The following is a 144,179-nucleotide window of genomic DNA, read 5'->3' as shown; positions in this document are numbered from 1 at the left end:
AATTTAAATGAACTAAGCACGGAGCCTCAGAGGGGCAGAGATGTTAGTCTTACGGAAGCAATCAATGTAGAAGTCCAGACTGTCATTTTGACCATCAGGAGGATCCACAGAATTCTTCTTCTTGTAGCATTGGCAGGAGGGATCCTGTGGGTCACTCCAATGGTATTTATCTCAATTGATTTATTTTATAATTATATGGTAAAAATGAGAACAGAAGCAATATTTCAGTAATGGCGGGCTATGACACTTTTGTATTTTCATGTCTCATTTTGTAAACAAGTAGTTTTCAATTGGGTTGCTAATCTGGGTATTCGCAAGACAAATCAGATTTCTGAAAGGGGTACAGTAGTCTGGAAAGCATGAGCCACTAGTGTAGACTAGCTCTTAGTTTAGGAGTTGTGATGATTAATGTAGATAATTCTGTAATCAGCTGATGGTGCTATAAACTGCAGCATAGTTAAACTGTTACTCTGTCCATTGCAATGGTATACAGCTAGGCTACGTCTACACTGCAAGTTTTTTTGCGCAAGACCAGCCATTGTTGTGCAAAAACTTGCAGAGCGTCTACACTGCATGCGCAGTCTTGCACAAGTAAATTTACAGTAAAGCGTCAGAAAAGAGGGCTTCTTGCACAGGAATTATTCCTCTCCCCATGAGGAATGAGTCCTCTTGTGGATGGGCAACAGGGGTTTCTTGCGCAAGAAAATGGCCATCGGAGCTTTCTTATGCAAGAGAGTGTCCACTTTGCCATGGATGCTCTTGCGCAAAAGCACATGGAAGTGTGGACGTGCTCTTGTGCAAGTACTTTTGCGCAAGAACTCTTGTACAAGGCAGTTCTTGGGCGAGAAGCCTGCAGTGTAGACCCTATTGCTCAGTTTCAAAGGAGATCAACAGAAGAGTTCAGTCTAGCTGGTTTCTGCTAGGAGCTGGATGACTATGTAAATGAACATTACCATATCTACAAGGATGCATTGGAAAACAACCTTATTTTTAAATTTGAAGGTGTATCATTTTTATGAAAACCATTTTTGGTGAAATCTAGTCTTAGTTGTTGAAGTGTCTGACAGGCTTCGGGAAGGTGGTGCAAAAATCTCATGGAAACTGCAAAATCCATAGTGACCATGGATAGATAGATACTTGATGCTACATTTGACATCAATCCTCCTCTGGATTCACTCCATGCAATTGACTGCAGACCTCTTTTTGTACGCTCAACTGAGAAGTCGGGGGGAAAAAAAGAGACATTTTGTGGCTTTTGTAGATAAGGGTTTCAGTTTTCCTGGAAGCACTCATTAACATTACTCTATCATTGAACTTCAGCAGCAGGAAGAGGACGTACCTGGGCTCACCAGACTCTAGCCTTGTAATACCAGGCATTCAATGAGTTCTTTCAGTATCTAATGGGGGCATTTGATGCTCTAATTTAAGTATGTCAGGCAATAACTTCTGAAGAAATTCAATAATATGCTTCCTCTTTAGACCCTCAGCAAAGCCCAACAGGTAAAGACAGGTGAAGACTATTTCTTTGAAACCTGTTCAATTAAAACTTATATTAGAAACATTACCAATTTGGTAGGAAAGTAATTATTAGAGATTATTTCATATGAGGATTCAGGATGATCAGGACCAGGCAATCATATCATATGACTTCTACCCCGAGTGACCCAATTCTATGTTATGTATAGTTCTGTAGAGTGCACATCACAATAAAGATTAAGAAAATAAATTATCACTCAGCCCCCCCAAAACGTGGAATTATTGTGTTTCCATGAGTGGATCTCACATTTTCAAGGCTCCTAAGAGAAAGAGATTGGTTTACAGAAGGGACAAGAAGTTTGTGTTCCTGCCAAATGGGTCACAGCTAATTTTCAATAAGTCATTCTACTCAAACATTTTTTCCACATTGTAAAGTGTTTAGAAGAGCATTGTCCCACTGAATTCACTTCTGGGAATATGGAGCAATTCAAAGAAAAGCTATAATAATCTGGCACTTGGACAGTATATCCTGAAATGATTCAACAACTAGAGATGCACAAATTGTTCAACTCAAACCACAAGTATCTTCAAAATCAGTCTTGATTAGAAGTCAAATAGCATTCCACAGAAATCCTTTTCACCATCCAAAAATGTGCAAATCTTGGCCTGATTCAGCAAGATATTTTCACTTATGCCTAATTTTAACCACCGAATCAATGTGATTACTCAGTAGACTACCCATGTGTTTAAAACTTGGCAGGAACCTAAGTTCCTTGCTGAAGCAGAGCCAGATAATTGGAACTGCCACATTATCATTTTATAAGCTTCAGAGGGGTAGCCGAGTTAGTCTGTAACAGGAAAAAAACTTAGTCTAGTAGCACCTTAGGCTACTGCTACACTGCTGGGGGGCGAGGGTGGGGGGGTGGAAGAGGATATGCAAACAGTGTGCTCATTTGCATATCTTGTTCCAATTCTTTTTGTGGAAGAGGTTTTGCCAATAAAAAGACCCGTGTAGATGGGGCCATTTGTCGGAGAAAACCCTTTTGCACAAGATCCTGTAAACTTCAATTTTGAGGAATAAGGAATCTTGCACAAAAGGAAGTTTTTCCGACCAATGGTCCCATCTACATGGAGCTTTTCATCAGTAAAACCTCCTCCATGAAAAGAATCAGAAGATATGCAAATGAGCATTCCATTTGCACATCCTCTTCTGCAAAAAAAAAAGCTGTGTAGCCGTAGCCTTAAAGACTAACAAAACATGTAGATGGTATCATGAGTTTTTGTGGGAAAAACCCACTTCAGATGATCAGATTTGTCATTTTATAGTTTAACTCAATATTTATGGCTCAATGGCAACCCCTATAGATAAGGCTGTCCAACATTTTGATTTTGAATATCCTATTCACCTGCTTATTTTGTCAAAGTTTTCTTGGAACATTTAAGCTACAATAGTTTAGAAAAGCGGAGATTGAGGGGGGATATGATAGAGGTATATAAAATCATGAGTGGTGTGGAGAGGGCCGATAAAGAAAAGTTATTTATTAGTTCCCTAAATAGAAGAACTAGAGGATACCAAATGAAATTAATGGGGAGCAGGTTTAAAACTAATAAAAGAAAGTTCTTCACACAGCGTGTAGTCAACCTGTGGAACTCCTTGCTAGAGGAGGCCGTGAAAGCTAGGACTATAATAGAATTTAAAGAGAAGCTAGATAATTTCATGGAGGTTAGGTCCATAAAAGGCTATTAGCCAGGGGATAAAATGGTATCCTTTGGCCTCTGTTTGTCAGAGGCTGGAGAGGGATGGCAGGAGACAAATCGCTTTTTCATGGTCTTCGGTCCACCCTCTCTGGGGCACCTGGTGTTGGCCACTGTCGGCAGACAGGATACTGGGCTAGATGGACCTTTGGTCTGACCCAGTATGGCCATTCTTATGTTTTTATGTTATGTTCTTAATAGTTCAGCTATTCCTCAGAACAAGAGTAAAATAAATGACCACTGTTTCCATGAGAAGCTCTACTGCCTATAGCCTCTGGAGAAGGGGCTAGATTTGACAAGGAGGGATATTTTTAGTAGGTATGTTCCTTTTGCCATCCCAGTGAAAATTTGGCCAATTTATCAGTTGCTGAAAGTCTCACTTTGAATATGCTCAGTAGAAAGTGTGTTCATGTGTGTTCATTTTTTTTAAATTGTATCCTTTGGTATATATGGTTGTGACTATTTTCTTCCATTATTTGATCTGAGGAAGTGGGTCTGGCCCACGAAAGCTCATCATCTAATAAACCATCTTGTTAGTCTTTAAAGTGCTACATAGTCCTGTATTTTGTTTCAGCTACACCAGACTAACACGGCTACATCTCTATCACTACTCAGTAGAAAGGTTTTTGTTTTTTAAATTTTGCAGCTATATTCATTAATAATAGAGTCTACACTCAGCATGCTCCATGCACTCATTCTTTGTGCTAGCATACCATGCAGGCAGCACCCCAGTATGACCCATGGCTTAGCAGGACTTCTCTTACAATTTTTACCCCTGTCAGCCAGGGGCTACTGAAGCAGGAAAATTCTCTCTCCAATGCTCTCAGGGCTTCTCCTTTTGCCATCCTGATAGTAGTGAAAAGGTTGTATAGAGGTAAGAGGAGAAACTTGGCATGAGGCAGAAGTGGAAGGGAGTCAATGGTGGGCTGAGGACAAGCTGGAAAAGCCAGAGACTTCGAAGCAACCTAAGCTATTTGAATTTCAGTTTTCTTCTACAGTCTGTAACTAGCTGCAAAATATGTCTCTCATCTCCTTCTAGTGACTATTTCACATAGAGGAAGGCAACCTACTACTGCTAACAATTTTCTGTATGAATAAGTTGTGCTATGGAACTAAAGATTCTAATCTTGTTGATAACTACGCTAGAGACAATATTGTTTGAGGGTTTGTTTTTGTTTCAATTTTTATTTGCAAACCTAGTCATGTGTGCACATGTGGGCTACGTCTACACTGGCCTCTTTTCCGGAAGGGGCATGTTAATTTCAGCTATCATAATAGGGAAATCCGCGGGGGATTTAAATATCCCCCGCGGCATTTAAATAAAAATGTCCGCCGCTTTTTCCGGCTTTTAGAAAAGCCAGAAAAGAGCGTCTACACTGGCCCCGATCCTCCGGAAAAAGCGCCCTTTTCCGGAGGATCTTATTCCTACTTCAAGGTAGGAATAAGATCCTCCGGAAAAGGGCTTTTTTTCCGGAGGATCGGGGCCAGTGTAAATGCTCTTTTCCGGCTTTTCTAAAAGCCGGAAAAAAGCGGCGGACATTTTTATTTAAATGCCGCGGGGGATATTTAAATCCTCCGCGGATTTCCCTATTATGATAGCTGAAATTAACATGCCCCTTCCGGAAAAGGGGCCAGTGTAGACGTAGCCATACACATTTATATAGAAATAACTTTGCTAAAGCTGAAAAGTAAAACTTATCCTGAATGAGAGATAAGATTCCCGAGGGAAAAAAGTTATATGGCCATGTAGTTAAGGGACCTACTTAAAATTGCACAGGTAATTTTCATTCTGGCATTTCCTATCTTTTGAGTGCCTAATGTTGCAACCTTAACAATCTTTTAATGAAAGGAATTAGGTTTTGTTTTGTGCATGTAGTAATTTTAGCCCAACTTTACAAGGAGAAATGGGTTCAATTGCTGAATTCAAGCTGAGGCATATTACTGTTACTCCATGCAATAGCTTTTCAAAATGTCATGAACTCATCAGTAGAGTGGGTCAAAATGTTTTTATGTAAAATGTGATGGATTTTTCCCCCACAGAAAGATCCAACTATTGTTGAAAAAAAAATACAAGAAAAACAATAGACATGTTGTGTTTTGAACCAAAAAAAAAAAAATTGGTCAAAAACATTTGTTGTTCAATTTCTTTTGCCAAAAAAGGTCAACATTTTCCATGAAATAAAGAAAACATTTTCCTGAACAGGTCTATCGATTAAACCTAACCCATGTCTATGAATTCCCATGACTTAACCATGGAATAGATATTTTCAATCATCAATCTACACTCACACAAAATAAACACACGATACAAAATGAACGAGGGGAGATTCACAACTACTCACATGAGTTCAGAGTCACTCAGGAATTATCTTCATCCATTTCTCTTGCTCAAGTGTCTAAGTACCCCCATTTTCCCAATGCCTGTTTGACTTCCTCTTCTCCCCTGGTTCTTCTTTTTTTAAAAAGCTAAATCTGTCTCACTTCACAGTATCTTTAGAGAAAGCAGAACAGTCAGGCTATGTCTAGACTATGGGGAAGATTCAAAAGAGGAAATGCAAATTCCCACAGAATTTGCATATCTTCTTCCAATCTCACTTTCGAAAGCACAGATTTCAAAAGTAAAAGTAATCTAGATGCATTTTATCGAAAAGCTGCTTTTCCCTCAAAAAATGAGGTTTATGAAGCTTTTTGAAAAGGTAGGGTTTGCCAAAAAAAGTGTCTAGATTACTTTCACTTTCAAATGCTCCACTTACAAAAATGAGATCCTCTTTGGAATCTTCCCTGTAGTCTAGACAAGCCCTCTGATTAGTCTCAGATAAGTAGTTGTGTTAGTCTGTAATTTAAAAAATGAGTGGTCCTGTAACATCTTAGGGCATGTCTAAACTACAAAGATTTTTCGAAAGAAGATATGCAAATTCCACAGGAATTTACAAATCTTCTTCTGATCGCATTTTTGAAAGAGGATCTTTCAAAAGTGAAAGTAGTCTGTATGAGGGTTTTTTTTTTTTTTTAAATCTTTTTGAAAAACTGCATAAACCTCCTTTTAGGAAGAGCTTTAAAAAAAGAAAAAAAAACTTTCAAAAAACCTGCATCCAGACAGCTTTCACTTTCTAAAGATCCTCTTTTGAAAATGTGATTAAAAGATCCTCTTTCAAAAAATCTTTGTAGTTTAGACATGCCCTTAGAGATTAACAAGTATATATATATATATATATATATATATATATCATCATGAGCTTTCATGGGCACAACCCACTTCCTCAGATGAGTGACTCAGGATACTATATTATATACACACATTCATCCCTCTCGGCTGCATATTTGGAAACAGAAATTAGACTCCTCATAGAAACTAGGAAAATAAAACTTATGCATCTGTCTTATAGTAGCGCCATATAACAAGTAGAAAAACCATTTCCAGAGAGTAGTTCCGTGGTTCACAATTGCTAAAAGGACATATGAAGGATTCTGCAGGGACCAATTCTGGATCTAGTTTTGTTCAATATCTGCATCAATTATTTAGATATTTTTATAAAGAATGCTCATAAAGTTTGCAGATATCCCCAATATGATAGTATAACACTGATGTGAACCCCCCACCTCCCAAACATTCTAGGATGTATTGGCAGGAATGTTTTAAAGTAAGACACAAGAAGTAATTCTTCCACTCTACTCTGTGATGATTATGTGAGTAGTCCTCAAACGGAGTAGTGTGTCCAGTTCTGAGCACCACATTTCAGGATAGGTGTGGAGAAATTGGAAAAAGGCCATAGAAGAGCAAAAGAAATGCCTAAAGGTCTTGAAAATATGACCTATAAGGGAAGTTTGAAAAAATGATTTATTTATTCTGGAGAAGAAAAGATTGGAGGTGGCCCATGATAAGAGTTTTCAAATACATAAAAGATTGTTACAATGAGAAAATTATTTTCTTTACCCTCCGAGGATAAGAGAAGAAGCAAGGGGCTTATATTGCAACAAGGGCAGTTTAGATGAGCTATTAAGAAAAACTTCCTCAGTGTCCTTGTGGTTATACACTGAATTAAATTGTCTAGGGAAGTTGTAGAATTTACGCCATAGGATATTGTTAAGAGCAGGTTAGACAACAACTGTCAAAGGTGGTTTAAACCTTAGATAATATTTAGTCCTGCCTTGAGCATAAGAGACTGGACTAGCAGACTTTTCAAGATTCCCCCCTCATATTTACAATTCTATGATTTTTTTTATTCCCAGTCTCATGCTTATATTATCTATGTCCAATGCAAGAGAATTTATAAACAGAGGAGACTGTGAACTCACCCTTCAGACTGAAAGCATTCACGGAAGCATTCTTTACATATCTGGAACAGTTTGCCTTCTATTTGAAAGTAGTGGCACATCTTCTAGGAGAATTAATCAATCAACTGTTAACTGTCCCATCAACTAAAAATGGAGAATCAGTTGTTAGTAAATCTAGGGTTCATTCTGGTATCCTTTTGAGATGCTGTTGATATAAACATTGGAGTTTGTGTAAATTAAGGACATTTTAAATTCAAAATTATTAAAGTAAAAATAAAGTTGAATTTTAGAAAATACAATTTGCACCTAAATTGATTTCAGCATGGCACAAAATTACTTCTTATCCAGATAACTGTATTAATAGGCCTCATTTTCAAATAATGCACTTGGGTTGCACACTCTATAAATGTCCACTTTAACATAATACCTAGACTCTTTGCCTTTCCTGTCATGCTCACTTAATCTCCTAATCTAAGCAAGCTTTCATTTTGTTTTTCGTCGATGTTATGAGGTCAACCTAGTTCACAAAACCAGGCTATATTTCTTTTGGCATCATACATCATAATTTACCATCACCAGCAATAATTGTTTTGGAGTCAGTCTCTGCTTTTCATTATCTGGCCGTTGTTGATGATGATGTATGAGGCTGAAAGGATACAACTTGATTTTCATAAACTAGGTTGACCCTGGTGGGTCAACAGTTGCAACACAAAAACTGCTGTGATTAATAACATAACAAATATCTTGACATTTATTTACAGGAAATACAGAAAGGTCTGTAGTCTAACCTTTTAAAAATTCATATATAAAAGAATGAAGAGTGATAATCATTTAAACAGTCAGTGAAAAAGCTATAGCATTACCACTTGGTTAGGTGGATCCACCTGTTAATAAAGAGAATTTTAATTGTTTTTCTAGATAGTTTAAAAAGAGAGTACTCTGAATGAGGATTATGAAGGAAAGTTCTTAGTATGCTGGACTTCTAAAGGTACAGTATTTGATTTCTCCATATACTGAATTGAGTTTATGGACACTTTAGGATTTCTCTCCTCAGTTTTCCAGATGGCTTCAATCCCTGAATCTCTTTGGTGATGATCAGCGTGTGCTTCTCCACAACTCCCCTGTATTGAAAAGTTCATACCCTGTGTTGCTCATGCACTCCATTGGGGGAAAATATCCTTAGCTCTTTTATAGTGTCTTTCACCATAGAGCTCAAAAAGTTTACAAAGAAAGTTTACTTGGAAGGACTGTCCAAGTCACTTGGCAAGTCAGAGGTAAGAAAATTACATGGTTGCTAGAAAAGATGTTGGTTTTGCAGCACATGTGTTAGAGGGGAAAAGCCTGCAGAAAGCTTGGAGAAGAAGTAGTGAGTGCAACCTTGAAGTAGCTTCTTGGGAATGATCTCCCTGGAGTGGCATTTGGATTTCCTAGGGAGAAAAGAATGACCACTGTTGATTTCCACTGGATTCAGTGAAAAAGGAATTTGTGTGCCCTGTTTCTAAAACTACATTACATGAAAGGAGATACCTGACTGATATAATCAATTTCCTGTTCTAAAGGAAACAACCTTACAAGGCTCCAAATTTTGTCTAATTGTTCCAGCCATAGGGAAAATGATATACTACACAGTTAGGGTGACAAAATATCCAGTTTGCAATGAGAACACGTAGTCGAAAAGGGACTCTGGTGGCTCCAGTCAGCACTGCCAATTTGGCCATTAAAAGTCCTGTCAGTTGTGCTGCAGAGCTGAGGCAAGCTATTCCCTACCTGTCCTGGGGCATTATGTTGTATCCTGGAAGTGGACAGCAAGTATAGCTCCTAGGAAGGGAGTGGTATGCATGTGGGTCTGGGTGCTACCCCCCACTGCCTTGGGTATTGGCTGGTTCCTGATCAATGGGATCTAAGAGGTGGTGTTTGAAGTTGAGAGCAGTGCACATGGAGTGTTGCAGGTCTTCTTGCCACCTCCCCTCCCACTGCCTAGGAATTGGCCATGTTGGCTGCTTCTGGACTGCAGCACAGTGCCCAAGGACAGACAGACAGCCCACCTTCTTGCCATTAGCAGGAGCTACGAATGATAAGCCTAAGCCCCACCCCCTGCCTCAGTCCAGAGCCCCTTCCCAACCTGGAGCCTTCCACTTCAGAGCCTGCACAACCAGAATAGAACCTTCACTTCCTTGCACTTTAACCCCTGCCCTGGCCCAGAGCCCCCTCCCACAGTCTGAACCCCTTAGCCCTGGGCCCACCACAAAGCCCTCACCCTCTCCTTCACCCCAACCCCCCATCTCAACCCACAGCTGCCTCCTGCATTCTGAATCCTTTGACCCCCCCAAACCTAGAGCTTTTTATTGATCCCCTACTCAGGAGCCCACACCCCCATCTAGAGCCCTCACCTCCTCCCACAACCCAGTGAAAGTGAGGGTGGGGAAGAGTGGGACACTGAGGAGGAAAGAATGTAGTGAGCCAAGGCCTCAGGGAAGGGGCAGGGCTATGGTGTTCAAGTTTATGCTAACAGAAAGCTGACAATCCTACATTAAAGCATTTTTACACAATATCCCTCCACAGTGTTTAACAAAAACAGAAACAGACAGCATAAGATGTCATTTGATTTTCTGAATAGACAGAGCTTGCTATGTGTCTGAATGTGTGGACAGACACCATTTTCAGAAATGGTAAGTTATTTGGGGTGATCAACTTGAGATACCTAGAAAATGGCCATGATTTTCAGAGGGAGTTGATCAGTCATCTTCTGAGAATTCAGGAGCTCCAAAACCTGAAGAACTCCAACTCATTCCTTTTCTGAATATTTTTGTAGTGTATACCATATACTATCTTTAAAAATTTGGAAGCCTTTCAAATATCACTTCTGTAAATGCATTGTTGTATCATACACATTTTCATTTACAGACAAGAGGAAATAAAGTAGCAAGAAAGTATTTGTGTTCCAATTTTTTTTTTAAACAATGTTCAAGAAGATCCAGCAAGCAAACCATGAACACATAGGGAAACTCAAAGTGCACTAGATAGCTTTTAGTACATGGATCAGGGTTTATAGACTTTTAATGTGTGGCAGGCTAGTGAGTAGTAGATTTATATGCCAGTTTACTATGAACTAAGATTAATGCAGACAGACACTTCCAAAGCAATGTTATTTAACACAAAAACAGGTTTCCTGTCACATGACAAAAATACGTCAAGGTTTATCCATTTCATCACATTATATAAAATACAAAGAAACAAGCTATAATAAGGGCCCAGTATTCGAAACTGTATGCAGTTTTTTCATCTTTATTTTGCAAGTGACATTTATAATGTAAAAAATTATTGCAACTAGATTTTTTGGTAAACATGTCTTGATGCAGTCTATTTACCAAGCATAAGCAAGTTGGAAACCACACTCTTGCATTAAACACAAAATAAGCAATAGTTAACTTTATCTGAGGTCAGGACTCCCCCACCCGTTATCATAGAATCTGAGCATCACACAATCTTTAGGATATTTATTCTTTCTACACACCTTTGGGTAAGGAAGCATCATTACCTACATGTCAGTCAGTCATGTACAAGAGATTAAGTGACTTGCCCACAGTCACAGAGCAAGTTGGCAACAAAGCAAGAAATTGACTTTAATCTCCCAAATTCCAGGTTAGGTTCCTAACCAGTCTTCCAACTTCTCTAAATGTAGGTATACAGTATTTACTGTCCAATAATAATGTATGGGACTCCACAACAACTATTGCATAAAGATAATACAGGTTGAACCTCTCTAATCCAGAAACATCCATCCTCCAGAATGATTTTGGTTAGCTAGTTGTCCACTCTTCATGGGTGTGTACAAGTTTCCCATGGTCCCCTAAAGTTTGTTTACAGCTACCAGTCCTAGCTCTGTGCGGTTACTTAGTTCTAATTTATACCTAAATGCCTTCTAACAGCACAGTAAGCAGTAGAAGTGTTGGTAATGCTGCTATAAATACTGACCTCCCATGGTCAAGAAAATTCTCTCATTTGGAACCGGTCAGGTCTTGAGGGTCCCACACTACAGAGGTTCAACCTGTACTTCATTTAGCTCTCCAGGTACACAGTGTTCAATATATTGGGACTAACATAGAACCTTTCAGAATTAGGCTTAACATGTGGATCAGAGAACTCTTTAGGTATGTTGAACTTCAAGCATGTGCTGAAGTACCTTGCAGGATTGACCCCACCTATATTTGGGGGCAAAAAGTTCAGTAAATTTAAGATTTGTGCTGCAAGATATGCATACTCATATCAAATGTTGGTAATGTAGTTAAGAGTATATATTCTGAGAATTAAGTCAAGCCCTACCAAGAAACATATTTTTAAAACTACTACTGAGGCAACCTGAATTGCCCTGGAAATGTATAGACTGTATGTCTAGGTGTAAATCATGAACTTTCATTGTGTTTAATAGAGGAAGGTATTTTCTATTGGTATTGCTATATTTGATAGCAACGAAGTATGACGAACTGCTGAGTAAAGAGCCAGTTGAAATAATTTTTTATTAGTAAGAATACATATTAATTGGAGATATGCTGTCTGGATCTTTTAGTACATTGGGTAGAAAAAATTATATGTAAGAAAAGGGTCTCTCCTCCATCTCTGCAAGTCATGATTTCATATCATCCACTAATGAAAAGGGACAGCCTCTCAAGGCAATATTTGATAAACTTGAGAATTTTTCAAGACAGTGAAATATGACGTATTTGAAAGTAAGGATATGGCTACACAGCAAAGAAAATCCTCAGTCTAGTCCTTGGCAGCTGACTCGCACTCACAGGACCCAGGCTGCCGGGATGTTGCACTGCTTTGTAGATTTCCCAACTTGGGCTGGAGCCTGAGCTCTGCAACCTTCCCAGTAATGAAACAGCTCTGCAGCCCGAGTTGGATAGCATGAGCTAGCTAGCCCAAGCCTGCTTTGGGCTCTTCATTGCTGTGTATGCACATCCACAGAGGCTTGTTTGTGGATGGCAGTAGTCCACTTCAAGAATCTGAGGAAAAAAATATAACAAGTGAAGTGACATGTTTTCTTCCCAAGTGGCAAATATTCTTTAGGAATATATGGTCTAAACCCTGAGGTCCATAGAGCTCACCTATGATTAAGATGAGGAAATATTAGAATGCTGACCCTAACCAATCTTTCAGAAGGGAATGAAAGAAAGGGCCAGAAGGGAATGAAAGGGTTCCCAGTAGAACATAGAGCTGCGTAAGGAATGGTTCCAAAAGGACTGCTTTACTGAGGATTGGGCTGTAAGCTCTGGTCTCTCCTCAGCATGCACCACTAAACCATGGCTGGCTACAAACAGATGGCATCTACTGAAGTGAATTTTACCCATGAAAGCTTATGCCCAGGTAAAAATCAGTTAGTCTTTAAAATGCCACTGGACTTGTTGTTGTTTTTGCAGATACAGACTAACATGCCTACCTGTCAGAGATGGCATAAAGGTAGCACAGCTAGGTTTTCCTGCATCTGATGATTTCCCTGTGCTAGGGGAATTTGCAGCTATTTGCTTGAAGTGACTTTAATTGCCCTTTGAGCCACTGGAGTGGCATAGGAAATGACTAAAACAACAAAGTATTCTTTAAATACATAAAAGGAAAGAGACTGATGAGGAAACTCATTGGACCGCTAAGGAGGAAAATGAGGGATTTAAAAATACCACATGAACAGGATATAGCAGAATAGTTAAGTAAGTCCTTGTTGATGCCATCACTCAGATGCAAAATCAAGATGAAATGCCACGAAAGGTAAATAACCCTTCAGAGGAAAATAGCAAAAACAGAAGCTGTTGTCAAATACCACAAGTCTGAGTTTTAACATGTCTGAAATGGAATGTAACCGCTAAGATCAGAAAGTTAGGGCTGGATCACGTGTCCCCTGGTAGACACTGCTGGCTGTTCTTTGGACAGAAATGGGAGTCAGGGAATGAAGAAAGGCAGACAACCTTCATATGTAACAAAGGAACTTAGGAGGACACAGGTGTTTGTCAGCCGACGGTCAGGGCAGTGTGTGTGTGTATGTTTCCGAGAAAAGGTTTAACGTCCGTGCCTTTACTGCTAGGACCGGGGTCCCATCGCAGAGGGTGGCCAGCAGGCCAACAGCTGCCCCGTTATATAGGAAGAGCTTATTACATCTTAGATTTCAGCTGCTAGAATTCATAATTCCTTCGCAGCGGGCAGCCTTGGGGAAAGACTGAAAGATGCCCCAGTGGATCCTGTCACCTGGGAGTGACACAGATCCAAACGCCCAAGCTCTTCCTATAACTGTCCCTTTAGACCGGCTGAAGTTCTTTTAAATTGTGGTTGGTTCTGTTACAGCAACTGAAGGAGTTAGGTTAAAGCTTAAACAGTTACAGGTTTATTGAGGAAGCTTATAAATCATATGGTTGCAATGGCTATTGTTCTATTTCTTAACTATTAGCAAAATATAGGTCTTAAAAATGGTTACAAAGAAGATAAAGATAGAAAAATAGAAATAATGGTACCAAGTAACAGCTTACTCTTTCTATGTGTACACTTAAGACAGAGGACCACATCCAGGTACAATTTTTACCCCCTTCTGTGCCTCTCGACTCCAGCATGTCAGGCCAGGGCCGGTCCCTCAATTCCTAGGAAAGACGAAAATACGAGGTGGGCGTCCCCATAGAACCTCGGGAGGTCAAACACCTAACCCGGACCAGCAGGTAGAGGGTAGAATGACACTCAAAGTGAGTGTGTGCTGGGCCCATCTTTTATACCCATGGGGTCACGTATTTCTCTTTCTTGTCTGTCATGCCAAATGGGGCTGGTCTGTCTTTTGTGAGACCAGTTCTTACAAGGGAGTTGTGAACTTAATTTACACTTGTAAGAGAGAATTGAGATGATTAAATTGGAAGTACAGGACATTGTTTTCTCAGTGGGAAATTCCCCTTCTAGGGACTGTGTGTGTTCGAATCAACATAGGTGCCAGCCGCAGCCTCGAGGCCAGCTTATTGACTTAATTGCTCTCTATCCACATATCTGTGTTTCAGCTTCTCAGGATCAGATGAGCCAGCATAGACTATGCTGATATTATTGCTCCTTCTCTGCCCTGTGCTTCAGAGAGGCAAATAAGATGGATGATATGGGGTTAGTCTGTCTGGCCACAGTGTTAGGAGTCAGTTCCACAAAATTAAAGGGGACTTCAAAAGACAGGTAATGCCTACACAGGCACAAGCTGTGGGAATGCATCTCCCATCCCTTTTGCCAGGGCTGCTATAATGAAGCTGGGGCATTATAAACCCATAACACAAGCTTGCTAGCTGGAGAACCATTAATTAAAAGCTATAATTCCAGAGAATCCCTGGCAGCCACAGTAAAGGATTATGAGGTATTTGTGATCTGCTTATAGTTTAGGGAGCTTAATAGGAGGAGCAGCACTTTTCATGCCCTTACTATGATATACTGGTCATAGTCCTGCTTCTGGCTATCATTCTTTGTACTCCTAAATCCTCCTGATTGGAGGAGGCAGCTATAGTGATTAGGAGGCAAAACTGACTGATTGAAGTAATCATCACCATGGTCAAGAATTCCATGCTTGCCTTCACCACATTTGTGTATGTGGGAGGGTGAGGAGGCGTAAAGAATGGTGTGTCATGGGAGACAGTCCAGCCCACAGAGGAGAAGTAGGATACAAGGAGCACCCTACAACTCTCACTTTTCAGTCAAAATATTTTGACACAAAAATAAAGTTTCTGGGGAAAGAACACACTGCTACTGAAAAACTCTGTTTAGTCAAAATCCTATTTTTGTTAAAAACAGTGTCGATGGAAAATCTTTCACCAGGGATCCATACTAACTGTTTAAATAAATCATAGAATACTAGGACTGGAAGGGACCTTGAGAGGTCGAGTCCAGTCCCCTGCCCTCATGGCAGGAGCAAATACTGTCTAGACCATCCCTGATAGACATTTATCTAACCTACTCTTAAATATCTCCAGAGATGGAGATTCCACAACCTCCCTGGGGAATTTATTCCAGTGTTTAAATACCCTGACAGGAACTTTTTCCTAATGTCCAACCTAAACCTCCCTTGCTTCAGTTTAAGCCCATTGCTTCTTGTTCTATCCTCAGAGGCCAACATGAACAAGTTTTCTCCCTCCTCCTTGTGACACCCTTTTAGATACCTGAAAACTGCTATCATGTTCCCCCCCCCCCGCCCCCAATCTTCTCTTTTCTAAACTAAACAAACCCAATTCTTTCAGCCTTCTTTCATAGGTCATGTTCTCTAGACCTTTAATCATTCTTGTTGCTCTTCTCTGGACCCTCTCCAATTTCTCCACAACTTTCTTGAAATGCGGTGCCAGAATTAGACACAATACTGCAATTAAGGCCTAACACAGAGTAGAGCGGAAGAATGACTTCTCGTGTCTTGCTCACAACACACCTGTTAATGCATCCCAGAATCATGTTTGCTTTTTTTGCAACAGCATCACACTGCTGACTCATATTCAGTTTGTGGTCCACTATAACCCCTATATCCCTTTCTGCCGTACTCCTTTCTAGACAGTTGCTTCCCATTCTGTATGTGTGAAACTGATCGTTCCTTCCTAAGTGGAGCACTTTGCATTTGTCTGTATTAAACTTCATCCTGTTTATCTCAAAGCATTTCTCCAATTTGTCCAGATCATTTTGCCCTATCCTCCAGAGCAGTTGCAACCTCTCCCAGCTTGGTATCATCTGCAAACTTAATAAGCGTACTTTCTATGCCAATATCTAAAACGTTGATGAAGCTATTAAACAGAGCTGGTCCCAAAACAGACCCCTGCAGAACCCCACTTTTTATACCTTTCCAGCAAGATTGTGAACCGTTAATAACTACTCTCCAAGTACGGTTATCCAGCCAGTTATGCACCCACCTTATAGTAGCCCCATCTAAGTTGTACCAAGTGTAGGTTGTACTATTCATTCAGTGGCAATTGACTCCGAGTTACCAAGACTACATCCAAACAGTAGGATTAAAAGAGATTCAGTTCTATGTATATCTTCTTTAAGCAGCAACTAACAGAGGTCAAAGGAATGGAGAAATTGATCATGAAATTGTCTACAAAATGAAAAGGAATTACTAGGGTGAAATAAAAAGGGAATTGTGTGCACTAGGATAAAATTAGGATAGTGATAAATATCAGGAAAAAATTACTAACACAAATGGATTTCACCAAATGCAATGGACTCTTTGGAAGTGCTGAAAGTTTTGCCAGCACTGAGTTTAAGATGATTAAAGCACAAAACTATGCAAAGTATTATAAAACATACAACCAGAACAGTCCTCTTTTTAAACAAGCCATTGCCATCTCTCACTTCTGTAATTCTAACATAAGAAATAAACTGGAGATCAGGCCAATTACTGAGGCTTCAAAGTGGATAATAAACATGTTCAATAGTTAATAGAAAAATAATTGTTAAAACTGGTGAAGCAGATTCCATCACCGGCAAAATATTAAAATGTCTAGGGGTAGTAGCATTTGAAAGCAGAAGAAGACGACCATTGATTATTTTTCCTTTGAGTAGCTGGAAAGAGGTAAATTTCTATCATAGCCTTTCTGTTTTCCTTCTCCTCTTCTATCCCATTTACTGACATCTAGTATTTCCTCACAGTCCTCATTAGTTTCACTAAACAAAAATCTTTTTCTTTCTTGATCATGCTGTGACAGTGTGAAAAACTGATCAATTTTGTCCAGATAAAGGGCCAGATCCTGGAATCCTCACTCAGGCAAAATTAGAGGAGTGAGTGAACACCATTAAAATCAATTAGATGTTTTTTCTGACCATAGATTACAGGATCTCATCTCCCTCTCCTGCCAGGAACCAATCCTCCTCAAGCACTGAAGCACAGCCCAGAAGGAATTATTTCTGTCAACAATGCTTCTTCTGCAATTGCCAATTGAGGAAGAGAGGAGAGAGAAAATGGCTGGGAGAGAAAATGGCTGCTAGCACAAAGGCTTTTAGAGACTGTTTTAAAGGGGAATGGGTAGTTAGTTTCTAAGATGGGGTTGTAATGATAAATGAGTGGTATATGGAGCTTGGGATATTCCTGTTCATAATATAAACCTAGCCAGATAGCAATTCAAGTGTAAAGAGTTACGTCCTCTTTGCCCTCCAGTCTTCCCCAACATTTCTCACACTTATTTCTCCAGAATGTATTCTAAGTGTAACAGGCTATAAAGTAGTATTGTACATATGGACATATAAACCTGGAATTGTAAACATTATTTTAAATTGTAATATTTTTACTAAGAGAAGGTGGACTACAGAATTTACAGAATTTTATTTTGTTATTTTAACAGTGGCAGAACCAAACACAAGAGCAACATGAAGAAGCAGCTAAAGTTGTGTTTCCCTTAGCTGAGCACGGTTTTAATTTCAGGAAAATTTCACTGTGTGATTGAGTGGCAATTAAGTTCAACAAGATGTGTTGGGCTCGAGTTAAAAAAAGTAAGGCTTAATTAATTGTACCAACAACTGATGGTTCTGTCAAATTGGCAAGTAAGTTCATTGATCTTAAAATTAAGTTGAGCACAAGTAAAGGACTGACAAAATAATTTGTAGACTGTGACAGCAACATCTAAAAATGAGAAATACTTGAGAATGTAGGAGCAGATACTCCATCACCAAAAGAGAGAAAGGAAGCTATGTGATTGCTCTTTCAGGGAAGGCTGTACAGACATAAAGAAAACACCAAACACCTTGAAAATGCAGTCCCAAATTTCAGACAGACAATCTCGGGTTTCACAGAGCACAGTGATGTTTACGTACCCTCCCAACCTCAATCTTTTCATTTACATTGTAAAAATGGACAAGTGTCCATGATAATAATAAAATTGCTTTTCCTAAAGAAATATTAGGGGTAGGAAATTTGTTCAAAAGATCATTGCCCATTCCTTGAACTGAATAGAACATTTGATGTTCTAAGACAATGAAGTTAACCTTTTATCTACCTTTTGCTACAGTAATCGTATACTGCTATTGTTACTGTGAATCTTCTCTGGGGCTTTGCACAGATACAGGTTTGGTTGCACGTAAGTCTCCTTCAAATGGATCCCTTCAAAAGACAGGCCATATGCCTTCGCTTGTGTGTGCGCGGAATCCCATAATTCTCACACTAAATGCCTCCTTCTGAATCTCAGCTACAGGAAAGATTTTTAAACTCTCCTTTGTTTCCCCACCCACAAAACTTCCACTCCATTCAACCATCCTACATATCAGATTGTAGAGTGGGCAAAATTTCAAAAGGAGCTAAGACTTGTGTTTGTTCAATGCCAGTGATTGGGTTGTTTGAAATAACTGACTTTGGCTCCTGCAAACATGAAACACACCTAAGATTGATTTAACCAGACCCACCGACAGGTGGAGGATAAAGGGAGCAGCTGCTCTGGGGATTTAAAAGGGTCTGGGGTGATCAGAGCCACATGCCATTGAAATCGTTGGAGCACTGGGCAGTGCACTGCTGGTAGAGCTGGCTGGTGGAAACTAGCCCCAATCCCACTCGTAAGGGTGAGGAACAACCCTCCTCCCTCCAGCTTGTCCAGAGGCCAAGCAAGTCTATTGGATACCCTTGATTTAACCTCAATTTAGAGAAAACAGCTGGGTGAGGAAATCTCTTTTATTGGCCCAACTTCCATGGGTGAGAGAAAATGAGCTTTCCACAGAACTCTTCCTCAGGCCTGATAAAGGTACTAAGTGTCTCAGTTAAGCACAAAGTTGAACAAATAAAGGTAGTTTGCATATATTCTATTAAATTAAAGGCAGGGATACCCAACCTATGGCTCTCATATACACTGAACCTGTTTCAAGACAATATTCCAACTGCCAAGTCATTAGCACGTGTCATGTTTACAGCATTTAATTTACAAGTGTCTAAATAGAAACAACCTATCTGAATCCATACAAAATAAGCTGAACTTAGCATATTAATCAATGCAGGAGGCTTTAAATCTTACTAAAATATGCAGATTCTTTGGCTCACACAAATTTCTTCTTAGGTTTATGCGGCCCTCCTGTGTAATAAGGTTGGACACAACTGTTCTAAAGGACCATTCAAGGGCTTGTCTTTTGAAAACGTTCTGCAGGTTTTCCTTTGAGGATACAGTCGGATAGCTCAGATACAAAGTGAATTTAGTTGTGACATTCTGAGTACCTCTTTCAGTCCTGAAGAAGAGCTCTGAATGGCTTGAAAGTGTCTATCTAATAAAAGGTATTTCCTCACTGACTTGTGTCTCTGATATCCTGGGACTGACATGGCAATATCACCACTGCACTAACCCTGAGTTATCCTTTAACACTGTAAGCAGACAAAACAAGAGCAACATGGTCATAAAAATGTTACAGGTACCTTCCACTGGATTCCTTATTGGGACTATTCCATAATGCCTGTAAAGCTCTAAATCTGCAGAATCTACAATAGCCAAATCAGGAAAGTCTCAGACCATTCAAGATTCAAAAACACATTTGCAGCCCCGGCATCACTGCCTACAGTTGTCAGAAGAGTAACAAAACAGTATCTACAAAAATCCCTGTTAATGGGACAATAGTATCTACGAAGATCAGTGAAGCTTTGATCCACACAGTACAGACATACACCGAGGTAAAGGTGCAGGGAGGCTCACGGATAACCTGGATAATATTTTAGGACCAGCTACCACTAGGTATCTAAGAGTAAGATACTATTTGCTAAAATACAGTGCTGTAACAGTAAACTGGCTGATATAAAAACAAACAAAAAAAATCTCAATTTCAGGCACTGCTTAGTGGAAATGAAGCTGAAGTCTCCCCTTATATCGAAACAATAAAATCATTGTGCATGCTTTGATAAATGAGCCATTTGCATGCAAATTTGTGGTTCCTAAAGTTATAACAGATGAGCCCTTGCCCCCAAGTGTTTCCTCACATTATGCTCTGCTGCAACTGCCTTGTCTCACCTGTTTGTCATCCATCTCTGCCTGTTCTCACTCCTCTGTTCTGCTGTGTTCTCTTTGCCCTTCTTGACTTCTGCCTGCTCCATACCTGGATGTATTTTTTCTCCTATATTTTTCTTATGTTTGCTCTTGATCTTATTTTCCCTCCAATTGCATTTGTCCACGGTCTCCTCATTCCTGCCTGTTTCTATAAACTACAGTTTTCCTTTTACACCCTGTCACAGGGCAGACTTACCACCATAGCGCCTCCAGCCAGCAGTCCTGGGAATTAGCTTGTTTGGCTCATTGGACACCTCCCTCTAGCTGGTGTCTCTCCGTGTTTCTCATGGAGTCCTCTTCCGGACACTGCCCTCTGGCAGTGCCCACTCCAGTGTCTCTGCGCCCCCTTCCGGGGGAGGGGTTGTTTACACTCCAGGGTTCTCCCCCTTCCCTGGGGCCCCCCGTTCTTCTCCCAGGGAACACCCAGTTTCCCTGTACCCACCTTGACTCAGTGACTCACTGTGGCTATGTCTACACTGGCGGCTTCTTGTGCAAGAACATCTTGTGCAAGAAAATGTCCATACTGCCATGTGCGCACTGTGCTTTTGCACAAGAGCTCCCATGGCAGTGTGGACACTCTCTTGCGCAAGAAAGCTCCGACGGCCATGTTAGCCATAGAGCTTTCTTGAGCAAGAAATCCCTGCTGAACATCCACACTGCCCTCTTGCGCAAGAGCTCCTGTGCAAGAGGGCTTACACCTGTTAAAAAAAGAGCGTAGCTCTTGTGCAAGAAGCCCTCTTACCACGCCATACTGTAAATTTCCTTGCGCAAGAGCAGGCGGGCAGTGTAGACGCTCTGCGGATTCTTGCGCAAGAATGGCCGTACTTGTGCAAGAAGCCGCGAGTGTAGACATAGCCTGTCAGTCTTCATCAGGGGCAAACCACAGTCTATAACAGCCACTCATCACTGGCAAAGGGGTGTGGACCTGCTGCCCCTGAATACCACGGCTGCCCTTTGCAGCCCCAGTGACTTCAGGCCTTGCAGCCTGAGAGCGTGGTTGGCCAGAGCCTCCCCAGCACTCCTCTATCTCCAGGAAACCTCCTGCTGCCCCTGGCAGTCAGGTCCATACTGCTCTCTGTCTAGAGCAGCAGTCAGTTCTCTCTTTTCCTCCAGGAGTCCTTTATATAGGCCCCATCTGGGTCCTCATTAGCAAGAAATGCCTCACCTGGGGCTTCGCTCTCAGCCCTTGCTCAAGGCTGGGGTTTTGCCCTTAAAGGGCCAGTGCAGGACAAACACCCTGTCACACACCCCTTCTTTCCCATTCTCCATCTGAAAATTGCATCACTGTGTACTGCTCTTACAGCTAATCTATACCGGAAGCAGGGGTGCAGACAGTTTGAGGGCCTCTGGGAAAGTTGTGTGTGGAAGAGGCAGGGCCCCAGTCAGAAAAGGTGGGACTACGTGCTGCATGGACCATGGAACTGGGCCTCTCCTAACCTGCAGAGCTGCACAGAGCATGCGGAACAGGGCTCTGGTAGCAATTTAAAGGGCTCCGGGCTCCAGTCACCACCACTGCTGTAGTAACACCAGAGCCCAGGGCAACTGTCCTCTTTGCCCCTCCCCCACATCGGTGGACCTGAAACACTAGAGTGGCACAGCCATACTGATCTAGCTATCTGCCATAGCACAACTAGTACAAATACTCTATGCCAATGGGAGAGAGGTCCCCCATCTACATAATTATTCTACCTTCCCAACTGACTATTGCTATGTCACCAGGGGTGAATCTACACTCCACCTCTATTTCGAGATAACTAGCATTATTTCGAAATAACAATGTGAGCGTCTACACAGCCATTCCGTTATTTCAAAATAATTTTGAAATAATGGACGGCTTATTCCGAAATCTGTAAACCTCATTCTACGAGGAATAACGCCAATTCCAAAATAGCTATTTAGAAATAAGTTGTGTGTAGATGCTCCACTGCTGCTATTTCAAAATAGCCCCTCATCAGGGCCATTCTAAGTTATTCCTCCCCGGTGCCTCCAACGGCTCTAAATCTAAATTAGCCTGACTCAGACTAATTGTGAGGCTTCCCTGCAGTGTAGATACGCTATTTTGAAATAACCTATTTTGGAATAACTCTTTCTGGAATAGCTTATTGCGAAATAGCCATGCAGTGTAGACATACCCCAGGAGAGCTTCTCTCGCTGATATAGCACTGATCACACTGGCACGTAAGTCTCAGGGTGTGGCTCTTTCATATCCGTTAGCGACTTAAGTTATATTATAATAATGACTAATGCGTACATGCCCTTAGTCTCCTCCCTGTTTTGCTACTACTATTCCTATTCTCCCTCTCCCCCACTCTTCCACTGGCATTACACAGTGATGTTCCCAGCAGCATTCTTCTGCACCGAAATAGTAAAGGTTTTGAAATGCATATGCATCTACAGTCTAAATAAGGGCTTTTCAGCCTTTTTTTTAATTTTCATTTGCAGATCTCTCAAAAATTGTGAATGGAAGTACAGATCTTTGGAAATCTTAAGACATAATTTGTGGACCCCCAAGAGTCTGCAAGCCACAAGTTGAAAACCACTGTTCTAAATCAGTGTTTCTCAAAGTGGTCTGTGGATCCACTCTGAGAAACCTGCTAATTGGCTGTTCCCATTCGTTTATTTACCAGCTCTGCAGCCACAGAGCCTTGCAGCCAAGTGGGGTCCCAGGGAGTAGCAGCCCAGTCCACACTGCTTCCCATAGCTCCCCTTGGCTGCAAATGGCAAACTGGAACCAATGGGAGCTGCAAGGCTCCGTAGCTGCGGAGCTGGTAAGGAAACGAACTGCAGAGGCCAGTTAGCAGGTTTTTCAGAGTGGATCCTCAGACCACCTTTAGAAACAATGCTCTAAATGAACAAGCATGTGATGCAGTATTGGTGATGAAGCATTTGATGCCTTCATATTTCACTAGAGAAGGGAATAAGCAGTTCCTTGCAATTATCTATAACGTATTGGAAGAAAATCCAAGCAGGGATTCAAACTAAGGACACATCCTTGAGGTGGAAGCTAGCAGGGAAGCCAGTACCACTGGAGCCCACAGCCCTGCTGTGGCCATGAGCCCAGCTGAGCCAGTGGCAAAGAGGAGAACCAGGCAGGAGGCCAGCAGCCAAGCTAGGAGCAGAGTCGGACTATGAAGCTGGTGGCAGGGGAGCCAGAAACGACCTATCTGGTCCAGTAAAATCCCTTGTTTGGGACCAGTGAGGTCATGATGGTGCCAGACTAGGGAGGTCCAACCTAAAATTCTTACACTGAATTGCTGAGACCATGACTGGAATACTATATACAGTTCTAGTGGCCATACTTTAAAAATCAATGTTTAAAAATGGAAGCAGGCTCGGAGAGGCACTACAAAAATAATTCAAGGTCTTACAGTTTCCAGTAAGAGACAGAGAATTGAGTTTATCTCATCAAAAAAGTTCCAAGAGGAGACTCCGTGATGGGGCTTAATCATTTTAAGAATTCAAAACAGTATTGAATGGGTTTCTAAAACATATGCTATAGTTCCCCTACACATCACTGGACTAAAAGCAGGAAGTTACTGGGCACAATACTGTGGCCTGATTATTGAGGTCGGATTGGATTACCATAATAATCATTCTAGCCTTAAAAATGGATTGCTGTGGAAATAGAAAAAAAAAAGGATGTAATCATGTACTTACTATCATAAATACATACAAGGATTGAATTAAAATTCACATGGCATGCATCTTTAATTCTAGCGTGTTTTATTTTAAATGTATTGAATAACTGTGATAACATTCTTTTTAGAATGTTATGCTATTTATAATACACACACAGTAATAGCTAAGATTTTATTTAAATTCAGCATTGCAATATATATCAGCTAACTTGGGTGATTTCACAGCCAACTTTTTTCTTGTCCTGCAAATGAGCAGTGAACCACTGCCTTGCAATAAATACTCCTTTCCAGTAGAGTACTGCAAGCCTCCAAGGAAGAGTAAAAATCTAGACTCAATTAATGATGTGGAACAGCTTGAATTTTCATTTCAAATTTGCATTTCATCAGAAACTCATAGCCATTTAATGGAAGTAAGACCAATGAACCAAGTTAAATATCAGAGCTTCCACACACAAAAAAAGCATGGATTGACATTTTCTGGTTTCTGACAAACCTTTGCATATGCAGCAAAGCTCCTTAGAGGATGGATGTCCATTATTGTCATGAAGATGGTTGTAAGCTGGGAAGAATTAATAGCATTTAAATGTATCCTTGAAGTTTTGATGGTATTATATTATTTTGGTACCATACTGCTAGCAAATTCAAATCTCTTTGTGATGATACCTTTTTGCTCATTCCTATAAAGGAAATACACTGAATTTATGAACTAAGTTATGCTTCAATTTAAACACTAAGATTATTTACATTACTGTTTTCAGTGAGTTTTGGACTCATGAGATGTGCAGCACTGATGACTAAGTGCAGCACAGAATTAATAGAACCAAGTTCTCCACACGGCTCTGCCAATCTGAGCCAATTGCGCATTTTCAGATGTCAGTTGTCTGTGTGAGAAGGTACTTCTGTCTTTGTAACCCAATCAGTGCTATGGTACTTTGCTCAGCCTGTTCTCTTGTACATGTTTTTTTTTTTTTTAAATGCCTGTAGTTATTCTTCTTGCTTCTGATGGTAAAAAGTTAGATGTTGGGTAGTGTAACTACTCTATCAACAGCTTTATCTGGAGATGTCAAGCACTTCCATTAAGCAACATGATAAAAAGATCAGCAAGATTGCTCTTGAGTTCCACAGGGATGGGACAGGGATCTTAAGAAGCCTACATGGTCATGTTAAATTCGACACTTTGCGAATGGGCCTTAATAAAGATACTAATTACTTTACACATTACAAAGGCAGCCTCCTCACCTATTGATAGTCGTAGTTACTCCAGATTAGCCACTTATTGACTTACAATAAGCTATTTCCTCCTTCCTTATCTCTTCCTTGCCCTTCACTCCCACCTTCTGTTCTAATATCTGATTTGTTAGTTCATCATCTGTTTACTTTCGTCATTGTATTCCTTTGTTATATATGGTCATGCCAATTCACTTTCAGAATATGATCTGAAGAAGTGGGTCTGCCCCACAAAAGCTCATCACCTAATAAACTATCTTGTTATTCTTTAAAGTGCTATATATTTTTCCTCTTGTTTTGCTAATGCATGGTGAGCCATACTATGGGCAGCACCACACCTTCATACCTAATCACTATGACATCAAATGTGACCTGGACAGCCCCTCGTCTCCAAACTTCTAGCCCTGGCTGGCATTGAAGGACTGTGCTGAATGCTGAATCCATCTTACTACAATGACAGGATCCCCATGCTACTGCACAGTATTCAGCTAAGGCAATAATTAGAGCAGGAGTCTCAAGCTCCTGGTGTGTAGGCCATCTCAGTTCAGAGCAAATGTACAATCTGGCCTGGGACTCCCGGCGGAAGGCGAGGGGGAGAGAGGAGCTCTCCATTTCTGACCCTCAAGCTCTGCCCCTTCCTGCCATTGCATGCTAACTCCCCCCATCTCCCCATAGCAACCCATTTCCAAGGATGCTGCTTTGGGGATAACTGGGCCAGGACCTGGTGCCACATGGTGGCAGCAGTTGCACCATCCAATTCCGCACATTCTGTGGTGACAGGAGTCACAAGAGAAGCAGAGTATACTGGGGAAATGCCAAGTTACCTCTTTTTTGGGGGGAAAGTGACACCAACACCCTCCCAGTTAAAAAAAAAAAGGTCAATGTAAAATCTGCTGAGGTTCTCACAATTGTCAGTTATGTTACCCTTACCACACCAGATTCTTTGCCTTGCCAGCAAACTTTTCAGGACTTGGTCAGTCCAAACTTTGCCATACAAGTAACAAACAGTGAATTCAAATTCCTGAACTCCCCAGAGGCATCTCTCTGCGGTATACAGTCTTCTCTTGCCACACTCACAGAAGTAATTACAGTTGCTGCTTCTTTAGAGAGACAATACACTGCAGCTCATTAAACTGTGATTTGACAGCCTCTTATTTCAATCACAGAACTGAACTAGTTTATAGTAAAATCAAGTTTATTAAACCAAATGTCATAGGTTTAAGTGATCCCAAGCACGAAGAGTAAAAATAGAACATTACAAAACAAACCTAAAAATACACTTAATCTTAGCAAGTTATAACCTTTGCCTATGGTTTTTCACTGGTATTCAGCTCTCAAAGACTTCAGTCTCCTTGGTTAAAGGAGCCATTTTTTTCTCAGATGTACAAGACCCCTGGTCTATTGTGTCTGCCTGATAAAGGATAACTATGGGGTTCTTTCCTTTTTCTCTTTTGATGGTCCACTATACCTTTGAAAAGTATTTTTTTGGAAAAGAAAGCCCCTAGGACAAAGCTCCCTTTCCTTGCTAAGTGTGGCTGTCTAGCATAAACTCATGCTGTCTTCTCCCCTGCTGGTGAATTTTACATTGCAAATAATCTCTTCCTGCAACCTCTCATATAAAAGAATAGCCCACTGAATTTGGCCATGGCCTGGTTTGAGGTGTGTCTTTCCTTTGCCTGGAGAAAACCCATTTATCATCTCCCTTTGACATGTCTGGTTTAAACATTTTTTAGCACAAATTGATAATTGTTGGCATACATCCCATTCATACACTACAGAAAAATGGCAATAATCAGCAAGATATTAATTTTTCAAGGATATATTACATGCCTGGTTATACGTCATGACATCAGTATAATAGGTTTTAGTGAGTATGTCAGGCCTGACATGAGTTGCTGACACAGAATAGCAAGCCACCAGAGTAGTCATGCTTTACCCCACATAAATAAGGTACAGTTAAAAATGATTGATTGTTCAGAAGGATTTTCAGCTGCCGATGAGCTAATTGACAATGGATGTGATAGAAACCAGATGATACTGCCTTTTAGTATATTTAGTTTAAGTCACCATTTTGAACAAGTATATGGTTAAAGTCAGATGACAAGTAAGACTTCAGCTCCTCAAAGTTCTTTCAGACTGCTGCCTGAAGATATCATCTACATACACAAAATTAGTTGCCAAGGTGGATAGTAGGTCATCTATATTATTGATATTAAAGCATCAGAATGAGTATAGATCCCTGGAGAAGTCCATTGTTCAAATGCTGTTGGTCATGTGACCAATCTCCATCCCTTGACAATCATTGTTCTATTAGAAATCACAAAAATGCTATATGTTTCTTATCACAAAGTATAATTGTAGGACAGATCTACAGTGTCACATTGTGTTGTACACTGACAAAAGGTCAACGAAAAAGGTTCCTACCACGCCTGAAAGGAACCCGCAATGTGTGTTCAAGGTTGTACAAAATAAAGAGGAAGACATGCTCTGTTCCCCCAACAAGGTCTCAGCTCAGGAAAAATCTTCAACACATGTCCAATTTTAAACATGCAAGTAGTATAATGACCTCAGTGAGATTACAAACATGCTTGAGAGTCTTGCTAAATCATGGTCTAAACAGACAGACTAAAAAAAATACAATACACAAAATATTCTCAGGTACAACTCGTCTCTCCAGCCAGGATAGGGGCTGTGGACAATCAAATTTAATCCTTTCAATGCTATTGAATGGCAGGGAAGTGGATAATTTAGGTTCCTCTTAAGTATAGAAATAACAATATTAGCAAAATCTGACTGTTAGAGTTCCTTTGTACATCACATGCTAGACTCTGAGAACTAAGAAATTTGCAGAAAAGATAATGTCAGTTCACTTAACAGAGTTGATAATATGGCATTTATAATTGTAATAATATCCACTAATTAAATTATAATTATGCTATTAAAATACCATAAGTGTATCAGTCACTGTGCTTTCATGTCTATATTTCATAAGTCAGATAAATTATCTTTTGTTGTACTTTTCAGTTAATTTCTGTCATTAAATGTGGTTTAAAGTTGATGTTCTCCCTTAATTTTCTCTCCTTGGGTTCATCTTGGTTTGCTCCTTAAGAAGTAATTGATCCCTGTATGCTAAGTTATATAGATTCTTGTACAGTGCTTCTTGAATTAAGTGATACATGCTTGTGATTATAATAAACTGTTTATAGTCTATCCATTCATTCACACCCTTTCTTGCTGTTGTGGGATTAAAAAAAGAAGAAAAAAACCACCCTTCAATATTTATGTTGGACATTAGGAAAAACTTCCTAACTATCACAATGGTTAACACTGGAATAAGTTGCCTAGGGAGGTTGTGGAATCTCCATCTCTGGAGATATTCAAGAACAGGTTAGATAGACATCTATCAGGGATGGGCTAGATGATACTGGATCCTGCCGGGAGGACAGGGGACTGGACTCGATGGCCTCTTGAGGTCCCTTCCAGTTATAGTGTTCTATGATCCTATGATTTTAAAAGAAAATCTGATTTTGAAAGTAAAAATAAATTACTCTATGACATTTTTTTAAAGAATAAATAGAAGAAATTCTAAGTATTCTCACCCTTTATTTTCTCTCAACCACTTCTTCCTTTTGTATTTGGCATCTCTCAAAGAATGCCTCCGTGGCCCTACTCTAAGAAAGATGTGTGTTAGACTGTTAGATTTATTTTGGTCATGTCTGAGAGTGAATTTGGGAACGGCTTGCCATTATTTTCAAGAGGTTCCAAGTGCACCCTGCTTCCAAGTGCTTAAAATCTATGTTCTAAAACAATTATATGGACATTCAATCCACCATACAGAGGAATCCATTCTCAGGGAAAATTGGCACACAGGTGAGATTTTAAGGAGGATATATTCTTCTGGGCTTCCAGAAACTGGGAAGCTGTTCCACACATAGGAGCAGTATATAGGTAAAGAATACAAGTGTGAGACATTGAAACCAAAGGGAGAAACAGGGAGTGAGGACAGGGTGAAAATGAGAGGGAGTGCAGGCTTGAAACAAGAACCTTGATGGTAAGTAAGGATTCATATCCTGGACTCCATGGATGTGTCTAGACTACAGGGTTTTGTCAACCAAAGTGGACTTTTGTCGACTAAACTATACCTGCATCTACACTACCTCTGAGTTCTGTTGACATAACATCGACAGAACTCAGCAGTTTTGTCAACGGTGGTAAACCTCATTCTATGAGGAATAGCGCCTTTTGTCAACAGAGTTCTGTCGACAGAAGGCGTTATTGCATCTACACTGTCCTTTGTGTCTACACTCTTATGTCAACAAAGCAGTTTACTTTGTCAACAGAACTGGCCGTAGTCTAGATGCTCTTTGTCAACAGAAGCTTTGTCGACAGTATCTGTTGACAAAGCCTCTGTCAACAAAAGCCTGTAGTCTAGACGTACTCCATGTGAGAAGTTAGAGGTTAAGTTAGAGAGATTCAAGGAGGGAAACCTGTTTAGAATAGTGCAAGAAAAAGATGACCTTAAAAAGCATTGTGGTCATGCTTGGGAAATAAAGAGAAGACAAGAACACCAGAAAGACAAAGGTTGCAATAAATCAGGCACTATTTCTGTCTGGAAAGCACCTCACACAAACAACAAAATATTAAATACATCAATTCTTTCATTGTGTCATTTGGAGGTGTGTGAATACTTTTGAATAGTTTATTTACCCCAAAATACAATTTGATTGAACCAAACCTATTTGCCAGTTTGACACATTCATTTAATAGTTTTTCATCACTTGCCTTCCTTCCCTCCTCACCAATTCAGGAACCATTTAAACAGTAATAGTAGCAGCAAGCTGTTAATTGGGACAGAAAAGGAATTAGAATAATTCTGTAGCCCAGTGGTTAGGGTGTTCATTTGGGAGATGGGGCATCCAAATTCAATTCCCTCAGGTCTCCCTCATTCTGGGTGAGTTGTCTAACCACTGGCTTAAAAATTATAAAGGAGCATCCTTCTCCACCCACTCCCCCCCTTATCAACCACCTAGTTTGGGACTGTTGCCTGGGCTCAGTGAAATATTTTGTTCAACTAACAACACTTTTATCAGTTCTTTTTTTATTATTTTCCAGAAGGTTTTTTTTTTTCAATTTTCAGTTTTGGTTCAAGCTGATCTGGGTTGTCAATGTTTATGGCTTCCAGCATGTTGTCAACAGGGCATATAATTGCAATATAAATGGAGGTCACATTTATATCTGCCTGAATTTCTTCTGACAACTTTGCCTCCTTTCCATGAACATGCTGTACTATATTCGTTATTGCTAAGCTATAGAAGGAATAGCAAGAATGCTTTGGCATAAGAATGTGCTGAAGACTATCCCTACCACAAGCTCCATCGGTGTGAATTTGCAATACCCTGTATATTTTAAAATATTGTTTTCAATATAATGATGTGGAAAAGTCTTTTAAAACATCCATTGTAACTTCCTGAAAATTAATTTTAAGAGGGATCTAAAACTTAGGATTTTCTTAAGTCAGAGCCTAGGAGAAAAAGTTGAAACCAGGTCCACGTTCTGTCATTTAAAGCCTTATAATTACAAAAATATATATGTAAAATTTATCATTAAACAATTGAATTCCACTGCAACTTGTACATGAAATTTTGAAATGTCAGCCTCATGCAACTTGAAACAGCAAAGCAAAGATAAATTGTGTCATCACCATTCTTTCCCATTCAACGCTGAGTTTAGGCACAAGAACCCTGATGTCTCTTGGGAATCTTTTTACTATGCAGCTCTGTGCAGCACAGTTGGCAAGCCATTAAGGCACTTTCAATTCAAATTTTGAGTTCAGACAGGTGTTAGCTCAGTGGGGGCTGGGAGGAAGACAGGGCAAGTGTTGGAATCTGGAAAGACAGATACTTTGTATCTCAAATTATGAGAGGCCTCCATATAGCTGAGCAGGGCTGATGCCAGCCATTGATTAAGTGCCTGCATGCACCAATTCTTACTAATTCAAAGAAGCAAGGTCATTTTAATTCACTTTGTCTGGTCTTTCCATTAAAGCAGCAAGTGCTCTGAGGAAATCTGAAAGAATGTTAAGTATTGTGGTTACTTCTTGGCTTGTCTGTAACAAGCATCCTAATATAGCAGATGTTACAGAGAAGCCCCTTTGCTTGTGAAGCCACTGACATCATTACAAATTTGATTAAATAAGAACTTCTCTATAATGCACTAAAATGTGAAAATAGATCCATTTTTCCTGTGATATCTGTACTCAGAGGTTTTACAGTCTAAGCTCATTTAGTTTGCCATTCATTTCAACATTTGCTTAAGAATATTTGTAAAGAAATTTGGTGCTTGTAAAACAAAAAAAACAAAAACAAAAAAAGACATCATTACAATGATGTGAGCCAGGCATAATGGAAGCCGGCATTATGAAGGCTTCCCCACACAACTCTGCCAAAAGCATGTTGATCTTTACCTGAAAAGAACAACAACTCTGCTCTTCTGATAATGGTCAGCAAATATATAGGGGTGTAATTATTTGAAGTGCTACACAGAAGCGTAACTGACAAAGTAGGTCTTTGCCCATGAAAGCTTATGCTCCAATAAATCTGTTAGTCTGTAAGGTGCCACAGGACTTCTCGTTATTTATTCAGATTCAGACTAACATGACTACCCCTCTAAGACTAATGAGTTGAATCTAATACATTTAAACTGCATTTTAAGAATGAAAATTTATTGTTAAAATCTCTATTATGCTGTTAAATCATCTCCAAGGGAAGAGGCAGAAGAACCAATACATCAAGGCTTTGAAACTTGACTGGACAAGGTATTCAAAAACTAATTGTGGGGAATAATTCTGCATAGGCAAGGAGATAGAAGATAGCCTACTGGAACCTTTTCATCCTTAATATCTGTGATGTTTTTTCTAACCATTATCAGATGCTTCTAATTCAGTGGTGAGCAACCTACGGTTTCTACATGTGGCCCATGAGATATTTTGTTTACTGTTGTCCATTCACTGGGTCGCTAGATACTCCTAGTTTCTATCCACCTCGGTTTTTTTCCTACCAATATTACTAAAATGACATGCACATAATGCAAAGGCATGTGAAGTGAGGTACATGATGATTGTTCACAACACTGACTAGGAGACATGCACTTTCTCTGCCTCCAATCAAAGCATTGCTATAGTTCAGTCGGTACAGCCTGAAAATGTTAAGCATGAAAGTGCAGTTAACAAAACTACCCTATCCCCAGAGACCGTCTTGGTTGTGACAATCTTGCAGCGCACTGGGGTGAAGGAGGGCCACACATGCTGCCCATTCACTAGCCTAGGTTGACCATTGCTGATCTATGCTAAGGGCGGTGTGGATTTGTAATGTTGGCAAATGTCTACTTGAGATTCTTCTGAGGCCACCAAACACATTTGTTCTTTGAATCTGCACAGAATTTGATCATTTGTAGGTTTCCAGAGCTGAGTCTCTAGTGTATTAATCTGTTTTGTCACGCAGCTTCCTTCATCTTATGCCATTGGGATATTGCCATTGATGAATACATAAAAAGATGAAATAATCCTAAAGGGTTGGACAAAAGAGGCATGAGGACACAGAGTTAATTAATGCTCACTTGACCAAACTGTGCTCTCACTTATATGTATACACACTCATGGAGTCAGCAGACAAAAACAGTGTAGGTAAGTTAGTGCAGCAAACTTAATTTCCTTTATTATAAATGACATGTTTTGGCTCATGGTACAAAAGATCATTTAATGTTCTGAGGCCAAAAGCAGCAATATGTAACATGTAGATATCAAACTACATGTTCCTCAGAGCCAGTATGGCTCAGTCCACAACTCTGTTCAGTATTCTGCTTGCTCTATTTCAAGCAAAATGAAGAGGGCTCTACTCCCAGCTGTATGTGTATGATTTACATTGCAATTCTATCTGTTGTCTGCAGCATGTGAGTTTGATCATACAGTGAGAGAAGGAGCTTGCAGGAATGATTCCTTCTTAGCAGCATCCAAGAGAACATAAGAATGGAAGAAAGGGGAGAGAAAAAATGGAAATACATATCTGCATCTTAACAGCCAAAAGTGGGGGGGAAAATGGAGAGGAGACAGAAAATAATACATTGAATGGACTCAAAGCAAACTACAAAAATATTGCTCATTGCAATTGTGACCTGAAGCCTAAGTAAAAAAGACAGGCTTTCCCCATTCCAGGGGACAGAGACAACACTGAAGAGAACTGGTGGGTGTGTTTTCAGTCGGTCCTTATCTATAAACATTGCATTGATAGTGAAAAGGATTGTCAAATTCCCAAAAGTATCTGCCCTGGACCCCTAGGATTTGTCTAAAGATAAAGTCTGATCTCCCATTACTAGAGAAAAAGCTTATTTTATGTTGCAGAGTTACTGGACAAATCTGAACAGTACCATGCTGTCCTATTGTGTTTGGCTGGTTCTGCTGTACATGGTATTTCTGATATGTTGGGAAAGAGTAGAGATAATAGTAACTATGATAAAACCATGGCCCAATTAGACTGTAATCTTACAGTTACAAAGGAATATTGCATTTGTAAGGTGTTTTTAAACAGGCAACCCAGGAAGAGGGAGAGTCTATAGAAGTATTTACGGCAAAAGTAATAAAAATGTGATTATAAGACTCCCTGAAGGTATAATTGCTAGTTATTCATAATAGAAGATCACAGCAGTTAAGGAGACAGTTATTAAGAGGGAGAAAAAATTAACTCTTTCCATAGAAGCCATGGAGATAGCTAAAAAGGAATTCCATTTGCGAAGGTTGCTACTTAGATGCTTCAGTGGACACAATTAATTGGTTCACGAATTAAGAGCATCTGCAAAAGTTATTATTCTATAGTAGGAGAGGCAATATCAAACTATCAGGGACATCACCAATTTTGACAGAATAAGACAGTATCCAAGGAGAGGTACAACATGTTGCTTTGGAGAGGCAATGTACATAGAATGGATAAAGTACTGTTTTCAGAGTCACGAGACCTGAGTTTTGATTCCTTCTTTGCCACTAATCCATGTATGACATTAAGAAAATCACTTTATTTCCTACCCTTAGTCTGTTTAGACTGTAGGCCATACAGATGGAGCTGAGACTTACTTTGTGTTTGTCCAATCTCACACAAAATGGTAATATAATATAAATATAATTCCGTATTTGAAAGTGCAAGGTAGAATGCATCATCAAAAATAGCTAGCCAGACCTGCCTATCTTGAGCTGGGAGACCCAGTTCTATAGGACAAAAAATAGTTTGTTTGGGCTATGTAGCCAGAGTCCTCCCCACCCCCATCACATCTATCTTGCTTGCCCTTCTGAGGTGCCTGGAGGACACAGAGCAATAAAATCTGCATAGTCTTTGATGGCCCGGCTGACAGAGGCCCGGATATGCTGGCTCATCTGACCCTGGATAACTGTAAACACAGATAAGAGAGGGTGATCAAGCCAAACGCTGATCTAGAGGCTGCAAGAACTGCCCTTGGCTGGCACCTATATTGATACGATCACATAACCGGCCCTGGGAGAGCAATCTCCCAGGGTATGTCTACACTACAGCACTAATTCGAACTAATTTGTTCGAATTAGTTAATTCGAACTAGTGCATCTAGACTTAAAAACTAGTTCGAATTAGCATTTTGCTAATTCGAACTAGCATGTCCACACTGAGTGGACCCTGAACTGAGGTTAAGGATGGCCGGAAGCAGTGCCGGCAGGGCATCAGATTAGGACTTATTAGGTTTCTGAGGACAGGACAAGGAGTAATGGGCTTAAAGTGCAGCAAGGGAGGTTTAGATTGGACATTAGGAAAAAATTCCTAACTGTCAGGGTGGTCAAATATTGGAATAAATTGCCAAGGGAGGTGGTGGAATCTCCCTCTGGAGATATTTAAGAACAAGTTAGATAGACATCTGTCAGGGATGGTGTAGACAGAACTTGTTCCTGCCTTGAGGGAAGGGGCCTGGACTCGATGACCTCTCGAGGTCCCTTCCAGTCCTATGATTTTATAGCGTGGAGCTGCTGTCTCAGGCTAGCCGAGGGCTGTGCTTAAAGGAACCCAACCCCCACCCCAGACAGACAGTTCTCAGGGGTTCTCTGCTTGCAAAGCAGTCCTGGCTTGGAGTGCCCTGGGTGCCCACACTCGGCACATCACAGCACTCGGCCATCAGCCCAGCTGCACTTGCCGCAGGCTGCCATCCAGAGGAGGGGTCACTCAAGGGGCTTCAGGAGAGTTTCCACCCCGAGGAGCCCACAGAGCCAGCCCAGTCCTCCCCATCGGGGGCTCGTACCCCATTTCTCCCTCACCTCCTTCCACTTACCCCTCTCTAGCCCCCTTCCTGATGTACAAAATAAAGGACACGTGTGTTCAAAAATAGAAACTCTCTTCATTGAGCAAAGTTCGGGGAGACTGGGAAAAGAAGGTGGGAGAGGGGAAGGCAACGAAAATGATCAGGGGTTTGGAACTTATCCCATATGAAGAGAGGCTAAAGAGACTGGGACTTCTCAGCTTAGAAAAGAGGAGACTGAGGGGGGATATGATAGAGGTCTATAAAAGCATGAGTGGTGTAGAGAGGGTGCATAAAGAAAAGTTCGTTAGTTGCCATAATAGAAGGACTAGAGGACACCAAATGAAATTAATGGGTAGCAGGCTTCAAACTAACAGAAAGTTCTTCTTCACAAAGCAAATAGTCAACCTGTGGAACTCCTTGCAGCAGGAGGCTGTGAAGGCTAGAACTAGAACAGAGTTTAAAGAGAAGTAAGATAAAGTCATGGAGATTGCATCCGTGGAGTGGTATTAGCCAGGGGGTAGAAATGGTGTCCCTGGCCTCTGTTTGTGGAAGGCTGGAGATGGATGGCACGAGACAAATGGCTTGGTCATTGTCTTCGGTCCATCCTTGTGGTGTATGAAGGCACGGACTCCGGCCGGTGCAAGCACGAAATCATTTTATTGCAAGATTACAACTATCTTTATACCCTCTCACCTTCCCAAAAGTCCACATCCTGCTTTTCACAAACTGTGCTTTTTCACAGCCCCACACAGCATTCTCGAAGGTCGTTGACTCGGGCAGATGTTATTGGTGGCTCAGGACTCTTGATTACGCGCGTTCCTGGTGACTCTCGGATCGTCCTCCAAGGTCTGCAGCTTTTCTTGGTTTTGTCCTTAGGATGCCCTGTCATGCGGCCAAAGCACTATACTTGTTGATTCTCTACACATCCCCTGCAGGGTATCTAGTGTTGGCCGCTGTCAGCAGACAGGCTACTGGGCTAGATGTATCTTTGGTCTGACCCAGTACGGCTATTCTAAGCTCAGGGCCACCTTGATTTTCATGCCAACCTGCTCCTGGGTGGCCAGGATGGCAGCTATCCTGCCCTAGACGGCCACTTTCCTGTGCCTAGTGTGGAGGTCATGGATGAGGTCCACAATGTCTGCACTAGACCAGTCGGGCGCCCGCCTCTTGCAGACCTGGAGGGCTGGGTGGCAGCGGGTGGCCGGCTCGAGCCGTGCCAGGTGCAGGGTCTGCTGGCTGGGTGCTGGCAGGCTTGCTCCTGGCACGGGCACCGTAGCCTGCCCATGCCCCTTTAAGGGCTCCGGGGCCGGGAGGGGAGCAGAAGAGTTTCCCTGGTTGTGCCCAGAGTGGCCACCACGGAAATCTGGGGAGGGCTAGCCTCCCACTAGTTTGAATTAAGTGGCTTCACAGCCCTTAATTCGAACTAGGCGTTAGTCCTCGTAGAATGAGGTTTACCTAGTTCGAATTAAGCACTCCGCTAGTTCGAATTAAGTTCGCACTAGCGGTTTGCATGCATAGCGCCTATCAAAGTTAATTTGAACTAACGTCTGTTAGTTCGAATTAACTTTGTAGTGTAGACATTCCCCCACTGAGTAAAGAATTTCCAGTACTCCCAATTTAGTTCTCTCTTACAAGTGTAAATTAAGTTCACAACTCCCTTGTAAGAACTGGCATCACAAAGACGAACCAGCACAATTTGGCACCATAGATAAGAAAGAGAATATGTGACCCCCCCTGGTATAAAGATGGGTCCAGCAGCACACTCACTCTGAGCATCAATCTACCATCTACCTGCTGGTCTGGTTAGGTAACTGCCTCCTGAGGTCCACACAGGGATGCCCAGCCTCGTATTCGTCTTTCCGAGGAATTGAGTAACTGGTCCTGGCCTGACACATTGGAATCAAGAAACGCAGAAGGGGGTAAAAATTGTACCCGTATGTGTCCTTTTGTTTTAGTGCATGCATTGAATAGAGCTCTTTAAAGATTAAGCTGTCACTTGGTACCGTTATTTTCTATCTTCCTTTTCCTTAGTAACCACTTTAAGACCTGTATTTGCTAGCAGTTAAGAGTAGAACAATAGCCATTTTAACCGTTGTAAGTCTCTTTAATAAACCTGTAACTGTTTAAGCTTTAACCTGACTCCTTCTGTTGCTGTAACAGAACCAGACACAATTAAAAGAACTCCAGCCAGTCATAGGGGCAGACGCAGGCAGAGCTGGGCGTTTGGGTCCTGTTGCGTCCATGGGACAGACCCCTGGGGCACCCGTCAGCCTTCACAGGTTACCCGCTGCGAAGGGACCCTATGTCCTAGCACTGCCCTGACCATTGGCTGACAGGCCATCTTCAACATTTGAACCTAAATGTTGTAATTTGATAAAAAGAAAAAAACCACCAAAAAAACACACACCCAGACACAACAGAGGAATCTGATACAAATTTTCATGTTAAGGGGTGGGAATGAGAATCTATTTTTGTAAAGAAGAAACTTTACCCTTTGATTCTCTTATTTGTTGTGCCAAAGCCACATCAGCTCAAGACCAACTGGAAGAAGGTGCTTTGGAGGATAATATTGGAAATAACATAATTCCAGAAGCAACTGTGGTCTTACAGAAATACATCAGTATTTATCCCAGAATATCTATATAATGAAATAAACAAAATACTCTGTCATGTAGGGAAAAAACCTTTAGCCAAAAATTTAGGGAAAAAGTATTACTGTTTAACTTTCATCACATGGAAGGAATATAGTACCTAGTATCACCTTTCATTTGAAACAGGCATACTAAATAGTTAACATTGTTCTGTTGCTTTTGTAATCAGATCTCTAATTCAGAGCCCAGCTTTCTTCTCACCCCACATTTTGTCCTAGCAATAGACAAAGATAACATGGAAAGCAAGTTTCTCAGTGTAAGACTGCATCCAATTATTTCTGAGCTATAAATACTACTTATGTGGCTACCTGACATTACATTGCAATGTCACATACATAAATGATGGTGAGAGTCACAACTCTAAGGCAATCTCACCACCTTGGTTCTTACAAGGTAGTGAGCTCAGTGCTCTCGGAACTTAGAGTTGGACAGGCACTGCTTTGAATCATGACTTTTTGCTTTTTTGCTAGTCTTAATATTTTAGACACTGTTTTTCGTATATAACCCCTTTAGGGTTTTTATTTTACTTATTCAAATAAATATAATATTTCTCTGAAAAATCATATGAATAATAAAAACAATATAAACATTGAATAACCACAATCAGAGAGGGTATTTAATTGCTCTTGACCAAAAGTCAACTATACGGTATAAATAAGAATTCACAATTAAAAGAATCCATTTTATAATTACATATTTCAATGGGACTTCATAGGTCGTGAACTAAGTATATGGTTAAAAGTTTGCAGAATTGGGGTTATTACAGTTTGATGCTAAAAAATGGCCTTCTGTATTATGATGGTTCTCCTATGTTTGTATGTTTTATAGGAAAATGTTTTATTTTGACAGTAGAGTATTTTTACAAAAATAATTTTAAATTTCCTCAAACTAAATTTTCTGTTTCTTTTCACACAAATGTCCTTAGATCACCAAGCAGAGTGTTTGCTTCTCAATGAGGGGCAATATACCAGGAATTGAGGACTGCTAAATAGACTGGTCTCTCAAGTAAAGGCTATACCATCTAAAAAATATGGACATCACTCTTTATGGTGGAAACAGATAGCACTGAGATATGAACCCAAATGTTTTCTCATTTCTTTCTTTATACACAGCCATTGGCACTTTTGACTCTCGAGATTACAATACTTTTACATCCCATGTAGACATCACACGGTGCACACAGTAAATACCTATTGCTCCAATAATTCTGTGTGGGCAGAAATCACATGAACTGCCTTTGGGAGTAAGTGTACACCCAAATAGTTCTCTTTGCAGGATTTGTGCTTAAATGACTGTGTGATTACTTCTCCCTGCCAAATCTAGCAAAAAAAAACCCCAAAAAACAACAAAAAAAACAAAAAAAAAACCCTCCATACCAACAGCCCCAAAGTAACCTGAAAGTATGTCATTCCAATTTGTAACCAGAAAATTTTGCATTTGCAAATTCCAAGAACACAATTTGGCTTCAGAGCTAAGGTAAAATAATAGCCATTTGATCCATGCTTTAGCTGGCCAACAGTCTCTCAATAAGGTAAAATATGTAGTTTCTATGAAATTGAAAGACAAAGTAGGTCAAATAATATCTTGTATTGAACCAGTTCCACCTGGTGGAAGTGACAAGCTTTTGAGTTTCACAGACTACCTTCTCTAGTTCTGAGAGAGTAAACAGCTGGATCCTACCTTCTATTTAGCTTATTCATTCTGTTTACCTTGACAACCTGAGGAAGAGCTCTGTGAAGCTTAAACACATATCAATAGTAGACCAATAAAAAGATATAACCACTTCTACATTTTCTCACTCATATACTGGAACTAACATGACTACAACATCACTGAAAATATGAAATAAAAAGGCATGTACATGTCTTTTCAGCAGTGAGATCCAGACTTTCCAGTCTTGCCGAAAGACCATGTCCCACTGCAATTCAATTCTTGAAATATGGGCACATTTGTTTTTTCAAAGATAGATTTTAAAAATATGTTTTCTGTTTACAAGTGGAGCATGTGTCTCAGTGAGAACGACTGTTTAGAAAAATCTATCAGGAGCCTGCTATTGAATACAGACCCACCAGGTTTTTAAGCATCATCCTTAACCACTGTACAGTGCACTGAACCACTGCCTGACTAACAACCTGCATACTAAAGGCTTGATTGACAGCAACTATGTCCTAGCCCCTTCACTAGATAAATAGGAAGTATACTCATTGGGTGGCCAGACTATATAATGGACCCAAAGGAAGCCATTTGAGCAAGAGACCATTACATGCTGCTTAGACTACCTTGCTGCTTTGCCTAACATAGCCTTGTTGACTTCCTGCCTTATCTCACTGCCCCCACAGAACCTAACCTGTTGACCTTGACCCTTATTTTGGATGTTCTGACTATTGACTCCTTCAAGAACCACCACCATTGCCTAGACTATATATGATATTGACCACTTTTGCACATCTGATTATAACTCTGGACTGCTCTCAAGCTATTACAAAATCAGAGATAAAAAAACTTCACTTAGCTCAAACAAATTCTTGGAATGCAGAAACTGGCATTTGTTTGATCTCCTTCCATGTCATCTTTTCAATTTAAAATTATAGTCCTTATATGTTCCAGGACATTATCGACTCTCTCATCCAAATAAGGTGACCATTAACAGTTACTCCTATCCCATTCAGATGCCAAAGTTTTGGGTCAGAATACCACAAAATACATCGGATCCTGAGACATTCCTGAAAATTGTTAAATTTAGATATGTGCACTCATGTATATATCAAGATTGGGGCTTTGCATGTGCAGCTTTTTGCACTTTTGCTATTGAGACACATCTGCAAAAACCCTTTTCTTGCATTAAAAAGTAAAAATAATCTGGTGTTCTGAAGTCTAGACAGGATCTTCTCAACTGTTCTCATTGTGTGGTACTACTTGGAATTTATTCACCACAGCCACACTAATAACCTAATTCAGTGTATGAATCTCATTTTCCAAGCATCTCATTTTCCCAGTTTTTCCTTTTTCAATGATAGTGCATCAAGCATGCATTTTTGGCTTTCAGAAGTGGTAAGCACTCACAGCTCCCAGTGAAGTCAATGTCTGTACATATAAAATAAGGTGCCATAGCAGGCATATAACATATACATCTCTGAGTAACCTCTGACAATACTGTTTGCAAAGTATCTGGTCAGGGAATGACTAGAAAATTAATAATGCCAATTGCAAATGGCAGAAGGAGCAAAATACTAACCCAAAGTACTAAATATACCTACTGCATATTTCCAAGCTCTGATATAAGTCATGAATTTATCCTCTCACTAGCCATTAGAAAATTTGTAAATCACCTTCCATGGTGCTAGGCACAGTACTATGATACATCTAGGACCAGGGGCAGAGTAAATAGCATCAATGCCTGCAGTAGTGCCAGTAATAGCTATTGCAAGGCAGTGAGCTCAAAATTCTCACATCTTCTGGAAAGTCTCCTGCTTCCCCCTTATCTCTGGTGATATAAGTTGAATAAGTGGATTACTTTGATTAAAACAGACAAAAGCAAAAAAATGCATCACCCAGAAACAGCAGCATGTGCAGCTCCTTTCACTGTGGTGGCTCCGCTCTTTTAGCATGCTAATTGGGTTTTCCTTGGCAATGTAAGGAAAGCTTTAAACAGGCCATATTTGTGCCTTCTCAGCTGAAATCCTGCATACACACACCCTTAAATACCAAGTATGCTGGCAGACGGCTAATTTTTTTAAAGTACGTCCTGTCATTCCACACAAATGTATGTCTTCTGTACAAAAGACACTGTTACACAGGCTGCATAAGTGACAATAAATATTCATTGTGAACCAGAGGTAAAATATTCACACTGGCAGACATATACACACATTTCCAACAGTGTCTGTTTAAGCCTTTTGTTTGGGTGAATGGGACCCAACCTTGAAAGGCAATTAACAGACAAGGATAATTATTTCACCTGAAGAATTTTTATTGAGCACTATCATTTGGATCTCATTTTAAAATGAGACTTTGTCTAGCACCTCTTAGCCATCAATAAATGTAAATTATCTATCATGCTTAGGCAGCTCACACTTCCCAGAGGGACTGTGTTTGTCTAGGGAATTTCCTAGCGATTATAAGATTTTCATGTTTAATGGGAATTGTGAATAAAACATATTGTCAGATGAATACAAGTCAAAAGATAACCAAAGGTTTTTCATCTTGTATATATGGGAAGCAAATCACATCTCTTTGGAACATGGACTTCCTTTTTTATTGTGTATATGTACAGTGTTGGCTACCTGACAGTATCTGAGCATATCCTCCCAGTACCCCTTTACAGAAGGAACATATTATTCCTATTTGACAACTGAGACACAGTGTAGATTAAATGACTGGCTAAAGGGCTCACAAAAAGTACATGGCTAAATTAGGTATTGTCTCCAGATCTTCTGAGTCCCATGCCCTAATCAACAGACAATCCTTGCTTCACAGATGATTAATCAGCCCTGCCCAGTCAGAGGCTCAGGGCTCCATGCAGGGAGCTGACTGACTGGGCAGGGCTTATTAATCACCTGTAAAGCTGAGTTGCCACGCAGCTTAGCGGGAACACTTCTGTCTACTTTTAAAGTATCTCTTTTCTTTGATTGGTGCCTCTAGACCAGGCCTGGGCAAATATGGCCTGCGGGCCACATCCAGCTCGCCAAGCCACAGGATTCAGCCTGTGGAGGTAGTGGGGAGCCCGAGGCAGGCTCCCTTACTTGTCCCAGAGCCCTGCACAGCACTCAAAAGCACAGCCAAGGGGCACTTGGTCTTTGAGTCTGGAGAGGAGTGGGGAAAATTCAGACATTGCTCCCACCCCCAGCACAATCCCATTGACTGGTTTCTGGACAGACACTGGCCAATGGGAGCTGTATGTCTGAATAACAGGCAGCCCCACAAAGCACAACTCACTCAAGCAGATGGCCGAGCAGGCAGAAACTATTTAATCTCTGCAAGCCTTTAGATCTGCAGGTAAGCAGACTGTTAAGTTTCTCTGCCCCCCACTCCTGTCCTTCTACTCCACATGCACCCATATCTCCTCCCAGATCTGGCACCCCAATTTCCTGCCCAAGATCACAATCCCCTCCTACCCTAGGTCACATCCCTGCACCCCAGTTCCCTACTCTAGGTCATAACTATCTCCTTTGCCCAAACTCCCTCCCAGACTCTATTCTCCCTCCTGCCCCCCATCCTTTACCCCAAGATCCCTTCTGCACCCAACCTCCATCCCAGACCTTGCACCTCTTCCATTAACACCACAGAAGAGTTCAGCCCTCGACCACTTTCCAAAATCTCAGAAGTGGCCCTCCATCAAAAATTATAGCTCACCGCTGCTCTAGTCTAGAGGTGGGCAAATAGAGGCCCACAGAATAGCCCCTGTCAGACCACCAACACTGTATTATCTGCACCTCTGCTGGTACAGCCAATTGTATCCCCTGTTGGCTGCAGATCACCATACTCGGCAAATGGGATCTGCTAGAAGCTGTGTTCCCATCTGCGTGGCTTCTCTTGGCTAGGAAAGACAATCCATGGAGTGACAGGTAAATAAAATGGCAACAGACAACCAGGGGCAAACCCTGGTGAACCACCACCATTTTATTGCCTACCCCTGGTCTAGACATTACTGCAATACACATTTTAAATAATAAACAACCTGTTTTTTGTGCACATTTCTCCCTTATTTTCTCACATAGTAATCCCTTAATTTTGTTGTTGTTGTTGAATTTAATCTGGTTTTATCATTTTGGTGGTTTTACTGCTTTTTATTATGCTTGCATAGATTCTTCCCTCCGCCCCTGAGTATCTGAGAAATTGGACAGGATTCATTTGTAATAAGAGGATCAAAGTTCAACTATTACTTTAATACAAATGATTTTAAATATAAAAAACAACAAACTATACTCAATTTTACCAATAAAAATTTTTTTTTTCTTTAGTGAAACTAACAGACTACTGCTGTTTGTAGCATCTCTCATTAAGTAACTACTATAAATACTTTATATTATTACCTTGTTAGAGCATGATCTAAAATTGGTATGTGTGTGTAGCATAGCTATAGTCAATATGAAATGAAAACTAAACCAAATACCTCTTCCCAGACGGTTAAGTATCTAGTGCTAAATGATCACTTCTGAGAAATTAGCTAGTGACCAACACATGAAAGGCACAGTTATCTTTATAAATTCTTAATTCTATTGTAAAGCAGATATATTTCACACAGCGGAACAAGAAGAAAGTGACATAGCAAAATACAATCCTGGTTAGATAAGCATGCACCCAGGGAGTTGAGAGAGTGTTTTGTACCCTGGAGGTACAATAAAATGATTATCTTATGACAAGCACAGCATCTGGAATTGTCTTAGCAGTGTTCTGAGAAGCCTTCATTTTCAAAGGAAAATATACAGATTTTGTATAAGAATGAACAAACCTGAAGTTGACATTGTCAACAGGATTTTTTGTAATAATTAGTCATTTTAAGAGAACATTTTTAATAGAACACTCCAGCTAAAATTTCCCACTGTCTCAGCCTAACATATGGTACATATGACCATAATAAGGCATGCTAGTTTGAATATTTTGATGTATAATCACAGGAGACACTTTGTAGTCATTAATAAAAATGGAACAGCAGAGTTGAAGAATGATCAGTGTTTTATCACTCAGCTGCACTCAATTTTACTGAAACAAACATTTTTATAGGACAATTATGCACAATTACCATTATACCATTGTCAGAGCTTTGGTTATGTTGCTGTCAGAGTAGATGCACCTTTTTCCTCCTCTGAATCATTATAAACACATTTGTTATTCAATTTACTAGTATTGCCTTTTTAGTAGTAATGCTGAAAGAGAATGAGAAAACCTACCAGTGTATAAACATTCCATTTACAAAGAAAACCTACCAGTGTATAAACATTCCATTTACAAAGAAGGGTAAACATAAATCCATTGAAAAAAGCATAAAAACAGTGTCCATTTCTGAGAAAGCAATCAAATGCTGATGGGCTTTTATACACAATACTTCCTGCTTTTATTACCCATATTTCATAGACATCTCAGATAAATCTATCAGGAAGTATTGATCTAGCTGGTGTCATGACCTCCTGTCTATGGAGGAATAGAATATTATGAAACAGGTTATATTTCTGTAATCACATTTTTCATAATAGCATTGTAACATGCAGATGCAACCCTTGTTACTTATATCTGTACATAGTATGAGAATTAAATAAGAAAGGATTCATGAAAAAAACATGCAGCACACAACTTAAATATGTCAAGAAACTATGCCCTAGACAATATCTTCTATACCCTGTCTCCCTCTAATCAAGCTCTTTTGCACAAGAAATGTAACACAAGACTATTCTTTTTTTTCCACATACAGTAAAATCTTTGTATTAACTGTTTAATAAATGAAAGCATTTTAAAATCAATTACCACAATAGATTCTGTTGTCAAGTACTATGGTCAATGTAGGCTGAGTCATACTCCGTATGATGCACAACTCCCATAAAATAATAGAAGTTATGCCCCAAGCTTGTGGTAATTGCACTGAAAATTGACTCTGCTGTGTATATTTTTTTTGTATTCCTAATAGAACAACCACCAATAATAATTCTCTTACACAAAGATCTTTATCCAAATGTCAGAGCACTTCACAAAAATGGGCAAGCATTATCACATTTTTACATGCGTGAAAACTAACTCATAACCACCAAGCTTGAATAATTTGTCTGAATTCACAGAGAAAATGGGGACAGAATCGAGAAGAGAACACAGGTCTGCTGATGCCTAGTCCTTTACTGAAACCACTAAAGCATGCTGTCTTCCAGTTTATTATTTAAGCTTATACAGACTTTTAAAAAACTGTGTGATGGATGAGATAACATAAGTTGTTTCTGTGAAAAATAGAACAAAACAAAGATCACATATTCTCACCATTCCATGCAATAAAAGTGTTGTATATTCGTACTTAGAGAGACCAAATGATACATATTTCATGAAAAGGATACTTAAAATATACTGAAAATTCTTCCAGGTACTATCAAGCTCTCATTTGTTAACTTTCCTTCAAGTGTTCTCCAGAGCTGTTAGTGGAATTTGTTATCCTCAGGAGATTAACTCTACACCTGTACAATAACTCTTAGTAGCATTAAAGGGAATTACCCATGTAATGGAAGAGTGTATGTCAAAGTCATGATGCTTGCAGCAAAACACAATGCCTATTTCTTTAATAAATGATCAGGAAAATTAGGAGAGAGAAATTGGAATGAAGAAAAGCAAAAAGAAGGAAGATATGGTGTGGGGGAAGAAACAGAGAACATCCCAATGTGAGGGAGGAGAGAAAGAGAGTAAAGAGTAAAAGGGAGAGAAGAAAGAAAGTACAGATGGAAAGATAAACGAACATGCTACACAATGGAGAAAAAAGTATGACAGGAAATCGAGTAGGAAAAAAATGAAATTCAAGGAAGAACAAATATCAAGTTATGCAGAATCACAAATTTAATATTTTAAATTTAAAACAAAATTTAAGGCCAAATAATTTACAACAAAATGTCTCTAGCCAACAGGATATATATATACACACACTATAGTACATTAGATCTTTACAAAGTTGTTTATAAAAATTTGAATAAAATATTCACATTTTTATTCTGAACCATTTCTTAATCCCACAAACATCCCTACTTTTCTTTCAATGATCTAGTGATTTCTATTACAACTTGGAAGAAAAGGGTAGTGTTTTGCTTTCACGCATTTTAGTGCAGAAAAAAATGTTGTCACTGTCTGAAGAAAAAGGTCTCCAGATTATTAGGCAGTCACCAGTCACTAAGAAACAATAATATTGAGAAAAGGTAGATCTATTTTCATGTAAAGATGGAAACCTCTCTTTCAGCAGAAACCCATTTTATTTCACAATTTTAACATGCAATTGAACTATTTTCACAAATTCAAACTGAAAAGGACAGTTATTTATTCTCTAACTGGTGGTCTTTGAGATGTGTTGCTCATGTCTATTCAATATACGTGTGTATGCCTGTCTCATGCATGGGTGCCATAAGTTTTTCCCTAAGCAGTACTCATATGGGCCTGGATCCCAGTGCTCCCTGAAGTGACACATGCACACCATGCTATATAGGATGCCTCTGGCCCCTCCCTCCTCACATCCTTCTTGCTGGAACTCTGACAAAGGGGAGGAGGGTAAGAGGTTGAATGGACATGAGTAACACATCTCGAAGAACATTTGTTACAGAACAGGTCTTTTCTTGTTTGAGTGATTGCTCATGTCCATTCAACACAGGTGATTATCAGAAGTGTCTGCAGAAGTGTGGGTAGGAGTTATGAAAATGCAGACTGTAGCTCTTCCACATTTATGTGGAACTCCCTTTCCTGAGGGGACCACATGCCTTGAGTGTGAAGGGTCCTCACGAGAGCTCTTCAAGAGCAGTCCGATGCTTTGGCTACCAGCTCCCTGGAGTGCAGCTAAAGGTGTATGGTATGGCCAACATAACCTGGGTTGGACCTATGGTGGCACCACCACTACCCACTACAGGGTTTGTACAGAACAATCTATAAAACGGGAAATAAGTATAGCCCAAAGAATTAAAGACCAGTCAGCTTAAGTTCAGTACCATGGAAGATAATGGAGCAAATAATTAAGCAATACATTTGCAAACATGTAGGAGATAATAAGGTGATAACAGTCAGTATAGATTTCTCAAGAACAAATTTTGTCAAACCAACCTGATAGCTTCATTGACAGCGTAACAAGTCTTGTGGATAAGGGGGAAGTGATGGGCAATGCTATATCTTGAATTTAGTAAAGTTTTTACTTATATTACCTTCTCATAAACAAAGCAAGAAAAAAGTAACCTAGATGTAGCTAACATAAGGTCGTGCATAACTGATTGGAAAACTGTTCCCACAGAGTAGTTAACAGTGTGTCACAATCATGCAGGAAGGGCATAATGAGTGGTGTTCCTCAGGGACCAGTTCTGGGTCTGGTTTGATTCAATATCTTCAACTGATTTAGATAAAGGCATAGAGAGTGCACTTATAAAGTATGCAGATGATACCAAGCTGGGATGCTTCACAAGTGCTTTGGAGGATAGGGTCATAATTCAAAATGACCTGGACAAACTGGAGAAATGGTCTGAAGTAAATAGGATGAAATTTAATACGGAGAAATGCAAAGTACTCCTCTTAGGAAGGAGCAATCAGTTGCACACATATAAGATGGGAAATCACTGCCTAGAAAGAAGTACTGCAGAAAGGTGTGTGGGGTTTATAGTGGACCACAGACTAAATATGAGTTAACAGTGTAAAACTGTTGCAAATAAGCAAACATTATTCTGGGTTGTATTAGTAGTGTTCTATGCAAGAGACAAGAAGTATTTCTTTTGCTCTATTCTGCACTAGGCCTCAACTAGAGTTCTGCACCCATTTCTGGGCACCACATTTCAGGAAGGATGTGGACAAATTGGAAGAAGTTCAGAAAAGAGCAAAAGAAAAAAAAAAAGAGGTCTAGGAAACATGACTTATGAGAGAAGACTGAACGAACTAGGTTTGTTTAATCTGTAAAAAGGCTACGTCTAGACTACAGGCTTCTTGCGCAAGAGATCTTCTGAAAAAGATCGGATGAGATCTTCCAAAAAAACTTCCTGCAGAAGAGAACGACCACACTGCAAAAGTGCATCGAAAAAACAATATGCTTTTTCAAAAGTTAGCAACCAGATTGCCTGGACACTATTTTGCATGTAAGCAGTGATTGCTATGGACAGAATGGCCACCAGGGCACTTGTGCTTTTTCCTCTTCTTCTGAAAAAATTTCCTCTTCCCCATCCACACGCGCTTTTTTGCAAAAGAGCTCTTTCACAAAAAGGCTTCTCTCATAGAATGAGGATTACCAATTGTGCAAAAAGCCCTCTGTTCTTTTGATTTACTGTCAGAAGAATGAGCTTGCAGTGTGGACATAACTTATCTTGTCGGAAAAACAACTGTTTTTCCGACAAAACTCTGTAGTCTAGATATAGCCTAAGAGAAAACAGAGAGGGGACAGAATAGCCATTTTCAAATACATAAAAGGTTGTTACAAGGAGGACGGAGAAAAATTGTTCTTTTCAATCTCTGAGGATAGGACAAGAAGCAGTGGACTTAAATTGCAGCAAGGGAGATTTAGGTTGGACAATAGGAAAAACTTCCTAACTGTCAGGTTGGTTAAGCACTGGAATAAATAGCCTAGGGAGGTTGTGGAATCTCCATCATTGGAGATTTTTAAGAGCAGGTTAGAGCAACACCTGTCAGGGATGATTTAGATAATACTTATTCCTGTCATGAGTGTAGCGGACTGTACTTGGTGATCTCTCGAGGTCCCTTCCAGTACTATGATCCTATGATTCTATTGGCATAGGTATAATATAGATAAATAAAACTGTCATTAGTTTAAGTAAAAGATTCATAAAGATCCTTATAGATTACAATGATTTATTGATATGGGGGAGTTGGGAATGAGGCCACTGTCAGTTACACCCCCCCCCCTCCACTCCTTACAAAAATTATACAGGTGACATATGTGTCGCTATGAGAACTGCTAAACCCTAGGGATGGGCAGAAAGGAATTTGACACATTTAATCTAAACCTGGAAAATCTCATTGCTGTGATTCTTTATCTTCACCCATGGTCATGGGAAGTAGGGGTATGGGAGCTGCTGCAGCATCCTATACCTGGGCCTGCCAACTCCACTATGAGACCTGCACCTGGGGGCTCTACTGCTAGCCCCAATATACCGGTTGCTATTGTTGGGGCTCTACTGGTGACCACTGACTCTGGGGTCCCAGATGCCAGCCCTTGGGGATCTATTCCTGGCCCCCTCTGCAGCTCCCTCCATCTGTAACCTCAGCCTAATGTGGTAAGGGGGAGTACAACTCATCAATTCCACCCTAAAAATTGTTACAGCATCACTCTCTTCACCTAGCGGTGCTCTCCCTTTAACTTTGGCACTTCACTCTTATCCAGAGTTTGGCTAAAACTCGGGTTTTTGTAAGTGTGGGACCTGAGCCAAGTACAGCAGTGAAAATTCTTTGAACTCAGCCCAAATGACAAAAAGGGTGTCCTCAAACTGATCTTGCCCGACTTACATCGGAAACCACTTACGATACTTTTCAATTAACAACCCATTTCACACCTACGATGCTCATTCACCCTTACAATGAAAGCTGGCAGGGAGAACATCACATGCCGAGCCTCAGATACAAGCTTTATGATTGGCTACCAGCCCCAGGCTCAGCCAATCAAAACCAAGCAGCAAGGCTATCTAACAACAAGCCCAGTGAAGCCAACAGCCTCCACAGGATGCTAGTAAAAAGGGGAGGAGCAAGGGCGCAGGGGAGAGGAGGGATGGGCTGGCTCCACAGTCCTGGAAAGGGCAGTGCTTCAGGTGGAAGAGAGGGGGCCAAGGGTAGCTGACCCTCAGCATTATCTGGAGCGCCCTGCCAGCCCTTAGCACTGCCCCAAAGGCACAGCACAGCACGGCACTTGCTGTGATTTAAAGGGCCTGGGACTCCAGCTGCACCTGCAGCTACAGCGGCTGTTTGCTGTTTACCAAATGAATACACTAATGTTGCTATATGAGGGTTCTATAATTCAAGTAATAAAATTCTGGACTATTGTGGTAAAAATAGTGCATCAAACCTTACTTTGGGAACCAACTCCCTTTACGTCAGTGATTCCTATAGGAAAAGTGGTTTTGACTTGTGTTTCAACTTACAATATAATTCTGAGGAGCCAATTGTGTCATATATCCAAGGGCTCCCTGTAAAAGAGAAAATGCAAAGGAGTGGCTCAGCAAGCTGAATACTGCTAGAATCTGAAGAGAATTTGACTCATCCATGCCAAACAGATTATCTACAGATTGGAAAGGAAGGTCACAGGAGATTACATTTTATTCACAGAAATTGCTTCTTAACTCAATAGGATGAAAATAACAGCCAAACAAGGCTATCAGATGCCTTCTGTATCGAAAGTAAATTGAAATAAAGCAACCAAGAGTGAAATGAAAGGGTGCAGGACCGGACAGTTTTGGGGTCTACAGAAATACAGGTAGTTTTTATACTCCCTGGGATTTTACATAGTTCTTTTTATATCCAAAACTCCTTACCTTTTCACTAGACCTTCCATGCAACTGTGGGGGAACGAACTAGTCCTATCCCCATTTCACAGATGAGGAAGCTAAGAAACAATCATGTTACGTAACATGTTCAGGCTCACAGAGAGTTAGTTCCAAAGGCAGAATTCAAACTCAAGAGATGCTGGTGTCGAGTCCTGTATCCAGATCATGCCTATCTCTGTAGAACATCATGGGGATACCATATGTTTGTTGTTTTCACTGGAGTGAAGGATGTTTGCTCTATTTTGGCATCTCCCTATAGACAGGGCCCTATCTGAGAAGTGTACAGAAGTGCACTTTCAACTCATCTCCACAGAGAGCATTGGGAGTGCAGCATTTGCTAACAGCTTTCATTATTGAGCTCTTCACTATCCCCATAACTCGAGATGCCATTCTAGACCGAATACATGCACCTTTACATCAGGAGTCTCATTTTGTCTTCAAACTCCTTCCTTTCTATTTATTTGGCAGACATAATCATAGTTTTCTTCCACTCGTTAAGCTGGGGGAAGCAGGATGTGTATCTGCTCAAAATCTGACTCCACTTGGACTGTAAGGTTGCTGCTCTTCTCGACACTCAAGGATAGTACCTCCATATAAGTAAATCACCTCCACAGGCCACAAGTGAGATTGTCACATATCTAATATGGGTCTGTGAGTGTGCTCAGGACATCCAGAATTCTGAGCCACTGGGACACAACTCCTCTGCTTAGCAAATTGAGAGATTACTCACCAGTTTGCCTGCCATGCCAGCAAACTCTTCAAAACTCTGCCAATCTAAATCTTTCCATGCAGGTCACAATCAGGAAGCCCCAGCCTCCAAGCTCTCTTTGAAGTCCCTCTCACTGGACACTCACAAAAATTAAGTTTACTGCTTCCAAAAACACAGAACATTTCAGTATAACAGCACTTGAATTGTTTCATAGAATCATAGAACTGAAAGGAACCTTGAGAGTTCATCAAGTTCAGACCCCTGCATTCATGGTACAACTAAGTATTATCTAAACCATCCCTGACAGGTGTTTCTCTAACCTGCCCTTAAAAATCTCCAATGATGGAGGTTCCATAACTTCTCTACACAATGTATTCCAGTGTATAACTACCCTGACAGTTAGGAAGTTTTTTTGAACATCCAGTCTAAACCTCTCTTGCTGCAATTTTAAAGCATTGTTTTTATCATACTTTCAGAAGTTAAGGAAAACAAATTTCTTGCTCCTCCTAACAATCTTTTATGTACTCAAAAATGGTTATTATGTCCCCTCTCAGCCTTTACTTATCCAGACTACCCAAACGCAATTCTTTCAATCTTCCCTCGTGAGTCATATTTTCTAGACCTTTAATCATTTTTGTTGCTCTTCCTTGGATTTTTTCCAATTTGCCCATATCTTTCCTGAAATGTGGTGCCAAGAACTGGACACAATATTCTAGCTTAGTATCATCAGCACATAATAGAGAGGAAAAATACTTTTAGTGTCCTGCTTACAACACTCCTGCTAGTACATTCCAGAATATCTTCTTTTTTGCTACAAGGTTACTTTGACTCATATTTAGCTTGTGGTTCCTATTACTCCGCCTAAGCAGTCATTTCCCATTCTGTATGGTTATGTCTATACTACGTGCTTTGCCAGAAGAGGCAATGCAAATGAAGCATGGATTAGCATTTTCTCGTGCTTCATTTGCATAATCTCTTCCGATCTGTTTTTGCGCAAGAGGTTTTTGCTCAAAACCAAGCAGTGTGAATGTTTCCTTTTAGCAAGATCTTTATGAGGGCAAAAAAAAGGGGGGGTTTTGTGCGCAAAAAGGAAACATCTACACTGCTTGTTTTTGCGCAAAAACATCTTGTGCAAAAACAGATCAGAAGAAATTATGCAAATAAAGCATGAGAAAATGCTAATCCACTCTTCATTTGCATTGCCTCTTCCGACAAAAGCCATAATGTACAAGCCTCTGGGTAAAACTAACTGTTTCCGAAGTGGAGGACTTTGCATTTGTCCTAATTAAATTTCATCCTGTTTACCTCAGACCATTTCTCTAGTTTGTCGAGAGCATTTTGAATTACAATGCTATACTTCAAAGTGCTCTCAACCCCTCCCAGCTTGGTTTCATTCACAAACTTTATAAGTGTATTCTCTATGCCATTTCTAAATCATTAATGAAGATAATGAACAGAAGCTGACCCAGAAATTATCCCTGCAACACCCCACTTATTATGTCATTCCAGCATCACAGGGAACATTTATAACTCTTCTCTGCTTGGATAATCACTCATAGTAAACTTAGAACAAGTTTATTAACAAAAACTAGAGATTTAAGTGATACTAAGCAAAAATAAAGGACAGGCATGCATACAAATCAAACAAAAACTTTCTTCTGACCAAAACATAATTTTAGTCATTTACAGTCTTTGCTGTAAATAGCTGTGAGGGGGTTCACTCACCACCGTAGCGGGGGTCTGCCATCTGTCTCCGGAATCAGCTCCTTCTGTTGGCAGGGTACCTCCCCTCAGGTGGGGTTTCCCCTCTTTCCTCTAGGCCGCGTCGTCCTCTTCACCACACTGCCCAAGTCAGTCTCTGAGCCCCCTTCTGGGGGGTAGTTGTTTCTCCAGCAGGCCTTTATTCAGGCCCTGCAGTCTGGTGGTTTGTTTGGCCAGAGCTCCCCGGCCCTGCCTTAGCTCTAGGGAGCCTCCCACTCTCCCAGCAGCCATGCTCTCACTGCCCTCCCCGAGAGCAGCCGCCCATGCTCTTATATAGCTCCCAGCTAGGCCCTAATCCACTAATGCAGTCCCAGCTGGGGCTAAACTCCCCCGCCCTGTTTCAGGCTGGGGTTTGGCTTAAAGGGCCAGTGCAGGGTGAACACCCTGTCACACACCCTCCCCCTTAAGTATCTCTCATGGGGGAGGGGGCTTTAGCCGCCGGTTGCACCTGCACTGTCAGTCTTCATAGGAGTTCTCCGAGGCGGAGGGGGCCCTGGGCCCACCCTCTCTCCAGGTCCCAGCCCAGGACCCTAAGGGTAGGCATCTGCGACGCGCTGCCCGACCGGGGGGGGGGGGGCTATAGCCGCAACTCACCGGTCCCCGGGTCTCCCTGACACTGTCCTGGGCTCCTTCCTCCGCCTTAGTCCGTCTATGTCCGCCGCTTCCCTGTCAGGGGGGCTCACCTCCTCCCATCGCTCTGGTCTGCCGCGGGTGCCTGCGTGGCTCCACTGGTGTGGGTCCGAGTCTGGGTCCAGGTCCGGTGCCATGCTGGTCCCGTCTACCGTGGTGGAGTCCTCCCTCCTCTCCCCAGGCAGGGAGTCCTCTTTTAAAGCCGGCGCCCTTTCCAGGGATGCCGGCGCCTGGGGCCACTCGCAGCCCCACCCTCGGGCGGCTGACTCTGGGGCCGATAGCGCCTGCGCGGGTGGCCACTACCGAACAGGCACGGCAGAGCCGCCCCGATTCTCCGGCAGCTACGATGCCCTGGGCTTGAATGCGGGGCACGGGGTTAGTGTCCGCTGCCCCGGCCGCCCCGTCACACATCCCCCCCCCCTTGGGTTTCTTGCCTTTATCCCGTCCATGGTTTATTCCAGCTCGTCCATTCTTGAGAAAAAGTCCACGTTGGTGTGTTGTCGGCCCGGTCGGTGTGTCACTTCAAACCTGTATAGTTGTAAGGCCAGATACCATCTTGTTATTCTGGGGTTTGTCTCTCTCATAGACTGCAGCCACTTTAGGGGGGCATGGTCCGTTATTAATTTGAAAGAGTTTCTAAGTAATACCGTAAAGCCTCGATGGCCCATTTTACGGCAAGTGCCTCTTTTTCTATTGTTGCGTAGGCCTTTTCCCTTGGGAACAGCTTTTGGCTCAGGTATAGGATGGAGTGTTCCTCCCCCCACCTCCTGGGGGAAGACCGCCCCTAACCCTACTGCTGAGGCATCTGTCTGCACTATGAACTCCTTCGAGAAGTCCAGTTGTCTTAGTACCGGGGCCCGCATTAATGCTGTTTTTAACTCATTAAACGCTCTTTCTGCCTTTCCCAAGGGTGTTACCCTTTTAGGTTGGTCGGCCCTCATCAGGTCTGTGAGGGGGGCCACTATGGTCGCAAATTGGGGAATAAATCTTCTGTAGTACCCTGCTAGGCCTAAGAATTGCTGCACCTGTTTCTTGGTTGTTGGAAACTTATATTCCGCTAGGTCTTTCACCTTATCCAGCAATAGTCGTAGTTTTCCCCTCCCCACCGTGTACCCTAGGTATGTTATCTCCCGTTGGCCTATATGGCATTTGGTGGGGTTGGCCGTGAGACCCGCGTCCCTTAAGGTTCCCAACACCGCTCGCAGGTGTTGCGTATGGTCCTGCCACGTCTGGCTGTAGATGACTATATCATCAATATAGGCTGCTGTGTATTCTCGGTGGTCCTGCAAGATTTTATCCATCAATCTTTAGAATGTCGCAGCAGTCCCATGCAGGCCAAACGGCATCGTCCTGAAGTGGAACAATCCAAACGGGGTTGAAAAGGCAGTTCTCTCTCTCGAGGTTGGGGTGAGCGGGATCTGCCAGTATCCTTTCGTCAAATCTAGCATCGAGATGTATCTGGCCTGTCCTAGTCTATCCAGCAACTCATCTACGCGTGACATGGGGTACGCGTCAAATCTGGATATCGCGTTCACCTTCCGGAAATCCACACAAAATCGGAGCGTCCCATCTGGCTTTGGCACTAGTACGATTGCACTCCTCCAGCCGCTCCGGGATTCCTCGATCACCCCAAACCGTAACATTTCCTGGACCTCTTCCCGCACGGGGTTCCACATGTTCCAGGGTAGGGGTCTTATCGCATCACAGACCCTTTTTCCTGGGGTTGTCGAGATGTGGTGGTAAATCGCTGATGTTTTCCCGGGTGTTTTCGTGAGCGTGTCGGCGTATTCCTGCATGATGGCTTTTACCTCTTGACGTTGGGCCACCGTGAGGCCTTCCCCCATCGTTGGGCCTGTGTCATTCTTCATCTCCCCGGCCCAGGGGCCTACCTCCGGCTCCTCTAGCTCTGTCGTGATCAGGAACGCTTTGCGGGGCTTCCACTTCTTCGAAAGGTTGACATGGTATACTTGAGATCTTGCTCGCTTATCTATCCGTATTCGTAGTCCACCGGTCCGACTCTCTGTACGACCTCAAAGGGTCCCTGCCACTGGGCTAACAACTTCGATTCCCTTATTGGCAATAGGAGAAGGACTTGGTCTCCAGTTTCAAATTCCCGCATCTTAGCACCGCGGTTGTACGCTAACGCCTGGCGGTCGTGGGCTTTCTGCAAATTTCTTGCCACAAATTCCTCGAGCCATTTCAGCCTCTCTCTCTCAACTTGAGGACGTAGTTTACACTCCCTTGGATCCTGGACTCCTGCTCTTCTCATGTCTCCTTCACTAAGTCTAGGATACCTCGTGGTTGTCGTCCATACAGCAATTCAAACAGCGAGAACCCTGTCGAAGCGTGCGGCACCTCTCTGATGGCGAATAGTAGGGCGGGCCGGGCTTTGTCCCACTCACGGGGTTCTTTGTCTATGAATCGCCTCAGCATTTCTTTCAGCGTCCGGTTGAATCGTTCTACCACCTCGTCCATCTGGGGGTGATAGACAGAAGTCCGCAACGTTTTTACTCTTAGAAGCCTGCACAATTCTTGGATCAGGCGGGATGTCACGTTAGTCCCTTGATCCATCAGGATCTCCTTCGGAATTCCCACCCGGGAGAATATTTTGATTAGCTCCCCGGCTATCGTGGGCGCAGTGGTGTTCCTCAGTGGTACTGCCTCGGGGTAGCGGGTGGCGTAGTCTACCAGGACCATTATATATTGGAACCCTGTCGAGCACTTCTCCACTGGTCCTACCAGGTCCAGGCCCACTCTGGTGAAGGGGACGCTTACTACAGGGAGGGGTACCAGCGGAGCCTTGGGGCATAGTTGTAAGCGCATGCGCTGGCAGGTGGGGCACAACTCACAGAAGTCCCGAACGGCTCGGTATATTCCCGGCCAGAAGAAGCATTGTATAATTCATTGTAGGGTCTTCTCCCGACCCAGATGCCCGGACCAGGGGTTCGCATGGGCCAGCTCCAGTACCTTATGCTGGTAGCGGTGTGGTACTAGCAACTGCCAGACCATCCCCAACTCCTCAGTTTCTTGGGCCACACGATACAGGCGGTCCCCCCATACCTTGAAGTATGCCCCTTGTGGGATCGGTGTGCCGTCTTCCTCTTCTCCTCGGGCCTGCTCCCAGGCATGGGCCAGCGTCAGGTCATTTCTTTGCTCGTAGAGGAAGTCGTGCTCGGTGACCCAGTCGGGCTCAGTTTCACTGGCCTCCAACCCTTCCCTCTGGGGTTCGGGGTCAGGTTGTTCCATGCCTGTAACATCCACCGGAAACCTGGCCAATCCCGTCCCAGTACCACTGGGTCGGCGAGCTGAGGTGCCAACGCTACTTGGCAGATGCCCTCTTCGCCCTCACATTGTAGCCGCACCCAAGCGGTGGCATAGGGCCGTATGTCTCCATGAATACATCTCACCCTGGTGGTCCCGGCGGGCTCGGGACTCGGGACCAAATCCTCACGGACCATCGTCTGCCCACAACCCGAGTCCACCAATGCCTGAACCGGGACCCCCTCCACTCACACTTGGGCGGTTACTGTAGCTCTTCGATTAGGATGAGAGGACACCCCCAAGGGTACCACTTGCCCAAAGGAGCAGTCCATAAAGGGGCACTCCCGCTTAAAGTGCCCCTCCTGTCCACCCTCGTAGCAGCGGTTACAGGAGGACCCCCCCCCCCCCCTTCGGCCTGTCCTTCCCCGGGCATTTACTCCCGGGTCCCTGCTATCCCGGGGGTGCCTTCCCTCTCGGCCTCAGGCTGCCTCCTCGCCCATCTGTGGCCCAGGCTGCAGCGGGCCTCAGTTCCCCTTTCTGGCTTCCTGTGGCCTTTTAAGGGTCGCTCCCCCTGTGTCTCTCTATCCCCCCTTCCCAGTCCTCCCGGGGGTTCAGCCGCCATATAATTTTCCATGACTGTGACGGCATCGGCCAGCGTTTGGGGGCAATGATGGTGTACCCATGGCTGGGCCCCCAGGGGGAGGATTTGGAGGAACTGTTCCAGTACTACAACGTCTGCCAACTGGGGACTGTCCCGCTTCTCAGGTTCTAGCCATCACCAGGCCAGTTCCCTTAGCTTCTGGGCCACCGCTCTCGGTCGCGCCCCGTGTGGATATCGCTCTCTTCAGAACCTCTGCCTGTCAGTCTCCAGGGTCACGCCTATCTGATCCAATATCGCCTCTTTAACTTTATAGTATTTTAGGGTGTCCTGGGCTGCCAAGCTCCTATAGGCGAGCTGCGCCGGCCCTGTAAGATAGGGTGCCACGAGGGTGGCCCAATATTCCTCGGGCCAAGGGGCAGCTTGTGCTACCCGCTCGAAAGTGACCAGGTACGCTTTCGGGTCATCCAGAGGCCCCATCTTAGTTAGCCGTATGGGTAACTGCGGGGGGCCTACCAGTCCCTCGCTTCCCTCTTCCACCGGCCCAACGCTGGCGCCTCATCCTATTCCGTGTTGCACCCATCTTTCTTGTTGTTGCGTTATTTCCCTAACCAGCTGTCTTTGTTGTTCCTGGCCTTGAGCGGCCAGCTGCTGCAACAACTGTACTTGATGTTGCTGCTGTTGTTTTTGTTGCTCAGTGAGCCAGTCAAATATCTGGGCGGGGTCCATTGTCCTGGCCATCCTCCCCTTCACCCCGGGGAGGCGCCTTCCACCCTTCTTGGGGTTCACTGCCATTTTGGGCGGGTTCCCCCCCTTTTTTTGGTGTACCCCCTTTTAGTCTAGGTGTTCGGGGCTATGCCCACATTCTCCACCATCTGTGAGGGGGTTCACTCACCACCGTAGTGGGGGTCTGCCGTCTGTCTCCGGAATCAGCTCCTTCTGTTGGCAGGGTACCTCCCCTCAGGTGGGGTTTTCCCTCTTTCCTCCAGGCCGCGTCATCCTCTTTACCACACTGCCCTCCAGCAGTGCCCAAGTCAGTCTCTGAGCCCCCCTTCCGAGTGTAGTTGTTTCTCCAGCAGGCCTTTATTCAGGCCCTGCAGTCTGGTGGTTTGTTTGGCCAGCGCTCCCCTGGCCCTGCCTTGGCTCTAGGGAGCCTACCACTCCTCCAGCAGCCACGCTCTCACTGCCCTCCCCAGGAGCAGCCGCCCATGCTCTTATATAGCTCCCAGCTGGGCCCTAATCTACTAATGCAGTCATGATCATAAGTTATGATCATTCTTAGGCCCCCCTAACTAGAGCATCCAAAGTCATAGGCAAGATGGGTACTCTAGCCTAATCCCTTTGAACAATGGATAAATAGGATGGGAAATGTAAGAGGAGCAAAATGACAACATCCAGAGCCAAGAAGGCTTCTTAAGGTGCAGATTACGTCCCCTGAACAGTTTAATGGTCTTTGCCCTCACTTCTCTAGCATGATGGATTTGTTTACCTTACGTGTAACTTTGCTTTCATTGACCTCTGCCTGTGATCAAGCCATGGACGGGTAACTGTGCTCATCTGTATCTATAGAAACAAGGAGTCATGTGATGCCTATGGGCATGTCTACACAGCAACATTATTTTGAAATAAAGTGAGCGTCTACACAACAAGCCTGTTATTTCAAAATAATTTTGGAATAACAGGCTTCTTATTTCAAATTCTGTAACCCCCATTTTACGAGGCATAACACCTATTTTGAAATAGCTATTTTGAAATAGGGTAAGTATAGACAGGGCAGATGTGGTTATTTTGAAATAAGTGACCTCCAGGGGTTTTCACAGGTGCCCTGGTGGTCAGTTTATCCACACTCATCAGAACACTTTGATTTCCCTTCCCCTGCAGCCTTTAAAGGTACAGGCAGAAGTAAAAGAGCACAAGGAAAGCCCTGCTAGTTCTGTGCCATGTAGAAGCAGACTTCCCGTCCTCTCTCACTGCCAGGAGTAACCCCCTTACTCCCATTGAGCCCTCCACAGCTTCAAGGAAGTCAGCATCCAGCTCCCAAGCCCTTGCCCAGGGCAAAAGAGGCAGACCCCATCCTGATCTAGTTCAGAGATCCTGGATCTGATTGAGGTCTGGGGAGAGAAGACAAGATCTCTGCTCCAGACTCAGGTATGCAGATGTCTGTGGCTGGATGGCTGAACAGCCTGGGCCACGTGCGCACCCAGGAGCAGGTGCACATGAAGGTGAAGGAGCTGAGGCAGGCCTACACCAAGGCCAAGGAGCATAGCTCCCACACAGCGATGGCACCCAAGACCTGCCCCTATTACACACAGCTTCACTGCATCCTGGGAGGCAGGTGAGTCCCATCCCCCTGCTTGTTGTGGACTCTGCATTGGAGACACGTATTGGCATTCTCCCAGGGAGCAGAGTTGCTTACAGGAGGAGGAGGCAGATGAGTCCAACCCCAGCTCAATGTCTGCCAGCCAGGATGTCATGCTTGCCCTGGAGCCAGTAGCTCCTCCCAGGATGTCTCCTGGGCATCATCTGAAGCCAGGAAAGTCCCCTCAGGTGAGTGACATTATTTTCCCTAGACACACACAGGTGCAGGCGGTGAGTAGCAAGGGGTGGGGAGTGCTCCTCACTCAGCCTTCTTGGCCTGGGGATTGCTCAGAAGCCTGTATACATAGGTGCACATGGAGCACCAGTCTGGGGTACACAACTCCAGGAGGCAGGAACAGAGGACCCTTGCATTCTGGCTTACAAGGTGTCTGGACAGCCTGCCTTACTCCTGACACCTAGGTGGGACACCCTCCTATCACAAGCCACCACTAGAAGGAGGCTGGGTACATGGAAATACACACACACACACACACACACACACACACACACACACACACACACACACATTCAGGAGTACTACCAATGGCACATGGGCATGCTCACAATCTCGGGGCAGCATCTGCACCCAGGGACAGTGTAGCAAGTTACAGGAGAATCTGCTGCTCACTCCTCCCCACAACACACTGCTCCCCTCGCCCCCCAGCGGCCAGGCATACAAGTCCTTGCCCTGTAGGACGCTGCCACTGCTGGACCTGGCATGTGCATGGCATGCAGGGAGGCCCAGCCATCCCATAGCCCTGCTCCCACCTGCAGGCTTCTTGTCTGGCTGGCACCTTCCCATGCCTGCTTGTCCCCGGGATGTGGGGTAGTGGGACTCCCTCTGGGATATCTGTGCCCCTGCAGGAAAGGGACCACTCCCTTGGCCACAGCTGGCGTTGCTCGAAATACATCAGCTTCATCTGACCTGAGTCCTTTTTGTCTGAGCTCAGAAATGAGGGCTAGGCTCCATACACAGTGTCTCCCAGGATGATTGCCCTTCTCTTTTGTTCTCTACAGCTGGACCAGCTGCGAGACAGAAGTGATCAACACCTCTCGTGTCATGCTCCTGACCCTGTATGACCTGACAGCACAGGCGAGCCCGTGAGGACCTCCAGAGGGAGCATACTGCTGCCCTGTGAGCCCTGCAGCACTCCATAGATGGGCAAGACTGGAGACTTGAGGAGGACTTCCAGCTGTGCTGCGATACCTGGCAGGAGGTGCTGCATCAGGGCCGATCCATCTGCACAGCATTCCACATCATCATTGACCATCTGGTGACTGCTCCTGCACCAGCTCCCACCCCTTTGGCTTCCCCCCAGCTCCTCCCATGGCCATTAAGGGCACTGCATACGAGGTGGTGGAACTACACAATGCAAGTGCCACTCCTAGCCCAAGCACTGGGGCTGCTATGTCATATGAGCCTCTCTCCCTCCTCCTCCTGCTTCCATTTCCCCTCTTTCCCCTTTCCTAGGTTCTTTCCCTAGTCCCTCCACAGTTACAGTCACCTAACTCCCTCCCCCCAACAGAGTTTATTGTTTACAAACCAAAAGTGTATTTTATTGTCTGTACAGGAGAGGGGAGGGGTGGGGGATGAAATGAGGGAGGGCAGGAAAAGGGAGAGGTATAGAAGGAAAGGCAAAGAGGGACAATGCACAGACCCCTTGCGACAAGGCCCAGGGGAGAGTGTCACCGGGGTCCATGTGTGAAACTCTCCCTAAGGGCCTCACAGATACCCATGCCCCCTGACAGACTTGCCGGATAGCAGTCATGCATGGCTGCTCAAAGGCCATGCTGATCTGATCGGCCTCTGCTCCCCACCCTGGCAGTAAAGTCTATCTCTTGCTTTCACAAAGGTTGTGGAGAACACAACACACCATCACCACTTGGGGGCCATTCCACTCGCACATGGAGCACATGGAGTGAGGAGAGGTGGTGCCCTACAAAGAGCTGGGAGTCCTGTTCCTGTAGGGCCAGGAAGGCAATCTACAGAAACTACAGCAGGAGGTGCACCAAAACATATAAGAGCCATTGACTGCTGGGAGGCAGGTCTGGCTCTGGCTACGTCTAGACTACATGCCTTTTTCGAAAGATGCTTTTTCAAAAGATACTCTCGAAAAAGCCTGTTTTGAAAAAGAGCGTCTAGATTACAATAAGTACTTTCGAAAAAGCGAGCTGCTTTTTTGAAAGAGATCACCCAGGCAGTCTGGATGCTCTCTTTCGAAAAAGCACAGTTTGCATCACATAGCGCCTTTTTTCGAAAGAGAACTTTTGAAAAAAAGACATTATTCCTTGTAAAACAAGGTTTTCTGTGGTCAGCAAAACCGCCTCATTCTTTTGATTTACTGTGACAGAACGCAGTGGCAGTTTAGATGCAGGTAAAGATTTTTCGAAAAAAGGCCACTTTTTTCGAAAAATCCCTGTAGTCTAGATACACCCTCTGTCTAGAAAGCTGAGGTGTCCACAAGGGAAACCACAACAGGCAAAGGAAAGGCTTTGCTGTCCCTCAAGGATGTAGGCAAAGGAGAGGAGACTGAGACACGCCTGTACGAGGGGGGTGGTGGTGTCCCTTTAAGCTCACAGCTCAGATAGCCTCAGGAAGCAGCTCCAGGAAGTGAGTGTTGTCCTGATGTCCTTCCAGGTGGCCTTAAATGCAATTCAGCATCCAATGTGTGCGAATGCTCTATTTCTAAATAGCTCAGTGCTATTTCAATGGTCATTTGCTGTGTACACAGGCTATTTTGAAATAAGCTCGCAGTGTTGGCCTACCCTTAGAGACTAACAAATTTATTAGGGCATAAGCTTTTATTAGGGCATGGCTAAAACTCATGCCATCAGATAAATTGGAATGGAAATTACAGAGGTGGGAGATATATATGTAAAATAAAAGAAAGAAGTTACTTACCGAATGTTAACGATGCCAATCAAGTGAGGGTGGATCTGGTTCATTCATAGCAGTTGATAGGGAAGTGTGACTATCAAGAAATGGGAAATAGCCTTTGCAATACATTTACCAGATGAAATCTTTATTCAGTTCTAATTTGATTGAATTGAACTGGCAAATGAATTGCAGGTTAGCTGTCTCCCTCTGTAATTGGGCTTTGAAGGGGTTTTTTTGGTACAAGAATGGCTACTTTTAAATCCATTGCTGAATGTTCAGGGTGGCGAAAGTGTTCCTTGACAAGTCTATGGATGCCACCTTTCTTGATTTAACCAAACCAGTTAGATAGCCAAATGTACAGTCCTTTGTGAAGGACCACCTCCCGTATTTCCAATACACATCCATACCTTTGTATGCAACATGTACATGTGTGTCTGATTTTCAGAGCCAATGTGTTCACATAGGATATCTTACAAGAGATCTTTGAGATGCATATTATGACAACAGCGTATTGAGGCAATACATGTGTTGGGTCTGAGATAAACTACAGTATGGGGGCTCTCTGCCAGTTAGCACTGAGGTGTTTCCAGGGATGAAACAAGGTGAGGGTGGGAGCAGACAAATGAGTATTTGTGCAGAACGCAGACCATAGTTTCATTCCAAGCTAAGATACCACTGCAACCCCAAGCCAGCTGCTAATACTCCAGTGAACCATGGGAGATTCAACGACATAACACTTGCAGGCAGTGAGCCATAGATGGATTGTTGGCTCCAACTTTGCAAACCAACAGCCAGAGGGACCATATGTGAAGATGTAGTCAGCTGCTGAGTCTCTCACTCTGATGAAGGTCATTGTAGATATGCAAAAATTCCACACTGATCCCATACTTGACTGGTGTTTTCTTTGAATGCTTAAGTCACCCTCTCACCTAGATCCCCATGAAACTTCGAGGGCTTAGGCTGAGACCCTGCAGTATCCCAGTCCCTTAGTTCAGCGATTTTCAACTGGGTGTACATCAACTCTTTTGGATATTTGTCTTGTTATACAACAGACTACATAAAAAGCACTAGTGAAGTCTGAAAAAACTAAAATTTCATGCATGTATTTGTTTATAAGGTTCTCTATCATTGCCTCTTATACTGTGAGAAAGCTGTTTTTTGTGAGGTCACCAGAGCCAGTGTCAGACTTGCTGGGGCCCAGAGCCAAAAGCCAAAGCCTAAGCCCAGCTGCATGGGGCTGAAGCCAAAGCCCAAGTTTTAAAGAGGGGCAATTTGGGGTATTCAAGAGTGATCAGAGTCCCGAAAGGAGTACCATACTCTGGGGAGGTTGAGAACCACCGCTTTCTCTCTGTTTATCCTCAGTTCTCTTTCAGATTGTTAGTCTATAAGGGTATGTCTACACTACCCCCCTAGTTCAAACTAGGGGGGGTAATGTAGTCATACGGAGTTGCAAATGAAGCCCGGGATTTGAATTTCCCGGGCTTCATTTGCATGAAGCCAGCCGGCGCCATTTTTAAATGCCGGCTAGTTCGGACTGCGTGCCGCACGGCTACACGTGGCACAAACTAGCTAGTTCGGATTAGGCTTCCTAATCCGAACTAGCTGTACGCCTCGAGGAATAAGAGATCCTCCGGAATAGGGCTTTATTCCGGAGGATCGGGCCAGTCTAGGTGCTTTTTTCCGGCTTATCTACAAGCCAGAAAAAAGCTGCAGACATCTTATTTAAATCCCGCGGGGGATATTTAAATCCCCCGCGGATTTCCCTATTCTGAAGTTTAAAATTAGCATGCCCTTTTCGGAAAAGGGGCCAGTGTAGACGTAGCCTGTGAGCATGACCAACACATGCTTGGTCACCTAAATTTGTTTATTTCATTCATCATGTTTTCTGAGACTAAACATGCATATTTACTGTAGACTATGTTGGACACATTTCTGTTTGTGTACAAGAGTATAAATTCATTTGGACAATATATGTTACTATTCTTAGACATATGGTAGTTTGCATATTGTTATATATACTCACATATTATTGACACAGCAAACACATATAAGGACAATGACAAAAGAAAAGAAGAAAAAGCTTATGTAATCAAATGATCCCCTTTAATATGAAAAAAATCACAGAAAAGGAAAAAGTAAAATGAAGTGAAGCATAGAAAAGAACCAAAATAGAACAAAAAGAAACTGATGTCTTAAACCTATAGAATTTGTCTAACAATTATATGGGAACCAAATTATACTTCTTTCCACATCCCCAATTTTGCTAAGTCATTATTCAAATTGTGGATCAGCTCATCTCTTTAAAGAAAGCTATTTCTCCTGTGCACAGAAGCTAGTCATTTAATACTGACGGAGCATTATTATTTCATAGAATCATAGAATCATAGAATCATAGGACTGGAAGGGACCTCGAGAGGTCATCGAGTCCAGCCCCCTGCCCTCAAGGCAGGATCAACTTCTTTGATTATGATAGTTCCTTAATTTCAGAAAATAATAGAAGTTTATTAAATTGTACCAACAAGTTATTACTCTTCTTACAACTACTTTATTTCCAGCACTTCAATCCAAATAGACCATAACCAGGGGCATGACTATTGCATACACCTTCTATTCATCTGAATAATGTCCCACAACATCAACTTCCTGACAATTGCATGGTTTTATCAAGTGAAGATGCAGTCAGAAGGAATTGGTGTGCATTGCTCATATAATAGATGGGCTTTACCGTTATGTGATACTTCAAGAACAAAAATCCTTATTTTTTTACCTTAAAATATAACTATTATTTTGGAGCCTTATAAGGTTAGTCTTAACACATGTAATTAGCTAGCGTTACTACAGTAATTACAGCACAGGATTTGGAATGCTGGTTTCTACTCCCAACTCCAGCACTAACTATGGATAAGCTACTGTATTTATCTTTGATTTACCTCAGTTCATCCATATGTAAAAATCTTATCCACAACATACATCTGTTGAAACTGAGGTGCTCTGGTAAGTGTGGTGGATACCACTGAAAAGTTAAATATATATATTTGTAAAGACCATACACATTTCTTCCTTAATACAAGTAAAATACAGTTTATGTCATAGGATAAGCATGTCACAACAGAGGATATTTCTTTCTGAGGGTATCTAGTCTAAGTACAAATTATTAATAAGATGCAATTTCTTCCAATGAAAAAATTAAATGTCTTTCTTAGAACAATTGGACTGTGATGAACTGAATGAGGAGGATTAGATATGCTTAAGGATTTAAAAAAAAAACCACCTTTTGGAATGTAACTAAATCTTCATGCTTCAAGGAAGAAACCAATTTCTAGCTCTGGGGGTGAGGAAGATACTTCTTTCACAGATCAGTTATTTCATATCTGACGGCTTTAAAATTTCTTACATCATTCCACTGAAGAATCTGTTATTGGACACTGCTATAGGAACGATCATCTAATACAGTGTGGCAATTTCTATATTCTCATAACAGAAGCTAGGCAAAGAAATATTCTCAAATATAAACTATAAACATGTAACAACAACAGAAATATAGCTAGCAATCAAATAAACTAGTTATGAGCTGTAAATGATGGAGTGAAGCACTTTGAAAATAGCTGCTGGCATGACTGTGAAACAAAAAAACATCTACTCACAACAGTAGTCACATTCAACTTAACATAGCTGACAGCAACAACACATTTATTTAACAAGTAGCATAATCAAATCAAACTCTGTGATCATGGACAGACTCATGAGCCAACACAGAAACACCCTTCATTATTTGATTTCCTCATCATTTCTCCTGAGCTGCTTCAGAAGCTTTCCCGGGACTCTGTTCTACATCATTCATACATGTTTGAGAGATTACTTACAGGTAGGCTTTAACTTTCTCTCAAAACCGACTTAACGTTGTTAGACAATAACCATGCTATCTTACAGCACTACTTCCCAAGAATTATTGATTAATTAAAACTAATGTGAACAAATAAGAAATGTATATTATCAGTGTTAGCTTTTTGTTCGTTAGACCTAATTAAAAATACCTTATAGTTTCTCCCTTAGAATCTTATCAGGTCTGACAATAATATAAATCTGTAGTAAGGTATCTAAGTTCACTCTATTAATTCTGCTCTGTTTCTGATAGATTATATGAACACAGACATAATGTATGGAGGGTCTTCACTAAGTAATTATTTTGTGATATATGATTACTTAAATCAGGTCACAGTCCTGCTGTTCAGGTGAAATAGAGAGACCTTTCCAACATGCCAAAAATCAGACAAGCAACAGAAAAATTTTGTGGCTCTGCTTACATCTTCAGAGACAGGCTTCTACGCTGACAGAATTCACAAGTTTACAGAGAACCACAGAACATGATTCAAAGCTTCATGAGCTATTCAACCATAAGTCAGCTGGAGTTCAAAAATTTGTTATGGTCAGGCCCAGTGAGAGGTATGTGCTGAAAGACAAAAGGCCAACTTTATCAGAATAGCTCTCCTTAGGAGCTACCTTTTTGCCAAGTTCAAAGAAGTACAAAGCTTGTTACGAAAAACAAAAGCACAAAGTAATATATGAAATACTGGTTCTTGATCTGTGGTCCAAAGATTAGCTTTTGCGGCTCTGAATGTCTGAAAATTAGCTATACACATTTTTGAACATGAAAGTCATTGTTAATTTATTTTTTAAAAGGTATAAATCCCTAGGTATCATTTCCTGTTTTATGAATGTTGGAAAGATTAAATATTGTAACAGGCTCTTCACATGACTAGCAAGTGAATCTTTTCATCTCTATCTCTTCACCAAAATCCAAAGACCATAAGTTAAGTTGCATTCTTCTCCCTCAGCTTCATCTTTTTTTCCATTTCCCTTGAAGCCCCTTTTCAGTGGAGTCTGTGTACCTGCACCCGTACATCAGTTAATTATATGTCCCTAGGCACATACATTTCCAGGCACTTCATTAAATAATTTTAGATCGCTTGCACCCATACATCAGTTGATTCTCTTCTTTCCTAACCCCATATATGGGGTTAAAGAAAGAAAAGCCCCAAACCTGTATCAAGTCTGCATGTGCACATTCATGTGCACACACATCTACAATTCCCCATCAGCACACCTTTGATCCTCATGTGTTCCTGGAAATTCAAACTTAATCCCCTACTCACCCTCCCAAAAATAGCCTTGGATGGTGCCACATAAAAAGTCATACGCAAGTCCTGCATCTTAGCAGGCCCGGGATGGAAGTTTCCATCCTTGATGTATGTAGCCTGGGAGCCTGCAAGTGCAAACAGCAGCTGGCCCTTATCAGCTTTAACCCATGCACTTGAGCTGGGAAACTACTAAGCAGTAAACAAGCGCATAAAAGTTATAAAAATGGCATTGAGCCAGTACGCACATATCCGGTAAACAACTGTGGTATAGCTAGTGTAGGGAGTCCCATGCCCAGTGAGTCTCACCAGGGACCTAAACCTCAGAGGGTGTCCTGGATTCCCCCAACTGAATCCACATCCACTGTGGTTTGCTGTGAGTTGACAGGAATGGGACTTCCCAGAGACTGTTTCTTTTTTATGCATTGATCTGCCTATGCTTACTGATGTGTCACTTTGCAGTAGTTGTGTAACCATTTGGCAGTATTATCTCTGTAATAGAAGTGATGTAGTGATATTAATAAAAGCAACTATCCCCAGTCAACTCTGTTGTGAAGTGAATCTATAATCCTGTTTGGCCATGGCCCTGTGAATTGACAGATAGGAATAGCAATTCCAGGGGTGGTTCTCTTTCACTACATTCCAGGAATGAGCAGGAAAGGAGAGGGTGAGAATCAGAGGAGCTAACCCATTGATTTGGAATATACATTTGATTATATTGATGTTTGTAGCCATTTATCATTTACATTACCATAATGCTTGGTATACAGCAGAGTTGGGCAAATACTGGCACATGAGCCAGATCAGACTTGCCAGGGTTAGTATCTGGTGGGATGCTGCATTTACCTGCTCCTCCACAGGTATGGCAACTGCAGCTCCCACTGGCCATGGATCACCATTTCCAGCCATTGGGGGATGAGGGAAGTGGTGCATAAGTCAAACGTCATAAAGCTGAAGACTGCCTGTATGTGCAAATTGGTGCTTTGCCTTCTACAAGGCCTGTCCATTGAACCATTTTTTTTTCACGTCATTTTACTTCTCTGCAATACACTGGGGTGAGAACAAGGAGCAACAGAGAGGACCTTGGATAAACTTCTGGGTCTAAGTCTACTCAATGGCAAAACTCCCATTGAGTCAAGATTGGGTCAGGATGTCACCACTCACACTTTCTCCCAGTCTTAACATTTCTAACAATATCAAGTTATGATACATGTAAGTTGTATATGGAATGTTTTAACTTGGATGGGAATTATAGTGATAACTAAATGTCAGCATGAGATTTCTGGGACTTCTAGGGGACTCTCATGGATTTAACAGTTTTGAACATTTACATTTTTAGCTTAAAATTTCATTAAATGCAAGTTGCTAAATTTAACAAATTGACATATTACAGCAATTAAATAATCATGGACTCATTCTACCCAAATACTGAAGCATGTGCTTATATGCTTTGACATGTACAAGTGCTTTACTGGTTTGGTACCTGTAGGCCTAATCAGTGGAATCTTTCCATTGACTTGCACTTGTTTTCAAGTGGGGATCAGGGCCTATACAAGAGTCCAATCTAATTCCTACTCATGTCAGTAGGAGTGTACACATTGATATCACAAGGAATTGTACTGGGCCTTAGGTGAATGAGGAAGAAAGATATAAGGTAATTAATGGTATTACAATAATGTTATGTCAGTGGGCAGAAATACTGAGGTAGCAAATTGAAAGCCAAATGGGTTCAGCCTTTGATGCCTTTGTGTCTTAGCAAAAACCTCTTATGAGTCAGACCCAGACCATTTTCTGGAGGATGCAAGAGAACAATTTCCAAGAGGTTATCATCAACATCACTGATGACAGCAAACACTTGTAGTTCTTTTTGATATCCATGATCCACTGCAATAACAAGCAAGAGGAAATTCTTTCAGATAGAAATTCCTAGAATGCTGTTATTTTTCCTTTTGGCACTCAGCTGATGTTTTTTCCAGCTACAGTGCTCTGAACCATTTACCCTCTACAGTTGTTCTAATTATATCCATCAAATGTGGTGCATGTTTAATTGGATTTTAATAGGACTGTAACTCCTTGTTTAGCAGCAAGATTAACAGGAGTGTAATTTATTGTTGATAAATTCCAGTGCTCCAGTTCCACCTTTTAAATAAGTATAGGAATTGCATTTGAAAACCCAGCTCTTGAATGGCATTCCTCTTCCAAATACAGATTCTTATAAATCAAAGCAGGGGGTATTTTGCATATGTACAGGATGAACAGGGAGCGGGTATTCAAGCATTTAATTCTCCTCACATTAGATACAGCACATAGAGTTTTCATAGTAATGTTACACTGTGAAGTACGTAATCTGTGTGTCACATATGTAAACCAACAAGTAACGTAGCTTGTTAAACAAAGTCAGTTGACCAAATAATATAGTATTCGTCAAAAGAATCATTATTAAGAGATTTGATCAACAGGTGAAAGTTTTAAACTGAAGTCTGTAGCACTGGAGGAAACCTTCTTGGGTCAGGAATATAATTTCCTTACCATCACAGGCGACCCCAGCCGATAATCCTACATTATATGACTGCTATATTTAGTAATAATATTACAGCAGTTCCTGAAGGCTCGAGCTGAGCATGGGATCCCATTGTGTTATAATCTATACAAACACATGATAAGTAAAAGCCACTGTCTGAAGTGTTTAAAGTCTAAAAAGTCTATAGAGAGTGTAAGGGGAAACCAGAGGACAGAAAGTTGAAATGGCTTCACAAGGTTCCACAACAAATATGCAGCAGAGCCAGGATCAGAAGCCTAATACCCTGAATGTCAGGTCAGCCACACATGTTAGACAGCCTATCTGCACCTCTGTATCACTTTGCTATGTTTTAGAGTTCTCAGTTCTATTTACTTGCATAGGAGCATACAAAGAATGTTTGGTAATGCCACTGCTGCTCATACATACTGCAAGACCATATCATGCCTGAAAGATAACCATTGTTTCATGCTGACAAAAGTTCTTACAACCATATTGTTTCAACTATTTTAGCAGTGACCCGTAGGTAATTTGAATAATGCTTTTAGATATATTTGTGGAAAACTAGAAACAAATGAGGGGAAAGGGAATAAGAGAAAAGTCAGGGAAAGAGTAACAATGAACTTTGTGATTTAGGAATGCAACTTTCTCTACGTGTACGACAGATAAATTACCGTTTTAGGCTGCAATTTTCAAAGGCACCTAAGGAAGCTAGATTTCCAGTTTTCTTAGATATTTTTGAAAACAACACTTATTTTTCAATTAGAAAAAAATAAAAGTAGTCTTAATGGCTATAAAGGAACAAAGATTGGAAGCATTTTTGACCAGAATCATGACACTAATGTTATATCTCAATCATAGAAGTTAAAAGATAGAAAAGGCCTGTCATGTCACACAGGAACAATTCCACAATGATCTATCTGCATATCTATTAGTACTTAGCTAATCCAATTTTAAATATAACCTGGAATAGAAATTTCATCTCTTCATGTGCAAGACTGTTCAGTGTTTTACCTATTTTATGTAATCTCCAAATCTGTATTTTCCATTAAAACATTGGTTCAAAGGTATCATCAGATCTTTATGAGCAAAATTCTAAATTTATATAGAAGCCTCTAACTCTGGTTTTAAAACAAGTTTTTAACATGAATTAAGCCTCACACCACGCTTCAGCTAGATGATTATTTTTTATGATACATTTCTACTATAGGGATTACAAGGTCCCTACTTTAACTGCAGATCATATTGTCTTTCATCTATTTACTATTGATGCCCCACCAGGATTAGTCAAATGTTATTTTATTATTCTACTGAAAAAAGGCAAAATGAAGTCGGTGTGATTACTCACTTCCTTAAAATTAGCCATGAGCTTAAGTATGTTACTGAATTGAGATCTCAGTTAACTACAGGCCATTTGTTGAAACTGCTCTTAGCATCAATTCGTAATCCCCTATTCCTGGCATCTTGTGCTACACCATAGTATGCATCCCACATCCTAGATCTAAATTGCTCCCCTAAGTCTTATTTGTTGGTTTGTTTTTTTAAGTAGGATTTTCATGGTGCTTTCAAGGCAAAAATAATCAATTGTGAAGTTTAACCAACTTCAATGCTTCACAAGATTTTAAAGCAATTATCCTGGTAATCCATTAACAACAGACAAATGCAGACATACCCCTTACTTATTATGATATTGTCTTGCTTTCTGCTTTTTTCTAAACAACTTATAAAGATTATTCACTAACTGGTTATTAAAATGTGATCTTAATAGCAAAGAGCATAATTGTTTTGAATTTCAAGCTTTTAGTATCTCTGATTAATAATAGTACCATTGTTACCAACATAAAAAATGAACTTTCAGACTAGAAAGCAGGAATGCCATTGCACTCTACAAATGTATGCTGTTAGCAATATTAGGAAGGGGCTTACAGTACCCATTGGTACATTCCCTTAGTTACGGGGGAGGGATGGTAGAGGGTACCCTAACCATGTGTAGACTAATTTTTCCATTACTGCTCCCAGTGAATTCCTGTTAATGTTATTACTGACATTAGGCTTCTTACTACTAATTGCAATGGATGAAATTGACACCACCAGCTTTCAAGGGGTATGTCTACACTGCCACCCTAGTTCGAACGAGGGTGGCTAATGTAGGCATTCGAAGTTGCAAATGAAGCCCGGGATTTAAATATCCCGGGCTTCATTTGCATCTTGCCAGGCGCTGCCATTTTTAAATCCCCATTAGTGCGGACTCCGTGCCCACGGCTAAACACGGCACGGAGTAGGTAGTTCGAATTAGGCTCTCTAATTCAAACTACCGTTACTCCTCGTGGGTTATGTTCAGACATGGCCCATAGTTGATCGGTGCAACTCATCAATGCCTTGCTAACTTCACTTCATATCTGAGTACTCAGCACTGCTGTGAATTAAGCGCAAAGCAGTATCTGACAATGGTTAACTTTTTTTCTCTTCCCTGTACTATAAGAAAAATCCTCAATCCTCAAAAGGTATTTTAATTAGATAAAGCAATTTTCTTCTAGTACATATTCATGTTCACTGATTGCACTGTTATCTAGACATTTCAGAGTAGTATCAAATAATTCCTAATGCATGGTTTTAATCTTGAAGTCCTTAATTACACTATTTTTGAATATACCTTATAGAGGTCATTTGCTGTAGGTAAAGTTTCAAATGCATTTGATTAAATTAATCTGTATTCAGTCAGTTAAAAAAACATACTCGGGGCTGAAATTTACCACCAAGTCCATGTCAGACGGCTATTTATTCATTTAAAGAGAAAATAAGGAAAATTCCTTATTTCTATTTTGAATTGGAGATGGTGAAAATATCATTTTTCAAGTCTAAAAAATGTCCCAAAGAAAATGTGTACATCAGTGGTCTCCAACCTTTTAAGTACAAGATCACTTTTTCAATTTAAGTGTAATGTAAGATCTACCTCAAACCCAAATACCCTTGCCCCACTTCTTTCCTTCATCTTCTTTGAGGTCCTGCCCCTATTCCACCCCTTTTCCGATGCCTCACATTGCTCACTCCATCCCCCTTTTTTCACCATTCCTCACTCACTTTCACCAAGCTGGGATAAGGGGGTAGGGTGCAGGCTCCTGTCTTGGGCTTAGGGGTTTGGAGTCTGGTAGGGGCTTAGCCCATGGTAGGAGACAGGGGTCCAGGAGAGGATTTGGGTTGCAAACTCTGAGAAGGAGTTTGAGTGCAAGGGGACTCATGTTTGGGGCAGGAGGTTGGGTATTGAAGGAGGTTCAGGGCTGGAACAGTGGTTATGGAAGTGGGCCATGGCTGGGCACCATTTAACTGAGACAGTTTCCGGGTGTTGGGGCAGTGGGGTTACAGCAGTCTTACTCCTGCCCTGTCCCTGCACTACTCCTGAAAGCAGCTAGCATGTACAGCAATGACTCCATGGTGCCATGTGTTGCCCCTCACCCTCAGGCACTGAGCCCACAGCTTCAATTGGACATGGTTTCCCATTACTGATCAATGGGAGCTGCAGAAGTGGTATCTGCAGGCAACGACAGCATGTGGAGATCCCGTGCTCTGCCTTTCTCAGGGGCTGCAGGAATGTGCCAGCCACTTCCAGGAGCAGCAATTACCATAGGGATATTGCTCCAGCCATGACAGGTTAGGCATTTTAGAACTCATTGTTCAAAGAATTAAATATAAGCATAAGAGAAATGAAAATTATGAAATGCACAGACCAGCCAAAAAAACTGAAAATTACACTTTGCAAGAAGTAAAAGGAGTATCAACAACCCCCCCCCCCCCACGTGTTGGGTCAGGAGATGAAGTGAAGGGCAATGTGTGTTTGTGAGAATGGCAGACACACACACAGTGTGTGAGTGACAAGAGATTTACATTGTCAAGCTCCTTCCATCCCCTTCTTTCTGTGTGGAGACAGCATTCAGAATTGGGGGCAGGGAGGGATACCCTGACATCAGTGCCCCCCTCTTCTCCCTCCCAAACACTGCACAGCAAGCAGGAGTCTCTCATGGAGGAAGCTCCAAGGCAGAGGGCAGGAGCAGCAGGACAATAGATGGAGGGTAAGTGAAATGCCAGCAGTTGCTAGCTTCCTGGCCAAACAAGTCAAGATCACCTGTCAGAGGCTCCAAGATCTACTGGTAGATCTACTGGTTGATGACCACTGGTTTACATTATCTGGGATGACTCCAAACAACTGGTTCTGAAAGCTTCAAACTTGGCATTTAATCAGTTCCTAGTGTGTCCTATTGTGTTTTAGTAAATTTGTAGAGGGTGGCCAGGGGAACTGAAATGTCTAGAGCCTTACTATTATAAAGCCAACCTTTCCCCTAAATCATTACATGCATTATGACCACCATTTTTTATAACATGGGGGGCATATCTACACTTCAGAAAAGATCCACCTTCCATGGGTCAATCTTCTAGTGTTTGATTTAGCAGGTCTAGTGTAGACCCCCAAATCGAATGCTGAATGGCGTACCTTAAGCTAACCTGCCTGAACTAGTGTAGGTCAGGCCTGGGAACTAAAAACACGAGTTGTTAAAGCTTTAAATAAAGAGCAAAAGTATAGCTGATGTATGCAACTGACCCACAGATTTTGTGGGTCAGGCACATGTAACACAAACTGACCAGTGGGTGGCAGTCACCATCTTGGCCAAAACATGGGACAATTGAACACAGGAATTGCATAGCTAAATGAAGATATGACTAAAGCTAAAGATCTGTAAGTGGGGCTAGAACAAATGCAGCTTAGGCAAAGAGGAGTATTTGTAACACAGTCACCAATGGGTTGTAAAAGTCATAGTAGAATATTAACCGACAAAGGACAATTTCAGAGGGGCATACTATGTATGTGTTCAGAGAAGGCTTATGCTGTGAAAATGGTGACATTTCTTGTCAATTTTGCTCAATGTCAATAGTTTAGCCTTGTAATTCTCATATTGTAGGTTGGGTCCCCAAAGTGGGTCATGACAAGTTCACAGGTGATTAATCAGCCCCACCCAGTCAGGGGCTCAGGGCTCCACTCAGGGAGCTGACTGACTGGGTGGGGCTGATTAATCACCTATGAAGCTGTGCTGCCACTCAGCTTTGAGGGAACAATGGTCATGACCCATTTTTAATGCGGTCACCAGGGCTGGTGTTAGACTTGCTCTGGCTGAAGCTGAAGCCCCACCACCCAGGCCAAAGTCTAAGCCTAAGGTCTCCAACCCCAGGTAGGCCCACACTCCTCTCCATTGGCCACAGTAGCTCTTCCAAGCAAAGCCTTGAGGACCTGTGTATTCCATTATCTATCTGCGGATATCCCCAGGTAGCAGGCCTTGGGTTACCACCTGCATCCCCCACACACCTGGGACTGAAGACCATGGGCTTTGGCCTTACTTACTCCGCCTGTAGTGGCTGGGCTTGGGCTTGAACTCAGGCTTTTGCCCATCCCCACATAAGGCAGTGCAGATTAGGCTCAGACTTTGGCTTCAGTCCCCCTCCTGGCGTCACGTAGTAATTTTTTGTTGTCCGAAGGGGAGTTGTGTTGCAATGAAGTATGAGAACACCTGGTTGAGGCAAATTTACATATTATGCCCATTGAAAACTTTTTTTTTGTAAAGTCTTCAAACATCTTTTGTAAACACCTTTTCTCATTATTTGTAAATTTAACACCATTTATTTTGGATCAAGTGAATCCGTCCTTGCAAACACTCACAAATGTCTCAATTTCTCCTGCCAGTTTTCATGAAATGAAAACTATTTAATTCTGTTCTAATGGTAGATCTAATTTCACCACAGTATATAGTGTTATTAGTCAACCAGACATTCATTGCCAATATTTGAACAAAAATGGTTCCCAAAACGGTTCCCCTTTCTTTCGCTTGTGATAAATGTCTATGATAACCAGGGGTACATGTCCTTGTGGAGACATGAGATGAGGGAATGAGAAATCTATTCACTTGTTCTCCCATTTATACAAAGATGATTTTTCATGAGCAAAGGAAGCAGAAAGATCACTAGTAAATGCACTAAACAGACAGCATGTGTGAAACATCAAGGCAGGAGGTAGGGTGTAATAGGGCTGTATAAGAGAGCTCTTTCTCCCGCCCCTTATCAGGATAGTCTTTATAAAATCTGAACGTCTGTTTGCCCTCTTTGCAAATAAAGTTACATTAAGTAAGCATGTTGGAAATATTTCTACTTAAAAAAATGAAGCACAATGATGCTCTGACAAGGTATCGACTGTGTGCATTTTAAAATGAAGTCTATGTAAGTAAATGTACTGGAAAAAGGGAGGATCCTCCAATGCAAAAAATATTCTGAAAATAACCTGACAGAAGGTGCAGTCTGGTACATTGCAGGGTTAAAAAGGATGTTTTGATTCTCAGGGTATGTCTACACTACCCCGCTAGTTCGAACTAGCGGGGTAATGTTGGCATACCGCACTTGCAAATGAAGCCCGGGATTTGAATTTCCCGGGCTTCATTTGCATAAGCGGGGAGCCGCCATTTTTAAAACCCCGCTAGTTCGAACCCCGTGCAGCACGGCTACACGGGGCACGAATTAGGTAGTTCGAACTAGGCTTCCTTCGAACTAGGCTCCATGAAATGAGGAGTAACAGTAGTTCGAACTAGGAAGCCTAGTTCGAACTACCTAGTTCGTGCCCCGTGTAGCCGCGCTGCACGGGGTTCGAACCAGCGGGGTTTTAAAAATGGCGGCTCCCCGCTTATGCAAATGAAGCCCGGGAAATTCAAATCCCGGGCTTCATTTGCAAGTGCGGTATGCCTACATTATCCTCCTAGTTCGAACTAGGAGGGTAGTGTAGACATACCCTCAGAGGTTAAGTCTATGAGCTGTAGAGATATATTATCTCCTGCTGGGATAACTAAGATATTATCCAGAGAGGGGTTGACTGGCATGAGAAGGCAGCAATTTTCCCTAGCCCCTTCAGTTCAATGGTGCAATTTTAATAAGTGTTCTCGTGAGTTCCTCTTTACATTACTCCAGCATGTGATTTTAAAAAATATGAGTATCTTGCTGTAACCTCCTGTGAGCACCCCAATTGCAGGTTCCTGCACTGTCTCAGTTTTAAAAGCCTGACAGCTACTCAGCCCTCTGGCTGAGTCACACAGTTTTATGTGCATTCACAACCCCCTTCCGGGGTACACCTCTAACAGAGGTAAGCTCTGCAGTGTCTCTGAGTCCACTCCAGTCTCTTTCCCCACTCAGTAGGAGAGTAGTGCCTCCAGGGCTTCTCCTCCTGGAGACAGTGTGCTGAACAGCTCCCCACTCTGCACTGTCCCTGGTTCTGCTAGCTAGACCTCTTGATCTTTCTCCCTTCCAGGTCTGTCCTGCAAGTGAGCTGCCTCTGTTTCTGCAGCTCCTTTTGTAGTCCTCCCGGACCCCTGATTGGCCAGTCCTTCCAGAGCTTCTCTAGCCTCCTTGAGGACTCCTCTATGACCTTAGTGTCTAGCCCCATTATACTTGCATAGGGATAAACTGATCCTTTGCACCTAGCTCTTAGCAAGGATGACACAAGGCTTGTGATCCCTTCATACCATCAGCTCTTTTTATTTATATGTTCTATCTACCTTTTGTCTTAAACTCAGACTGTAATATAATTTGGGCAGAGAGTATATCTTTGTTATCAGAATAAAAAATGCTTTGCACAATAGGTACCAGGCTCTTAGTGCTACCACAAGGCAATTCAAGAATTGCTCTAGCATGGGGGAATAAAGTTACCTTTTACAGGGTAAATTCAAGTGCTCATTCATTTCTGTTGGTGACTTGGGTGGGAAAGTCAAGGCTCCACCCATACCCTGCCCCTTCTTAGCACAATTTTCCCTTTCTTTTCAGAGGACAGCTATAGCCTTGTAGACCCCTCTCTCCTCTCTGCACCCAGACATGCAATTTGAAGAAGCCTCACAGGGTGGTTTCTGAGAAAACCTCTGTGGGAAGTTTTGAAGTAAGAAAGCCATTATACAGAGGCAGTTCCACTCTCTTGGCTGTAGTATCTAATTGCAAGTGTCACAGAGAATCATTACAATGGAGGACTTAGCTGCAGTGAGTGACCAGGAAAACTTCAGTGCTCCTCTCATGCTTTCTATGCCCCACAGTACATAAATGACCTGAGTGCATGGCCATGAAATCCCCTCCTTCCAGTCCACCAGAACAGCCTTTGCATGCTAGAGAAAGGCAGTTTCCCTGTGTCACCAAGGACAAAAGATTCATTGCTACCCTCACCTGACTCGGCTCACTCATCAGAGCTATTTCCCTGAGCACGGTTGCTGCTGTATGCAAGCAGATACTTGAAGCCACAGGTGAGAACTGAGTATCAGTGGGGACCAAAGTGGATGAACTACTTCCAAAGGAGCACATCATGCTCCTTCAGTGGAGATACTACACCTCCCTAGTCCCCCATGTACCCTGAATAGGTTTTCTCACAACTCTCATTCAATTAACATCTTATCAACATTATCATTGTACCATTAATTTAAGTCCTGAGGTGATTGGGACATGGTGAAGTGACAGGTGGAGATGACCACTGGCAGTCATAGCCACAATCCTCCAAGTAGGTGGCCTAACAAGTAGTGGCCATTCATCTCCATCCATGGGGCAGCAGAGAAGTTTAGCAACATCCTAGGTGAATGGGCAGATCTTTTTAGGATAGCACTTTTTAAAGGAAAGGGGCTAGAAAAAGTGCTCTAAACATTGCCTGCCTCATAATATCTGGCCAGATCTACCATGGCTGGCAGATCATCCAAAAGCAGTGAAAAATATTAAAAAAGAAAAGATTCACCCTCGGAGCATGGACATGGCCACACTCTTATGGATGGAGGCTATGCACAAAGGCCTGAGAGAAGAACAGCTCTCGTCTCCAGAGCAGGACTCATGGAATTGTATTTGCCATAAGAACATTATTTTCCATAAGAAACAACTTCCTGACCTTCTTGTTGGTTTCAATGAATGACTCATGAAACTTTGATTTCCTTGAATCCTCTATGTCAAGTCACTATCATCAGTGTTTTTTCACCTACACTGAGTAGCAAAGAGGAAAGCGAGGACTTGAACTCCATCATCAGATCAAACTCTGCATATGACAAACTAATCCTGCTGGGAAACTTTAATGCTAGAGTTGTTAGAGACAGGAGTGGCTGGAGAGATGTGATAGGATGACATTCAGTGGTAAATATGAACAGCAATGGATTTCCCCTATTGAGTAAATGTGCAGAACAATCTGCTCATCACTAATACCATCTTTAGGCAAAATAAAATGACAGAGATGCACCCATGGTCAGAAATATGGCACCTGACTATGTTGTCATCCACCAAAAAGACACCCATGATGTCAGTTTTTCCAGAGCCACACATGGTGCAGAATGCTGGATGGACCACAGATTGGTAAGGACAACACTGAACCTGCTTAGCATTCCTTCATAACATTGGTGTTCCAAGCTTAATGGAACAGATTTCAACATAGCAAAGCTGAAGCACCCCACCCATCAGGCACAGTTTCAACAGACAGTTGATGACAAGCTTTTTTTAATGCCTGCCAGTCACTGGCAGCCCATCAGAAAAACTGAACCATTTTAAATGTATGATTACTGGCACAGTGCTAGTGCCAAAGAAAACTATACACAAGGAATGGTTAGGATGAGAATAACAAGGACATTTCCAAACTCCTAAGTGATGAGCAGAAAGCATTTGTTAAAATGGCAGACTAAACTCACTTCCATTTCAAAAGAAAGGTAAGTTTAAGTTTAAGTACCTACACAGCAAGGTCCAGTTTGAACTAAGGAGAAAACAAGATGAGTAGTGGGAGAGGAAAGCTGCAGATATCCAGAATTATTCACATACAAACAAGGCAAACATGTTCTTTGATTCTCTCAAGCAGCCTATGGACCATCTAAATCTGGCACAGCCTCCTCCAAGTCAACAGATGGCACAACCTGCATCAAAGACAAGGTGGGAATCACACAAAGATGTAATTGACTCAATAGACCATCCAAAGTTAATCAGCATGATAACTTACTTGAGCAACCCATCAAAGGGGACCTCTCTCCATTAGCTGAGGAAGTTTCAAAGATTATCAAACAACTGAATTCTGGCAACGCTTCTGGAAAAGATGCTATCTCGGCAGAACTGTATAAAGAAGCAGGCCCAACGGCTTGAGGATGTTTCATGACATCCTGCATAGCATGTGGGGGGAAGAAGAAATGCCTCTAGTCTTCAAAATGCTTTTATTATATCACTGTTCCAAAACAAAGGCAGCAAAGCAAACTGTGGATGTTGCAGAGGCATTAACTTCTGGCAAAATACTACCTCACGTTCCATTTAAAGACATTGCAAACATATCTGAGGAGACTCTGACAGAACTGCAATGTCGCAGCAATAGAGACACGATTTTGTTGTAAGGCAGGTCCAGGAAAAATGTTTTGAGCAGAATAGGGATCTGCATGTAATTTTCATTGATTTGACCAAAACTTTTGATACAGTCAACAGGGAGCGTTATGAGCTATTTCATGTAAACTTTGATGCCCAAAAAGCTTCATACAAACTATCCACCTGCTTCATGACCAAATGACTGTGCAAATATTCACCACTGCTGCCCTCTTATGCATTTGAAACTTGAATGGAACAAAGCAAGGCTGCATACTTGCTCCAGTGCTTTTCAGCTTGTTCCTTACTTGTATTCTCAGCCATGCAACAAGGGACTTGGATCAGGGGAGATATATCCACTCTTGAGTTGATTATTCTTTCTTTAGTGTATTAGTCTTAGAAATTGGTCTTCAAAAATCAGAGAGGTTTCTCAGTGAGGCACTTTTTGCAGTTGATTGTATCTTGATGGCTCATAAGAAAGACAACCTTCAGGTCATTGTTGATAGATTTTCTGATGGATCCTTATTCTTTGGCCTTACCATCTGTCTTGGGAAGACAAAGATCTTCTCCTAACCAGCACCTCATTCCACTGCCCGTGTCAGCCATCTTCATCCAAGGTACACAGGTGAAAAACATGGATCAGTTCAAATATTTGGGCAGTGCCATTTCAAATGGTATTCCCATGATAAAGAAATCTCCTCTGGAATTAGTAAAGCCAGTTGGGCCCTTTGTCAACTTTGCACAAAAGTTCTTAACCAACACAACATCCATCTCTCCACCAAATTAAAGATCTAAAGTGCAGTAGTTCTAACACCTGTCCTGTTATATGGACTACTTATAGATGTCACATTAAACAGCTTGAGTAATTTCACCTGTGCTCCCTCTACTCAGGAATGAGCATTTTCTGACAGGACAGAGTAACCAAATAAAGAGTGAACACAATTAGCATTCAGGAAAAGTTATTGAGAGCACAACTTAGGTGGGCCAGCCATGTCATCAGAATGGAAGGCCATTATCTCCCAAAACAGATCTTGTATAAGGACAGGGGTCAGGATCATTCATAAAAAACACTTAAAAGATCATCTAAAAAGCAATCTGTCCCAAAAAACTTCAGCAAATGTCTCAGAACAGGACTCTCTGATAGTCTCTAGCAAGATGTGAGAAATTTGACCGGACTGACAAAATTATTTCCAGTCTGCCCATAAAAGGTGCCACATAGTTGCATCAATAAACATCATAGATACCGACTTCCCATGCCCATAATAAGGCTCACTCTGTGGATCAAGATTCAGATTGTGGAGTCATATGAATAGCCATATATGAGAACTGCAACAATATCATCATCATCACTGATGGACTACTACTACTACTACTACTACAGTGAGAGGAGGGAACTTACATACTCTTAGGCTACGTCTAGACTACATGGCTCCGTCGACGGAGTCATATAAAATAGTCTATTCGGCATAATCAAAGAAGCAGGGATTTAAATAATCCCCGCTTCATTAAAATAAAAATGGCCACTGTGCTGTGCCGACAATCAGCTGGTTGTCAAGCACAGCATGGTGGCCATTTTTATTTTAATGAAGTAGGCATTATTTAAATCCCTGCTTCTTTGACTATGCCGAATAAACTATTTTACATGGCTCCGTCGGCGGAGCCATGTAGTCTAGACGTAGCCTAATTTACCTAAATAGCCTTTAATAAACATTGCCCGCTTTTAAATTACCTAGATTCGGGAACACTGCAGATAAAATCTTATAAGGGTGACATCAGCTCTTCATCAGGGTAGGGATTTGCCTCCAGTATCTTTAGGACCATTTAGTTGGCTGCCATTCTCTACCATAAAGATGACAACATATACAATACATGCTTTGGAATCTTTTGAGATATGCAATTATAAAAGGTATTTTTAAAGGAAATGACATTAGAAAAAAAGATATGAATTGACTTGCTAACTGCAAGTTCGTACCTATATTAAGCATATTAAGGAAATAGACATGACTCCCTTTTTATCTCTACTTTCATTTGAAAATTTCAGTTGGTAGTATCCTTAATACACTTTTAGTCCTTAGCATATGAAGGAATTATGCCCTCGAGAGTTTCTATAATTGCCTAGAAATCCATTGCCTATTATCTTGTCTTATTGCTTAAATATAGCATTAAAATAAAATTATATTGCATATTTATAAGCTTAAAGTAAATAGGGACACTGTGGAGGCACAGTAAATATTCAAAGAATTGAACACTGTTTCAGCTGCATGATTTTCATTGCCTTTTAAAGGAGTTTTTGCTGCTAAATCTCTCATCATTTCCTGAGAATGCACCCGTGCATCTTTTGGATACTCTGTATGCAGCAGGTTTACTGAATATAAACAAATATTTTTAAGCAATTATCTGCAGCAGAGTGAAGTTTCCTGAGTGACCCCTTTGAAGTATGACTTCAACTAACTGTAGCATGTGTTCTTTAGACACAGGCAGGAAGACATGACACATTGCTCAAGAGTATATCATTAACTCTGTTCTGAAGAGTTATTACACTTATTGAAGTTCTGGACATTCAAAACTGTTGTATCAAAAAAATCCCTGCTTTTGATTTTGAAGACAGCGTGGCTAAGATAAAGAATTCATCCAACTGACACAAGGAACACAGGAACACATCCAGCTGCTGTGAACACAGGAACATGTGAATGGTATGAAAGTTTTAAGGTACCAAAGATTGTCCAGCATGAAATCCATTGCAGAGAAAATGCTGAAAACAATTTGTGGCCTGTCAGATGCAGCTGCAGTGTGGGGCTTTACACTAAGTACAAATGACATAAGATAACAAGGTACAGTTTTGTAGAACATGACATTATCTGATGGAAAAAATAATGAGCAGGGGTTTCCCTTAAATGGTTTCTTTGTATGTATATTTTAAACATCAACTTTGTCACAGCAGTTGCAGTGTTTTAATGTTCATTTAGCCCTTGATAATGTTACCTTATTTTTATCAGATTTCATCATGCACTATGAATTCCAGAGATACACTGCAGAATAACTTTCTTATGACAGAAGAATTGCTGCATTGATCATATTTTACAGGAAAACATTGTTCAGAGGTCTTCTTATTTTTGAGAACTTGAGAAGTGTGTAAATTTTTGCAAAAAGACTTTTAATAGATAATCCCAACAAAAAATTCATGGAGGAAAACAGCTATTACATACCCAGTAACGTTTGGTGCATATCTAGTCTTTTTTATAACAGACCCACAATGGATTATTCTTCATATTTTTCATTTTATAGTAGTGAGTTAATTTCATTTTGAAAATTGATTGGAACAACTGATTTTCTTGGCTTGTCTCTGATACATTTGTATTGCTTATTAAAAGTTGATTTCTCTTTAATGTTGTCACTATCCTTGCTGCATGACTTATAGTATGTTTTAAAGTTGCACGGTAAATTTTTGGGTATAGATATCAGATATAACAAAGGCACATATTCTCCAATTTTATCATGTGTTCATTAAAACAAAAGTGTTTTAAAAAAAATAGTTTTGCAAATATTTAAAGATTCTGTATAACTGTTATAGAATGTAATTGTAATATACAATATTCCATTAGATTTACAAAGAACATTTCCAGAGAACCCCAAATAAATGAAGGAAAATGAAAATATTACGAGACACTTCTGTGATTTCATGACCATTCCTGTGCTAACTATGCAAAATCAGGGCCTCTATCCTTCAATGAGATCAGCATGGATAAGTCTCTGTGTTCACACACAATCCTATTCACTTCAGTGGGGCAATGCATAGGATCAGAGGTCAGTCTATATGGAACTCAGTGAAGGATTGGGAACTATATTCTAATAAACCATTTGTAAATAGGTTGGAAATCAGTAACCTGCTGCTATCAGCATGCTACTGAAAATGGCACAACATATTTGTAATGGTACGCCTGGGGCAGCAACCCTTTGTGAACCTTCCAGGTGCCTATACATGTCCCCATGGGGAAGACGTCTCTCTCTAAGGTGGACTCCAACCCACCAGTTAATTGTCCTTCAGTCCTTCCTTTCAGCAGAGGAGGCAGGATATTAGAAGAGCATAGCCCTGAAATGTTCTAAACAAAATCAAAGAATTCAATACTAGTCACCCAAAATTCTTCCTGTGGAGCATCCCTGACCTTTCCCCCATGCTTGGGTCCCACAGAGTCTTACTCACATGTAGCCTACTCCTTGGCATGAATCTGCTCCTCCCCAGTAGCTGCTCCAGTTAGCCAGCCCATCTCAACAGAACTCTGCCAACAAAGTTCTCTTCAAGCAGAAAACCTTCTCCCTAGCCAATCAGCCTTGAACCTGTCAGGCTTTTCCCCTTTATTTGGCTTCTGGGGTTGGTTATATCTTCATCAAGTGACAAGTGGGGCTAGCTTGAGCCCATAGACTCATCTTCACTGCTTTCCCAGTAGTGTAGATCATCTGCCCTATCACAATGCTAAATCCTTTTATCTATTTGAATTGATTAAAACATTTCTCAGATACCATAACCAGACCTACTGAGATGTTTTTTTATCCCTTCCTTTCTTGCCAATGGTATGATTAATCAAAATAAAATGAAAATATTCTTCCTCACAATAAAACCCGCACAGAACAAAATCCAAAAAGAAACTGAATTTTAACACTTTTTCCCAAGGAATAAGGATAAGCAACCTCCTGCAGAGTGAGGTGCCATGAAATATGTTTTAAGGTGGTAAAATTGGGGCAGTATTTTCTTCAAGTGCTCTCTCTGATTCTAACCACAAAAGGGAGGTGTCCAATTCTGAAGAATTTCCTTCCTACTTCATCTGGTTCACACCTACATATATCCGATCTCAAGAAGACTGAAAGGAAAGACCCCTGTATTTCCAGAGGTTTATTCAAGCCACGGTACTATATTAAATAGTTGCTTTCACACACATTTCACTGGGGTGAACATGTTTTTCACACCAATCCTATGTTCAAGAACAAAGGTTGTCAAGTGACAACATTGCATTGATATTTCTTCAGATAAAACACAAATGAAAAGAGTAAATGAGTCAGATTAGTGAGTAACCCCCCTGTCTTCCTGCTATGAACCCCTTTTCTGGCCCTGGGATAGCATGACAAAGGGCATGATTAAGAGTGATTTGTTCCAGTTATGCCCTCCGACCCTCGCTACCAAGGGATGCAAAAGGAAGATCTAATTCAGACAGAGAAATTCCAACCGAAATGTGACAGATCAGAGAAAAGAGCTGGAAATATGGAGCACTTGAATATTTCACAATCCTAAACAAGTTTCCACCAAAGCATCCCAGCTTTTGATTACTAAAATATAGTCACCTGCTTGTTTATGTTAATGTTCTAGTTAATTATATATCCGGTACACATGTACATTTCAACAATATCAATCCATGGTGTTGGTTCCATTAAATTTACTGTGCAGCACTTTTCCTTGTAAGCTGTGCACTTGCACGGTTGCTCAGGAGAGATTCAAATGCTGTCCACCCAATCAGCAGACCACCCATAACTAGGCTTGGTGATGGACATTTGAACATGCCTTGGTGAAAATAAAAATTTATTCCACAAATGGATGGAAAAAATCTGCACATGGATGGACAAGATTAGAGTGAACATTAACAGGCACTAGGAAAAGGCTCTAGATGCCATATTGACGAGTGTGATATAAATGCTGGATAGATTTGCCAAGTACACCTTGTACATGGTAAGTTGCAGACTTTCTCCTAGTAGATGAGGCTCCAGTGCCAGATATGGGAGGGTCAGAGAGCTTCCTTCTGAGAGAGATATACATCAGATTTGTTCATGAGAACATTATTTAATGTTCTGCCATATATGGCAGAAGTTAGTTGAAATAAGGCATGCTTCACACATCACTATGTAGTGGCTGAACATTATAATACAATTCATTTATGTCCTTACCTTTTACAAAATATATACAGTGAAATCTTTGTTATCCAGTACTCTGATAACCAGAAAACTTTGTTAACTGGCATCACCCCCATCCACAATACTGTCATCTTTAGGTGCACAGGCCTGGCTTGGTTTACCATGATTGGCTTAATTTTTTATTTAAGAAGTACTAATCATTTTTAACTCAAAATAGAAATATGAGACCAACTGCCTCACACTACAAAACTACCAATATTAAAAACCTGAGTTTTACTATTATTGTCCATTGGTTTTTCCTAGGTTGAGGGAACCTTCCGATAATTGGAATTTTGAGATAACCAGAACACCCTAATCCCGAGCGTACCAGATAACACAAGTTTTACTGTACTAGCAAATTATCTTTTAAGGTAAGTGTGGATTGGCTTGTTAAACAGCTCTGTTTCATACTGGTTTTCAAATCATGAGACTTGGACATCTAGGTGTCCATTAGGCGCAACAATAGTCTGCAGTAGGTTCAGCATCCTTTTAATTATTTCCTTTCTCTGACTGCCATCTGCAGAGATTGCTCTGTTGATTGTTCTTCTGAGGAACAAACCAAATAAAATTTCAGCTGCTTCTGCTGAACTTTGCACTGCCAGTCTCAATCACATAGGATCTGCCCACTGAATTCTTCTTCTGTACAACAGCTGAAGTTATCTCAAATTGGATAGATAGAAAAAAATGAACAAACATGGACACCAGGTTCTAGATTTTACTTTTCTCTGGATGTCGGTTGTAAAACTGTTTGTAGAGTTTTTCTTGCTTCTTTTTATCCAACTTGACTATTGTCTTCATGTCTGGCCACTTTGGAGATAGAGCTAATGTTTCAAGAATTGAAAACAATTGGAGTTTTCTTCCATCAGGAGTTCTGGGCTATATCGAATAGCTGCTATTGATCTGTAACTCAGAAAAGCAAGGAATGGATCTTTGATATCTGTACAGCTGTCTCAGCCTTTTCATTTGTCTGTGGGTACTGTGGGCTGCTAGTAATATGATCAAAACTGTATTTCATTCATAATAACTTGATTTTCACTATAGTCCACTGTCCATCACTAGCTGTTCTGGAATACAAGCATGAGCAAAAATGTATTTCAGTTTCTCAATCACACTGTGACATGTTATGTCCTTAAAGTACATTTTCATGCATATTCAGTTTCATTCTCCAGGCAGCCTCTGTCTCATCACATGTGATAGATCCCAGAGACAATGACTCTTGATTGTTTTCAATGAGAGTCAGCAAACATTTGCAAAAATGTCCACATTTTATACATCTGTTGAGCTTTGAATTTTTCAACATTTGTGCTTTTAGCTTTATAGCTTTGGTGTTTTCCTGGAATTTGTCTGTCTAATCGAGGAATACTTTCTCCTTGTTTCAGGAGTATTATGGTAATGTCTTTCTGAATGCACACTGCATCTGTTCACAGTTTCTATGCTAATTTATTGTTTTTCAAATTTGATAAGTTGCTTTTTGTTTTCTTGTTTTACCATCTTAGACAGATTTTCTATTTGACTAGCTATTGTGTAGGGTTAATTCTATTTTTAACGATAGCTGCTGTGAAATATTGTTATCTATTAACCTCACAACCAGCCTGTCTCCAAAATTTTCACACTTAGCAGCTCGAAAAAAATAAAAATAAAAATCAGTCTTTACCCAATGAAAGATTCGACATTTTCCCCTGGTCCTTGAATTCTCCAGTGAAACATAATCCTTCATAAACCACATTACTCTGAGGTGTACAGTAAGCTTCAAACATATCCAGACACTTTCATAGTTAGCCATAGTCTCCAGTTACATTGAAGAATTGAAAGATAAGCTCTTCCTGCTTCCCCAGAGCATAAATTAAAGAAGATACCTGCATACTACTACTGGGTGACCGGAGAACAGAATGGGAGTTGAAATTCAATGTTGATAAATGCAAAGTAATGCATATTTGAAAACATATCCCAAGTATATACACAAAGTGATGGAATCTAAATTAGCTGTGACCACTCAAGAAAGAAATCCTGTAGTCATTGTGGATAATTCTCTGAAAACATCTTCTCAACATGAACCATCAGTCAAAAAAGCTAACATTAGTAAGGGATAAAAAAGATAGAAAATATAATAATGCCAATAATGTAAATCTATGATATATGTACTCATTGAATACTGTAGGCAGTTTCAATTGTCCCATAGATTAGATTAGATTAGATTAGATTAGATTAGGAAAATTACAGAGAAGGACAACAAAAATTATAATGGGTATGGGACAGCTTCTATATGAGGAGAAATTGAAAAGACTGGGACTTTTCATCTTGGAAAAGAGAAAACCAAGGAGAATATAGTACCGATCATTTAAATCATGAATGGGATGAGAAAATTAGCAGGATGTTATTAATTATTCCTTCACACACCATAAGAAAGTACTGAAAAACAGGTTTAAAAACAAAGGGAAGTACTTATTTACACAAACACACAGCCAACCTGTAAAACTCTTTTCCAGGGTCCATTGTGAAAGGCAAAAGTATATTGGGTTTCAAAAGATAATTAGATAAATTATGGAGGATACATAAGCCATTGGCTAGTAGCCAAGATACTCAGGGATGCAACTTTCTGTTGGTGATATCCCTAGCCTCTGACTACCAGAAGACCAGAGATGGAGATTCCACAACCTCCATAGGTAATTTATTCAGTGTTTAGCAATGGGCTTAAACTGCAGCAAGGGAGGATTAGGTTGGACGCTAGGAAAAACTTCCTACCTGTCAGAGTTTTTAAACACTGGAATATATTACCTATGGAGGTTGTGGAATCTCCATCTCTGGAGATATTTAAAACAGGTTAGATAGACATCTGTCAGGGATGGTCTAAATATTGCGTGGTCTGGCTGTAAGGGCAGGGGACTGGACTTGATGACCTCTCGAGGTACTTTCTAGTTGTAGTGTTCTATGATTCTATAATCTATGATCCAGAGAACTTCAGCTTTGACAAATCTTCACAAGAGACATGAAGCATTATATTTACAAAATTTCAAATTGATATAAAATTCCATAAGAAAATTGAAGATAACAACATAAGAACAGCCATACTGGATAAGAACAGTGATTCTGTTTTCCAAGAGTGGCCTATGCCAGGTGCTCCAGAGGGAATGAAAAGTTAATCAATCAGGTGATCTGTTGTCCACTCCCATCTCCTTTGCTCCTGTCTTTATCACCCGTTTGGATGGTTCACTGGTTACAGATCCTTGTCCCAGCTCTTTATGATTGTGATGCATTAGTACAGGACAGCATAACTCCCAGGATCTTTTGGGGAGATATTCATAGATCATTAAGCCCCAAATTTTGGTTTCAGTTACACAAAAGGCAACCCTTTTAAATACACCACCAGGAGATCAGCAGGATTAAAAAAACCCAACATTTTATATGAGTAATTAGAGCATCCATAATTATATTATATGGGATGAAACATTTATAAAGGGATGGTTGAGCATTCAATTTCCATGGCACAAGCCAACCATTAATTTTCAAGGGTTAGGCAGAAATTTCCCTTGTGCAAAGGTTATTGCCTATTTAGCTGTTTTGATTTTTTGCACCTTTTCTGGAAGCTTCTGATATTTGCAAGTGACAGAAAACTCACTAAATGAACTTTTGGTTTGATTTAGCAGGGCAGATCCTTTTTTCACAATGTTCAGTGTAGTTGAACTGGTGAGTAAGAGCTGAAGTTCTAGTAGTGAAAATTTCCTGCAAATCAAGTTTGGCTAAAAGGGTAATATACTGATTTAAACTTTCGCCAGCTGTCCCTATCCCCATTCCCCAACTCCCACTCCTGCCACACTCCCTTAGGTTTCTGGCCTGTAAATTGCAATAGTCAAAGAAACTACAAGACCTCAGAGAATCCAGACCAGGTTTTCCACTAAGCCCAGTGCAGACTGGGAGCAAATTAGGGGTTTTAGTAAGTGTAGTGTGAATACTCCTACAGTGCAGACATGATCAATAAATCTTACAGGATGTACCTAGCTATTGGATATCAGTGCCTTGATTTAAGGAGCTACCAGTAACCAGGGACACAACAGAAGAGGGTAGAGGGTATTAGATTCCCAGTTCCTTTTACCTCTTGGAAGAGGTCCAGAAAAACAATAAGATTCATTGACTTTTGTTACCAGAGAGAAACAGATGCATCTGCTGGATCAGACACTGTTGTGAATTTTGTGATTGAACATGTTATGATCTGATTAAGCATCCTGTGTACTGAGATACAGCATTTGCATTAAACATGATCCATAAGCATATTACCTTTATTAAAAAAAAGTGATGGCCTGTGCTATATTTTACCAGTTCTTCCTGATGAAGCAGAGCACTGGTTTGAAGCAAGACACTGCTTTTGATGCTTCTTTCTATCAGAAAGCTGATTCCTTAGAACACTCTCCCCACCAAGAGATAGAACATAATTTTTAAAAATATGTTAATTTTTTTAAAACGCAAATTCTTGGTTCACCAACATGAAACTGAATGTTAGCTTCTGATTATTTTTGACTAGCTGCCTTATGTTCAACTCCCTGGTTTTATACCAGACAGAGCATAAAATTATTACATTTTTTAATCCTCTGATTGCTTAGCACTGCTACAGCTCTCATTTGTGTGAATCAAATTTTTGCTTCAAAACTTGTGAGAGAGCACTGACATGATAGTAGCGGTGCCACCAGTTTGTTTTAATCTACTTGTCTTGCTCTCTCACCCCCAACCACACACTAGCTCTCTTTCCCTTTATTGAATCTGCCACAGAAACTTGTCTGGCTATTGACTCTGCAGAGTGTGCCAGTTCAGCATTGCAAGGTCACTCATAACTGCATGTGAACTGTTTTCTCGTCCCTCCCTCTCCTTCTCCAATCCCCCCTTTCTCTCAGAAGGCAACCAGGCTCAAAACCAACTACACTGGCACACCTTACATTGGAATTTTATCAGTAATAAAAGGGATTGTGATCATTAAGTGAAGAAAGGTGGCAGCACTAATTAAACTCATTCCAGAGCAGGAGGAGTTTTGTAGACCAAGCTACTGCAGGGGGCGGCCTGCATGTCTCTCCTCCTGGAATTAAAGCCCTGCACAGCCTTCCAAATGGACTAATCCAGTGGTTAAAGAAAGCCAAAAAAAAAGCAGTGTTTTATAGTAGTGTGGGCCTACAAACTTTCCCCCACTTATAGAAAATCCCTTGAGGATTTTGTGACATCAGTGTTACGTGCTTGTCTTTCTGATACCGACAGGGATGGCATTTTCAGCTCCATACCCTCTGGTCCCATTTAGACCTAAATAACAAAGTCAGACATTATGCATTTCCTCTTCACAGCCCACAATAACCTTACCACACATTTGCAAAGAAGTGGCAGGGACATTTTCTTCCATTTGCCCTCTAGTTATGCATTGGGTCAGAAAGAAAGCATGATGCAGACATGCCACATGGCTCTGTTACCTACATTGCAAATGTATTTTAAGTGTGTTAGGCTACATTGTTCAAGAGAAAAATATCTCCAGATGGTCACCAGACTATTAATGTGAACTGTGAAGAAATGGGTTTAACGAAAACATGTCCATTGTTAATCTGCTATTTCCTGAGGGGTAAAAAAAACCCTACTTTGTGTGATGGCATTAATCACACTAGTATATGGGAATAAACTTGGTGCCGCAGAGATAAACTATTGGACAAACTACTACTCCAGTAGCAACATATTACAGAGGCAAGCATTTTAGCTGACAGACACTTGTTAAGACAGATAGTGCCAACTTGGCCATTAGTGCAAACAAAAGTAGCAGCAGCTAGAATCACCATATCCCAGGGCAGGAGTTGGAAAGCTGTACTTTACCCGAGTGTCACACAGAGTGGAATTCGTTTTTGAAAATTATCATTTACAGTGATTAGATAGGTCAGGTACAGAATCATGCAAACAAAACACTGTCAATTCACAACCTTGTTTCTGGTGAGATGGATATAAAAATGTGCTTCTCCTTCCCCCACACCATTCACACATTGGACTCTAAACCAGCTCAGTTTCAATGGAAGAATCAAGTCCATGGAGCCTAACATTGCACTTTTCAAAGGGTATGAGAAGAGCAGCGATATGAATAGAGTAAAAGCACTAAGAATGCTTTTTAAATCTTTCCACTTAAAGACAAGGAATGAGACAGTGGAGAGCCTTGACTAATTCCACTCATAAACCTGGGCACTCTGCTGTAGGCTTGCAGTCATTGACCCAGTAATAATCATCAGTGGAAGGTGATGGGCAATGCTATCCCCTCAGACCTTCTCTGTAATTTAGAGATCAAACTGACAAGCTGACTAGACAGAAGGTTCAGAAAGAGCACCTTCTAAATGTCCAACAAAGCCTTATTATTTCACCATTATCATCCCCAATATACCATAGGAAAAAAGATGGAAAATCTGCTGGCAAAGATTGCATTCAGACTAGATTCCTTAAGAATTTGGGGACCTATTCACTGCTGTATATTTTACAGGGAAGACCCCCAAAAGTTGGTCTGAGAATATAGCAATGGCCAGGCCTGCTAATGGGGTGTGGAGAGGGGAGACAGTTGCCCTAGGCCCTTTAAATTGCTGCAGGAGCGCTGTGCTGGAGTATCAAGCCATGCACTACGAGCAGCGCCAAATGCGTGTGTGTGGCGGGAGAAGGCCTCTCCTCAGGCAGCACTTAGGGCCAATGACTATACTCAGCTCTACCTTTTCTATCCTCAGTCCCACGTTTTCCAGGAGTGCACAGCTGCCCTTCCTCACAACGTGTTGCTCAACGGCCCACAGATGACCAAATGATGCACTACTGTTCTGCTTTATTACTTTCACCTTAACCCTGGACATAAGGTTTCCTTAGAACAAAACAAAACCCCAAACAAACCTGCCCCCCTCAAAAAATTAAAACAAAACAAAAATTTTGCTGTACCTAATTTTCTAATTAACATATTTTGGTCCATCTTCAAGTACCCGCATACTCCTCTGTCTATTTGTAACAGATATTGGTGATTAGCAGTGTAGTATAGTCTAGATGTGATTTGCTTTATTTATACATGTGCCAATCCTGAAACAGATGTGACCATAAGCAACACACAAGCTATTCCTTTCTCTGAAGAATTCAGGAACACCAATGCCAACTTATTCTGATCAAAGACCAAGGCAGACAGCAAAAGTGCCTGCTATTCATCCAGTTCTTTCTGTAGGGAATACTTTGGTCTGACCCAGTATGGCCATGCTTATGTGTTTATGATCTGTATAAAGGTATTTTGCTGGACAGAAACATTATGAAAACAATAATGTGAAAATATGAGATTAATTAATAAAAATTATCCAAACTTTTTTAATCCATAAAAGGTCCCAGTTTTAATCCAGAAAGAAATTCTAGTGGAGACATCCTTAGCCATAAGCAGAATATGCAGATTCATAGGGAACCCACAAATTTAGGACATCACTGGGTCTTTAATGTCCACCCACCCACCTCTTCCTGTCCTTGTTCTGTGGCTATGCTTGGTCTGGAGACACTATACTTAACTTAAAAGTAAAAAAACCTGCCAGACCTATTAGCAGAACACTGAATCTGTGAAAGAGCCATTCAAGCATTAATGAAGTCTTTTAGAAGTCATTTGCCAACCCCAGGTAGATGCTGTCAGTTTCTGAATTTACTGTGTTAGTCTACAGCATGGGTTCCCAAACTGGTGGGTGTGAAGAAATTCCGAGGGGGGGGGCACGAGGCTGCCCAACCTTGCCCTCTCTCCCATAAGTTTTGCTGCTATTTTTGTTTTTCAGCCCCGGTCAGTTCCTTTTTTTTTTTTTTTAACAAGTTTCACTGCTATTGCGGGGGGGAGGCATGAGGGTTTCTCAAATATCAAAAAGGGGGCGTGATGTGGAAAAGTTTGGGGCTCACTGGTCTACAGGATCTTAGTTTAAAATTTGCTTTAAAACATTTGATTAGTGTGTTGACAAAGATGATAAAATCACATCTCTGAAAAATCACCCTTTCCCCCATCTCAGGCTGCCACTGAGCATAGGGTCACCAGTTTAACAGTACTGCATAGGGTTTCATAAATCCTAACGATGACCCTGAGTCTCAGTTTGAGTGTGAATAAAGGTTTGAGTACTCTCATATCCTAATCAAGCTGTATTGTCATCTCCAGTTGTTCAAAAAAATCATAAAACAACAACAACAACAACAAAAAAACCATGAGTCTACCTCCACCCCATGGCTATGTCTAGACTGCAGGCTTCTTTCGAAAGATGCTCTTTCGAAAGCATCTTTCGAAAGAGCATCTTTCGAAAGATCGCGTCTAGACTGCAGGCGGATCTTTCGAAAGAAAAATCCGCTTTTTCGAAAGAGAGCACCCAGCGAGTCTGGATGCTCTCTTTCGAAGACGGCCTCTTTACATTGAAGAACGCCTTCCTTCGAAAGAAGAACTTTCGAAGGAAGGCGTTCTTCCTCGTGAAACGAGGTTTACCGCCATCGAAAGAAAAGCCGCGTTCTTTCGAAATAATTTTGAAAGAACGCGGCTTGAGTCTGGACGCAGGGGAAGTTTTTTCGGGAAAAGGCTACTTTTCCCGAAAAAACCCCTGAGTCTGGACACGGCCCATAAGAAATCATGATATTAGCTGAAATATCATGAGACTTTAAAAAGTAATACTTGTAGGGTCTTTTAATTTTCCCTTCTGTTTCTTTTTGAGCCCTTAAGGCTCATATTTCCAGCTTTTCTCCTCAACCATGAGACAGCGACTTTTTTTTTTAAATTAAAGCTACAGATGTCAAATAGCAAATATTACAAGACTCTCAATGATAATATCACATTTTGAAATGGCTGGGCTTTTTTTTTCTTTTACCCACTGAAAATCTGTACAATCTTAAATTGGCCTTCTAGAGTAATTTGTTTCCCTAATACCATTACAAAGCATATGATTTTGTCAGGGAAGCTTTCCGACAGAACAAATTAAGCTCAAAATAATGATACAAGGGAGCTAGGAAGAGGTCCGGTGACTGCTTGATGCAAACCACTCAAGGACCTAATGCTAAAAGGGTTGAGAGAATTGTTTATTTTCCATTTAGTAGTAGTAATAGAAATGTTGGATAATTCAACATTTTGAATTATATCAGGATTAGAAATGCATTCAGGGAAGCAAGCTATTTACAGATAATAAAAATGACCTGCATCTTAATGAGACCAGATGCATTAATAACCTTCCCAGCCATTCCACCTTAATGACTATCACATTCAGATCTGATGTTTGCTATTCAGTTCCAGCTACCTGAGGGGAAGCTTCTGCAACCATCAGAAAATCATCGGCTTGTGTTCCAGTGATGCACTGTCTTGCAGATCCTTGCAGTATCAGGCTGGAGATAATGCTCCCAAGCAGGCTGCCTGAGAAGAACTTTAGGGTGTGTCTAAATAACACTCCTCTGCCGAAAGAGGGATGTAGATTAGGCACATTGCTATTGAAAATGAAGCGGGGATTGAAATATCCCGCGCTTCATTTGGATAGAAATGGCCACCGCTTTTTGCCTCCGTGGCACTTTGCCGGCAAAAATCGGCAGTCTAGACGGGGATTGGTTGACAAGGAAAGCCTTTTCTGACCGATCTTGTAAATCTCGTTGCATGAGGCATAAGGGATCAGTTGGAAAAGGCTTTCCTTGTCGACCAATCCCCATCTAGACTGCCGCTTTTTGCCGGCAAAGCGCCGCGTTGGCAAAAAGCAGCGGCCATTTCTATTCAAATGAAGCGCGGGATATTTAAATCCCCGCTTCATTTGCAATAGTGATGTGCCTAATCTACATCCCTCTGTCGGCAGAGGGGTGTAGTTTAGACACACCCTTAGAGACTAAGGGTATGTCTACACCTCTTTCCTCTTTCGAGAGAGGAATGCAAATGCAGATGAGTGAAATTGCAAATGAGGTGTGGATTTGAATTTCCTGCACTTCATTTGCATAATCACATCTGGCTGCTATTTTGAAATACCCTATTTTGAAAAAATAATCTCTGTCTAGATGTAGTTATCTAGAAAGAAAACCCTTCTTTCAAAATTACACTTACCCCTTATAAAATGAGGTTTAAGGGTAATTTTGAAAGAAGGGTTTTATTTCAAAATAACTGCATCAAGACAGCGTTTTTTTTTTTTTTTGAAAGAAGGTATTTCAAAATAGCGGCCAAATGCAATTATGCAAATGAAGCACAGGAAATACCCTATCTTAACATTCAAATTGTGTGGGGATCCGTGGTCATTTGCCACTCCCCCATGGCTCTCACCTTACCCCTTTTCTGCCTCACAGTTTCATGATCAGCTCTTTCCTTTTGCACTCCCTCTTCTTACTGTCTTGGAAACACCTATTCCATCTCTCTAAAAATATATCAGTCATCCAAAACTTCTTCATATTTTACTTCTGCCTGCTTTTGGCTCTCAGAAACCTGGATCCCTTAGTCTGATATGGCATCTGCACCTTACCTCTTTATTTGAGGCCTCTCTTTTTACATACTCCTCAGACTATGGCAGGAGTGTTGGGCTTCACCAACATAATTTGTTGGGGAAAAGTCAACATGGTTTCTGTAAAGGAAAATCATGTCTTGCTAATCTACTAGACTTCTTTGAGGGGGTCAACAAGCATGTGGACAAGGAGGATCCAGTGTGTATAGTGTACTTAGATTTTCAGATCTTAACAAGGTTCCTCACCAATTTAAAGAAAGTTGTCATAGGATAAGAGGGAAGGTCCTCTCATGGACTGATAAGTGGTTAAAAGCAGGAAACAAAGGGTATGAATAAATGGTCAGTTTTCAGAATGGAGAGAGGTAACTAGAGGGGTCTTCCAAGGGGCCATACTAAGACCAATCCTATTCAACAGATATATACAAATAAACTGGAGAAAGGGGTAAACAGTGAGGTGCATTTTTGAAGAGGATACCAAACTGCTCAAGACAGTTAAGAACAAAGATTGTGAGGGGCTTCGGAAGGATCTCACAAAACTAGGTGATTGGGGAACAAAATGGCAAATGAATTTTAATGTTGATAAATGCAAAGTGATGCACATTGGAGAAAATAGTCCCAACTACACATACAGTATGATGGGGACTAATTTAGCTATAACCACTCCAGAGAGAGATCTTGGAGTCATTGTGGATAGTTCTCTGAAAACATCCACTCAATGTGCAGCAGTCAAAAAAAAGCAAACAGAATGTTAGGAATCATTAAAAAAGGGATAGAGAATAAGACAGAGAATATCTTATTGCCTCTATAAAAACTATGGTACATCCACTTCTTGAATACTGCATAGAGATGTGGTCCCCTCATCTCAAAAAAGATATATTGGCATTGAAAAAGGTTTGGAAAAGGGCAACACAAATGATTACAGGTTTAGAATATATGCCATATGAAGAGAGATTAAAAAGACTGGGACTTTTCTTCTTAGAAAAAAGGAAACTAAGGGGGAGGGATATGATAGAGGTCTATAAAAACATAACAGGTAAGGAGAAATTGAATAAGAAAAAGTTATTTACTTGTTCCCATAACGCAAGAACTAGGGCTCACCAGATCAAATTAATAGCTAGCAGGTTTAAAACAAACAAAATTAAGTTTTTCTTCATGTAGCGCACAGTCAGCCTGTGGAACTTTTTGATAGAGAATGTTGTGAAGACAGGGAATTTAATGGAGTTAAAAAAAGAACTAGATAAATTCATGAAGGTTAGGTCCATGAGTGGCTACTAGACAGGATGGGTAGGAATGGTGTCCCAAATCTCTGTTTGTCAGAGGCTGGAAATGAATGACTGGAGAGGGATCACCACGATTATCTGTTCTATTTATTCCCTCTTGAGCATCTGGCATTGGGTACCGTTGGAAAACAGGTTTCTGGGCTAGATGGACTTTTGGTCTGACCCAGTATGGCGGTCCTTATATTATGTTCTTATGTTCTTCTCTCCCATTTCTGCTACTTTCAACTGGAGCAAATGAAGTTAGTTTAATGGAGTTAGTTTATTCACTAAAATTGCAGTTTTGTTCAGCCATAAATTATTCACAAAGTTAATCTGGAACTAACTAAGTCAAACAGAAAAAAAAAGTTGATTTTTAAGTCATAGCCACATAACAGAGTCCTTATAACTGATAGCCCACCAGTGGTTCTCAAACTGTTCCATGGGCCTTCTTTGGGGAGCTGCTAGCAGTCCCACGCCAATCACTTCTAGTTTACTGTTTCTGGACAAGGGAAGCTGTGGGAAGTGCCATGGCCCAGGCATTTCTCAAACTCTCTTTTGAAGATGTTCTACTTTGTATAAAATAATTAACTAGTCACTGAAGTAGAGACTTGAATTTCATTCCCCCTCCCCCTACGTTCTCAGTTGTACATTCATTCTCACTTTCTTTCTGGACCAGTGACCATTCATGCTAATTCATAGTGGTAATTCATAGTCATTAATGATCACAATGAATTGTAAGCTCTTGGGGCATGTCTATGCAGCAGCGCTATTTCGAAATAACAAACTGAGCTTCTACACAGCAAGACTTTTATTTCAAAACTAGCCAATTAGCCCGTCATAAGACGGGATTTTCAGGTCTCTCCTCCACGTTGGTCTTCTTTCCTGAGCCTCCGGTCTCTCCCTCTCTCTCTCTCCCTGTCCCCCTCCTACCACCTTTCCCTCTCTTTATCTCAGCTCTCCTCTGCCTCCTGCTTCTCTTTCTATCTCTCTCTTTCTCTTCTCCTCCCCCTCCTACCTCTCACTTGGGGGGCTGCAGAGCTTAAACGGCTGTTTGGGCACCGCACTCTCCGTGCTGCAAACGGTCGCTTGCACCAGTTGCTCCCACACGGCAGCCCAGATGAGCAGCGCAGAAGTCAGCTAAGCCCCTTTGTGGGAGGCGGGGCAGTGATGTTCACGGCCAGGGGATGGGGCCTGGAGCCGCTGTCATTCCACACGTCACCGCCCCACTCCCCTTTGCCTCCCGCCATCATGCTCAGCTGACTTTTGTGCCGCTCAGCTGGGCTGCCGCGGAGAAGCAAGCTGAGCAAGCAGCCAATTGGGCTCCCCGGCGGCGGGAGGCGAAGGGGGGCGGGGGAGCCCCCTGGCCATGTACGTCACTGCCCTTCCCCTCCCACCGTGGTGCTTAGCTGACTTCTGCGCCACTAAGCCGGGCCGCCACGGGGGAGCAAGCGGTGCTCCCCATGCAGCACGGGCTGCCCAGAGGGCACAGCCAGCATTTCAGGCAACAGTGCCACCCAGAGGGAACAGCCAGCACTTCAGCGTTACAGACTTTCAGACATTGGGCTACTATATATATTATAATTTTGAAATAACGGGTATCTTATTTTGAATTCTGTAATCCTCATTTTACAAGGAATAACGCCAATTCTGAAATAGCTATTTCAGAACAGAGCATGTGTAGACAGGGCAGCCGTGGTTATCTTGAAATAAGGGGCCTCCAGGAAATCCCACAGGTGACCTGTTGGCCGCTCTGTCCACACTCATCAGAACTCTCTAGCTTCCCTTCCCCTGCAACTCTTAAAGCTGGAAGCAGAAGGGAAAGGGCTCTTCATTGCCTTCCCTGCTGCCAAGGCTGAGCCCACGATAGCTGCCAGCACTGCCTCAGGCAGCTCCCAGGACCCTGCCTGAAGATGAAAGAGTCATTCGCCTTCCAGGTCTGGTACGGAGATCCTGGATCTGGAGAGAAGAGGCAAACCTCCAGGATCTCCGCACCATATGCAGGAGTGCAGACATGTACGGCTGGATGGATGATAGCCTGGCCACCAAGGGTCATATGCGCACCTAAGAGCCTCTTATTGGCCTTGCCAGATAGCAGCCATTCATGGTTGCTTTAAGGCCTTGCTGATCTGTTTGGCCTCTGCCCTCCACCCTGGCAGGAATGTCTCTCCCTTGCTTTCACAAAGGTTGTGGAGGACATAACCTGCCACCACCACTTGGAGGACGTTCTCCTCATCGAGGTCCAGCTGGGTGAGGAGACAATGGAACCTCCCCTTGAGATGCCCAAAGTGCCCTCCACAACAATGCTGAACCTGGTGTTAAAACGTTCCTTGATGGGGTCAAGGTGTCTGGTGCAGGCTTCATGAGCCAGGGGAGCAGCGGGTAGACTGCATCCCCTATCACACATATAGGCATGTCCATGTCCCCCCGACCCTGATGGAGTGGTTGGGGGAAAAGATGCTGGCATGTAGCTTCCAGAACAGGCTGGAAGTTTGGAAGACATGTGCATTGTGTGCCTTCTCTGACCACCCAACATAGATGTCCGTGATAGCCACAGTAGTTGACGAGGACCTGTAGGACCATTGAAAAGTACCCCTTCTGGTTAATATACTCAGATGCCCAGTGGTTGGAGGCCCGAATGGTGCTGTGGGTGCAGTCAACAGCCCCCTTGCAGTTGGGGAAGCCCATGACAACAAAGTAGGCGATGATGTGGGTCAATGTTACCCAGGTTGATGACTCTGCACAGCCGGACAGTATTGATGGCCCTCACCACCTGCAGAAGGAGACAAAAAGAGGATGACAGGGTTGCCTGGCTCCTTGGGAGGACCCAGAGCCTCATTCCCTTCTCCATCCCCTACACATGAGGAGCAACCCCGATTTGCCCCATCCCCCATTAGGATTTTGCAAAGGTGGGACTGAAAAACCTTCCGGAGAGGTGACTTCCCTACTCCCCCAACACACACCCTTCTGGGACAATAGCATGAGCGCACCTTACCTGCATGACCATGGCTAAGAAGGTTGATCTCCCCACAGTGAACTGGTTCCCCACAGAGCAGTAGCTGTCCAGCATGGTGAGTTTCCAGAGGGTAATGTAACCTGCTTCTGGAGGGGGATGGCAAGTCTCATGTGGGTATCCCATCGCCTGATGGCAGGAGCGAGCCACTCACAGAGCTCCAGAAAGGTGTCTTTCCACATATGGAAATTCTGGAGCCACTGCTGGTCATCTCACCACTCCAGGACAATTCAGTCCCACCAGTTGGAGCTGGTGTGCAGTCTCCAGAAGCAGGAGAGCATAATGTGCAGGGGAGGTTGGGGGGGTCAAGCTGCAAGTCCAGCTCCAGGAGAGCAGAGAGGAATTGCCCCACAAGGAGCTGGGGGGTCCTGTCCCTGCAGGGCTTAGAAAGCAGCCCACAGAAACTGCAGCAGGAGGTGCACTAAGACATATTAGAGCCATTAACTGCTGGGAAGAAAGTCTGGCACCATGTCTAGAGAGCTGAGGAGTCCACAAGGGCAGCCACAGCATGCAAAGGAAAGGCTTTGCTGTCCCTGAATGAGGTAGGCAAAGGAGAAGAACCTGAAAAACGGCTGTACAGGCGGGTCTCTTTAAGCTCAAGCCTCAGATAGCCTCAGGCAGAAGCTCCAGGATGTGAATGTTGTCCTGATGACCTGCCTGAAGTGTTTCCGAGTGGCCTTAAATTCGATTCAGCATCAAATGAGCGTATACACTCTATTTCAACAAAACTCGGTGCTATTTTGATGGGTATATGCTGTATAGACACACTATTTCAAAACAAGCTATTTGGAGTATTAAATAGCTTATTCCGAAATAAGCGTGCAATGTAGTCATGCCCTTAGGGACAAGAACTGTCTCTTTGTTCTGTATTGGTGCAGCACGAGCACAAAGGTTCCTATAACACAAATCATTATTATTAATAAAACAGTAAAATAATATGATTTTAGAGGACTGTAAATTCCAATTAGGAACCAAGCACTGATGGCAAATGAAATATACAGCCACATACTTTTTAAGTTCTCACAGGACAGATTTGAGACTACATTTATCAGGCTTTTAAATATCTAGTCTAGCATTTTCAGACAGGTAAGGAAAACTAACTAAACCAATTTTTAATGTCAGTGCGGATTTTCATTTGATAGGTGGGTGAAAATATATATTTTATTGGCATGAATATGAGGAAATGTGGGTGATTATGCTCTCAAACATGCAGTTAGAATTTTTTTTTTAATTTAGGGGTTTTATGTTTTAATAGCATTAGCACTTATAAACCAAAACTTACTGAAGTCTTTGGGAGTCTTTCCATTGACTTTCTATTGGGATCCATTTAAAATATAAAATGAAAATCGAAATTACAAATGCATTTTCAATACACTGTTTTTTTCTCAGAGAGAACTATTATTTTGTTTAGCATTCATTGTATGAGATTTTATTGTAGAAAACCTAGTCAAACGCAACATTCACCAAAACAGTTCATTTTTATGACTCAGTTGAAGTATCGCTTTTGTATTGCCTGGTGGCAAACAAGGCTTTCAGAGTTTGTGAAGTTACTGCCATTCATCCATTAAGCTTGTCGCATTAAAGAGCAAACCTTAAGGGATTCCTAATGGCTTTAGGAGTGGTATGGTGAAGAGAGATGGAGTGTTTCACCTATGGGCTATCAGTTCAAATCCAATCTAGGCTAATAGTGACCTAGAGCTGTGAGTATCTGAAAGGTTTTTGTTGGAGCTTGCGGAATAAATTGATGTTCTCAACTCCAGTTCCTAGCAGACAGGTGTTCACATCACAAAACACACCATTTGGCAGTAATTGGCAGTCTCAGAGAAGCCAAGGATTCAGCTGGCATGGAAGCTTATTTATCCTCTTACTTGTAGAGGTAGTTCTCACAAGGGGCTTTTCAACATTCAGAAATTGCACTGACTTAACTAGATCATATTCTAAATCTATTTAGCAAAATTGGTGCAATCTCCTTTGGTGTGCTTTTAGTTAGGGTAATATCAGTTATGATAGTCTTGATATAATGCATTGCTAAACTAAGTAAAAAGTGTTCCTATAGGGAATTTGCAGCAATACATTTATACTAGTGCAATTTGTAAGGACCAGACTAAGACCAGATATGAAGCACGCTAGTTAGGCAGTGTTAGAATCCTATGCATGTCCTTTTATTTAACATAGAACTCTAAATTTATTAACAAATTTCGAGATCAGAAGGGCTGTATTATTATTATTGTGAACTTCCTAAATAACAAGGCTATAACATTTCAGCCAGTAATTCCTGCATTAAGCCTGTAATTTTTAGTGGTTCTAAAGCAAACCTTTGAGAAACAATTTTCAATCAAGACTAGGAGTAACATTGAAAATCAGCATACTTTTCAGGAATTCAATAGAGTTAGGTTAATTTACAACAACTGAGAATGTGCCCCTCACTATAAAAAGAAAAAAAGATGACCAACTTTTAACATCACTGCTCCTCGTCCCCTCCTCTCCCCCCTCCGCCCCCCTGGGAATTGTGCCACATAATCAGTGAGCAATTTAGTTCTCTTCAAGCACAGGGGATGATGAGAGAAAAGAAGCAACATTATAAATGAGATTACTGAACTCTGACCACAATTTATTTTCCAACTCACATGAGATGAGGCTAAAACCAGATGTAAAATAGTCCAGTGATTGAGGCCCTCAGCCCCTCACCTAGAATGAGGCAGATCCAGGTTTGAATCCCCAACATGAGGAAGTAATTGGTATCCAAGTGCTCTGCTTCTTAGCTGAGGCTATGTCTACACTACAGAGTTTTTGCAGAAAAATGGCCGTTTTTCCACAAAAAATTCACAGTGTATCCACACCTTAAGCGTGTTTTTGTGCAAGAGAATTGAAAGAACAGAGGGGGTTTTGCACAGTTGGTTTTCCTCTTTCTATGAGGAAGAAGCCTTTTTTCAAAAGAGTTATTTCACAAAAAGGCATATATGGATGGGGAAGAAGAAGTTTTTGCACAAAAAGAGGAAAGAGGAAAGAGGAAAAATGACAGGTGCCCTGGTGGCCATTCTGTGCATGCCAATCAGTGCTTACTTTCAAGAGAGCATCCATGCAGTCTGGACGCTCTCTTGCAAAAGCCCATCACTTTTTTCAATGCGCTTTTGCAGTGTGGACGCACTCCTGCGCAAGAAGTTTTTGCAGAAGATCTCTTCCAATAAAAGCTTCTTGCACAAGAAGTCTGCAGTCTAGATGTACCCTGAGTGAACTAACCACAAGACATAAAGTCATCATCACAATGTTCTCTCTAGTCCAGTGACTATTTAATTATATAAAGAGTGGAACAGCTTCAACAGGAATGACTGGGATACTTCATCCTTCTCCTATAAAAATCACTACATCAAATAACAAATTACCTTGGGAAGGGTAACCCTGGGTTTTGAGTCCTTGCTTCTGGCTAAGGATTCATACCTAGATCTCTCACATTCTGGATGGTGCTTGAGCCTGCAGAGATTTCATCATGAGTTCAGTTCTCATGCACTCTCTTTGGGTAGCTTCTTGCCCATTGACACTTGGCGGTCTTCACCTTCTCTGGCCCTCCAACTGTTCTTCAACTCTGTTCTCTCCTTTTCTGAGGGAACCTGTAGTCCTCAGTCCTTCCACTTGCCTCAGCTGCAAACTGCAGTCTAAGTCTAGCCCCTCACACAGAGCCTTACTGCTGTCTGGGGTAGCCTCTCTTCACTAGTGAATGGATGAGGTGGGGCAGAATTTATCCTGTTCTTTCTCCAATGGTTCTAGATCAGGCACTAAGTTACCAGTAACTTTCACAGTGTCTAGTACAACGGTGATGGACCATCAAAAATTTTAGTCTATCGACTTCTAGAAAAATTTCTACAAAGCAATAGACATTCCCTTCTCTGTCTCTCTCTCTCTCTATATATATATATCCTATTAGCTTTAGAATACAGATTCAGAGAGAGAATGTGATCTTTAAGTGTATAATCAATAAATATTTTAGTGCTCATATTGGAAGGCTCTGAGCATTGTACATGGAAACAATCTAAAAAATAATCTAATAATTATTGAAGAGTAACAAGACCCTCCCCTGTTCTGTGATATATAATATGATTTGGACAGATTTAAGAAGATCAGAAGCACACATTTTAGTAGGCAAAAGTGGAAATGAACACAAGGGAGTACGTTTTCAGTGTTATTCTTCAGAATGTTTGGTGTGACTACCACCATTAATATTAAATAGGAATTATGTCGCTAAATCCATGAGAATTGTACTGAAAGTTTACTTCAGTAAATGCCTTCTATTGTAGGATTTTAGTTGTGCCAAGCCCTGATTTGTCAGGCTACAGTTTATATTAGTTTTTGTTGGTCTTGTAGAAATAAAAACCCTTGGCAATACAGTACTGAACATTTTTTTTTCAGAAGTCACACAAACAATAAATGAAACAGATAACTCCTACGGCTACATCATTTTCTAGCTTTAGATTTATTTCTGACTCCTATGAACTGTCCAAAACAAACATCAAACTGTCCTGTTTCCCAATTTGTTTCATTTCTTTGGTTCTTATCAGCAACGTAAGTACATTTACACATTTGGCCCTTTTGGACCACTTCCGTATTTAAGGTTACTAAGACACGTGATTGCAGGGTTGGAGCTGTTGGGGAGAGGGGAGACTTGAATTTGTCTGATAGTTGGTATTTTTTCTCTCTCAGAAAATTGGTTAATTTGGAAAATTTGGTTAATTAAAGTTAAAATCTTTAACATTACTATTTTAAGGTTGCTAAGTCCAGAAGTAAAGTCAATGACAACCCCCATGGTCTGCACCATCTCATTAGTTCTGTGATGAAGCTGGAAGATTGGGGCTTTGTTTATCAATGCTGGTGTGGAAATAAATATGGGAATTTTGCTCATGAAGACATGCAGAATTTGGTACACCTGACCTAAATATATCCAGAATTAACCTAGTCTCAAACCAGCAAACAACTCAACAGGTGTTTAGATTTGCCCAGGCACGTAGCCATATTTAAATAGATGTGGCTACTTAGGCTACATCTACACTGCAATGCTATTTCGGGATATCAGAGTTATTTCAGGTTTGCTATTCCGATGTCTCTGTAAACCTCATTCTACAAGGAGTAAGAGATGTTTCCAAATAGCACATTATTTTGAAATCTGGCACTGTGTAGATAGCGCCAAATAGTGAGATAAGCTATTTTGAAATAGCACTGAAATAAGATATTCAATTTGCGTAGCTCAAATTAGGTATCTTATTTCGAGTTACAGTGCACGTATAGATGCACCTTTAGAGACCTAAGCATTTGGTAGAAATCTGATTGTAACCAGATCAAGAGGAAAAAATAAAATCAAAGAATTCCCTCCTCTTCCCTCATCTGCAAGTTAGAAATGCAGGTTCAGCAACACTGAAATATTTGACAAATATGTACATTTTGCCAAACTGCTCTAAATAAAAGCAAAACAAAACAAACAACTAATCCATTCCTACCAAGCAGTTTTGTTTCAAGATTAAAAAAATAAATGAAAAAATGTTACATCTAAAATGTTCTTTAAATTTTGTTTAGTTAAAAATGTTCAAAATGCTCAAAATTCAAAGCAAATATTTGATTTTTGATGCTTCAGTTCACTGAACTGAATTTGAAAAAATGTCATTTTTGGTTCAACCTATAACAGAATTTATTTTCAGTGTTTCAGAATTACCAATGAACTGAAAAATCTGTTATTTGCCAGGTCTTGGTATTAAACTCTAACTTTGTCTATCATCTCCATGTTTCTGGTTGTTGTTATGGCTTCAAACTGTAAATTGTAGGTCACATAAATACAATAGAGCAGTTATTTATTCAGTTTATATTAGCTCCCTAAAGAACTTTTTATACTTTAACTGAGTTTGTGCATGCACATTCTTTTTGCTTCAAGTAACTTTAAAAATAGATTTACTTTATCTGGTTAATTTGATTAGGATTAAATGTGCTGGACAATCTATACTTAACTCCTCTCTTTATACTTACAAAAAAAAATGTAAAAAACAGACATGTTCCCCATACTGTCCAACCCTAGGATGGAAGAAACATTTGTTGAGCTCATAGTACAGTTTTTATATCTATTTAGAACTTGATTCTTCTGTTGAGGTGTAGGGGTCAATTGTGGAAGAACTGTACGTGTGAAGTATAGAGGTGGTGAGGCCTGCATTCTCCCCCCTTTCCCATTCCACCCTCCTCTTCCCTACTACTAATGAGCCAGAAGCAAGCCTCTAGGAACATATGCCATTGTAGCAAGAATAAATTGCAGATAGGGGCGGGAACATAACAATCTTGTTTACCTAAACCAAGTAAACAAAGTCAAAGGACAAGCAGTACAGCTGAGCCATACTGTAATAAGCAATGAGTAACCCCCGGAAATCTCCAAACTGCCACAAAGAAGGTAGAGACACAGTATTTAAAATTGCACCAGAGCACAGCAATTTGGACCTCACTGATGGGTTTTTGGGTACCGGCACCTCAGAAGCGGAGACAGGCTCTCACTTCATCTGCAGCCAAAATGGGGTTCTTGGGTAGCCGAAGGGATGTAAGAAATGCCGCTTTTCCTATCATGTTGTTCTTTTAGTTAAAGGGCACAGCTGATAGCTGTCAAGAAATAAACCACTTGTGTTTGACAGATACCTGTGTAGCGTTTTTTGTACTTTGAGAATCCAGTATTGGACCTGAGACTTACTCTTGCTGGCAACATGAGGCCACCAACATAGCTGTGAAAATCTTCTGATTGAATTGTATAGGGCACCAAGTCTTATCACAAAGGACATGTTACCAGCCTTAGGCTGGTAACTTTTTATTTCACTCCAGATTTGAACTAGAAGCAAAATATTCCAAACTTAATTCCAGTCCCTTGAGCCATTCAATCACTACATTGTGTTCTTTTTAATTTTATTCCTTTTGACAACAGCATATGATATATATATTGTATGACTAGGCATTTATTTTTATCCACTTCTGTTCTTTTAAGGGAAAGGTCAAATGTTAGCTAATTTTATGCCAGCTTTCACACTTTTGTTTGAGAGCTTCTATTGCTGCTTAAAGCATAAAAACAAAAAACAGGTCCCACCTGCTATTTGTAAGCAGCTGGTAGATTTTTTTAGTCATTTTACATATATTATAGACTGTATTTTGATTAGCATCATTGTACTTTTACCATATTGGTTTTATTTAGTAAACTTCTGGACATTCCTAGTATGCTATGTTATAAAACCTCAAACTGGCATTTGACAATATCTCAGTTCTCCTCCTCACATCAAGATTAAGGGCTCTAGATTCAGTACCAAAGAAGTCAATAGCTAAGTACTCTAATCAATAAGCTATCTTTCCAGAGTGTGGACAGGTTGCTTCCAGGTCAAAAGAGCAAAATATCCTTTGCCTTTGTACACATGTATGATTTGGTTTCAATATTTACTCTTTCCTAACTTCGTTTGCTTTACCTGATATTTTGAAAATTGACCCCATGACAAAAACATAAAAAAGTCCATATTGGGGTTTGGCTATTAAAACATCCTGGATAATGCCAATAGAAAAAAAAATCTGTGATTTCCTTTTTTAAAAAAGTCATTACTAATGCCATTTCATATTTAAATCAAAGGATTTATTTCAAGTTTATATTTAGAAATCTTAATTATGAAGCCATTTGAAAGAAATAAAATGTAATTATTTCTTGCCCGGTTGTATAAGATGTGTTAAGCTAAAGTTCTTAATAATTTTCAAACTATTACAAGTTATGATTAGTCTTAATAGTTGCAATAATCATGGAGGAGTAAGTTATATAAACATTTAAATGAAAAGTTTAATGTTCATTAAAACTATGCGAGTTGGAAAGACAAGGGTCTTTAAGTTCAGACAGTACTCAGCTCAAATTCTTAATTACATCTAAATATACCAATTTCATTCCCTTTTCCTGGAGAATATGTATAGAGCAGACCACATGGGTGAACAATGGGGGCGGGAGGGCGCTAATATATTTTGCTAAGCTTTAGTGCTGCAACACAGAGTACAGCATGGTTTATCATACCGAAAAATGGGAATTTGTAATAGCAGGGAGTGACACATGCATCCCGGGAAGTATTGAGCAACATAATCAAATCACAGAAGTTGGAAAAGACCATTTTGATTATCTGGTCCATCTCCCTACTACTTCAGGATTATTCTCCATAGTATATCATCTAGAGTTTTCTCCACTCTAATTTTAAATGTTCCAAGTGAGGAAGCTTCCAGCACCACCCTTGGGAAACTATTTCACACCCTAAGAGTTTAATAGCCTCTTCTGCGTACTTTATCTCTTTCCCTTCGGGCTTCCACTACTACTCTCCTCTCTCCTACTCATGTAACTATGAGTAAATTTGCGGGAGGAAAAAAACGCCAAGGAAATATGCCAGTGAATTACATCGTCCTCTATGCTGAGATCCACACAGTGCATCAGAGTGTGTGTGGGGGGAGGGTGGGGTGGTGGTCAAGGAACCAACTCTTCTCTTTTGTAGAACAACACTGCAAAAGTCCTAACCCAATCTTGAGTAACAGCAACTTGGGGGCCATAAGAGACCATCTGGCAGTTAAGAAATGGTATAGTACATCTCTATGTTGCCTCTTGTGTGTAATATAGACATATGTTTCAGAAAGGGAAGGCATTTGGCAGAAGAACCAGATTCACAAGCAGAGATTCACTTCTGTCCGAGCAACACAAGGAAGCTGTGGGCAGACTATGGCCCATCATTTATAAAACAAAATAGGAAAGTTTTGTCTGTCTGAACACAAGCTATTCTTTTTTGAAGCATAAGGATCTTGCACAAAAAGGGGTTTTTGCACAAAAAAGGAAAAATCCACACCTCTTATTTTTGCGCAAAAACTCCTAGCGCAAAAACGGATTGGCAGAAAATATGCAAATGAGATCACGACTCATGAAAATGAGTTCCCCATTAGCATATTTTCTGCCGCAAAAACTGGCAGCATAGACGTAGCCTGAATGTGCACTTGGTGTGGCTTGCTAAGTTAATACTTAATTGTTAAATTAGCTTTGTTTATCTGTACTAATACAAAAAATAAATTGCCGACTTGATACCACTTTATACTACCGAAAGGGTATGCAATCAATTTCTTGTTTAGTGAATTAAAACATACATCTAAAATGCTGATATCATTATGGCAAGACCCATAATATTCTTAGTGTTTTCTCTTTGTCCTATTGAATAGCTTTTCTCTGTGTGTTAAAAATATAGCTGGATCAAAAAGCCAGCCCACAGTCCCCCAACATCCTGAACTCTGAAAGAAATTCTGATTTAGGCCCAGATTCTGATCATCATTTTTCATCTGGAATCATCATTAAAAACCACGATCCAGAAGGCAGACATTCTTTTCATCTCTCTAATCCCAATATTGTGCCTTACTCTCCTGAGCATTTATATTTTCTTTGGATATTACTGATGCTTTTATGCTCACTTTCATCTTGAAATTCTGAAGATCCAGGAATGAGACTCTATGTACCAGCCAGCCATCTCCTCACATACACTTTTCCCACATGTCCCAAATCTCTTTTCCCTCACTAGCAAAATCAAATGTAAAGGCCTCTTTTTAAAATTTTATGTTTTACATTTTATAATAATGGTTGGAGCACCAATTTTAGGAAGATAAAATGAGATTTTCAAAATGCAAGGACATTTTATTTAACATAAGCCAAACTTATTGAATTCAAGTGGGCTTTTGCCAGCTGATGGTAAACTAGATCATTGGAATGAAATATCCCATTCAGCTTGCAAAAACTAAGAGATACATAATCCTCACCAAGATCATAAGGACTGGCAATCATATATTGGATAAACAACTAAGATATTTAATCATCTTGGAACAGTAATAACACTGAAGTACAATATGCTAAATTGCTTCATTACCAGAGACACATTTCTGTAAATATTTGGCTGCCCAATATCAGCAATAGCTGATGGAATTAAAATTACAATATGCATCATTCATGAAATGTGATAGAATCATGAACTACAGGCATATGCTGAAAAGTTTGCTTTTGTGGTTCAGTGGGACACAGTTGCCAGAGGCTTACAAAATATTTGTCTTATTTTCTATGAGACTTCTTAAAACTCTGCATTTTTAATTCAATTTTTAAAATCTTACAAACCTGAATTTGTGGTGATTCATGTTAGCAAGTCAGAATTGTGCTCATGCATAGAGAAATTCTTCAGTTTCTTGTTATAGATGTCTCGTGGAAATATTTTTCCTGGTTCTTACATTGATAAACTGTAGATCGTCTTTAGCATAGCTTCAGGTAACTGGAACAATTAATTGGATTAAAAAGAAAGAGGAGAAAAGGTATTAAAAAAAGATCAGCTTATATAAAATGATGAGATCATACTGGGGAAAAGTATACCTTTCTTGTTCTAAGTTCATTGTGCATTTGGACCAGGTTTAGATGTATCATATTCTTTGGCTATGGAAACAGCTTTTTTATTATTCTTTTCTCATGCATTCACACAGGGCCAATTTATGCTCCTAATTCCCTGAAAACTAACTGAACAAAAGTGACCTGAGTGATTGAACAAAATTGGCAGTATGATTCTCAGTAAACTTCACAAATCTTCTGGGTTGAATTAATTTATTAAGGATCAAAGTTCATAAGAAATGTATGTAAACGCTGAAGCATGTTAGTCTTGCTTTGACATGTGTTTTTTCCTTCTCGGGGCCTTCATAAGTTCTCCTGTTGCTCTTTCTGGCTCCAGTCCAGAACCCACTGAAATCAAAGAAGGTTTCATTGACTTAATTAGAGAAGTCAAATTGATCAAGCCCTTCATGCCTCCAATTCTTTCTTCTGGATCTGTGCTAGCCATAATCATGTGTACTAGATAGAAACTGCCTCCTAAAAGCCTATTTTATAGTTCATATTAGACAGTAGAACAAAGAAACCTAACACTCATCCAAAAGAAGGCTTTGTATTTAAAGGTTAGTTCTGTTTAAAAACACAACTATTTCTCTCTCCTCTCATTTTATTATGCTTGTTTGCTTTTACACAAAACCCAGATTATTCACATGCTTTGTTCACGTGTTTTATTCTGTTCACCCATGTAGATGCTATCTCCCCAACAAAAAGTCTTTAACAGGATGTTTTCATACATATGCTGGAAAGCAGAAAGTGTCCTACAGAAAGCTGACTGGAGGACAACAATCTTGCTTCACAGCAACTTTTCAGGTAGGTTTGGGGGTATAGTAAGGTATACTAGTCTGGTATGTGTTCTAATAGTTGTATTTTAGGTGAATTGGCAGAAATCCTGAGGATTAAGAAGGACACACATGGTCCTTGGCTGTTTAATCTAGACTTGACTATGGACTCTTGGGATACTGACCTACCCTTCTTCAGGCAGTCAGATTTGCATAATTAAACATGCAATTTTAAGTTTTCAGCACATAGTAACTAAAGGTCTCCTAATAGGAGTCTCAAGAGCTACCTTAAAAAATACAGTTGTTAGTATTTGTATCACAGTAGTACCTACAGTTCCAACCAAGATCAAGGCAGCATAGTGCTACTTGCCACACAAACACATAATATAAATCAGTATCTGCTCCTAAGAGTTTACAGAAGGCAAAATAGAGCAAATCAGGAGAAAGTAATAACACAAGCTGACAGTGCACACTTGTGATTTGTGAAGGTTATTAAATGACTTTTGGGCAGGTAGCATCTCTCGCAGTTCAAGCAGGATCTCAGAGCCAGGAGTCCTAGGTTCAGTCTCCACCTTTGACTTGCTGTGTAATCTTGAGCAAGATGCTTAATCTTAATTGTTTCATCCAATTTCAGGGAGGAAAATTCCACAACTTTGGAAAGTGCTTTGAGATCCTTGCATGCATCTGCACCTTAGAAGTTATTCAGAATCTCGGGGGAGCTGTGATCAGTGAGGCAAGTAGCAAGATTTATTGAAATTTGCTCCCTCTTGAGCTACACAATTTCCAGCTCTCCCTTTCTAAATTTCTGCAGCTGGCTGGCTGGCAAAGAGGAGCTCAACTACTTGGATAGAAGATAGGTACAGCTCTATGTTTGTGCCAAAGCGGATAGAGTGTTTCACATGTCAGTTGCTTTTCTTGTTAAAAAAAAAAGAAGAAAAAGAAAAAAGAATGAGCACTGCCACTAGGAAGAGAAGAAACGGTACAGTTTAGTTAAAAACATGGTTTCCCCTTCAAACTACACTTCCTGTTACAGCTGAAGTGGGGACCAACTTCATACAGTCACTCTTTGTTCTAAAGCAAAAAGGAGCATCCAAGAAAAAATAGCTCAAGCAAATGTGACTATTCTCTCTCCCCCACTCCCTGCTTTTTGGCTGCATTTATTCCCTTCTCCAACACATCCAGTTAGGTTCAGTAGCTGTACAAGAGAAGCAGAGACTAAAAGAAGCAGGTAACACTGTAAAATTCTGGCAAGTGCTTTGTCAAAGACTACTGTTCTTGGTAAACAACTAAGCTCAGACCTGACAAATTTACTATACCAAACATCTTGCAGGGCATTTGTCCAATAAACAACCTCTTTTGAGGTATCTACAGAAAGCTCAAATTTTGTCATAATCATTACACATACACAGGTAATATTTAAGCAACAGTGTATTTAGACTGAAAGCATTCTGTATGGACTTAGGGTAAGAATTAATCACTAGGGGACAATATGTCTCAGGGACAGACCATTTAAACCTGAGGGAGTTGCCAGCCTCCCCCTGCTTAGCCTTTGATGTAATGCAAGGCTTAATTATCTAGCTTTGTTCTATCCCAAGATTATCAATGGAAAACCTTCAGAGACAGTCAGGGGCTGGAGACTTAGGGGAACAATTCAAATGGATTCAGGGAGTAGGGATGTACCTGTTGCCAACATGCCAGGGAAAGACATAGCCCAGAACACAGTACTTGAGTGGATGAAAAGCCTGGGATGTTAGGAAGCTGATACCAAGTCAGGCACAAGAAACCCCTTACCTCCAGTCTGAGTATGTCTAACAAGTTGACTCTCTCACCTGCATACCTGAAGAACTATCACGAAGATCATTCAAGAATAAGGACAAATTGTGTTTTAGGAGATTTTTTTGATCTGGTCTGGAGAAATGGAGGCAGAAAGGCAGGTGTAAAGTACAGCATAGATAGCCTGCAGCAATCCATATAGGAGAAAACCATTCCAGTGATCTCTCTACATACAAAAATCAGTTAGCTGTATAGTGTCAGAAGTTATGTGGAAATTCATTAATGAATAATGAAGGTACACAACATGTCTAGATGTATCCCTTCACTGTGCTTTACTGCACTAACTTTTTGGTGCTATTACCGCACACAGTAAGCGAGAGGATTGGAAACAGAGAGTAAGTATACCCTGCAATTAAACACCAGGGACTGTCCCACACCAGCTGACCAGCTCATGGGACTTAGGCTGTGGGACTGTTTAATTGTAATGCAGGCATAACTATAGGGAAGGGAAGTCATACAATGCAGCATTATTGCTCTCTATCAAGACTAATTATAAAATACTTTTAGAAAGCTTTTAATTTATATATTTAGAAAGATTGTTCAGTATAACCTAATACATCCACCCTGCTCCACCTATAACAATACGTACATGATTGCTCTGGGTACCAGCATCTCTCCCTCACCTGCTCCCTCACTCTCATCAGTGTTCTGTTTATTTATATTCTTAGCATCTGAGCCATCAGCCTCCCACTTATCCCATATCTGCCTTTTTGCTCAGCTTAGCGTTACCACTGTTGTGGCTGATGCTAGACAAGCTTAGTAGTATTACTATCACTGAAATAAAAATATAGCCCCATAGGGACTATTGTACAGCTTATTTAAGTCTTCAATGTGCTTTGGATTGGCTCCTAAAGCTATAGGGTTACGTGTCAGAAATTTCTGTCAACCAAAGTGGCAACTGTCAAAGATAAGATGGTAAAATAGTTTCCTGTGTAACTGCCAAACTGAGAACTCGATGTGGCTAGAAAGCTTGTTTCCCTCACCAACAGAAGTTGGTTCAATAAAAGATATTACCTAAGTAAGCCACCTTGTCTCTCTAAACCCTGCTTTCAGTTATTTATGCTCTGTTTAGCCTCATGTGCCTAATGCCGTTGGACTCAGAGTAGCAACTGTGCTAGAAATTACTAGGTGATAGATGAGCTAGGTATCTAGAGTAGTTCAATTTGAAGAGTAAGGGGGAAATGGTCGCTACAGTTTTTAGACAAGTATCACAAAATAAGACAATATTGTGTTTATTGCTTGTGCTAATAGGAGTGTCAGATAAGGCTGAGTAAGTATTGGAAATCACTGTAGCAAATAGTGACTGAGGTGTGAAATGGAAAATATCTATCCAGTGTAGAGAGAATACCAAGAGTGATCACCTGTCAGTGCCAATCTCTGCTCTTTGCTTTATGTGCAGGATATTTAGCTACACCAGAAACATTCAGCAATATTACTAAAATGCATATTGTCTATAAACTGGGAATGTACAAATTTACATGAAAGAGGTATTTTAGAAAATATCATTGTGAGAATCCATGTTTATTTTACGTCAAGAATTCTCAAATCAAGTTGCTTATTTGAGAAGTGATTTTCTAAAAAATTGGCCAGCCCTGCAAATGCAGTCCAGCACCTAAAAACCAAACTGAGTTCTTTCTGACTCACAACTCACCAGTAATAAAAATTCTGCACTCACAACTTAGTTAAAAATTCCATTGATTATGCATGAGCTATGAGACAATCAAATTCACTTTCTCTTAATACTGCAAAACCAATATGGCTAACAGCAGCAAAAAAAAAAAAAACAAAAAAAAAAAACCCCACACCAAACAAACCACACAACAACAACACACACACACACTTCCAGAAATATACATTCAACAGACATTCTGAGGGAAATAAAGATATCATTTCAGAGGGTCACTTTTCTGGCCACTGTCATAAAAATCATTGTGTCTTGGTTTTTGTTTTTTTCATTTACTAGCACCCATTCATCTACATTCTTCTAGTTAAATTTGTGTTTTAGAACTCATAGTGAACCAATTCTCTCTCATTTGTGACCTCCCCATGCACAAGTTGGCTGCAAACTAGATTAACATGTTGGTCATTAGTTCATGTGCAAATAAAAATAAAGCAGACTTTGTATGTATTTAAGTTGAAAACCTTTGCTCCCCAAACCCCATTAAAAATAAACAAGCAAACAGAAAAGCACAATTTATCTATCATTGATAAGGGCATATTATCCTGAACAAGTAGAGGTGACACCTAGTCTGGACTATACTGACTCAGTAATTTATTTCTTTACACATATTAAATACAGGCAGTCCCTGACTTACGCGGATCCGACTTACGTCAGATCCGCACTTACGAACAGGGCTTTCTCGCCCTGGAGGTCGAGGTGGCGGATTGCTACCTGCGAGCTCCGGGGCGAGAAAGCCCCGTTCGTAAGCTGCTCCGGTGCTCCTGGTCTGCTGGAGACGGTCTCCAGCAGACCAGGGGCACCGGGCGGGTTCCCGCGCTTCTGAGGCTTTGCCAGAGCAAAGCCTCAGAAGCGCGGGGAACCGCCGCTGCTGCTGCTTCAGTCCCGGTGCCTGTGGTCTGCTGGGGTCCGTCCCCAGCAGACCACAGGCACCGGACTGAAGCTGCAGCCACGGCGGGGTCCCGCGCCTCAGACTTTGCCAGAGCAAAGCCTCAGAGGCGCGGCACCCCGCTGCTGCTGCGGCTCTGCTCCCCGTGTCCCTGGTCTGCTGGGGGGGGGCGCAGCTAGTGTGCCCCCCCCCAGCAGACCAGGCTTTTGTTTTGGACCCTGGGGCAGAGCAGCTAGGGCGCTGCCGATTGGTCCTCCAGCGCCACTCTGGGCACTACTGGACCAACCCGGCAGCACCCCAGCTGCTCTGCCCCAGGTCCTGATTCAGCCGCTGCTGGTCAGTTTCAGCAGCGGCTGAATCAGGACGCCTGGGGCAGAGCAGATGGGGTGCTGCTGGGTTGGTCCAGTAGCACCGAGGAGCAGCGCTACTGGAGCAACCCAGCAGCACCCCAGCTGCTCTGCCCCAGGTGTCCCCAAGTCAGCTTCTGCTGAAACTGACCAGCGCTAACTACAGGAAGCCCGAGGCAGAGTTGCTCTGCCCCGGGCTTCCTGGAATCAGCTGCTGATCAGTTTCAGCAGCAGCTGACTTGGGGACGCCTGGGGTTCTTAAGTTGATTCTGTATGTAAGTCAGAACTGGCGGTCAGTTTCAGCAGCAGCTGAATCTGGACGCCAGTTCCGACTTACATACAGATTCAACTTAAGAACAAACCTACAGTCCCTATCTTGTACGTAACCCGGGGACTGCCTGTACCTAACACTGTCTTATAACAATATTGAAGTTGAGAACCTCATATAAGCAAAGAAATTCTTTGCTGAAGTGTCCAAGTGCCATTAATTTACATTCCTTGAGCCATAGTAATCCCTGTTGTATTAACATTGGTGGAGTTGCGCTATGGGCAACTATAGGTCTTTGTGACTAATTAATAGCATATGGACTTCTGTCAGAGTTTTAAAACTACACATACATGCTGTAATAGAACAGTGTCATATAATTGACCCAATACATGCCAATAAGGAATTCAGAGACTCTCTACGTATATGTATGCTGCTTTGTCCTACATACACAGTTCCTAATACTTGTTCCAGGAAGACAACTGGAGCACTGAACAAGGTGCTCATGATAAATAGGAGCGCTTCTATATAATTAAGAAGGGTGTAATCATAAAAAGACCCCCCTCCCCAAGAATTCTAATGTACCAACATACCAGAAGTATCTAATAGAGTCCTGGCAGGAAACCTCATGTGATTGCTCATAGGGTAGAGTTAAAGAGGTCAGGAATGGGTTTGCCAGTATTTGTAGTGTGGTGACTTTGCCTCCCTCTAATTGCAATGGATGAATATGATCCAATGTGCCTGGCCTTGATCCTAGCTACAGTACACATTTAGGGGCTGAACATTTCTCTGAGAGTAATGCCAGACATTTGTTCACCCTGCTGTCTTTCAACTCAGAAGAAATCTTCACACTTTCTCCACTTGAAAATATTCCCTTTCTTTTGATTAAATCCTCTAGAACCTGAAGTTGCTTTTCTGGCATATGGAGACTGTCAGACTCTCTATCCTTTCACGGGGAGGGGGGTGGATTTGAATGACCAAAAGGCATCATTTAGTCATCTCCCAACCCAAAATTCATGGAGGCACCTGCTAGTGCAGCAGTGTGACAAAGATGTCAAGATTTCAAACAAAAAGACAGGGCCAGATTTCAGCCCTCCAAAGCCCTTAGCAAAGTCATTGTCCAAATGACACAAAAGGTAGCTACACAGTATTCGTTCAGGATTTCCTTGTTTCTACCATTTTGTCCATTCTCAGCCTTAGCATCATTTTAAGGTTGTTTTCCTTGTAGTTGAAATTGTACAGAAATCAGATTGACCATGTTGACTAGATCTGTTCTGCCAAATGATATAAATTAATTAATCTTCTGTTTTTCTTTGTGATACTAGCTCTGTTTGGCAAGAATACAACAGATGGTGATAGAGTCCAATCAAAGTTGTACAAATAAAGCTCAACAGATGCTTTCTGGGCTAGCTTGTAACTTGCATGGCATGCTGCGCAAAGAAAGAAGAGGAAATTAATTACCCCCTCTCTTCTCTTACATAGACTAGCCGATGCTCCGGTCTGTCCATAGGGCTACTCTCTCCATGGAGCAGATATCCAGGGAGGGTCAGGGAATGAGTACAGAAGTAGAAGCGGGAGCTATTGTTAGTTGCCAGCTTAGTCAGAAGCAAGAATGGAGGAACTTTGACTAAAATGGCATTTCTCTGAGTCCTAATGGCTTCCAGAGCTGCTGCAGCTATGGTGATGTAGCACAGGTACTACCTCTTGAGCTCCCTTTCCTTTTGCAGGTTTTGGTTCAAGTCAATACACGTACGGTTAAAATAATAGGCCAATGTTTTCAAATGAGTTTATGTGTATTTCTCATGTGTATGCTGATTGTTTTTGTCTTCTAGTCTTGCTCGGTGGCTGTAGTTTGTTAACACTGTCTGCTGAGCACTGATGGCTGCCAGTAACTGAAATATATTGTTAACTGAACTGTGGGCAGTACTAGTGCTTGGAGCTAATGTGTTCTCAGAGCTGCACAGTGTGAACACAGCAGGTGTAAAGTAAAAGCAATAATAAAAAAACCTGAACAGACCTTAAGTGCCATGATTATTACTGTAGGCCAGTTTTTCTATGCTCTTTAGAAAATCTACTTCTTGAAGATGCTGTGTTGGAAAGTATTGATAACTATATTAGTCTCATTTTTTTCCCTGGGAATGAGAACAACAAACAAAAAACAACAACAACACATGGACAGTTAGATAGACAAGTTTGGGGATTTTTATCTAAAGAATATTTGCATATTCATCTTCATTTTTACATATAGAAATATACAAAGATATATCCATCCATAATCTGATAACCTAAGAGTATTTTGAAATGTGCAGGTTGGACAGCACACTGAAAATGTCTTGAGGGTTACATTGTTTATACTCAATGGAATTGAATATCACTGCCTGCAATAAAGAAATAAAGAAATCAGATTCTGCCAACTTTACTTACATTGAGTTGTGCCTAAAGGTCTCGATTTGTAAATAATTTGAGGCATGCAAAGATCCAATATTAAAATAATAAAAAAGTATCATGATGCTTCATTGCATCTTAGACACTCAATTATATTTTAAAATGTGGTCTTTAATTTAAAAATAGCCCTGTTCAATGCAACAGGGCTGATTGTGAATTAAGGTATTATTCAATTTTAGTAATAGTGGCAGAATCTGGCTCAACAAGAGGAGAGAAGAAAAAAACAAAAACAATCTCTTAATTGTTTTGAGTATTTTCTACAGCTAAAGAAAATAGATTTCCTTCCTCACCTCCGGAGCCTAGAAGGGTACTGCAAATGATGCAGTAATAGCATTCACTCACCAGCTGTGTCTAGGTAGTACAGAGTATAAGCTTACATGGCACGAAAGCCAGACAACTTGATTTTGGGGCAAACTCATAATAACATCCTAGAAAATAACAACAAGGAGTCTATTTAAACTACCATTGATAGATCATTAGTACTTCCACTTGCTCCTCAAATGTAGAGGAGTTTCAGACTTTCAACAATAGCACTACTAAGCAAGAGTTTTCTCCCTGCAAAAATATAACCGAGAAACATGCTGGATGTAGTTGCCAGAGACAGTCAGAGATGACTTCTTAGCTTTGTAGATTTTTCTGGATGCGTGTAGGCATTTCATCATGGATGTATTCTTCCAAAGATAAGGGAATTACAATGGGCAGATGTGAGATGATTCAGTGTAGGTAATAATCTGTTATTCATTCAAAAGTATATGCAGTATATCTAATTGTAGAAAATAGCACCTGGAAAACAAGAAAATTGATTTTTTTGTGACATTTCCAGACTTCTCTATGGGTATGTCTACACTACCCCGCTAGTTCGAACTAGTGGGGTAATGTAGGCATACCGCACTTGCAAATGAAGCCCCGGATTTGACTTTCATTTGCATAAGCAGGGAACCGCCATTTTTAAAACCCCGCTGGTTCGAACCCCGTGCAGCGCAGCTTCCTAGTTCGGCTTCCTAGTTCGAACTACCTAGTTTGTGCCCCGTGTAGCTGCGCTGCACGGGGTTCGAACCAGCGGGGTTTTAAAAATGGCGGCTCCCCGCTTATGCAAATGAAGCCCGAGAAATTCAAATCCTGGGCTTCATTTGCAAGTGTGGTATGCCTACATTCACCTCCTAGTTCGAACTAGGAGGGTAATGTAGACATACCCTATTTCCTGTCCCATTAGAAATACCACAGAGAGAGCTTTTCAAGCTGCAGGCCTGTCTCATGTATTTTCGGGTTGCTTTTCGCCATTCCAATGGCAAGAGGTAATAAATGCAGAAGATCAGTCTCCTGAGCCACTTGCTCTCCTGGATTCTCATTTAAGGGGTGAGTGGAGAAGAGAATATTGTCCAGCCAGTTTTTCAAGTCAATGTTATAAAGGACTAGAGAACTAGTAAAGGAAGCCGGTTAGCCAGCATTGTTTAAGCCAGAGCAACTTAACAAATTATGCCAGAGCACCCCAAATTTCTTCTTTGACTACTAGACTAGTGCAGAGAGGGGGAAGAGGAAAATGTGCTATATATTGATTTTAGTAAGGTTTTTGATACAGTTCAACAAGAAATCTAAGGAAATGGGTCTAGATGAAATTACTATAAGGTGGACGTGCAACTGGTTGAAAGATTATACTCAAAGAATAATTATAATTGGTTTGTGGTCAAACTAGGAGGCTGTGTTGAGACTGGCCAGTTTTTCCAGAAAATCAGCTGCTGTTCCGGAAAAACTTGCCAGCTGTCTACACTGGCCACTTGAATTTCAGCAAAAGCACTGACTTCCTACTGTAAGAATTCAGTGCTTTTTGCGGAAATACTATGCTGCTCCCGTTCGGGCAAAAATCCCTTTTCCACAAAACTTTTGTGCAAAAGGGCCAGTGTAGACAGCTGAGATTTGTTTTCCACAATAAAGCCCCGATCGCGAAAATGGCGATCGGGTCTTTTTTGCGCAAAAGCGCGTCTAGATTGGCCATGGATGCTTTTCTGCAAAAAGTACTTTTGCGGAAAAGCGTCCATGCCAATCTAGACGCTCTGTTCTGAAAATGCTTTTAACAGAAAACTTTTCCATTAAAAGCATTTCCAGAAAATCATTCCAGTCTAGACGTAGCCGGAGGGTCTAGTTTGCTTATTGTGTATTTTCTAGACTAATACATAGCCTTACTTCAAAAGGCAGCTCTGCATGTACATACAGACCAATGTATTATTGTATAACAGATACAATACATGCATGAACTATTTTTCTAATGAAACAATGTATTTTTATATATTTGAAAGATACAAAATTAGGGTAAAAATAAAATATAGAATAATGCTTTTCGTAAAACCTGGAGATTTTTTGGTAAAATCAGTTTAAACTGAAAACAAAGGGACTTACTTATGAGGAACTGTTAGCCCTCCTCTTTCCCCCACAAAAACATACATACATGGCACATTTAGTCTTGAAGAAAGAAGACTGAAGGAGGATACAATACCAGTCTTCAAATATGTTAAGAACTGTTATAAAGAAAAAAAACGTAAAAAAAACAACAAATAGTCTGGTATCACTTAAAAGACTAACAAAACATGTAGATAGTATCATTAGCTTTTGTGGGCACAACCCACCTCTTCAGACGACCAGAGAGTTGGGAATCCAGATCCAAGAATAAATAAGGAAATGGGGGGGGGGGAAGAGGTATTGGAGGAGAAGGGGAAAGAGACTATTGGGTAGATAAGTTTCAAAGGGATAGCCAAACCAGTTTGTAACTGGAAAAAATTAAAAAGCAAATAGTCTAGTAGAACTTCAAAGACTAAATAGTTAAAAGAGCTGATAAGAACCATTAGTTCGCACTAGGAAAGGAAGAGTACTAACACCAGATTCAGACTATTTGTTGTTTTTTAAGTTTTTCCTGTTACAGACTGGTTCGGCTATCCTTTTGAAACATATCTACCCAATGTCCTCTTCCCCCTCCCCTACCCCTTATTTATTCTTGGTTCTGAACTCCCAACACTCTGGTCATCTGAAGAAGTGGGCTGTGCCCATGGAAGCTCATGATACCATCTACATGTTTTGTTAGTCTATAAAGTGCTACTAGACCATTAGTTGTTTACATTTTTCCTGTTACAATCCAACTTGGCTACCCTTCTGAAACTGTTATAAAGAAAGAAGTGATCAGTTTGTTCTCCATATGCACAGAGGGTAGGACAAGTTGCAATGGGCTTAATCTGCAGCCAAGGAGATTCAGGCTGTATGTTGGGGAAAGCTTTCCTAGTATCATAGTTGGCAGAATAGACTTCCAAGGGAGCCCCATCATTGCAGTGGGGAGAGAGAAGGTTAAGAATCAGTTTAGACAAACATTTATCAGTGATAGTAGAGGTTTATTGGGTGCTGCCTCAGTGCAGAGGACTGGTCTTGATGATTTCTTGAAGCCCTCCCAGTCCCACATTTATATGATTCTATGGTTATAGCAGCCTCTCAACACTTGTACTTTTACAATACATTATCCAAATGTGTTTCTGACTCCCTGTACTTCCTGGCACATATAAGAGGTTTGAATGTGTTCTAGCATCTAAGCTTGTAAATCTGTCACTGTCCAATTATCTCAGCCAGTAGCAGTTCACACTTTTAGATTCAGAACCGTTGGTGGCAGGTGAAAGCCCAGCTGGGGAAGGCAAGCCTCAGTCTTGTCCCACCCCTTCTACCTGAGGTCCGTCCATGGAGCTAAGCCCCGCTGAGCCGGATCCTTCCTTGCTACGTGGAGGGCCAGGGTTGCCATACCATGGTGCCAGCCTTCCCCAATGGCCAGGGAAGCCAGGCTGCTGCGCCATGGCCCCAGCCTTTCCAAGCAGTGGCCCCAGCTTTTGGAGTTCAGGCTTGTAGGCAGTTTTGGGAAGGCTGTGCCTTCCCTTGCCTACATTACCAGCTGTTCATGTTCAGAACTCACTTGTTCAAGACTCCCATCCAATAATTTCCTTGGATGAGTTAATTTTAGCCCCAGGGGAAGATTTGAACTTTTGTGGACCTCCGAAATATAGACCACCACCCCTTGTAATAGGCAGCCCTTGTCCATTTATGTGAGAGGACTGAACCTTCAATCTCTAGATCTAAAATCATCAGCTTGTGGTGGTTGAGCTAGACAACTTGCCTCATTAGCTCAGAAGCAGTAATGGACTCAAACTTTTTCCACGTACCTCAGTCCATGTAAACGAATAATGATCCAATGTGGATTATAAAAGTAGCATTCACTCACATTATTTCTAGTGTAACAGAATCTCAGTTGACATATTCCAGGTTATAACAACCTACTTCCTAACATAGATAGATAGTAAAATGATCCTTAGGCAGAATATTGCCTAGTTGTAAAATACGAGGATATTATACCATCCTCTGAAGTTTTGGCTTCTGATATAGTCAGAGAAAAATACACAGGACTAGACAGTATGATCTTATATGAAAGCTTATGTTTATTAGTGAAAATGATCACAGAAGCTTGGTTTATTCTTATTTCTGTAGTTAGAGAATGTAGTCTCAGTTGCCTACGCTAACAAAGGAAGTGTGTATGTGTGTGTGTGTGGGGGGGGGGGTGTATCAGAAGGCTATCCCCACACTCAAATCTCATATAAACAGTGAAGTTTAAATCACAAATGTTTTTCTTTCTTAACCTCTTTGGAATATCAGACATGATACTTAGATAAAGTTAAAATGGCACATGAAATATCCCTTAAAATATTAATACTTTTTACTTACATAAAGTAATAATGGGGCCATATAAATAGATTAAATAATTTTGGGAACGTATCGGTTCCTATATCAATTACACATATATATGGTTGTTTCAAATTTCTAAAGAAACCATGCCAAACCCAAGATCTTTAGCTTCTAGTTGTAGGCCTGTAGAGATAAGAAGATTGTAATTACTGCAATTTAGAAAACATCAGAAAAGCTCTCAAACTTCATTTGAAATAAGTGATCTAAATTCTAGCTTTGCAGCAAAAGCAGTCACTTTTTGAAGGCTACACAGATCTGTAGTTCTGAAGAGCTAAACCAAATAGCTGGGTCTTATGCTTCATTCTAAGTTACCATAAAACCTGCCACCACTAGATGGTTCCCATATATGGAACAGTGTGAACTACAACTGACAGGAGTAACTGGAACATCTTGAAATGTTCAGCACGAGCTAACAATGTTGCAAAAAAAAAAAAAAAAAGTGCACACAACCAGTTTCTAGCAATGGCACCAACTGACTTGATGGAAGAGATGGGGCCTCAGATAGAGGGATAGACCTGGGGCTAGCCTCCCTCAGACAGCCTTCAGCACTAACCAGAATGTGCTATGAGAGGATCTGGCAGCAATTTGAAAGGCCAAAGCTCCTGGATGCTATATTGCTGGGCTCTGGAGCAGTTGCCCCCTTTGCCTCCCTTGCCTCCTCCAGGCAGCAGGCCTGGTTTCAAGTATGTTATCAAGGGTACGTCTAAACTACATCTCTTTTTCAATAAAGGGATGTAAATTAGACATATTGAAATTGTAAGTGAAGCCGGGATTTGAATTTTCTGTGCTTCATTTACATAATGGTGGCCGCAGCTTTTTTTGTTTGAAAAGCCGCTTTTTGAAAAAATATTGCAGTCAAGATGGGGATCGTTTGACAGAAATGCCTCATTTCGAAAGATCCTGTAACCCTCAAAAAATGAGGCCATTCTGAAAGGGGCATTTCTGTCAAACGATCCCCATCTTGACCATGGATTTTTTTCGAAAAGTTGCTTTTTGGAAAAAAGTCATGGCCGCCATTATGTAAATGAAGTGTGGGAAATTCAAATCCCAGCTTCATTTACAATTTCTATGTGTCTAATTTACATCCCTTTATTGAAAAAGGGATGCAGTTTAGATGTACCCCACTCAGTGTGCCCAGGGAAGTCAACGGGATGCTACATGTATGAAGAAGTTTGCAAAAACATGACCTTATCTACAAGAGCCCCACGGTGGTTATTATTTATATTGAATAGCAGCTAGTAGCCTCATTATGTTCTAGAAACTCATTGTGCTAGATGTAAGGAAGCCTAAAATCTAAGTATCAAACAAGAGAACACAGTTAAACAGAGACAGGAAAAAGGAGAGATGGAAACTATTGGTCAGAACAATAGGCTCTGTCAACTACTAAAAACCTTATCTCAGAGCACCCTGAAGGCTGAATGAAGTTAAATTACTCCAGGAACCAAACCAGAAGAAGGTATAAGTACAACAAAGCCACACTTGGCCCCCTGCTATGGCTCCTGTGTGCAGTCAGACCCAGCGTTTCAGTCAGTGTTTAATCCTGTATCCAGAGTTATGGAGGGAGAAGGAGACAGGGAATTCTGCTCACTAAGCACCACAAACATCAACTTTATCTTTAAACCGTTGTTAGTATTTTACAGTAGTCTCAGTCACAATTCTATGGTGCTGCTGGATAGGTATATTTAATTTCTATCACCTTGTGCTTACATTTAATATTGTGTGTTTTTAATTCACTGTTATCATCAGAGATGACACTATGCCAGGGGGAGTGGTGGATACTTTGGAGGGCAGGGATAGGGTCCAGAATGATGTCGACAAATTGGAGGATTGGGCAAAAAGAACTCTGAGGAGGTTCAGCAAGGATAAGTGCAGAGTCTGCACTTGGGATGGAAGACTCCTCATCAGGGTTACAGCCTGGGGACCGACTAGCTAATCAGCAGTTGTCAGAAAAAGACCTGGGGATTACAGTGGATGAGAAGCTGAATGTGAATCAACACTGCACCCTTGTAGCCAAGAAGGCTAATGGAATATTAGGGTGTATTGGGAGGAGCATTGCCAGCAGATCTAAAGAAGTGATTACTTCCTTTTATTCAGCACTGGTGAGGCCATATCTGGAGTATTGCATCCAATTCTGGGCCCTCCAATTACAGAAAGTATGTGGCTGCATTGAAGAAAGTCCAGCAGAGGGTAACAAAAATGAACACATTACTTACAGTGAGAGGCTGAGGAATTTGGGCTTATTTAGTCTGCAGAAGAGAAGAGGGAGGGAGGATTTGATGGTAGCCTTTAGCTAGGTGAAGGGAGGTCCCAAAGAGGATGGAGCAAGGCTATTCTCAGTAGTGACAAATGACAGAATGGGGAGCAATGGTATCAGGTTACAGTGGGGGAGGTCTAGGTTGTATATTAGGGGAAAAAAACCTATTTTAGAAGGAAGATGGTGAAGCGCTGGAATGGATTCCCTGGGGAGGTGGTGGAATCTCCATTCCTAGAAGTTTTTACTCCCTGGACTGACAAAGCAGTTGGTCCTGCTTTGGGGAGGGTGTTAGACTTGATGACCTCCTGAAATCTCCTCCAACTCTACGATTCTATATCATGTCCAATTTCATTTTGGATTTTCTATAGGTATAGTCATTCAAGTGATCAATCCACAATAGTTACAAGTCAAACATAAATATTTATGCTACTTTACACAGTATGCAATTTTACACTTCAATCCATATTGCCATATTAACAAGTTCCTCTTCCATGATCCCAATTAATTGTCATTACAATTGTTTTTTACTTCAGTTATTTATTTCGGACATCTTCACAAACCAGATGGTCTTGACGAGCATCATTTTATTTTCAGCCCAAATACTAGCTATAAGGGCATAAGCAATTTAAGCAAACTATTTCAATGTGATCCAAGAACACAAGAGAATATTAACTATGCCCCCTTCATTTGGGGATTTAAAGTAAACTGTGGTAATAAACAGGAAAGCAACAGAAATTACAACACCTTTGAGCCACTGACATCACTGAGTGCCAAGAGACAGAAAGCCTGGAGCTGTCCAGTTCATTCATGGAGGGTGAAAATAGAACACAAAAGAAGTGGCACTTGAGCAATGTTCAGTTTTGCACCTCTTGGGCACACCACTAAACTGTACTTGACCTCATGTAGAAAGAAACCTATTTTAGTTTAAAGGTGCCACTTGGTAGAATTCAGCACTGTGAAACAGAAGCAAAAAAACCAAAACCAAAACTAAAAACCAACAAAACAAAACAAAAACCAGAGTGTTTGCTTTTTACAGAGCATTCAGCAGTACATATACTCCTTAGGAAAACTAGGTATGCAGGAAATTTAGTGCTTATTTCAGCTGAAGCAGAGCTCTACATGTATTTATTGTCTATCAGTATTTAACCACACAAGCATGCATATATATGTATGTTTAAATACACAAAAGCAGCTTGAACAAATACCTTGGTTTCCTTTTATGAGGTACTGAGAAATAAACACCCACCCCCTGAAGATGGATTCCCTCCAATTTTTCCAACAAGCTCTCCTTCCCACTGCAATCTTAACCTATTGATGGTCTGTGGATAAGCCCAGAAGCCTTCCAATGGAAACCCTTTAGTAATTCACTCTTTCCTCACCCATATTGCTGTTTTACTATAGAGAGCACAATGGCTTTATTGAAAATTCATAAACATCTTTAAAAACCCATATTCTTCATAAGTATGTAACATATTAGTTAAGTTCAAATACAACTTAGTTTCCCAGTGGAGCTAAGCATCTGTGGTGTTTCTCCAGAGGAACGGGACTTTAGAAAGGTCTTCAGGAATCCTAATAGAAGCTACCTGATTCAGCCCCTCTCTTCAAGGACTTACCTCAGTCACTTTCCAAGCCAGCCTCACTCTCTTTCATGAATGCACTATCTGGCTTTTGGCTTTCAGGTGCATATGGACTAGGAGCTCACCTTTCTGGGACTCTCCTGAAGGTCGGGTTACCACCAGTAAAAGGTGCTAAATCTGGCCCAGCATATTTATAACGGACTGGAACCAAGATCCTGATTTCAAACCTAGATGAGGGGTTTGAAATGTGGATCTGAATGTTACAGCTAGATCCAGTTTTTCATTCTGATCTATAAGCTTTCCCTCAGACATTGAGTATGGGATTAAACTTTCCAAACATTACCTCACATTGTAGTTCAGAACCTGATTCTGTTGCCTGTACTTACCCTAAAAATGAGCAGAACTACTAATGGAGTAAGCATAACTCAGTATTGGCAGGTTAAGGCCATTAGAGACCATGCTAATCTACACACACGATCTTTTCTCACTGTATTTTAAGGACCATTTTGAATCATAGCCTCAGATTCATGGATTTCAAGACCGGAAGGGACTATCGTGATAGTCTAGTCTGACCTTCTGCATACTGCAGGCCATAGAATCTCACTCACTCACTTCTAGAATATTCACCTAATCTGTCTCTCTGAGTTACTGGAGGTCTCAAATCAGGATTTAAAAATGACAAGTTACAGAGAATACACCATTTACAATAGTTTAAAACTGCAAGTGACCTATGCTGCAGAGCAAGCTGACCACTCCCCCCGCCCTTCCTTCCTCCCCCCCCCCCACACCAGTTCCTCTATGTGATTTCTTTCCCAAACCCAAATATGGCAGTCTGTTAGACCTGAGCATGTGGAAATAATTCTCTGTAGTAACTCAGAGCCCTATAGTGTCTCCTCACTAGCTGGTGGAGCTAGTTTCTGTAGCAGTTGCACATTGGTTACACCTCATTAACATCATCTTATTCCTGCCATAAATTCATCAAGCTCTGTCTTGAATCCAGTTAGGTTTTTGCCCCTTGGAAGGCTGTTCCAGAACTTTACTCCTCTGATGGTTTAGAAACCTTCACTTAATTTCAAGACTAATCTTGTTGATGGGAAGTATATATCCATTTGTTCTTGTGTCCACGTTGGTGCTTAACTTAAATAAGTCCTCTTCTTCCTTGGTAGTTATCTCTCTGTATGTTTCTAGAGCACAGTTGTTATTTCCCTTAAGTCCCTAAACCTTCCTTTGGTCTTTTTAGTCTCCTCTCATAAGTAGGTTTTCCATTCCCCTGATCATTCAGCCCTTATCTTCACTCTGTTGCAGTTTGAATGCATCTCGCTTAAACATGGGAGACTAGAATTGAAGACTGTATTCCAGATAAGGTCTCACCAGTGCTTCATGTAATGTACTACCATTCTCTATCTGTAGTGAAAATGCCTTGCTTGATGCATGCTAGGAGTGCATTAACACAGCACATTACATTGGCACCTCAGTACCCTGCTTCTTCTCCTGCTCTGTCATTTCCAACAGATACTTCTAGGTTTGTTTTATTGCATTTTAAAAAGCTCCAAATACTTACAAAGATAAATGAGTGATTCTTTTCACTAGGATCTTTTTGTAAGAAGCAGGTAACTGAAGACTCTGGCTCAACTTTTATAAAGCAATAACCCAACACTTCCCAAGAGACCTTATTTTGAACCTAATGTTTCTATATTCAGCCAGATTCAAAGGAGAGGAGAGAAAGACGATACAGAGTACTACCTCTTGCTTTGCCTCACAGGTATTTCTAAGTAAATCTGTGTTCTGTTCAGAAAAGTAATAAGCATCAGATGTTTCAGACACTTCTTCACTGCAACAGTTCTAGTGTGTATATATATTAAAAAGACAAGAAATCTTCAGACTTTTTTAATATTGCTTTGATTATTACAGTTCATCCCACAATTTATTTTCAAGGTCACGAGAAACAGCAAGTGACCCAGTAAATGGAAATATGGGTCTAAATAACTTCGATTTTGTCAACCTGAATCATTAAGAATTTTAACATTTCAAAGAAATCTCAAAATACATTGACAAATTATTTCATCATCCCTCTTATCACATAGCAATATCAAGTCAGGGAATCAATAGCTCCAATCTATAATGCTAGCACACTTAACATAAGAAGGGCCATACTGCGTCAGACCAAAGATACAGCTAGCCCAGTATCCTGTCTTCCAACAGTGGCCAATGCCAGATGCCCCACAGGGCATCATGAACAGAACATCATGTGATCCTCTCCAGTCATCCATTTCCAGCCTCTGACAAACAGAAGCTACGGACACCATTCCTATACATCCTAATAGCCATTGATGGACATAACCTCCATACATTTATCTAATTCTTTTTTGAACCCTGTTAAAGTTGTGGTCTTCACAACATCCTCTAGCAAGGAGTTCCACAGGTTGAATATGCATTGTGTGAAGAAAAACTTCCTTTTGTTTGTTTTAAACCTACTACCTATTAATTTAATTTGGTGACCCCTAGTTCTTATGCTTGGGAACAAGTAAATACATTTTCCTCATTCAGTTTTTCCACACAATTAACATAGTGAAAGTTGCATATCTTAACTCAACTTTAGCCTGCAGCATAGATATACCCAGAGAGAGCAACTATGACTTATGTGTTTGTACAGCATGAACAGTGGGATTGTTCATACACAAAGCATGAACTTACATTGCTGTAAATAAGGATAGACCATAATGTATTTCTGAGAATTTGGATTATTTTATAAAAGTACAGTCAAAGTCACACAGCAGGTCAGTATAAGAGCTGGGAATAGAACACAGGTCTTGTGAAACCTTGTTCTACTAGGCCATGTGGTCTTCTTTCATGCCAAGTGTATTTCAATAATTATTGTGTTGAGGGTGGAGAGAAAGGATCCTCGTAATCAATGTATTTAGTCAATTAATAATAAAAGCCAACATGCATTAAACAAAGCAATGTGTCATCCCTTCCAGTTTTTCTAATCTACTTCCAAGAAGTTGTGGGGATTTTAGAGCCTGGTAGGAACTTGTGGAAAGACACTAACGATTCTGTTATCCCACAAGTCAATACTCCCACGATAGCAAGCTTTCCCCTTTCCTGAAAGGGAAGCAATCCAACAAAGATATTTCATGTCAGTTAAAGCTTGTAGGAAAATGTTACCTACCAGCAGTGTAACAAAAATCAAAACCAGAATAACATTAATGTCAGCCAAGGTAGAATGGGGAATCAGAACAGGATTAACAAATATAATTGGGCTAAGAAGTAAAATAGAGAGCAAGAGGAGATGCTTTATTTATGGTGTAGTAGCAGTGGAAGGAACTGGAACCTATTGTGCTCAGAACTGTACATAAACAACAAAAATGATTTTTCTTGCCCCAAGAGGTTGTAGATAAAATTAATAGCAAAATGGGATACTGAACTTCTGTCATAAAAAAAAAATCAGGCTTCAGCAGCAATATAGAAATATAGAAAAATAGTTTAAACAACTAGAAAGGACAACTCTGTAAAACTAAGCATTGAGAACAAGTAGATTAATACTTAAAGAATGGGAATACATACCAAATAGGTGACACAGCTATAATGAGAGAGTCTGGTACTCAGGACTAGAGTCTCAGCTACTATAAATCACAGCTCTAATGACTTAAGTCATGACAATTTATACAAGTTGAGAATCGAGCCCCCAAACTCTTGTTGAGTAGCCTTTTACTCTCTGAGTAGTCCCAATTTGCTCTGTGAATAAGTGAGTAAGAGTTGCAAGAACTGATTGTAAGTGCATTTGATAGGCTAGATTGCAGACTCCTTTTTTTCATACTTTGGTGAGCAGTAGAATGTCTCTGTTGAGTTACTGCTTGGCATGAGCAAGGAGTCCACAACATGGGTCAAAGGTACGAAAAGCTGGATTCTGTTGTATATTAGGTTGTGGATATAGATCCTGTTGTTATGGTAACTGAGTAGTCACTGGGGTCAGCCCAGCTAGTCTGGGCTTGTTCTAGTGAGTTCTGTGCTATGCAATAAAATGGACACTTGCACTTACTCCAGCTCTCTGCCTTTCCACTGATTTCTTCCTATGCTGTGAAACTCCCCACGACATGACATAGATTCAGAATGGGATCACTCAAGCAATTAGATGTTATTCAGCGTGGAGAAGGGTGGTAGAATGTGGCCTCAAATAAAGTAGCTTGCTACACCACTGACAGTTTTGAAAAAGGAAGGAACCAAAAGATTGAAGAAATTAATATTGACTTTCGAAACGGGAAGGAGACGTGATCCTGCCATTGCTATCTCTGAACCCTAAATTCTGTTCCTAGTCAAACACAGAAGAAAAAAAATATTAAAAAAGCAATAGAGGAGAGAAAAAAAATCCCTCAATATCCAGAAGGTAATGGAACAATAAGCAATACACAACATGGGCTTGTAATAAATCTTGACATCTGAACTTAATTGATTTTTGAATAGAATTACTGGAGTAAACTAGGCTGGACAGGGCAGTGGAGAGCGCATTGTGGTCTGAGGAATTATCCCAGTGACAGGGAGATGGATTGGATGACCTAGAAGGTCTTTCCCATCTCCACAAGTCCAAAACAATATTGAAATGAAGTTTTCACCAGTACAACTGTTCCTTATACAATTCATATAGACACAGTATCTAGAAAAATAAGCCAAACTTACTATACTGTAAAGGCAGTCGAAGGGCCAGATTTTCACATCAGTGCAACTTCATCATTAGCTTCAGTGGAACTACATGTTTATACCTATGTGAACAAGAGAAAATTAATGCCCCACGTTTACAAATATGCTTCAATTATGTCATGTATTTCGGTGGTACTAATATATTACATACTTTAGTACTTGGAAGGAACAGTAGTCTAAGGAACAGTAGGGGAGAGAACAACAAAATAAAGACAATGGATTTCAAGAAGGCAGACTTTTAGCAAATTCGGGGAATTGGTAGGTAAGATTCCATGGGAAGCAAGTCTAAGAAGGAAAACAGTTCAAGAGAGTTAGCAGATTTTAAACAGACATTATTACAGGGAAAAGAGCAAACTATCTCACTGTGTAGGAAAGATAGGAAGTCTGCCAAGGAGATTGACAATCTTCTACAAATTAAAGAAAGAGTCCTACAAAAAGTGGAAATTTAGTCAAACTACAAGTACCTAGGGACAAAATTTAAAAAAAAAACCCTCAGGCACAACTCAAGATCAGACTAGCTAGAAACATAAAGGGTAACAAGAAAACATTCCACAAATACATTAGAAGTTCTGGGTTCTGTTCAATATCTTCATCAATGATTAAATAGAGAGTACTCTTATAAAGTTTATGAATGATGCCAAGTTGGGAGGGATCGCAAGTGCTTTGGATGATAGGATTAAAATTCAAAATGACTGGGACAAACTGGAGAAATGGTCTGAATTATACAGGATGAAATTCAATAAGTACAAATGAAAGTACTCCACTTCAGAAGGAGCAACAGTTGCATACATACAAAATGGAAAATGACTGTCTAGGAAGAATTACTGCAGAAAGGGATCTAGGGTTCATAGTGGTCCACAAGATAAATATGAATCAACAGTGTGACCCTGCTGGAATAAAAAAGCAAAAATCATTCTGAGATACATTAGCAGAAATGTCAAAAGAAAGAGACAAGTAGCAATTCTTTCATTCTACTCCATACTGATTAGGCCTCCACCGGGTTGTTGTGTCCAGTTCCAGATGCCTAATTTCAGGAAAGATGTGGACAAATTGGAAAAAAGCTACAGAAGAGCAACAAAAATGATAAAAGGTCTGGAAAACATGACCAATGAAGGAAGATTGAAAAAACTGTGTAAAATAGAAGATAGAGGGGACATGATAACTGTTTTGAAGTACCTAAAAGATTGTTAGAAGGAGAAGGAAGAAAAAACTGTTCTCCTTAACCTCTAATGATAAAGCAAGAAGCACTGGGCTTAAATTGCAGCAAAGAAGGTTTAGGCTGGACAATAGGAAAACCTTATAACTGTCAGAATACTGAAGCACTGAAATAAGCTTCCTAGGGAAGCTGTGGAATCTCCATCATTGGAATTTTTTCTAGGAGCAGGGTAGAGAAACATCTTGCAAGGATAATCTAGATAATTCTTAGTCTTGCCATGAATGCAGGACTAAGATGACCTCTGAAAGACTCTTTGGGTGTGTCTAGACTGGCAATATTTTGCACAAAAGCAGCCGCTTTTGCGCAAAAACTTGCCAGCTGACTACACTGTCCGCTTGAATTTGTACAAGAGCACTGACGTTCTAATGTAAGAATTCAGTACTTCTTGTGCAAATACTTGTGCAAGAATACTTGCGCAAGAGGGCCAGTGTAGACAAGCACCTTAATTTTTTGCGCAAGAAAGCCCGATGGCTAAAATGGCCATCGGCGCTTTCTTGCGCAAAAGCGCATTTATACTGGGCACAGATGCTTTTGCACAAAAGCATGCCAGACTAGACGCAGCCTTTCAGTCCTATAATTCAGTCCTATGTGGGCAGAAAGATTTAATTAAACTACTTTGTAATTAGGATGTTTTTTGATCTCAGTTAATTCGAGACTCACTCCATAAATAATCATTAGAACAAGCTATGGAGTCCTTTTCTGGATAATCATTGGATGAGAGAACTTACCTTGGACGCAGGAAACAGCAGGTGCCAGGGGGAGCGGAGGATGATTAAATCTATGTCTCTGACTCCCAAAGGAGCAAATTAAACACTAGGCCAAAAGAGGAGACACTACCAATAATCCACCCCATTCTGTGAATCTAGACCTTCATTTCCTTTGCTTATATTTTAAAAGTGTCCAGAAATAAAACATTACATTTTGAGTGAAAATGAGGTGTGTGTGCCACCAAGTCATTTTTGGGTTGTTGAATTTATTGAACTACAAGTGGACAAACTTCTGCCCTCCCCCACAATCAGTTATTCACCCTGCTCTGATTGCAATCCAAGAACAGCATTATGAAGGCTACGCAATTGGAAGAAAAAATTAACAAGCTCAATTATGAACTATGCAGGATACAGTAACTGAGAGTTCCAAGAGGGGAAAAAAACCCACTGAAAAACAAACAAACAATCTACTTCTCACTTTCTACAAATTAAAATCCCAGTCCTGGAAATCATTATGCTATAAGAATTACTTTACACACCTGAGTAGATCCAGGGATCTCAGTGGGATTACTCAGATAAAATAAGTTAGGCACATGCATAACGCAAGATGGGGGCTCTATGATTTAGAAACATTATTGGTTTAATATTGGTAAAACCCATACATGTTCAAATAGATCCGGAAGAAAATATATACTAAATGGAAAACCAAAGAATAAATCACAGAGAAACACTGTAATAAAGCACATCCATATCTGAATTAGTATAGAAACATGTATTCTGCTAAGATTAAATGAGTTTGTTGAGAAATAAAGCACTGATTTCTATTATAGCTCACAATTTAAATATGATATAGCTGCCAAACCTGTCTATAGAAATCCCCAACAATCTCATATTTTTTGGTTCACTTTTATTTTTATTTTTTTTCAGTTATAGGGGGAAAAAACATGTTTTGCTCTTCAAATAAGGCAAAATTATTAAACTCATTTTGCAGAGGAATTATTTTTAAAAAAAGTTTGTTATAGTTCAATTGTACTTTATTAAAAATAGTCATTGTCTATGGAGAGTAAAATGGAGCATTGGTTTTCCTGCATCTAGGAAATAATAATTTTTGTCTCAGTATCACTAAAGCTGTTTATTTTTTTTTAATCAAAAGAAGCTGTTTTTAACTAGGAAATTAAATATTAGCTATCTCCATAAAACAAAAGGAGGACAAGAGTAAAAGAGGAGATGAAGTTTGTGTCAATGAGCAATGGGGGTATGACTAGCTATGACAGAATGTAATTAAAAATGAGATCATATAGATGACTGTTGCAACTGCTGTCACATATTTGTAACATATCCTGCACAAATTGTGCCAATGAGGTGTCTACGGACAGCTTATGATTTGCTGGTTATTTGTGCTCATGTATAACTTTGTATCTGAAGATGAGTATTGGTTTTATGTTGGTGTTTCAAATGTTTACTTCTGGGAGACTCCAAGAGGCGGTTTGGCTAACTATGAAGGGACTATTCAAGTTTAATGTCCCATTGAGGAGTAATTGACTCACAATGGACCCTGGGAAATACCAAGACACATAAGATAAGTCTTCTTGGGAACATTCAGATTAGCATCTGGACAATGACTTAAATCTGAAAAAAAAGAGTCATTCATGGACAGCATCCATGCATCTGATAAAGTGGGTCTTTGTCCATGAAAGCTTATGCTCCAACACTTCAGTTAGTCTATAAGGTGCCACAGGACTCCTCACCGCTTTTGCAGATTCAGACTAACATGGCTACCCCTCTGATACTTGACATTCATGGACAGGTGATCTGCTCAGGTGACTTCAAACACTATCTTGTTGCTGTACTGTTTGACAACAAAAAATATGTGATTCTTTCTACAGGGCAGAAGATATAAAAGGGTCTGGAAACCCCTACATTTTGGCTTGATACTGCTACTTACTGATGGAGGAGTTTTGCCAGAAACTAAAGCTCTAAACAAAGGACTGACTGATCCATCCAGGCTGTAGATATATTCAAGAGACTTGACTTAAGCCAGCAGTGTACAGGCAGTCCCCGGGTTACGTACAAGATAGGGACTATAGGTTTGTTCTTAAGTTGAATTTGTATGTAAGTCGGAACTGGCTCCAGATTCAGCTGCTGCCACTGAAACTGACCAGAGGCTGACTACAGGAAGCAGGAGGCAGAGTTGCTCTGCCCCCATCTTCCTGGAATCAGCCTGATCAGTTTCAACAGCTGCTGAATCTGGAGCCTGGGACAGAACAGCTGGGGCGCTGCCTGGTAGGTTCCCACCGGACCAACCCAGCAGCACCCCAGCTGCTCTACCCGAGGTGTCCCACAACAAAAGCCTGGTCTGCTGGGGGGGGGTGCACTAGCCTGGGCGGCTTTGCTCGTTTGCCCAGGAGCAAAGCCGCCCAGGCAGCGGGACCCCCGCCGCCTGGGCGGCTTTGCTCCTGTCCCCCTGGTCTGCTGGGGGGGTCCAGCGGCTTTGCTGGACCCCACCAGCAGACCAGGGAGACCGGAAGAAGCTTTTCTCGCCCCGGAGGACACGGGTGGCGACCCGCCGCCCATGAGCTCCGGGGCGAGAAAAGCCCCGTTCGTAAGTGCGGATCCGACATAAGTCGGATCCATGTAATTCGGGGACTGCCTGTATTGCATTTCTGATCTAAGCCTGAACCAAGAAGTTTGCAATTGTTTTATGTATGCATCATGGATAGTTTTATATTAGAATTGAAAAAGATTTCCGTGCACTTGTACTGTAAGATGTGAACAGCAGGGGTGCTAAATCTATTTATATAGTGTGGGTATTAAGAGTCACTTCAAGCCATGGAATAAGGCAATACCCCTCATTCCAGTATCGATGGTGAATAGAAGTTGGTCTGAGTGTTAAATGCTGCCTTGGCTGGTAATATCCTATGTTGTAGTGGCTGTAGTGAACAGAAATGCCCCAATGCCCAGTAAGGGTTTCTAGTTTTATGGATGCTCTCTCTCCATTGCTCCTATTGCCCTAACACGAATCTCTTAAAAGAAAAAAAAAAAGATTGTTTTACTGCCATTCGTATTTATTAGCATTTGTTGTTCATGCTACAAACCTATGCAAAGTCCATGGCTTTGAGGTGGACGCTATAGACCAGGACATGGATGTTAACTTCATGTTATCTTCACTTAGCTCCACTCTTCCTTTGTCTCCTTTTCAGCCTCCTATTCTCTGCTCTTTCTTAGCTCTGGTCAACAACCATATGTTCCTCCAGAGCCCCAATCTCTCCCCACACTTCCCAATCAGTTCCTCCATCCTGTGAAAGCCCGGCTGCTACCCAGTGCCCTTCTGGGGCTCCCCATGGTCTCTGAAGAAAAGTCTCATGTTAAGGAGCTGGACCACCACTACAGCAGAACAGAGGTCAACAAAGATTTCATGACAGAGAGTATATGTACTGTGATAGTTGAGGGGGAATGAATCTGGGTTTAAGGATCAACTTTAAGAAATGGCCTGCTAAAAAAAAAAGCCCCTCCACACAGGCCATTTCCTACTTCAAAGTAGGAAAAGGGCTTTATTCCGGAGGATCGCGCCAGTCTAGACGCTTTTTTCCGGCTTTTCCCCAAGCCCTTTTCCGGAGGATCTCTTATTCCTACTTCAAAGTAGGAATAAGAGATCCTCCAGAAAAGGGCTTTATTCCAGAGGATCGCGCCAGTCTAGACGCTTTTTTCCGGCTTTTCCCCAAGCCGGAAAAAAAGCGGCGGCCATGTTTATTTAAATCCCGCGGGGGATATATTTAAATCCCCCGCGGATTTCCCTATTCCCAAGTTCAAAATTAGGATGCCCCTTCCGAATAAGGGGCCAGTGTAGACGTAGCCCTGATGAAGATTGCAGTCAGAATGAGAATCATGACTAATACTTGCATCACAGTGTGTGAAGCCATGATTCTTCTGAAGTAATCTCCATAGTATAGTGCCATTGGTCTGGAAAGGCTCTCACGAAGTCATCGAGTCCAACCCCATATTCTGCCACAGGACCAAGTAATTCTAGACCATTCCAGATACGGATTTACCTAAAGCAGTTCTTAGAAACCTCCAATGATGGCGATTCCGTTGCAGCCTTCCTTGGAGGAATGTGCTAGAACTTTATTTACCCTTAGAGTTTGGGTAAAAAGCTTTCTGATGCATAACTTTGTTTCCCCTGATGCAAATTAAGTTCATTACTGGAGAATAATTGGCAATCATCCTCTTTATAACACACAACTCATTTGAAGACTTATTAGGTTCCTCTTCCATTTTCTTTTCTCAAAACTAAACATGCCAAGTTATTTTTAAGCCATTCCTGATAGGTCAGAATTTCTAAATTTTTATCATTTTTGTTGCCGGCCTCTGGATTCCACTGCTGTCCTCCAGGTTATCCACATATTTCTGCAAGTGTGGTGCCAAATTCTGGACACCGTGATTCAACTGAAGTCTCATTGGTTCCAAATAAACAGAACATTTACCATGTAAAATGCTCCTGTTATTATACCCGAGAATAATATTAGCATTCCCCCATCACAGTGACTCATTCAATCTGTGATCCACTGTGACTCCCACATCTTTCACAAATGTACTGCTGCCTAGCCATTTGCTACCCATTTTATAGATGTGCTTTTGATTTTCTCAGCATAAAAACAAAGTATGATTTGTCTCCTACTTTAGGACGTTCATGGATGCAGTTCTACTCAGTGGCTTTCCCTGATATTTTATGGGTTTCAAAATGTATATAAAAAGCCATTGTGTCCTTGCGATGGAGGTGGAAGGGAGGATCTATATATCTCACACCAGTGAGAAAATGGTTTAAAAACAATTCTTTTTCCTGACATGGATGGCTCTGGCCAGGCCCCTGTAATCCTGTCAGTTATGTCTGGGGTGATATAAGGGTTTAAAAAGCAGGAAGTTCCAGAAAGTTGTTGGGTAGCTCTGGGAGAAATAAGGCAGCAACTCCTAAAAGGGACTCCTCAAAAGCTTCAGGAAACTAACTACCCTCAAGAAGCCTACACATATTGATTCTACAAGGAGTCAGCAGCCCTGTCCAGGCAGCACAGATTTGGCAAGCTCCAAGGCAAGCCATTAAGTAGTCGGTACCACTATCTTCTATACCAAAAAGACTTGGAGAAGGAGCCAGGAAGCCACATCTTCTTCAACAGTGATCAGATATTTGACTCAATTTAGTATGACTAGGACTTCTGTTTATGTAGATAGGAGGTGCCCCACTGGATTTGCAGTGCCTAGATAGTAGGAGGCTCCTGTCAGTAAACTGAGACATGGCAACCTTACACTGTTCAGCACATTCCATAATACCGGATTGAGTTCTGCTTTAATTCTATGAGGAGAAATAGCAGGACCATATTCGCATACCCGTATATCACACATCATCTTCACCCATGAACAGTCCCACTGAAGTCACTAGAGCTACTTTTTTTCTGTAAGGAGCCATTTACTATGAGTAAAGGCATCAGAAACTATAGACTCTAACTCTCAATAGAGTTTGATTTGAACTCTAATTGTTAGTACTTCATAATCACAGATGCATAACAGAGAAAAATTAATTGATGAAAGGTGTACTACAATGCTTATTTGAGACAACATGCTGCATTCAGTCCATAACCTTTAATATTTATAGTTAATAGAAATTTTCTTCTTGAACACTAGTACTAGTATGCACAGCGTAAGAATAGTTATGCTGCTTGCATGGCTATCCAATTCCCAGTGTGTGTACACAATTAGTCCAAAACACATTCAGTGCCAGAAATCAATATGCCCATAAATTAAATAATATTTGAACTTTGGGCCTGATCCAAAGGTCATTTAATTCAGTGGTAATCTTTCCTTTTACTTCTCTAAGGATCTGATACAATGATTATTGAAGAGCCAGAGGAGTCAGTGTGTTGATCTACACCTCCATAACTCCTTTCCATGTCCCTCACTTGCTTTTAGTACTAGGATGAGCAGCCAGAAATCTGCATATGGGGCTCACAGCCAGGACCCTGTGAAACTGAGTCACGGGGTCTTTGGGCGCGTGAGACCTGGGCTGGCAGCAGAGTTCCAAGCAGCAGTGGACCTGGTAGCCAAGACTCTGGTTGGAGGGATGAGAAGCTGGGATCCCCAAAACCTTGGGATACTTCAGCACTCTCTGCATCTCTGCTTCCCACACCTATGGTCAAATACAAACTTTACTATCCTCACTCCTAGAAAGAAATAACACCATGAAAGACAATCAACTCTTTCTCCTTTAGATATTCTGTGTAGACTAACCCCACCTAAAATGCCATATTTCTGTGAAATTTATAACGAAGAGGGGAATTTGAGCAGCCATGCTAGGACTGTTGCCCTTTGAACATAATGTCATTGATCACTCACTAATATTAATGGTGCTTATTCAAAACCCAAGGTGTACTTTGTCATCCAGAATTTCAAACTATTCTAGTGTTCTTGGAGGAAGGAGTGGAGATGCAGCTGATTAGAAGAGTTGTCATAATTCTTCAGGCAAGAATTGTGCTCCGAGCCAGAATGATGGGATCCCTTATGAGTTATTTCATTTTATTTACAACAATATGATATAGTAATATATATGTTGGGTCATATCCTAAGCTGAGCCTAGTGTCTGTTCAGCATAGGATGAAATGGAGCTTCAGAGCAAAGGCAGATAGGAAACTGCATACTTAGTCAGAACTATGTCGTATTCTGAGTATTATCCTGTATCAGTGCGCTAGATGCTTCAGAGGATGCTGTGTAAGCAAATGCTCTGTTGCTCAGAGGAGTGGGTGTTATAGAGATGGATTTATGCCAAGCAAGGATTCATTTTTGACCTTTAGAATAGCTCAACATTTTTGAGCAGCAGAGGCTGTTCAAAGTGGTTGGCACTCAGGTAAGGTGGCCACAGGTATCTGGTTTTCAACTACAAGGGGGCCATGGCAGCCACATCAGCACTGAAGTGCAGTAGATGATGCTGTGGAGCTAAAGCAGACTAATCGGTACTAGCCCTGGCTCCATGCTGCACCTGGGAAGCAACCATCAGATCCTAAGTGGGGAGTACCAGAGGGCTCCATTGTCTTGTGCCATCCTGAGCACCATCAGGAATTGTGGCCAATGGGAGTTGTGAGAGGGTGCCTCCCTGCCACTGCATCACTGGCTGGGGGTACGTCTACACAGCAGTGTTATTTCAGAATAACTGACATTATTCCCAAATAACACAGTCCGCATCTGCACAGAAAGCTATTATTTCGACACGTCAAAATAATGGCAAGCTAGCGGACTTCTTATTCTGACTCCTGTAACCCTCGGTTTTACGAGGAGTAAAGGAAGTCAGAGGAAGAGAATTCTCTCTCAGACTTCCTACTGCGCAGGCAGCACCAAAAGCTGAAGTAAATTATTTTGACTATGTAATTAGTGTAGCTCAAGTGACACAGATTATTTCAGCTTTAGCCCTGCTGGGTTGATGTGACCTGGGAGCCACCTGAAGTAAGCCTGTGCCTCAATCCAAAGTCCTAATGCCCTGTCCCAGCCTGAAGTCCTCCCTCCCATACCCTGAACCCATCATATCTGGCCACACCTCAGAGCCTGTACTCCCAGTTAGATCCCTTGTTCCTGCCCACACTTCCTCCCTTCACCACAGGCCATAGCGGCACTTCACTTACAATATAAAGTTAGTAGAATATTGGAGGCCAGACCCTTGGCATAAGATTTCCAACTCTCTACTCTCATAAAAGTGACCATTCTAGCCTCGCTCCTTCCTTCACTACGAGTGAGGGTTGGGGAGAGCAAGCCATAGAAGCAAGGGGAATGTAGTGAGAAGGGGGTTAGGGCCTCAGGAAAGAAATGAGGCTTGGATGTTTGTTTTAGGGAGAGTAGAAAATGGCAATCCTATGCGGAGGGTCTGACCTGCAATATTCTACCAACTTTATGTTGCAGGTGAAATGCAGCTCTGTCAG

The 144,179-nt window shown here is 41.3% G+C and overlaps 1 long non-coding RNA gene across 1 annotated transcript; it reads right to left on the bottom strand.

Moving 5' to 3' along the window:
- Window positions 1-97,777: 97,777 nt before the first annotated feature.
- LOC149524132 (uncharacterized) lies at window positions 97,778-134,369 on the bottom strand. The gene is made up of 3 exons (XR_016349856.1): window positions 134,284-134,369; window positions 112,524-112,674; window positions 97,778-102,121 (listed from the first exon to the last, which is right to left on the bottom strand). It is a non-coding gene; the product is annotated as an uncharacterized LOC149524132 (long non-coding RNA).
- Between the last annotated feature and the right edge of the window lie 9,810 nt (window positions 134,370-144,179).

Source organism: Pelodiscus sinensis, chromosome 6 (assembly GCF_052426305.1).
Source record: "Pelodiscus sinensis isolate ZL-2025 chromosome 6, ASM5242630v1, whole genome shotgun sequence".
In the NCBI taxonomy this organism is placed as follows: domain Eukaryota; kingdom Metazoa; phylum Chordata; order Testudines; family Trionychidae; genus Pelodiscus; species Pelodiscus sinensis.
The sequence above is the reverse complement of the archived record's forward strand: the minus strand, read 5'-3'. Positions and strand labels throughout refer to the sequence as shown.